This window comes from Camelus ferus, chromosome 7 (genome assembly GCF_009834535.1).
Source record: "Camelus ferus isolate YT-003-E chromosome 7, BCGSAC_Cfer_1.0, whole genome shotgun sequence".
NCBI classification, from domain to species: Eukaryota; Metazoa; Chordata; class Mammalia; order Artiodactyla; family Camelidae; genus Camelus; species Camelus ferus.
This window is the reverse complement of record NC_045702.1, coordinates 67,317,845-67,462,023: the sequence shown is the minus strand read 5'-3', so window position 1 is coordinate 67,462,023 and position 144,179 is coordinate 67,317,845. Positions and strand designations below refer to the sequence as shown.

General features: G+C 34.7%; 2 long non-coding RNA genes across 2 annotated transcripts; one reads left to right on the top strand and one right to left on the bottom strand.

The window, feature by feature from the left end:
• Positions 1-35,600: 35,600 nt before the first annotated feature.
• LOC116665005 lies at positions 35,601-58,724 on the bottom strand. Its single transcript, XR_004321582.1, has 3 exons — positions 58,714-58,724; positions 45,460-45,467; positions 35,601-35,858 (listed from the first exon to the last, which is right to left on the bottom strand). It is a non-coding gene; the product is annotated as an uncharacterized LOC116665005 (long non-coding RNA).
• On the top strand, positions 45,189-107,641 carry LOC116665006. The gene is made up of 3 exons (XR_004321583.1): positions 45,189-45,289; positions 87,729-87,890; positions 107,485-107,641. It is a non-coding gene; the product is annotated as an uncharacterized LOC116665006 (long non-coding RNA).
• Positions 107,642-144,179: the final 36,538 nt, after the last annotated feature.

Genomic DNA, 144,179 nt, shown 5'->3' with positions numbered 1-144,179 from the left:
AAGGAAAGCTGAGATCTGTCTCTGCACCATGAGCCAGTCGGCCTGCAACTGGCCCCTCAGCAATTCTGCTCTCAGTTCCTCTCACTTCTGTTGTTTCTTCTTCAGCAAAAAGACACTTCTACAAAGTTCTCAATCTCTCTCTCTCTCCCCTTTTCTCTTTTAAAAATTTTAAAACTCTTGGTTTTTCCATTAAAGAAATAGAAGATTCAGAACACAACTAAAAAGCCTGCAAAAGTTAACACATAATTAGAATGTAACTACTTGATAGTTTGTGTAAATACACCGCACATCAAAATATTTGTTAGGTCAACTCTGTACTGTGTCATGGTTTGAATAAAACCCCTTTTTTTCCTAACTGTACTTTTTTCTTTTTTTTAATTGAAGTACAGTCAGTTACAATGTGTCAATTTCTGGTGAACAGCACAATGTCCTAGTCACGCATATACATACATATATTCCTTTTCATATTCTTTTTCATTAAAAGTTATTACAAGGTATAGAACATAGTTCCCTGTAGTATACAGAAGAAACTTTTTAAAAAATCTATTTAAAATTAAAATCTTTTTAAATTTTATATATAGTAACTAACATCTGTAAATCTCAAACTCCCCAATTGATCCCTTCCCACCCCCTCCCCCCACCCCCACTGGTAACCATAAAATTGTTTACTATGTCTGTGAGACTGTTTCTGTTTTGTAGGTGAGTTTATAGTGTCATTTTTTTTTAAGAGTCCACATATGAGTGATATTATATGTTATTTTTCTTTCTCTTTCTGGCTTACTTCACTTAGAATACTAACTACTTTCTTGAATATTAATAGAACACAGTTTTGATATTTTGAAAAAGAAAAAACACTTGACATATCTTTTGTGACAGCTTGATGTCCTGTGAATTTGTCTCTTGTATGAATAGGACTAATTGCATGGCCTTGCTCATTTCACTTTTTTGTCACCACTGTAGAGGGATGTCCATACACCTGCAACAAACCAGTGATGATTTACAGCTTTTGAGCACAATGATGTAACACATTTGTAAAGAAGAGCTCCTGGCCTATCAGTATGCAGCCCCATAGTTGAAAACTGCTTGATGCTTTTACAGTTTTGGCCTGTTGCTTCTGATCCAGTCTAGATATTCTGCTATAGCCAAGAAATGATGACATATTTATCCACTGATGTGGCCAATGGGTAAGACAGGAAATGCCAAAAGTTACTGGGAAAATATTAACTTCCAGGTATTGTGCTTAAGGCTTCTTATATATTAGCTCATTTAATTTCCACATAATGTGTTAAGATTATTTTGAAGGGCCTTAGATTTAGAGAGATGAAGGAAATTCCCAGAGGTCTCACAGCCACTTAGAACTTAGCAGGCCACGTGGATTTGTGTGGGACGGTGGTCTGTGCTCAGTGCCTGCCAGTGAGAAGAACATATATTTGGTCACTCATCTTTTAAAAACTTTCCTGACTGTAGTTCTTTGTTCCTGACATCATTTACTGAGCCTTGTCCTCTGAGACAGATAAGTTGGCAGAAATTTCATCTTTTCTAAGAGAAATTCCTTAAGAGCAACACATTTATAGACCAGAAAAGCAGCCCTGATTTTGTATTGTGTTTTAGCCTATTCATTTAATTGAATAAACTGTTCTCTCATTATAAACATGAATGCAGTTACTTTCCATTTTTTGTTAACACAAACAACAAGAAATTGGCTTACCTACAGGAAGGAAGGCACTCATTGAGACATCTGGCCTGGAACTCGATCCTCTAGACCAGAATCGGTGGAAACAGCATATTTGGAGATAAATCCAGAGTCAGAGCCAGGAACTGAACATTTTTTTTCCTATTTGTAGATCAGAAATTTCTTTCTTTGTAGAGAAAGCACAGTTCTCACTCAGAATTTTCAGAAGGGCCTCATGACTTGTGTACACTTCTTGGGCTACCCTTACATGTTGGCTTATATAAGCTTGGCATTGCATACATATTAGAGCTGACTTCAGCGTTTGTGAAAATTGTATTAATTACTAGAAGGTTACCTTTCTGTCCATCAGTAGAAGAAGCTTAATAAGAACCATCGGCACTCTCTACCTAATTCTCTGGGCAGTAACTTCAGTCGTGTTAGACACTCCCTTTCATTTTTCCCAAATTATATTGATCTTACCTGTCCTGTATTTTAGACCAGTGTATCAGATCTCAAGCCTTAACCTTCATAGGAACCACCTGATTATCTTGTAAAGGCAGATTTGGATGCAGTAGGGCTAGGTTTCTAATAACCCAGTTGTTAGTGATCTCAGTTTCTGATCACGGGGGTGGCGCCAGTGCTGCTGGTCCAAAGGCCACTTTGAGTAGAAAGACTTGAGTCGTGGTATTTTTAAAGAGTGGCCCTAGACCAGCAGTGTTAATGTCACCTTAGAACTTGTTAGAAATGCATATCCTCTGGCCTTATCCTAACATCAGAAACTCTGAATCTGATCCCAAATAAAGTTGAGGAATCATACCTATAGACCACTTTCCATCACTCCATTTCCTTTGCCACTTGTCTTAGCTCAAGTGCACATCAGCTCTCTCTTGGAGTAGTCAAAGGGCCTTCCAGTCTCATTATGTTATAAGCCAGCCTCCACATTTCAACCGCAATGATCTTTAAATTAATAATTGGAAGATTTTGTGCTCCTCCATCTCTCTAGTGCCCCCCTTCCTTTGCCACACAAAGTCTAAAGTTTGTGACCTAGCAGTTGCAGACTTATGAAAATAAATCCTAATAATTTGCAAGCAGAAAATGATGATTCAAGTAAAAAATTCTAGTTAGAATATCACACGATGCAAAGAGTTGTTGTATGGGACGATACATACAGGAAAAAAAAGGGGGGGAGATGGCTCAGGGACATCAGTGTTCTTGATCTTGGTCTCCATAACTGAAAAAAGCATAGAAAATATAGACTGTTAAATCTGAGTGATGCTAGAGTAGGTATGGCCTCTATGTAGGAAAAAGGTTGAGTAATAAGGTCATTGTTGCTCTATGAGGATTGATTGAATAATATTCCTCAGGCTCTAGGTAAATTTTTGAAAGAAATTCTAAAATAGGGAGAGGAAAATGGGGGTCAAATTGCAGAGTTTGTCAAGTTACAAGTATCTGGGCCTTATTTCTGTGCCAAATTTTTTTTTTTTTTTTTTTTGTCTTTTAATATGAAGGGCATTAAATATAGCTGGTGTACTTTTTCCAATCTTGATGCCACAATTTGGCATTTTGGTGTAAGGAATAAGGTTTAAAAATGTTTTTCACACCCTCTAATTTTGTTTCCCCAGGTCTGTTTTTTAGGTTAGGTAGATGAACCTATTTTCCTAAAGTTTCTTTCAGAAGTACTCAGTGTGACATTTTCCTTTTGAAAACTGAGCCCATAGGCGTGGTTATAGTCAGTGTTCTTTAAAGGACTTGCCTGACGAAGCCCATAATTAGTTGAGTCTAAGACTATCTTGCTATGTTACAGAAGTTTTTCCTTTCATTTGAAAACTTGTACTTTTGCTTTGATTTTATTTTCTTTTAAAGATATTGTTAAGTAATACAAGATTTAAAGTTAATTAAAAGTAGGTTAGACAGTAGAAAATGAAGGAGATGTTCCTAAGAAAACAGTAGTTTTATAAAAGTGTGCATCAAGGTCTGCATAAAGTTTTGCTATAAGTTATTGGCAGTGGTGATGGTGACCATTGGTTGGATTAACTTCCTGATTAACTTTATGTAAAAAGTTGAATGAACCTATTATACTGAAAGATGAAAATGTATTATTTGTCCACATTCTTTCTTTTGTGTAACTCTAAGGGAAAATAACTGACTTAAGAAAGCAGGGTCCTAAGTCCCGTGAGTCTAGACACTTGTAAATCACAATGATCAGCAAAACTTTGGGTTTTAAGAAAAATTGATTCAATTTTATGATTTTGTATGAATCGCTTATTTTTTCTGGGATTCAATATCCTGAATGATAGTATGGAGTAAAGTATCAGTGAAGATTCTTCCAGCCTAGAGTATTCTGATTTGGTAGGTGGTCAAGAAATTAATGTCTTTTTTTATGATGAAGGAAAGCTCCTTGATTTATTTATTCTTTACTTGCTGTGTAGTTCTTCGTTCCCTGACATATGGAAGCTCAATTAATATTGAGAATATATAACTAGACAGCCTTTCAAGTAGCATTTTTAAGCACCAAATCTGCTTTAAAACTTGCATTGCATTCAGTTAGAACATTAACGCTGATTTCACTCAGATCTATCAACAGGACCGTTTCCTTGTACTTTTTACTGGGCTATTTTGTAACAGTTGGGGCAATAAACATCTCAATATAGATTTTAAAAAGTTTTGGAGATTGAACATAAATATCAACAAAATTTAATTTAAAAAACTGAGAAGAAAAAGCAGTTATATAGAAGCCATGTTAATCATTTTTCACTTGACCAGTCTACTTTCTCAGGTTCATCTTTAATTTTTGAGCACAAATGTTAAACCATTTTATTTCTATATAGCTTTCTACCTAATATGATTAGGAGACATACCGATGCATAGCATATACAGTGGATGACTATGCAAACATTTAAAGTGATGTCTATCTTAAGTCTACTGTACATATTCATATATATGCAATTAAAAGGTCTTTTGTTTACATAATAAAATATGTAAACAGCTCATTTGTAGTACCGCTATTTTTCCAGTTACCCAACTTTCATAAAGTAGAATTCAGTTAAAATCTGATGCCAGTATCATTGTAAGGAGAAAAGGTGTTGTTTTTCAAATGCTTCCCCAAAATGAATGAGCTAGAATTTCAGAGAGTACCAGAAATCATAGCATCCACATGGAAACTATGTTGGGAGTGGGGGTGAGAACAGGGAACTATAACAGATGATGAACTTTGGGGCAAGTTTGCCACGTAAAACCTCTCAAACAACATGGCATGGTATTTTGGCTCCTTGGATTTCATGAGATTCAGAAGATGGATGAGAAGAGATACAAGTTTGGCAGAACATTAAGGCAATGTCGTAAAGGCAATGTTGAGAGAATCAAGAAGCCTTAGAGTTAGATCATCTGCCACTTGTGAAGTTAGCTTGATAGTGCAGTTAATCTTTTCCCCAGTTTCCTTTTCCAACAATGTGTGGGTGAAAAAAGTTTTTCTATCTCATAGAAGCCTGTGGTTAAAAAAGATAGTGTACTTGAAAGTGCTTTTCAAAAGTATCATGTAATTTATAGTTCTGTAATATTATTGTTGATAATTAGATACAGATAACTGAGTGGATATTTAATACATCCTAGCCCCAGTACAAATTCCTTAAATAGATTAACTGATCTAAAACTAACAATAACTCTTTAAAATACTGATGGGTACTCTTCTTAATTCGATTTTACCAGTGAGAAGCAGGCTTGTCCGTGCGCCTACAGGTTATCAAGAAGGGAGCTAGAATCCAAATGTAGGACTGATAATACCCAAACACATTTTTAGTAAGTTCTAGGCACCACGTTAAGTTACTTATTTTTGTATCTCATGAATATTTAAATATTGTGCTCAAAATATCTAAAGTGGTAGAGTTAGGATTCAACCCAAGTCTGTAAGTTTCTGTGTTTCTTGTTTCAAGTTGGCAAAACCACCATTATAATATTTCTTCCATCATTTGGCAGCTCTTAGAGAACTGAAAATCTGTCTTACGTAGGTTTTTTATTCCACACAAAAAATAGAGCATCTCAAACAAGAGTAGATTCTCACAGAACATTTTGAGTTTTAATGTTAAGCATTTCTGTTTTTTAATAGAAAGCAGCCTAGTGTATCTATGAAAACGTATGTATGCCTATAAATATTTCTTGTGGTCATCTGAGCTTACTTTAAAAAAGTGTTTTCAGTATGTCTGGTATCTTCCTTACTTACTCTTGAGAAGAATTATTGATAAAGGCAGAATATGCCCCCAGACAAAATTTTTTGTGGAATATTATATTAATAATATGTTAAACCAGTGGTTGTTGAATATACAAACTTATTTTATTAAAAATATACAATATAATTTTATATATTATATATTATAAAAAATATATAAAGTATTTTCCTACTTATCAAGGAAATATCGTTATCAACAATTTTCTCTGATTTTACAAATAATTTTTGCCCCTGAAATTCCCATTAAAAATAGGGTTGGTTGATAAAATAAATAAACTTTTCCTCCAACTCTTTGTGTAAATTAGCATCATCAGCTTTTGATTGAGATACTCATACCCTACCTACTATTTGATACATGCTAAATTCTCCCACCCACTTCCAGCTAGCAAATCACTATACAATGTAAAAAAAGCCAGCAAGAGGAAATGGATCTAAGAAGAAAGACTTACTTGGTCTCAGACATGAAGCACAGGCTGTCATGACTAAATTCAGGAAGAGAAAATATAAGCAACTAAAGGCATGAGGGCTTTGCACATGACACTCAGGCAATAAAAACACAACTAAAAATAATGTAAACAAATGTTTTAAGAGTTGACTTGAGTAATAAGAATTCACAGTCCAGTGTCAGATACTGCAGAGAGAAATTGCTTTTTTTTTTTTTCATTCATATCTGGATATCACGCATTTAGATACAGATGCATCTGATTGCTGTTATCAGAGAACTGATTAAGTGGTCTCCACATAAAAGGTTTGTTTTTCTCATATACAAGAAATCCAGAAGTAGGCTAGCATTGTTTCTGTAGCTGAGGATATTACGGCCAACTCTCTGTTTCTCTTCTGCTTTTCATCATGGTCTTAGGACAGCTGCTCCAGCTCCATCCATCCATGTGTTAGGCAGCAGGAATTAGGATGGAACAAGGGCAATAAAGGATGCCTCCCAACTGAGTCACAAGTCTTTAAACGACTTTCCCTAAAACTTCATCCAAAGGCTCCCGCTTAATTTCCTTGGCACCCTCATTGCAAAGGAGGCTGGACAGTGGAGTTTTATTCTATAAAATTTGCCACTAACCCAGAAATAGGGAATCTATTACTCATGACAAAGATAAGGATATATGTGGGAGAGATAAGTGCTAATTTCTGTCACTACACCCTAGTGAAACTGCTTCACAACTGATACAGTGAGAAAGGTTATATAATTCATAAATTGTGTTTATTATTTAGTTGTAAACCAGAAATGATAGCATGAGTTCAATCATTAGATGGGGACTGTGAGATATAAAAGTTGGTATTTTCCATCAATCCATTAAAACACATTGTAAAGAAAACAAAAAATTCACTTAGCCAGTTAAACCATATAGCTACAAGCATCAGTTTCAAGCTTCAAAGAATTTTAATATTCCTTACACTTACTCTAATAGTATTAGTTAGCTTTTAAAGAAACACTAATCAAGACCCCCAAAAAATGCTTCGAGAAAAAAAATAATAAAACTTCCTATAAGAAAGAGAAGAATCAAGTTTTCATGGCACTCATATTTACTATTTGCAAAACTAGTCTTCAATTTCCTTCATTGTATTTTTTTCCAAAAGTAAAATGTCCAACTTATAACAGAGTAATGAATAGTGGGAATGTATGAATTTTTAACTTCGGAAGCTTTGTAATGTATTTCTCACCTTCCTTTAAATGTTGCTTTATCAGTTAGACTGTAAACGGTGTAACAGTTTACAGATATGGGGGATAAAACAGAATTTTTGACATAATGGATATATTTGAAGGATGACCTGAGTGACTGATATGTTTAAGTATTTTCCTGCTAAATGTATTTCCTGTTTTCTTAAAAGAATGAACAGTGATACAGAGCCTTAATATTCTTGCAGGACTATTGTAGTCTGTTTGGTCCTTTCTGCACCAGATAGAAGTAACTAGAAAAGTATCAGTTCAAGTAAAATTCCTCTTGGAAATTCCAGATAAGTTAATAAGGAGCAACTTAATTTAATCTTCCAAAAATGTGCTATTTACATTATGCATCTGATTAAGTGCCAGAACACTTTTTATTCAGTAAATATGCCTGCATGCATTTTCTTACATTACATTTTACAGATGACAGATGGCCCTAGCATGTGTTCTATCTTGGCAAGCAATCTAAATTCCTGATTCCAATGACTGTGCATGTATCGATTTGTGTGCAGATGTGTATGTGCGTTGCACAGAAATGAGCATATCCACACTACATGTTCTTGTCTCATGCAGAATGGAAAAAAATTGCCTGGTTATTAACAACAAATAATTAAAGAGATTGGAACTCTGTTTCATTTCTATGAAAGGTAAATAGGAATGAGGAGCTTCTCAGACAACCTAAAGTAGATTGTTGGGAATATCCTATATTCTAAAATTTTAGTGTTGAATGCTCCCTTAGAGGTCATCTTCTGTCCCTCATTTTAAGAAAGGGACTTGAAGTCATAGCCTGGAAAGTTGAAGAAAATGAACAAAATTATGAACATAGAGGCAGAAGTCCTCTGTTTCAGGTGAAAAAAATACCATTATTCCAATCTTTTCAAAAAGAAAAAGCTAGAAAATCTGAAAGTTAATGGCTTAATTTTTTTTAAGTCACCAGAGAACTGAAGTCACAGAACAACCAAGTACCCAAAAATCTGGGAAGAGTCAGGCACTGGCATGCATGGAGAAATAGGACCTGAACTTGTGCCTACCTGAACCAAACCCCACCAGACTCTATGTAAACCTGTAAAAAGATACCGCTACAACTTTTTAGTTAATTGCTAAACATTGAGTGGAAGCTAAGGATAATGTGGAGCCTCTGGGGGTGATGCAAGGGGGCTCACAAACTTAGGCTTTGTCTCTACAAATGCCACAGCACACTCAGAGGGAATATCAGGGAGCATCCTGAGACAGCTTTTATTGAGGTGCTGGCTAAGCCATGCTGGGGCCCGGAGTGGTGTACAGACGTCACTTCCAAAACCTCATCCAGTTACAGTCTCATCTCCCCTACAGAATAAAAGCCTTAATCTGCGAGGAAAATACAACAAAAAGTGACACGTAAGAGTACAGGTAGAAGACCATTCCAGCTTGGAGGAGAGGGATAACAGGGAGAAAGCTTTTGCTTTGAGGATGACCAGGGACACATGCTATTCCTAACTCTTGTTTTGAAGAAAAAGCAAGAGTTGTAAAGGCCACACTACTGAGACCCAGGAACACAGCACCATGCTAAGACTGTGGCTTATTCAGAACCTGAGAGAAGATCTTTCTGTCTCACCCACAACATAACATGTACTGCACAAATATTAGGGGAACATAGTTGGGAGGCCTGCATGGGATAACATTTCTCAGGGACAAAGCAAAGGAAAGATGCAAAACCAATGGAGGAAAACGGTCATTAGCAAAAATGCTCTGACAGTCTACTTGATAAAAACCAGCTATTACTAGAGGGCTTTAAACCTTTGCGTGACTCCTGTGTGTGTGATCATACCAACAAACCTCAAATCCAGCCAGCTCTCTGTTAGAATCACAGGAAACCATACACTGAAGGCCAGATAGAAGTTTCTGTATGAATAGAACATACTTACCTCAGTATTTACACTCCCTGATAAGGTGTCAGTTTTCAACAAATGAGGCAGATGGAAAGGCAATTAAAAACACAATAAAGAGAGACAAAGTGATTGTCAGACCAGATGCAAATATATAAGCAAATATATAAGCTAGGAAATATTTAATGACTGATATTAAAGAGCCTAGTAGAAAAACTAGACACGTAAGTTCAGATAATTTTATCGGAGTGATGGACAATATAAGAAAAGATTCAAATGGAAATACTGAAAATTAAAAATAAAGCAACATACAAAATACAAAAACATTATGAAAAAAAATAAAGCCTTCAGCATATTCTTTGGTAGACCTGAAACAGCTTTTAAAAAAGTCACTAAAATCACCCAAAATGAAACAAACAAACAAAAAGATATAAAGGGAAAGAAGCAAAAAAGCAACAGAAACACAAGAGAGTACCCAGAAACTGAGAAAAGATCAGTTTTGCAAATACATAACTGGAATTTGAGAAGATGAAGAGAACATGAGACTTTTAAAGAAATAATACCCAAGAATTTCTAAAATTAATGACAGACACCGAACCACAGACCCAAGAATCTCAGGGACCATGCATAGGATGAAATAAAACTTACACACATGCATAGCTAATTATATTCAACGAACTGCTGAAAATTAAGTCAAATTTAAAAATCTTGAAATTGACCAGAGGGGGAAAAAAAAACCCCATTACCTATATAGGAATGAAAATGAGAATTACAACCGACTACCATAAAAACCCAGGCAAACAAGAACATAATAAATTAACATTTTTAAGTGTTGAAAGGGGGAAAAAAATCAACCCAGAATTCTATACCCAGTGAAAATATCCTTCAAAAAAGATAAAGACTTTCTAAAACAATCAAAACACCTGAAGATTTCCATTGCCAGCAGATCTAATCTAAAAATCAATTTTAAATAAAGGTTTTCAGGCAGACAAAACATAATAAACTTTAATCTACCCCAAAATGCAGAGAATTTAAAATAGAATAAATGAAGATAGAATAAAATTACTTATTTTCAAATATATTCATTTCCTTTTTATAAAAAGTTCTAAAAGAGAACTGTGTAATGTATTGTGTGTGTGTTAACATCGTATACAAAATGCATTCACATGACAGTATCACATAGGATAGGGGAGAGAGACAGTTGCCAACCCTTTAATTATATGTGGAGTGATACATTATTTGGGAGTTGAATCTGAGCAATTAAAATATATATTGTAAAACCAAGGGAAAGCACCATTTTTAATAATATAAATGAATCAATAAATGAGATAAACTAGAATCATAAGAATAGCAATACAGGAGAATGCAGGAAAAATGAAAGAGTAACAGAGCACAAATTTAAAATAGAAATACCTTCCTTAAATAATAATGTTATCACATACACGTTAAAGGACAGAGATTGCCAAATTGGATATATAAAAAGAATGCAAACCCAGATATATAGGTTGTCTATAAAATAATCACTTTAAATGTAGTATTATAGTAAACATATTAACTTTAAAAAAAGTAGCAAAGGAGAAGAATAAAAGTAAAAGGATAGATAAGATATATCATGCAAAAACTTATCAAAAGAAAGCAGGAATACATATATTAATATCAAAAATGTCAATATCAGGACAAGGACTATTAAACATAAAGGTAGATTTGAATAATGATGACGGGGTTAATACTCCAAGAATATAAAATTTTAAATGTTTGCACCCACACAGGGCAAAAAAAAAAAAAAATAACAGAACCAAAAAGAGACAGAGACAGGTCCACAGTTATATGTGGATTTGTCAATATTACCCTCATAATTGGTAGAACAAATAAGAAGAAAATCAGTAAGGATAAACGTGGCCTAAATAACACTGTCATCCAGACTGACCTAGTTAACATTTATAGAACACATCTGAAAAACTGAACAATATCAGGATACACATTTTTTCAAAAACATTTACCAAGAAGGAGCCCAATGTGGGCCATAATACACACCTTAATAAAGTTAAAGGAAAGAAACCATATGTCCTTCATACATAATTATTTTAACTAGAAATCAATAGTTTAAAGATAGCTAGACAATTTCTCAAATATTTGGAAATCAAGCAACACATTTCTCCATAAACAAAGCATCAAAGAAGTTTTTGAGGGAACTCAAATTATTTTGAGCTAAATTAAAACAAAAATACAACAAATCAAAATGTATAAGATATAGCTCAAGCACTACTTAGGAGAGAATGTATAATATGATTATATTGAAAGAGAAGGATGACCTCATATCAGGGATCTAATTTTCCAACTTAAGTAGGAAAAGAACAGCCAATATGAGTCAAAGCAGACAGATGGAAGGAAATAATAAAATCAGTGTGAAAAGCAATGTGGTTGAAAACACACAGTGGAGAAAGTCAATGAACCCAAAGGGTGGTTGTCAGAAAAGATGAGTAAAATCGTTGAAGCTGTGCTCAGACTGGCAATGAAACAAGAGAGGAAACAGAATTTACTAGTGTTAGGAATGAAATAGGGGACGTCATGAGGGATCCCACAGACATTTGAAGGAAAATAAGAGAATCCTACAATTCTATGCTTATAAATTCAGCAAATTAGATGAGTGAATCATTTTCTTGAAAAACACAGACTAATGAAACAGACAAAAATAGATAACCTTAGTAGTCCTGTATCTATTAAAACTTTAAATTTTTTTGTTAAAAATCTTACAAGAAAACAAAACCCCAGACTTGGATGTTTTCAGTGATGATCTCTAAAACATATTTAGGGAAGAAATAATACTGAATATACACAATTTCTTCCAGAAAAATAGAAGAGGGAACACTTACACACTTTCTGAGGGCAGCCGTACTCTAATACCAAAGTCAGACAAAAATTTTATAAGAAAGCTCCAGACCTGGCATCATGAACATACACACTAAAATCCTAAATAAGTTGAATTCAAAAATATATGAAAAGTATTAAACATGATGAAAAACTGGGTTACTTCCCAAGAATGCAATGTTATTTCAATACTTGAAAAGCACATAATATAATTCACCATATTAACAGACTAAAGTGGAAAAAATATGAATATCCCATATATGCAGAAAAAAATGTTGATAAAATGCAATGCCAATTCATGATAAATACTCTCAGCAAACTAAGAATAAAATAAAACTTTGTTAACCTGATATAGGACATCTACAAAACAATAGTAACCACAGAATTCTACATCTCAAAGCAGGCTCCATTCTGAGAAACTAAATTGTTTACTACTGAGGTCAGTAAAAAAGGCAAAAATGTCCACTCTCCCCACTCTTAGTCAGCATTGTTTTGGAAGTCCTTCTTGGTGGAATAGAGCAAGATACAAAAATAAATGGCTTATTGAATAGAGAAAAAAAATATTTTTCTATTAGCATGATTGTCTATGTAAAAATCCCCCTCCTCCAATTTAACCAAAAGCTATCAGAATGAATAAGTGTGTTTGACAAGATCATAGGATAAAAAGTCAGTGCAGAAAAATCAAGGACGTCTTCATCTACCATTGAACAACTGGAATTTGAAATTTAAAAAAAAAAAAAAGAAACCCAAACATAATAGCATAAAAAAAAAAGAAATGCTTAGATATATATATTTTAAATAAATACTGGGGACTCCATGCTAGAACCTAGAAAACAATGATGAAGGAAATCAAAGAAAATCTTGAAAGATGAAAAGTTATAACCTGGTGAGGGATTTTAAGCTTCAGTATTATTAACCTGTCATTTACATGTAATTTGCTCTATGAAATCAGTGCAATCCCAATCAAAACCTTTAAAAGCTTTTTTGTCAATACCAACAAAATGATTCTAAATTTCTATGGAAAGGGAAAGGATCCAGAATAGACTAAGTGATTCTGAAAAAGGAAAACAAAATGGAAAGACTCACCCTACCCAGTTGGAAGACTTACTATAAAGCGCCAAAAATCAATAGTGTGGTAGTGGAGTGTGATAGACACATAGATTATGGAGCACGACAGAGATCCCAAAGACGTCAATGCAAATAAAGCTGACTGATTGTTGACATAGTGCAAAGGCAATTCAGTGCAGAAAGCATACTGTATTCATTACATAGTGCTAGAATAATTAAGCATTTGTCATCCAAAAGCAAAAACAAGTGACTTAAATCTCACACTTTATCTAAAAATTAATTCATAATGTATCATAGACTTAAGTGGAAGATATAAAACTATATAACTTGTAGAATAAAACATAGGAGAAAATTTGCACAAGCTTGAGTTTGACAGAGGAGTTTTAGATGTGATACCAAAGACGTGAACAGTAAAGTTTTTAAAAAATTGACAGATTTCTCGTTGGCATTTATTCCCAAAGAGTTGAAAACTTATGTCCATGCAAAAGCCTCACACTGATGTTTATAGCAGCTTTATTCATAATTGCCAAGATTTGGAAGCACTCAAAATGTGCTTCAGTTGGTGAATGGATAAATAGAGTCTGATGTGTCCAGACAATGGAATATCATTCAGTCCTAAAAAGAAATGAGCTATCAAGCCGGAACAAGACATGGAGGAAGCTTCAGGGCATATTACTAAGTGAAAGAAGCCAATCTGGAAAAGGCTGCCTACTGTCTGATTCCAACTATACGACATTCTGGAAAAACAAAACTATGGAGACAGTTAAATGATCAGCATGTGCTAGACATTGGGGAGATGAGGAGGGATGAAAGGTGGAGCACAGAGAATTTTCAAAGCAGTGAAAATACTCTGTATGATGCCTTAAGGATGGATACGTGTCATTATCCGTGTGTCTAAATCCATCAACACCAACAGTGAACTGTAAGCCAGACCCTAGACTTTGGTTGGCTATAATGTGTCAGTGCAACAAATGTATCACTCTGGTTGGGGATGGTGATAACAGGGGAAGCTATGCACGGTGAGAATAGAAGGTACATGGGAAACCTCTGTACTTTTCCCTCAATTTTGCTGTGAACCTTAAACTATTCTAAAAAAAAAAGTTAATTTAAAGCTTGACTTTATCATTTTTAAAATCGTTTTGTGAAATGCCCTCTCAAGTGACTGAAAAGGCAAGCAACAGAATGAAAGAAAATACTTGCAGATAACCTGTCTGATGACTTTTATCCAAAATGTATTTTTAAAAAAACTTAAAACTTTCCACCATGAGAAAATAACCCAATACAAAATGGGCAAAATATCTAAGTAGACACTACACCACAGAGATACAGTGGGCAAATCAGCATGTAAGATATAATAAATAGTTGTTAACAAAATGCAAATGAAAATCTTAAACCAGTCAGGATGGCTAAAATTTATTTTATTTTATTTTTTTTTAATGGAGGTACTAGGGATTGAACCCAGGACCTCACACATGCTAAGCACATGCTCTACACTGAGCTATACCCCCACCCTGCCCAGTGTGGCTAAAATTTGAAAGACAAACTGACAAGTGCTGCTGAGGATATGGAACAACTAGAAGACACATACACTCCTGGTGGAAATGCAAAATTGTGGAGAACAGTTAGACAATTTCTTTAAAAAATGAAAGTGTGTTATAATGCTCATCCTACTAGGCCGTTAAACCAAGTAAATTGATCCAAAAGACTGCAAATTGTATGACACCATTCGTATGACAATTCAGATAAACAAAACTGTAAAAGCAAAAAGAAATCAGAGTTCGCCAGGCACTGAGAGTAGGATGAGCCCAGGGGGAGACACTGGGGGTTGATGGAACTGTTCTATATGATAATGTGCTGGCGGATATGTGACTTTATGCATTTGTTAAAACCCATAGAACTGGACACCACAAAGAGTGAATATTACTGTATGCAAATTAAGGCTCAACCCATATGTATTGGGAACCCAAGATGAGCCACAGACTGTGACAAATGAACCCAACTCTATTCCAAATGCATGACATATCTACACTGAAGAAAGGAGAGAGGAGCTGTAAACACACACACACACACACACACACACACACACACACACACACAACACACACACGTACACGAGAGAGAGAAAAGAAAGAGAAGAAAATAGAGGTTCAGAGCTGGTGTGAGAACTATAGCTCCCCGCCTGTGGCTTTTTGTACAGTGACCCGCCACCTCAATGATTTTCTCATCTCAGTTAACTTCCATTTGGGAAGATTATAACAAAAACCTAAATAAGTCCATGTAGATTTTTGTGTCTACATAGTGTTTGTAATCATGAGGTTACTTTGTTGCCTTTATTTGTCGGGAAGCATAACTTTGTTCTCAGGTTCCCCAATTTAAAACAATACCACCAACAGAAACATGATGGTGGTGAGAAGGATGGTCTCCTTCAAAACTGCTTGAAAAGCAGCAGCTCTTCTGAGTGTTTTAAAAAGATCTATCAAATCAATATATACTACTCTGTTCTTAGAATCCTCAGTCTCATCCTCTAGGCCTTTCACACTTCAATGCCAACATCTAATATTTTGAGAGGAAAAAAAATGCTATTTTTTTTCCCAAAAAAGGCTTAGACTTAAATGTTATTGGGGACTTTGGGCTTCTCCCCATCATGCAGCTATTTATTTGATCAATTGACTCTTGATTAAGAATGCTTGTCACCCCCTTCACCCTGCCCTTCCCCCAATCCCTACCCTAGCGTCCCACCTGCTGAATTCTCTTCTTGCCTGGGCATTTTGCCTAGGACGTCAAGTGAGTTTACACTCTTTAGCAATTATGTGCTACTATTGTTATTATTACCATTTTTTTATTATTAACATTATCGTCATTATTATTATTGGTGGTCAGCTTGTTTTGCCTTAATATGAACTCCCTACTTCCCCCATAAAACCTTCTTCTTGATTTTGACGTATTCACCAAAGCCTTCTGAATTACACTTTATACCAAATGCTACAGTCATTTTTGTAATAAATTCCATTCCTCCTCTAGGGGAAGGGGAGGCCATCAGTTTCAGAGTTCTACGTCGCTGTCTGTTGGACATATGAAGGTGGTAGCCAGACAGGTGATGGTAAAGGCCATTCCCCAGGAGATGTTTAACTGTGTTCTGATCACAGTTTCCCTGCATCAAAGCTTCATTTTCTTTAGATACAAATGTGGCATTCTTTTGCTAGTAATCTTGGGAAAGTCACTTAATCTTTCACTGAGTTACATAAAAAGAAAATGTTTGTGGAAATATGTTTAGAAAATTCTGGTAAACGCAAGTGATTGCACTTGGTGAATCAATCACTATGCCTTTATAAAGTATTTCATAAAAACCAATCTGTTAAAGAAGCAGTAAATACTGGATATAATGTCTGAGTCATGCGGTTTATTCAGATTCTTGTTTTATTCAATGAATATGTCTCCCAATTCATTATTGATGTAAATACCTTAGCTACTCCCCTTTTCTTTTGCTTTTTCCATTAATCATGGACTGCCTTAAAATGACAAGGAGCAGACGTGTGTCTTTGACCACTAGGGAAGTCTGTACCACAGGGATCATGGGAGGAGCTAGTGGACAGGGTTGACCTGAATCTTCATCTGTGCACACTCTTAATAGGATCATTATTATTAGAAACTTCCAAAAACTCCATTGAACTTACTACTTCACAAGTTGCATAAGAACTCTGAATCTATGAAGTAACATTTCTTCCTATTTTAACAATTATCACAGCCGTTGACCTCCAAGACCTCCTCTCAGCAGCCACCACAGGGCCTAAAGCAGTCATTTGAATGTAGATACACCAGAGATAAAAGACTGATTCCAGTCTATGAATTCTGGCAAACCTTTTGATGCATTAATATTTAACAGAACTGAGTACAAATGAGGATTTTTTTGGAGCACAGGTAAAGGACTTAATGAAAAAAGCCCAAATGCATCCTGTTGTATATAGAAGTAAACAGATGAAACATTTAAAAATAAATGTATATTAAAAAGTTCCACATCTTAAAACTTCCTTTTCCCTCCTAAGTGAGGAAGACAAAGAAGGGTCTCAGGATTGAGACCTCATCCCTGAGGTAACGACCTGCAGGGTTTGGTGAGAGCATTGTATCTTCACTCAGCCTGCACAGTAGTCCTGAATTTAGTCCCTTCCCTTCATCCACAAGAGATTTAAGCTTAATCTCTCAAATCCATTTTCCACTCCAGAGCTGGCCAGAGCCATGAGTTCTATAGATTCAGCCTTTCAGATTCTGGGGTGAGAAAGCTGGAGCCACAGATGACTTTTCGTTGACCCCACCACTCATGGAGGGACCGTTCTCTAGCTGTCTGGGAATTGTACTCCACGGTTTAAAAAGAACTGACAGCTCTCTGAGCAGACCCCATCACTCACAGCACGTTGTTACTTAAACATGAGAGTCTTTCTTAACCATACCCAACTTTTTAAACTGCAAGCGATGCCTTGGAATCCTACTGCAACTGTAATCTGAAAAAGAGGCTGTATTTTAATAAGATGAAGGTGTATTTTGTAGTGTGTCTCATGGCGTTGTCATTCCAATTATTAATATCATTGTACTTAGAAATGTAAAGCAGGTCAAACTTTTAGTTATTTTCTGCACAGAATTAGCCCTTGGAATCTGCCCATAAAGGACCGTTTCCATCGGTTTCAGTTAGTCCGTCTAACTTATCAAGGCTCTGCCCCAGTGTTTAGTCTCCTGCTAATGCCCTGGCAGTGTTGATGGGACATCGTGATGTTGACAGGCCACAGAACAGCTGAAATGCAAATGTTTATTTCCATCCAGAGCACCCATTTGGATAGGTGCATTGGAAGAATGCTTTTCCCAGGGGATTATATAATCTCTATATCATCAAAATATTTCATGTGAAAGCCAGACGAAGAGTTTTGATCTTGAGAGCCAAATACTGAATCTATAAGACAGAATACAATGCTTTTGAAAAAGAGAAACAAAAGGCGTAGCTTTGAACACATGAGTTGAATATTATTGAGTGTTTCTGCCAAAAATGATCATTGTTAAATGAAGGCTGAATATCTTCGTTTGTGAAAAGCAGTCACAGAAGGCGCCTCAGCTTTTTTTCCCTTTTTTTCTTTTTTCTGGCTCTTTTGTAAAGCACCTAAAGACCGGTCTTTGCACCTGATGAGGATGCGCACTTCTTAGTGGAGTTTGCCATCTTGTGGCAAATCCATGAATACAACGGACCGTGCAGGATTAGGAAGGAAGCTCAAGATGGAAAGTTTATTAGGAAATTTAATGATGCATTAAAAGTATGTGTAGTAAAATTCTGTTTATCCAGAGTATTGGAAAAGCTGGATGTTCTTGTTAACAATTTAAGTAGCTTTGAATTACCTTGGATATAAATATTTATATCTATATGGTACTTTTAGAGGCACTGCAAGTTAACAGTGCAAGCTCTGGAGACAGAGTGTCTGGATTCAAACCACAGCTCAAGCATTTTCTAGCTCCGAGAACTCGGGTGAATTAATGTCAGGCTGCCTCAGTCTTTTAATATGCAAAATAGGGATAATTCCAGGGACAACCCAGGGTTCAGATGATAATTAGAGATAGCATGTAGCAAATTTAGGATAGTGCTAGGCAAGGCTAACCTCTCTGTATATAGTCATTATTGTGATTATTATTTGTGCCGTGAATGTTCTGGAACAGTCCTGATTATAAATAATCTGTCTTACTGTCAATTAATATGTGGTGTTCCTCATTTAGAGACTCCAGTGAGGAAAATAATTGTATTGAACACCTATGTGGTACTTGTGATGTACCAGGCACTCATCTAAGTACTTACCATATATGAATTTACTTCATCCTCACAACAAGATAGGTACCAGTATCATCCCAGGTTTACAGATAAAGAAATGAAAACATAGAGAACTTCAGTAACTTTTTTAAGGTTGTAATGTCATAGGTAGTAGAGCCGAAATTTAAGCATTGATAATCTTGCACCATAGCTTGTGTTCTTAAACACTGCACCTGTTTCCTCTTGGGATAACTTACATTGGGGAAAATTAGTAAATATTAGACAGCTCCTTTAGGAACAAAAAGAGGTAATAGGACAGTATCATACATATCTTCTTAAAAGTTATAACTGAATCACTGTGCTGTACACCAGAAAATAATACAACGTTGTAGATCAACTATACTTCAATTAAAAAAAAAGAATTAGTAAGTTCCACTAGAAGTACCTGGTTTTTGAAATCTTCGTGTCTATTCCACTCCTACATGGGTCCTCTACTCTGTGTGATCATTTGTTCTTTCCCTAGTTGTTCTATTATACTCCATTTTCAAAATGAATTCACTGGAGGTTTCCTACTACTTGAATTTCCCATTTGAACAATTTCAGAGTATACTGCATATTCTGTTTCCTCCTTCCTCTCCTCTCTGAACCTTAGAAAAGTGAAGATAAAAAGATAGTTCTTTTTTTTTTTTCACCTCTCTGTTGGAAATACTTTACCAGTAGAAACGTTCATTCAAACTTTTCACAGGGGGCAGTCAGTTAATGTTTACTGAATGATTTTTGAATGAATGAATGCTGTATTAATAGATCTAATTGAGATACGGTTAGGAAAATCAACGATGTGAAAAACACTGTTGAAAATAACATGAAAGTTCTAAAAGTATCTGTGTCATCCACTCATGTGGTCTTGAATAGCAAACAGTGCAGTTATTAATATCTGTCTATCATATCTCAGGATGGAGAGTGAAGGCTGTTTGCTGTGCCAGAGTGGTCGCATGGCTAAGCTGAGAAAAGTTAGGGGTAGAAATTCAGAGCTCTTTTAGTATAATCTCACCCAAGTACTGCATAGAAACCCTGTTACACGTATCATTCTTTCTATTGAAAAATAATTTTCTATCAGTATCTGTCTTGTGTGTCACTCAACAGCTATTTTCCGACTTTGTGTTATTGTGGCTGTGGGAAAAATGCTTCTATTTTATGTCGTATTTTCTTACCGTGCAAGAAAAATCTGCAAAAGCCATTCTGTCCTTTCAACAAAAAAAAACAAGTTCTTCTGAGAGGAATAAAAAAGAAAAAAGGTGGTCACAAAATGACCCTTCAAAGTCTGCCTTGAGAGGAAATTGGAAAGTGAGTGGTTACGGGACAGTAAATTTTGCATTTCCAAACACTAGTCCCATTGATCCTTTTACTTACTGTACGTTTTGATCTACAGCAATACTTGAGGTATATGTGGTAGAAAATGCTCGTGTGACTGATGTTATCAATTACCATAAGAGAGTGAACTTTAGTGCTACCAAAAGTTCCAAACAATGGAATGATTGTGTGGAAACAAAGGGCAATTTATACATTTGGTCTAAAGAGAATAAATAAGTGGAGAGCATTACTAGGGTATCCAATACACTAACGGACGCCAGGATGTCATAAAATGTGGACCTACGGTTGGGTATTTCTTGAGATTAGTAAGATTTCCTTCATGCCATTCCTGAATGAAAGATGGAATCAGATTAAGCCATGATTTGTTTTATAGGTGTACATCTGAACACTTTCTCCTGGACAGAACTCTTTTGTAGTCTGACTTTTTTTTTTTCCTGCCTCCTACCTTTTGACTTCAATGCCTCTACTTTATACTTAACATCTTTCCTGTTGACTGACTGGGACCTCATAATGGTCCAATTCACTAAGTGACCGAGAAATGATCACCAAATTTTGGAGGGATTTGCATTACTGAACACAAATCCTAAAAATTTTAAGTATATGCAAATTCTGTTAAAATGATTACATACTATTTAGACAACAGAAGTGACAAATAATCTTTGCTTACCTCTTCATGGAGAGGATGGAAATGAAATGTTTACAAACATTGCTCTTTTATTTTATTCAGACATAGAAATAAGTGAAACAAATCAATGATTTATAAATGTTCATTTAGGAATCCCTTCTAGAAAAAGTTCCAATATTCTCTACCTCATGTCTCTTCAGTTTGAAAGAGAAAATGTTATCAAGAGATAATGTATGTTAGTAAATGGTTAGATGTCTATATGTTACTTTAAAACTATGTTTCCAGATAATTTTACTCTTAATTTAACTACAGTCAGCTGGCATTTTCTGACCATAGAAAAGAGTGGGGTCACTTGAAGATTTCTTCTACTGGCTGACTTCTGAATTGCCAGTTTCTACAGCTATTTGATAGTTTGCCAGATAAGCCAGCTACTGAAGAGTTCGGTTAACATTCAGCACACACTGACTGTCAAAAAATTAAACCACTTAAGTAAAATAAGCAAAGTCCTTCTGACATACTGTTTTACACAAATGAACTACATAATGTGTCCTGCAAATGGGTAGAAATAAGTTAAGAGCTCACATGTGTCCAGATATTTCATCACTCAGAAATGATAGTAGTATTTTCCACTCTTTGTTTTTTCATGTTTGTATACTGGAAATCCAGTTGAGCTATGTATTATTCACAGGTCATAAAAGCCAAAGGACCTGGTGTGCTTCCAGTGCAAAATGCCTATGCACTGGGGGAATCCACACAGAATTACACAATCTTCTTCAGCCCACAAAAATGTAATGAACCAAATTAGCATAGAAATATCATGCCAAGAGGAACTCAAGGCAAAAAGTCAAAATGCTTAGTATGCAACTAAACATTTAAAATACTTTTTTCTTGAGTAAAAAGTATCTTTACTTGAAAGATGATACAAAATGAGAGTATTAAAAATTTACACTTTTTTTTGTTGTTGAAGTACATGTACAATATTGTGTTGGTTTCAGGTATACAGTAGAGTGATACTGCTCTTTTTTGCAGATTATACTCTATTATGAGTTATTACAAGATACTAAGTAAATACACTCTATGAAAATATTATTAACTCCATTAATGTGAATTGGCTTTTCCAGGTAGCTAATTTGGGAAGTATTTTATTTCTTTCAGGCTGTGACTTTAAAATATCCTAGGAATATACAAAATTTTTGTTGTTCATTGATTAATGGTCATTATTATGCAGACACATATTTTGCAATAAACTAATGCAGCCAAACTTGCTCTCAGATTGTCTAGTAGTTAATCTTACACAAGGATCTGCACAAATTCTCTACTCTATTGGAAATAGACAAGAATAAAATTAAAAATTATAAAAAGGTGATAGAATAGAAGATAAAAAATAATAAGCCTGGATTATTCACTAACTATGCAGTCCCTGAATGATCAAAATTCACTCTTGCATGTAAAGTAAGTCATCAAACCCCTGTTATATAAATCAACATTTCCTTAAATAATGTTTACAAAAGATATACATAAAATACTAGGAACTAGATGATAGATTTCTTTGGCTAGAACCTAAATCAGTGGTTGTTAAAACATGGTACCTGGAAAAAAAAGCATCAGCATAAACTGAAAGCATTTTTTTATTGAAGTATAGTTGATATGCAATGTTATTTAAGTTATAGGTGTACAATACAGTGAATCACAATTTTTAAAGGTTGCACTCCATTTATAATCATACAATATTTGATATAATCCTGTTATACAGTTTATCCTTGTAGCTTATTTTATACCTAATAGTTTCTACCTTTAAATCCCCTACCCCTATATTTTCCCTTACCCCTTCCCTTTCAAGCTAGTAACCACTAACTTGTTCCCTATATCTGTGAGTCTACTTCTTCTTTGTCATATTCATTGTTTTCTTGTATTTTTTAGGTTCATAATTAAGTGCTATCATACAGTATTTATCTTTCTCTGTCTGACTTATTTCACTTAGCATAATGTCCTCCAAGTCCATCCATGTTGCTGCAAATGGCAAATCTTTCATTCCTTTTTATGGCTGAGTAGTATTCCATTGTGTGTGTATACACACAGACACACATACACACACACTACATCTTCTTTATCCATTCAGCTGTTTTTGGGGTTTTTCTTTTCTTTTTTTTTTTTTAGTAAAAGTAGATTTATTTAGAGAGATGCACATGGTGGCGGGGGGATAGTTACAGTAAACGTTAAAGTAAAGGTAGATACACACTCCATAGACTGAGTGCGGCCATCTCAGAAGGCAAGAAAGTGAGAATGACCTGTCCATTCATCTGTTGATGGACACTTAGGTTGCACAGCAAAGGAAAGAAACCATTAACAAAACAAAAAGACAACCTACTGAGTGGGAAAAAATATTTGCATATAAATATGACCAATAAGCAATTAATATTCAACATATATAAACAACTCATACAACTCAGCATCAAAAAAAAAAAAAAAGCCAATTTAAAAATGTGCGGAAGTAATTGAATAGACATTTTTCCAAAGAGGACATGCAGATTGACCAACAAGCACATGAAAGATGCTCAGCATCACTAATAATCAAGGGAATGCAAATCAAAACCACGATGAGATATACCTCACACCTGTCAGAATGGCCATCGTCAAAAAGAACACAAATAACAAATGTTGGCAAGGATGTAGAGAAAAGAAAACCCTCTCACACTGCTGATGGGAATGTAAATTGCTGCAACTACCCTGGAAAACAGTATGGAGCTTTCTCAAAAAACTAAAAATAGAGCTACCATATGACTCAGCAATTCCACTCCTGGATATATATCCAAAAAAAAAGCACTAATTTGAAGACACATGAACCCCAATGTTCACAGCAGCATTATTTACAACTGCCAAGATATGAAAACATTTTAAAAACATAAATTCTTTAGCCCCATTCTAAACCTACTGAAAAAGAAATTCTGAGGGTGGGACTCAGCAATTTGTGTTTTTTCAAGTCCTCTAGGTGATTCTGATATACACTAAAGTTTGAGAACTACCAGCCTCAATACACTCCACCAATTATTCTTCTATTAGTTATCCCTCTATACCTAGAGTTCTGGTAAAAAGTCATTACCTTAAATACCTTTTCCTCCATAGGAATGGAAAAGGCATAAGAAGTTGTCATTTCTCTAAGTCCATTTCTTCCTTATTATAGAAATTTATGCTGGTTTTAATAGCTGTTTTCTAACTAGAATTATAGAAATTGAAACACAATGGCTTAATTGAAATAACCAAAAATATATATCAAATGATCTCCTTTAAAAATATACTTGGAATATTTTGAAAAGATCTAACCAGCATTAGAGAGGACAAGAGGTGGGGAAGGTGGGCAGTGGGAGATTGAGAGGAGAGAGAGAAAGTTCACATTTATCTTAAGAGGGCTTTAATTTCAGGAAATGAGCTGTGTGCTGACTGAAGAACGACTGTAATGGAATAGATCGTGAGAGTATAGCGAACTTTGTAAAACTCGGGGAAACCAGATATCTTAGCAGGGAATCTAATTTGCTGTTAGAAGTAGAAGTGTAAAAGTGGTTTGCCCTCATGGTCGTGGGGCCGAGAGCTGCTACTGCCGGCCACTGTCCCCTGCCACTACCAAGCATCACAAGAGAATATCACACTGCATATTGCTAGCAAGGAAAAGATCAAAATTCAAAAGTCCAAGTACAGTTTCTACTAAGTGCGTACGGCTTTCTCATGATTACAAAGTTGAAAAGTCAGACACTGAACCATCATTAAGTCGGGAACAGTTTGTACTTTCAGGTATCATTTCCTCTCAAGATCTTCATGGTGTATATATGGTAGATAAAATAAATACTAGGTCAGAATTGAGCAAAAGGGGAAGAAAACTAGTTGTGGTTTTTTTGTTTTTTTTGTTTTTTTTTGACTTTTGGGACATACCATGGGATTGGAATAAATGTTATTAATTGCCATAGAATTCTAAATTTTGAAGCAGAAGGTAGTTCTGGATTGATCTAGTCTAGCTGTTTTTCACCAAGAAGTAACACCAGAGGATTATGGCCTTCACCACTTCTCTAGGGGAAGGGCCTACTAAAGTCCCATGAATCCCTGGGTCTCAAGCATGGTTTGGGGAAACTGAGTGTGTTACCTCTGCTCCAGGGAGAGGATGTAAAAAGCTGAAAGAGACGGAGCCCAACAGCTCTACAAGAGGTCCTGCAGTTGCTGCAAGGCAAAGTGACAGCACAGAATACAAGGAAGAACATTCTGCCCGGCCGAGACAACAGTGTGCTTCCATTTTAGATCACTCAGCCGGTTGGGAGAACCAGAGAAATAGCTGACGTAAATTATACTCCATGAGATTCCAGGATAAAACTGAGGCAGATGGACACTGAGACAGGGTCAACATCTTTCCAACAGTGAGGAAGGGACTGGAAATGTTTCTGAATTGTCAGCTTAGTTCACTCAATTCTATGTTCATATTCCTGTATGAATTCCTATATTTATATACCTATTCTATGCCATGCACTGACACAAAAATTTTTTAAAAGCCTCTAGAAGCTCACACTCTAGCAAGCTTACATTATTTATCTATCTTTAAAATCACTGAATTTGACTCTATTTACATTGAGAAGACAAGATTATATTTTCTGAATTGTAAAGATAAGTGTTTAATTGAGATTATATTGTACATGATATATGTATAGTATTTGGCATAGCACTCTTCACATAGTAACTACTCAAAAAATGTTAATTCTGTTTTTACTATCCTCTCATAAAACCAAATATAATACCTATTTATAAATCTTATTAATTTATGTTTTATAATATATTGTTTTCTGCTTTTTGTTTTATTATCTCTGTTGGCTTTTCTAGTTTTTAATTTTTACATTATTTTACTAGTACTTTATTAATTTTATTTTTTGATTAATGATGAATTATTTAAGGCTAGATGATAAATCATGGAAATTTCCTCCTGATTAAAGCTTTACCTTCACCTCATGTTCTTTGATATGTAGAATTCTAAAATTTTCAGGAATTCTAGTCTATGTTCTTGTTTTACACACAGTTAGGGGAATTTAAAAATACTCTTATCTATTTGAAAGCAGTTAGGCTTTCTCTGAAGTAAAAGAAGATTAAACTTTATTTTTACTGGTTTACATATCCTTTAAAATTTATTTTCACTTTTCTTCTCTGCTAATTCATATTTAATATTTGTAACTATTCCATAGACACTTGAAAATATTGTTCCTACATTTTGGGGTATTTATGTATTTCAACCTTAACTATTTTATTATTCTGATCTTTCTTTTCTCCTGCCCTGTACATCACTGTACATTTAATGAAGATGATGAGAAGTTCAGTTTTGTTTTAGACTATCCTATAGCCAACTTATGAACATAAAAGGAAAAAACCAAATATAATAATGAAAAGGAGAAATGAGGAAGGGGCTATAACCACAGAGACAGAGATTTGTGTACATATTTATATATGTATTTTCAAACTTTATTGATACATAATATACATACAATAAAATTAATTCTAAAGCAGATGAATTATGATAATTATTTACAGTCATAAGAAATTCAATTTCTTTTTTTTTTCTTCTTTTTTTTAAATTTTATTAATGGTGTATAACATTATGGAAACAACAGCACATTGTATCTTGCATTTAAATGGCTATTCTGCAATAGTATGTTCAGTTGAGGGGCCCACATGATGGAAGTTTTGTTCACTATGTCATATAAGGAACTTTTGGAGGAACTTTTGTTATACGTATTTAGGGAATTTAATGAATATAAAAATTTATTTTCAATGAATAAAATGAGAGATTTGACTTATTCTACTTAACTCCAAATAAATGATCTAGGAAAAATTAATTTAACATTTTAAACATATTTCAGATCAATATAGAAGTACTTTTATGAAAACAGTAGAATTTAATATAGAAATAAGCTGCCTCTGGAAGTGGTATGCTTTATTTCATAGGAAATTTAGGCTATGACTGCTAGAATTACTATAAAGGAGGCAGCAGGATGAGTTAGATAACTTCTAAGACCCCCCTCCAACTCTTGGATTCTATTATTCTTTTGGAATAAACAAAAGAGAGACAAAGAATGGAAAAAGTACTTCTCTCTGCAACCATATTAGTTACTCCACTACAAAATGTGATATATACTGTGTCACAGTTCATTATAAACTTTAAAACATTAACAACTAGATAAGTAATAAATTGCATATCATTGGAATTAAGATATGTTTTCTGTTTCTTGTAATGCCAAACTAAATCTCACTTCTTGTCTGGTGTTCCTTGAGGGATGGGATGTTGAGTAGTTTACCCATGATGCACCTGGTAAATGAGATAGTATAATTTAGTGACTAATGAGGTACTTTGGGATATTTAGAAGATCCATTTATACTCAACAACTAGAGAAAAGAACTGAACATTCTTCAGTTCTCCCACATGGTTATGGATTTCTTTTTTTTTTCCTAAAGAATTGCACATTTTTATTAGTAAATGTTAAATACAAACAAAGACATGGGATAGGAAGAAATTAAATCACGAGAGATATATTGAACCTCTGTTTATTCTGTGTTTAAATTCTCTTTTATGCTTCAAGTATTTTAGATGAAACCTTGTACATATACTTTATCTAAACTGGGTGGAGTTAGAAGGCACTTAAGAGAACACTAGCCTGTTGGATTTTTTTTCAATTTTCATAGCTTCCATTTCATTTTTAATGAGATCCAAATGGCTTTTCAAATATATAATCATTTTAAAAGCTATGACATGCCTAAATGGACAATAGAACTTTTATCTTTTGTAATCTTAGCTATAGTACTCTTGTAAGTGAAGGATGTAAAATTCTGAATCATTCTGGATGTAAGTATTTTAAATTGTTGGCAATAAATAATTGGAAATAAGACACCACCCAGGAAAACATCTATCTTACTGAGCCCATTTATTAAACACTGACTTTTTCTGGCTCAAAAATATTTCGTTATTACATCAAAATGTCAAAATAAACGAATCTACTTCCATAAATTAGGTTTGTCTTTTAATATTGCTGATGAGAAAGAGCAGCAATGTAAAAATCACTTTGCTAAGCCATTTCCTGATGTAGTTCATATATACATACATTTAACATTTATCAATAATTCTGCTTGCTTATAAAACCATATACTAAAGAAAAACAAGTCAAAAAAAAAAAAAAAACCCAAAGATACAGCAACCGAAAAGATATATAAAATAGGCTGCAGTCATAGGTCAGTTCTGTATATAAACTAAGAAGCAATCATATGTCAATTCTGAAACAATGAAAGTAAAATAAAAAGTATATTTAACTATGAGACATATTCATATTAGTTTAAAATATTAAAATGTCATTTTGTATCATTCCACATATCGTCTTAGTCTCCTGGATGATGTGACAATAAAACATGACTAATTCAAACACCTGGCGTCTAGTCTTCCAAAAACTTCAAGTAACTGAAAGGCTCCAAGTGTGTAAATGGAATAGGAGGAAGGGAAGAGAATTACCACAAGAAGCCTTTAAGCGTAAGAAGCAAACAGAGAAGAATAGAGGCTCAGTTAATGCAATGTTCTCTTTGTCAACTGACCAAAAAGAAGCAGCTTATTTTCTGTTGTCAGGCTTTTCTTTGGAAAGGCAAGAAACAAAAGTAAACAGAGCAAAATACACAAAATAAGCAAACATAGAAGAAGGAGATTGGGGAAGAGGAATAGGAGGAAGAGGAGAAGATGAGAGGGAGCAAGTCCGGACCTTGATGGTGAGGATACAAAGAACAAAAATAAAGAAAAGAGACAATTCTGGAGACTGTTCAATTACCTTCAAGAAAACAAAGTTAGAAAATAAGAGAAATTAGGCTATGCAATTGACCCAATGCCAAATAACAAAAATGTTCCTAGTGTCAGATGAATTTACAGATGAAACTATAGAATTAAAACTGACTATGAAACATATGTGAGTTCAAATTTAAATTGTATAGCAGCAAAGACTAGACAGCAATCTGAGGAAAACCAGTCTGATACCACTCCCCCCACCAAAATTAAAAATATAACAATTTAAAAATGAAAACTAAAAAAATACATAAAACTAAAACAATGATGAAAATAAGATTAGTTTAACACTAACTGGTTTACTATTATAAGTAATGGAAAGTAAATATATAGTTCTTCATGTAATTTAATCACAGAAACTTGGTATAACCAATATATACTTTAAGGAAAACCAACTAACTTTAGGACTATTATCAAATAAAGACTTTGCAGTTATCAGATGAGGTAACCTGGAGCCACCAAATCATTCATATGTTATAATCACATGTTACAACAAGAGATGGATATCCAATCCTAGTTTGTGGGAGAAGTAGGCACTCTTGTGGACCAAATTTGGGTACACCATAGGTACACCACAGACCAACCAGAAAGCAGTATTGGATATAAACTAGAGTTGGAGTCAAAAGAAGAATGAAAAGGAGGAAGGTTTTGTATAAACATGTAAAATCGCAGCTTGTGTGCTTGTGTGAATGTATGGGATGCTGCAGACCTATTGCTTCTCTCACTGACTCTGGGTCAGCCAGGAGTAGTTAGTAAATCATGTAGATGTAATTCATTCTTTACTTGTTCTTCTAAGTGATTGATCTTGCTGCATGGAAGATAGCAAGAACCGAGAAAAGGCAAAGTTTCTTTCCCCTCATGCCTTCAGTGAGTTGGCCTGGGCTTGGAGTGAACTCAGTTCCTAATCTTTCTACTCTTGCTTTGACTGTGGAGGTTTGAGTTAGCTCATAACAGGAGACAGGAGAAGAAACCAACCATGGTTTCTTTCCAGCTTTCAATAACAGATAATTTTATTATTTAAGTTCTTCTAGCTTATTGTAAAGGGTGGAATAATTCCCAGTTAATTTTGTAAAAATGCAATAATCCTTGTACCGATGTCTTAAATACACAGTGGGAAAAAGAAAACTATAGCTCAGTTTAAAACAAAACATAGATGCAAATTTCCAAATATGTTACTAAAAAAACCTAAAGTAATTAATACACTAAAAGAATTATTTGTCATCTAAGAATTCATAGTTATTATTAAATACCTTATTAAAATATATCATATCAATGGCCTCAATATTTTTAAATATAAATCAATGTTTCTGAAAAGAACAATAAACACACATTCATTTCTAAAACCAACCGAACAACAAACAAACAAAAAGTTTAGCAAGCTTTAAAACATTCTACAAACACTAAACTCGGTAAAAGATACCAATCACTGAATAGCAAACAACATCATACTATAAAATGAAATATTGGAAGCATCTCATTAAAGTCAAAATACCAAAATCAACATTAGCATTTAACACTGTTTTTAGAAGTTCTGAACAATACAATGAGATAAAACATGGTGCAGTTAGGTATGCTTTTTTGGAAAAAAATGAACTTATTTGCAGAAATGTGATTATATAAATATAAAAACTTAGATGAAGTGAAAATTCCAATAATAGAAAAGAAAAATTGTAAAGTGGCCATAGGTGAGGCAAATGTACTCAATGACATGGCTTTCCTTTATTCCAAAAATAACCTTTATAGAGGGGTTGAAATTTAACAAAGTGCCCTTATCTCCCATTGTACATGAAATACGTGGTTTCTTATTTTCTGTATCTGATCTCATCTTTCTCAGCCATCCCTGCACTGCTGGGTTGCATGTGGGAACAAGAAATAGCAGTGGTTGACCTTAACTTGCTTATTAAGACAACATCTCTGCTATATTATCTTTTGACTTAAAGGACAGTCCAGCAGCAAGTTATTTTAACTTCGAAATTCTTAATCACATCATCTATAATAAGGTGCTTTAATAAATTCCTACTGGGATGAATCTTCATGCCTATAAAACATACAGAAATTGTCCTAGAGATAGAAAGCTAGAACAAACAGTTTATATCTAACTGTGGTTCCATTTTAATTCCGATATTTTGTAGGAAGACATCTTTTTTTGCTGGTCTCTACCAGGGAGAACTAATGAGGGGTGGAATTGGGAAAGAATTTAAATCCACAGAATTTTCCCCTGAAAGATTTTTTTGCTCATTTGGGATCACCACATCAAACACAGAAATTCAATTATTTTGTAAAGGTGAAAGATAATCTTCAAAGCAGGATAAATTAGAATGAACAAAAAAAAAAAAAGAAAGAAAGAAAGAAAGCAAATATGTTTTAGCTGGATATCACAAACTGTGTGAGTAAATGTTTGTGTTTTTAAAAAGCTAAAGCACATTTTGCTGGTCATTTCCCCCATCACTTTGTGAGTTTGGCATCTAGCCCATGAAATTAAATCCATTTGTAATTGAGCCATCAAAAGAGTAGGTTTCTAAAGCCCTATTTTATAACAAAGGTGTCCTTATCCAATAAGCCTTTTAAAATCTTTAAATTGGGAGATTTCAATTCATCAAATCCATTCAGACATAAAAGTTTTAAGATCAAGATACCATATGAAGGGCAGGGTAAATGGTACATTAACTGTGATAAGCTTCACATTCTCTGGAGACATGCTCATTAAACTTAAAAGAAGCTATTTGTAATATCAAGATGCATTAGTAATGCTACAAGGAGAGAATGTAAATATAGTGGAATATACTTGCCAACATTAAAAAAATTATCTTCTTTTTGTAATTCCCAGCCACTTCATATAAATACCTGCTCACCATTGCATTGAGTAGCTGTAAGCAATTTATGCTTGAAGCTCCGGTACACAAAGGTGACACATTTGATAATGAATGCGCATATATGCAAATAATGGTTAAGTTTTATAAAGTTGCCTTAACTTAGTGTCTTTCTTCAAACAGATAGAGTATTGATAAGGAAAATAGTACGTTTAAATAGGGGAAACTTAAAGACACCACTCTTATAGCATTCATATGTATAAGAACCAGTAGTGATGTCAGCTCTCATTCCTGATTTTGGTTATTTGTGTCTTCTCTTTTTTGCATAATCAGTATGGTTAGACTTTATCAATTTTATTGATCTCAAAGAAGCTGATTTGATATCATTAATTTTCTCTAGTGCTATTATTTTTTATTTATTGATTTTTGCTCTGATATTTTCATTTTTATTTTTTAAAACAGCTTTATTGCGATATAACTGATACAGTAAAAACTGAACATATTTAATGTATACAATTTGGTTAGCTTGAACTTATGCATACACTTGTGAAACTATAATCACAATCAAGGTAATAAACAAATCTGTCACGTCTAATTTTCTTTATGCTCCTTTGTTATTGTTGTAAGAACACAGAACATGAGTTATGCCATCTGAACAAAATTTTAAGTGCACAATAGTGTATTGTTAACTGTAGGCACAATGTCATACAACAGATCTCTAGAACTTATGCATCTTGCTTAACTGAAACCTTTTTTAAGTTGAACTTGATAGTTAATTTACAGTATTATGTTAGCATAGTGATTTAATGTTTTTGCCAATTATGCTCCATTATAGGTTATTACAGGATACCAGCTACTTCCCTGTGCTATACAGTATATCCTTGTTGCTTATCTATTTTATACACAGTTTGTAGCTGTTAGTCCCATTCCCCTAATTTTTCTCTGACCTCTTCCCTCTCTCCTTTGGTGACCACAAGTTTACTTCTATATCTAGGAGTCTGTTTCTGTTTATATATACATTCATTTGTATTATTTTGAAGTTCCACATATAAGGGATAACTGATGCAGGATTTGTCTTTCTGAGTTATTTAGCTAAGCATAATATTCTCTAGGTCCATCCAAGTTGCTGCAAAAGGCAGTATCTTATTCTTTTTATGGCTAATATTCCATATACACATCCCGTCTTCTTAAGCCAATCATTTCTTGACAGGTACTTGGGTTGCTTCCATTTCATGGGTATTGTAAATAATGCTCCTAAGAACATAGGGATGCATGGATCTTTTCAAATTAGTGTTTTCATTTTTTCCAGATATTTACCCAGGAGAAGAATTGCTGGATCATTTGGTAGTTCTGTTTTTAGTTTTTTGGAGGAATCTCCATACTGTTTTTCATAATGGCTGTACAACATACCTTTCCACCAACAGTGTACAACAGACTGTTTCTCCACATCCTCTCCAATATTTATTTGTAAACTTTTTGCTGATAGCCATTATGACAGGGGTGAGGTGATATCTCATTGCAGTTTTTATTTGCATTTCTCTAGTAGCTAGTGATGTTGAGCATCTTTTCATGTGCCTGTTGGACATCTGCATGTCTTCTTTGAAAAATGTTTATTCAGCTCTTCTGCCAATTTTTTTTATTGGGTTGTTTCTTTTTTGATACTGAGTTGTATGAGCTGTGTGTATAACCACTTGTTGGTCCCATCATTTGCAAATATTTTCTCCCATTCCATTGGTTGTCTTTTCATTTTGTTGATGGTTCTCCTAGCTGTGCAACAGCTTTTAAGTTTAATTAGTTCCCATTTGTTTATTTTTGCTTTTATTTATTTTGCCTTAGAAGACTGATCCAAGAAAAAATTGCAGTGATTTTTGTCAAAGAGTTTTCTGCCTATGTTCTCTTCCAGGAGTTTTATGGTTTCTCTTCAAACATTTAGGTCTTTAAGCCATTTCAAATTTATTTTTGTATATTGTGTGAAGGAATGTTCGAATCTCCTTGTTTTACATGTGCTGTCCGGCTTTCCCAAAACCACTTGTTGAAGATACTGTTATTCCTTCATTGTATATTCTTACCTGCTTTGTCATAGATTAATTGACCATATGTGTGTGGGTTTATTTCTGGGCTTTCTATTCTGTTCCATTGATCTCTCTGTTTAGTGCCAATATCATTCTGTTTTGATTATTGTAACTTTATAGTAAAGTCTGAAGCCTGGGAGGGTTTTATCTCTAGCTTTGTTCTTTCTTCTCAAGACTGCTTTGGCAATTTTGAGTCTTTTGTAGTTCTGTTTGAATTTTAAAATTATTTTTCCTAGTTCTGTGAAAAATGTCATGGATACTTTGAAAAGGATTGCATTACAGCTGTAGATTGCTTTGGGAAGTATGGCCATTTAAAAAACACTAATTCTTCCAATCCAAGAGCACAGGATATCTTTCCATTTCTTTGTATCATCCTCAGTTTCTTAATCAGTGTTTTATAGTATTCAGAGTATAGGCCTTTCACCTCCTTGGTTAATTTTATTTCTAGTTATTTTATTCTTTTTGATGCAATTTTAAATGGGATTATTTTAGCTTTCTCTTTCTGATATTTCATTATTAGTGTATATAAACAAAACAGATTTCTATATATTAATCTTTTATGCTGCAACCTTGATGAATTTATTTATTAAATCTAATAGTTTTAGAGGTGGGTGGAGACTTCAAGTTTCTCTATATAAAGTATCAAGTCATCTGCAAATAGTCACAGGTTTATGTCTTCCCTTCTAATTTTGATACTCTTTCTTTCCTTTTCTTTTCTTTTTGTCTGATTGCTGCAGCTAGCACTTCCAATATATGTTAAACAGAAGTGGAAAGAGTGGACATCTTGTCTTATTCCTGAATTTAGCATAAAGGCTTTCAGTTTTTCACTGTTGAGTATTAGGTTGGCTATAGGTTTGTCATAAATGGTCTTTATTTTCTTGAGATATGTTCCCTCTTTACCCACTTTTGTGAGAGTTTTTATCATGAAAGGATTTCAAATTTTGTCAAAAGCTTTTTCTGTGTCGATTGAGATGATCGTGTGATTTTTATTCTTCCTTTTGTTAACATGGCATATCACATTGATTAATTTGCGAATGTTGAAGCATCCTTGTGAAATCCAACTTGATTATGGTGTATGATCCTTCTAATGTACTGTTGGATTCAGTTTGCTAATATTTTGTTGAAGATTTTGACACCTATATTCATCAAAGATATTGGTGTGTAATTTCTTTTTTTTGTATCATCTTTGTCTGGTTTGGGTATCAGGGTAATAGTGGCCCTGTAGAATGAACTTGGGAGTGTTCTCTTCCCTTCAATTTTATGGAATAATTTGAGAAGCATAGGTATTATTTTTTCTTTGTATGTTTGGTAGAATTCCCAGGTGAAGCCATTTTTTTTTCTCCCTGGATTTTGTTTACAGGGAGTTTTTTAATTACAAATTCAGTTTCACATCTAGTATTCAGTCTGTTCAAATTGTTTGTTTCTTTTGACTCAGTCTTGTCAGGCTGTATATTTCTAGAAATTTGTTCATTTCTTCTAGGTAGTCCTATTTTTTTGGCAAATAACTATAGTATTCTCATAATTTTTGGTATCTCTGGGATATAAGTTGTTATTTCTCCTCTTTCATTTCTTACTTTGTTATTTGCATCCTCTCTCTTTTCTTTTTTGTAAGCCTAGCTAAAGGTTTATCAATTTTGTTGATCTTTCCAAATATCACCCCTTTGTTTCATTGATCTTTTTTTTCCCCCCTCTCTCTGATCTTTGTTATTTTCTTCCTTCTGCTGACTTTGGGCTTTTTTTTTTTTTTTTTTTTTTTTCTTTTTCTTTTTCTAATGCTTTTAGGTGGTAGCTTCACTTGTTTATTTGAGATTTTTCTCATTTCTTGAGGAAAGCCTGTACCTCTATGAATATCTGTTCTGTAACTGCTTTTGCTGCATCCCATATATTTTTGGAAAATTATGTTTCCAATTTTATTTGTCTCAAGATATTTTCTGATTTCCTCTTTGATTTCATCATAGATCCATTGGATTTTTAGTAGCATGCTGTTTAGTCTTAGAACACATTTCTATTAATTTTCTGTATCCTTCATGTTGAAAAACATATATTATGCAAATGAATCTTTATTTGTATTCCACAATCTATGATCATCTTTAGATAAGGACAGAATACCATTTGCAGTGTTTTACATCTTGTTTCACACTTGCTACATATCCTGATTATTCTTACGTAAGTGTATATAGAGAGATTTTCTGTTCTGCATAGTTCTGTCTTGTGTGAATCTTTATTCAGACAGCATGTCTCATTGAAAATCGTTTGGGATTTATTTGTTTGCTGTTCGTTTTGGTTTGGGTTTTTGCTATTTAAATGTTGCAGCAATGCATAATCTGGTGCTGTGCATTTTTGTATTTGTGCCAATTTATTTTTGAGGACAGATTCTTAAGAGTGATTATTTTTTCTGGTCAAAGGGTCAATTTATCATTTTAGAAATATTACCAAATTGCTTTCCAGTAACTTAGCTTGTTTGTGTCATCTTTCATCTTCACCAGCTTCATCATCAGAGTATATTGATAAACTTTTAGGTTTTTGCCAGTGCTATCAGTGGCAAATCATATCTCAATATTTTAAATGTGTCTTTTTTATTCTGTGACAAAGTATCACAGTCTGGGATGACTTAAATACAGAAGTTAGAGCTCTAAGGGTTAGACACTTGAAATCAAGGTGTCAGCAGGATTTATTTATTCTGGGGGCTCTGAGGGGAGAATCTGTTCCGTATCTCTCTGCTAGCTTCTCGTGACAGACAACAGTCCTTGTTGTTCCTTGGCTTGTGGCATATCTCTCCAATCTCTGCCTCTCTTTTTACATGGAAGTCTTCCAGTTTGTCTCTTTCTTCCCATGGCATTCTCCTCTCTGTGTGTATCTGTATCCAAATTTCCCTCTTGTTGTAAGGACACCAGTCACTGGGTAAAGGGTCCATCTTTCTCCAGTATGTCCTTAGCTTACCTTAGCCAGTTACCTCTACAAACAACCTTATTTCCAAATAAGGTCACATTCTGTGGTACTAGGAGTTGGGACTTCTATGTATTTTTTTGAGAGGACACAATTCAATCTGTAACACATGGAGGTTACCTCAATATGTTGGCGATGTGAAAAAAAAAAAAATGTTGGCAATGTGAGACAGAGCTGGCTGGTATTCACAATATTTGATTCTCTTCTCTTCCCACAACATGTAGTCAGATGATATTTTATAGGAACTTTGCATCTAGTAGGGACCTATGGTTATTTTTTACCAATGAAATATAGATGAAAGTGACATGTGATGCCCATAGGTTGAGCAGTTAAGGGCCCAAGTGCCCCCCTTCATTCTTCATCTTCCCCTCCCTCCCTCTTTCTTTCTCTCCCTCCCTCTCCCCCTTTCTCTCTCTCAGCTACTTTGCTGTGCAGACACTAAAAAGCCAGTGAAGAACTTTACTGGCAGAGATATTACAGAGATAGAGGTAATGTTTATGGATAATTCCAAGGAAAATAGCTTCTTCTGACCCTACTAGGAATATTATTTGGATATCCCTATTGGAATATTATTTGACTAAGAAATAACTTTTATTATGTTGTACCTATAGGACTTGAAGATTATGTATTTACCAATCAGAAAAGGGAAAATTTAAGTGGGTGCTACAGATGGATGGTGGGTGGTCTGTGGTGAAGAAACATCTCAGTGACTGGAAACGTGGTGATCCAAGTTATGCAGCCACAAAACCCTGAGTGAAACTGTCACCTGCAATAATTTGGAACACAGAATATAGACTAATTTAGCCTGTGTCCTACTCATTGGCTCCTGGAGGCTTCTTTTGACAGTGTGTTATAAGAAAGATGAGATCAGGAAATATTCGGTCAGTTTGTGAACATAAATAAAAAGGGTTAGAGAAAGTTTATAAATTTTAAGCTTTTCAGAGTTTTAACAGCCAACTTACTTTCTCCACCCAAATATAATAGATTAAAAACAAGAAAGTTCCCTTGAGATTCCTCAGTTGAAGTGCTTGACTTGATCTGGATGTAAACATGAGAGGAAGAATGTTACCCTCCCAAAAGCAATCCATTTGCTCCAGGTATGCCCCAGGGGCCCAGATTTAGCTGAAGGAAAGCCAGGGGGCAAAAAGGCAACAATATAAATCAGACTTGAAACCCATGTCTAAAAAAGTACTTTGGGTGTGGCTAGTGGCACTTAGAGCTAAGTGAGAACAAAGAAGTAAGATCCATAAAAGATTTTTAAGAGACTTAAAATGCCAAAGGAACACTGGGTTGAGAATAAAAAAATTCCTGTGACTGTTGAAAGTCTTAAAATAACATTCACATAAAACCCTACGGAGATGATGACGGAATTTAATTCTCAGTGATTCAAAATACTTTTGGAAATGTTTCGTAAATACTTTGAATGAAATTTTCTATAGGCCAAGGAGTATGTTCGGACTTGCTAGAAGAACATTGCTGAATGTATTGCCCATTAAGATGACCTAGACCCAGCAAATGAAGGCCTGAACTGTAAATTCCTTTTAAACCCCAACTCCACTTAAGAAATAAATAAATTTCTTTTGTTTCTCAAAAAAATTTATTTCAAAAAAGGTGCTTAATTAAATGAGCAATTACTTAGCTTTGTTATGTTTAGGTAATTAACTTTTTTCCTTTATCTTCATGGTGCTTTAACAATTGCCTTGAATATGTGAACTTCACTGCAGTTTGCCTAAACTAGTTTCTGAAAGCAGGTATGATATAAATAATATGTCCGTGATCAATTTCCTGTGAGAATTGATTTCAGATTGTAATTCGTAACCCTCCTGTTTTGTTGTCTAAATCATATGAAGTGGTGGCATGGATATTTTATTACTATGTGTTGAGTGAGATTTATTGGCAGAACGAAGATTAGTGTATTAGAAAATTTATTACTAAAGAAGAGGTTGTTTTATGCTGTGCTTGTGAGAGGGCTGACTTTTTGAGGGCTGGATATTTCCTGAACTTAGGCAATTTCACCTATTTATGTTGTCGACTGAAATAAATGTGCAGCCTAAAAGTTGAGAGTTATGTTTTATTTGGCGGGAGGACTCCATCCGGAATGACAGCCTCTCAGATCTCTCTGAGGGACTGCACCTAAGAGGTAGGGGAGGGGCTAGGATATATAGGAGCTTTACAACAAAGACCAGGTAGTTGGAACAATAAAAGATTACTTGTTATCTAAAGAAAACCAGGCATTTCAAGTTAAAGAATTTAGTGCTCTTCTATGTATGGGAGGAAGCAAACATTTGGGCTCATTGAATTCATTCCTTTGACAAGCACCTAGCTAACTAGGGCCAGTACCCTGTCCTTTCTTATTCTGAGTCCCCTCAGGGTGCACCACTGTGAGTGGCTGCAGAGGCTGGGCTGCAGGCTTGTCCTCATTGGAGGGGGGCGGCCAGCGGCTGATGACTTGATGGTTTTAACATTCTTTGTTTACTGATATGGTTTGCAGTGTTTTTCGTTCACAATGTGCTTGTGTTAGGATTTCTCTGCTGTGTTTAATTACATAACATCAAAATCATTTGAGATATAGACTATGGTCATGACTCAGAATTTGTTTTCATGTATGCACTTGTAATTTATGTCTTAAGATAACAAAGAAATGATAAAGAAAATGAGACACCAAGAACATATTGATAGAGACAAAAATAAAACTAACATACTCAAAAGTTAAATATTTAAGAAGTTAAGTATTCACAAATTAGTGCTGAGGATGTGGAGATGCTATGATTTAGATTGAGGAGAACGTAGCATTGAATATTGAAATAAAAATTGAGAACACTATTTCCAGAAATGTATTCTATGAAAACAAGTTTGAGGGTTAAAATAAATTGTATACTAGGCTGAAAAAAAAAATTGAACAAGTTTCTTAAAGGTATCCTTTAATTGCTAATACAAATTGTGAGTCAAAATATTGTATATTAGGGACATCTTGGGTTATTGTATACAAAGTTTTCATACCTTTGGCATCAACTCTTGTTATTGGAGACTTTTTAGCTCCAATGACTCAGGGATTGCACTTTGGAAAATGGCCTATTCTACACATAGAAGCAACAATTACAGGAAAGTCTATGTGACACTATCAGTGTACAATAGTAGTAATGATGCAGGAAAACAGATGTGGGGCATGACAAGGGCTGTGTACCAGGGTTTGGTTGAGCCCCTGGGATGTGCCCCGCCAAGCATGGGTCCTTGGCTTTGCACAGGAAAGAATTCAAGAGCGAGCCACAGTTGAGTGAAGGTAGATGTATTCAGAGAGATACATTGAAAGGCAAGAGAAAGGCCACGAGGTGTGGGAGTTGGGTGCTCAGATTATAAGTAGGTACACATTCCATAGACAGAAATGGGCCATCTCCAAAGACGGAGAGAGAGGGGTGGCGGGAAAGGCGCTGTGTTGCTGGTTTTTATGGGCTTGGTGGCTTCATATGCTAATAAGTGGAAGGCCCAGTCTAAGTAGCCTGAGGAAGGGGCTGGGATTCCCAGAAGTTGGCCATTTCACACTCTTTGACCTTTTGTGGCTAGCCTTGGGACTGCCTGTGGGCGTGTTATTCACCATGTTAATATATTACAATGGACGTATAATGAAGCTCAAGATCTGCTAGAAGTTAAATCTCTCATCATCCTGAGCCTCAAGGCCTGCTGGGGGTTGAATCTTCCACCATTTTGATGTTAATTGCTGTAGCAGTCCTTGAATGGCTGTGCCCTGCCCCCTTCCATTCTGTCTCAGTAACAGTGACAATAAATATAGCATGCCCCTTTTGAAAAATTTCTTCCTGACTTTGTAGTGAATGTATCTGATATACCAAGTATACATTCCTAGTTATGCTTTGGTTGCATTAATTTAGCTCCTCAATCTTGGATTTCCTTTGCTGACCACAGTATTGTCCCACTCACTGTGACTATATATACTTTTATTTAAGATAGAGTCGCCTGTGAGCAATAAGTCAAGTACCCTACACTGCTATGCACTTCGGAAAGTGTGAGTGGTATGTCTCAGACTTATGCAGATGTGGAGCAGAGAACAACAGCAGTACCTTGGAGACGGTTACAGCATGTGTGTTGGATGCATACTTAGATTGTTCTAATATGAATTGCAGTGCACATATCCAGATGTTGGCCATGCTGTTAATTTCCCTGGACAAATAAAATGGCTGGCTATCAAAAGATAACTCATAACATGAGGACAAATGAATTGGAAATATGTCAGCAATGGCATATTTGAAAGAACACTTGACCAGACGTCTCATTCCGGCAATATTGGACTAGTCATTTAATCTCTATGGGTTTATAATAAGGAAGTTGTAAGAGATTTTCAGAGATACCTACAATTCAAAAAGTTGACTGAAATCTTTGACTCACTCACTTAAAAAAATGACGGCTATTATTTCCCATATATGTTTGCATGTGGCCAGATACTTAAGACCAATTCAGTGATCATTTTTATTTTATATGATGTACTGTGTCAGAAAGTTATGCTCTAGTCACAGGATAAAGGTTTTTCTATTTTTTTTCTATATTGTGAATATGTAGCTTTCCCTGATTAATCTTTCTTTTGTGAATATGATGTCACAACACATTATAAATTTATCATTATCAGAGGTTTCTTCATCTTGTGTTTATAGTAAGACTTTGATAAAATGTTCTGGTAAATGACTCTGGTGGGAAGAGAAAAAATGGGTTTAAGGTTCAAGATCTATGATCTGTGTTGTAATTTATTTAAAACCCAAGGAGTTATTCTTGCCCGATGCTAATAACCCAATGCAGCAAGAATTGCCTCCCAAAATCTGTTATTGAATATAAAATTAATGGGTATTTACTTGCTTGGCATCTTGTTTCCATTTCTTTTTTTACTGATCCTTGGAGATCCTTGATTTAAGCTGTGTTCAACTCTTTCTAAAGCGTTCTACCACCATCTAGTGTCAACAAATAGAAATTTCATTTCAGTTTACTGATTTTGCAATTTTTTAAATATTATTTGGAATTTGCATGATTTTGCCAGTATGAGTCAATATGGCTTTGTGAAGAGATAAATAAATTATACAAAACAGTGTTTAATATTACTGGAAATAGTGCGTTATGTTTAATATTCAGTAGGAATGTTTATTAAGAGATATTTTATTTCTAAGCTACAAAAGAGGCAAATAATTGATCATCTAACTTTTAAATGCACTGAAATATATGGCATATTAAGTATCACACCTGAATAGACCATTACCTCTATTAAAACTCCCTTCACTCTTCACATCTACATTACCTATGTATTAGAACACTTGTTGATCAATTCAAAACTTTATATTGGACATTCACAATTCCACCTAATGTGTTAGGAATCTCCCATATTAGCTTATATGTTTTTGTATATTATTCAACCAGTGTATTCAGTATATCTAGTTACAATTCTGATCAGTGTGCATTTTATAGCTTTATTAAATACATTTTAATTCACCTGCATTTTTGTCATAATATGACCTGAATGTTGTTTGATTTGATTATTATTTTACATTTCATTAGAAATTAATCAGTCAGTCATTGTTCAGCATTTCCTATGCACCCAGTGTTCTTACTCTTACAACCTTTTGCATGTCTCAAAATATCTTGCTCTTTTATCTTTAGTCAGCCTTTCAGCCAGTATAATCAATATTAAAAATTCAATATTGACCAAGGAGAAAATACAGCAATCAATGAGCTATTCATACACATATGTTAATAGCTTTATAAAAATTACTGCTAAGATGAATGTATTGTGTTAAGGGATAAAGTCATGTTCTTATTTTATTGCAAACTTTTGATACTTAGAACCTATTAACAACCACACACACACACACACAAAAACCTGCCAAAATGTTGTATTATTTCTAATTAGTGTAAGCCCACCTGGTTCAGATTTTGGCACCATGACTAAAGGAGTCATACCAAAAAATGACAGTTCTATGCTAATCACATTTTATAACAATGGCAAATTGTGGGCATAATCCTATAAAGAGTGAAATCAGCAGGTATCCTTAGAGCTGACTATAACATTCTGAATTTTAAAAATTTGACCTTTGATCATCTGCCACTTATATTCACTTGTACATAAAAGGACACTGTTGAAGTGTTTTAAATACCATCTATCAGCTCTTTCTGCCTAAATTTACATCTCTGTTCTGGGCCTCTTTCCTGAAATCCAGACTCACATATCAAGTTGCCTAATCTGCTTTTCTACTTGAACATCTAATAGGCATTTCGCAATACACACATTTAAAACTTAACTTTTTCCCTTGCAGTCTGCCCCTCCCTGTCTTTTCCATTTCCGTTGCTGGTAATTCACACCTGTGTGTTGCATAATCCCCAAAACTTCACCCCCTCCTTCTGTCTCACCCACACTCACTGGGAACTTTGAAACATAACTCAAATCTGATGATCTCATACCATGTACACATCTCCACCTTGACCTCAGCCATGTGCAACAGCCTCCTAAGTGGTCTCCCTACTTCAACCCTTTCCTGTTTGTCCCCTCTTCTGTGGTCTTAGCTCAGTGAAGCAGCCAGAATAATCCTCTCAAAACACAGGTTTAATCATAAACCGCTCTTGACCCAGCACCCCAAGCTTCCTTCCTTCCTTCTCCTTCCATGATGATAATCACCTTAAACAGGGATTTTTCTCCAGCCCTCTCTCTGTAATACCCTCACCTCAGTCTTGACGTTCACCACTCACTGCTTTGTCTTCCTTCCCCGTGTTCATCCCCAATTAACATGCCATTTATGCTACTCTTTTGTTGTTTTTGTTGTCTGTCTCCACTCTGTAGAATGTAAACCTTGAAAACATACACACTTTTTTTACTTTAATTCACTGCAATCTTCCACTACAGAGAACAGTGTCAGGTACTTAATATAATGGCTGAATGAAAAAAAAAAAAAATGAATGAATGCAACCAGTTTTCAACTAGAAAATGATCTGGGTTGATTTCAACCTAAGAATTGCTTGGTTGGGGACAAATTAAGTCCATTTAATTCACTTTTTAAAAGTAAGCATTGAAAATTGTGATCTGATGTTACAAATATTTTACCTGATACCCTTTATCCAGGAAGCCAAAGGTATCTCTGGATTAATTCACAGGAGACAGAGAAGCAGGCTTATCCTCCAGGCAAATAATGGGTTTCCTTCACTTTCCTTTTATTGTTTCTAACATAACACTTGGCTCTCCACCAACTAAATGCACAGTATCCTATTTCATAGATGAAGTCCTTTTAAACCAGGCAACAGTAGTTGAAAGTAGGATGCACTGTGGCATGTTGTAACAGAATGGAAATGTGTACATGTGATCAGGAAGAAGGCAAAGCATGGCTTACTTTTTCCTTAGGTGTTTTGAACATCTCTTAAATGTTTCATATACAAGCTGAAAGTAAATGAGGAAAAGTGTGCTCTGTGTGTGTGTGTGTGTGTGTGTGTGTGTGTGTGTGTGTGTGTGAGTGTGTGTGTGTGTGTGTGTGTGTGTGAATGGGGAATTTTAGTGTTCTTCCTTGCTTTCTCCCTCTCTCTTGTAAAGCATCATGTGGAGTAACTACTTTCTTTATTCTGACATATAGCCAATAATGAAAAAACAGAACTAACTGTTAATGAAAAGTCTAACAGAAAAGGAAGACCATCTCCCTCTTTATGCATTGAATGATATGAAGAGAATGAATATTTCTGTGATACTGAGTCTCTCTTTCTCTATATATAGTAGTCTATGTCTCTTATTGCTCAGTCCTTTATAAACTCTATGATAATTATCTTAGTTACAAGTTAAATTTGAACTAATCAAAACAAAGAAAAACACTGCCTATTTAAGGATATTTAGTACATTTACCTTATAAACTGAAGTTTACTCATATTGTTGCTAAAGCACAGTATTATCTTTCCTTCTGCACTTACGATTTTGGGGTATAAATGCAATACATCTCTATTTATTAATACTAAAGACAACCTAAGTAAAACTTTGGAAAACCCCTCAATTTTCTCTCGGAATACCAGAAATTTTATGTTTGCTAAAATGAAGTAAGATTTTGCTTGATGACTTTTGGAGGGGTATGCATTTTTTTAATTTAAATAGTTTTATTTTTTAATTTTATTAAGATGTAATTGACATACAGCACTGTATAAGTTTAAGGCGTATAACATGATGGTTTGATTTACATATATCGTAAAACTGACTACCATAATAAGTTTAGTTAATTTCAGTCATCTCATAGAGAAACAAACAAACAAAAAATTTGTTTTCTTCTCATAAGTCTTAGGAACTACACTGTTAACAACTTTGATATTTACCATACAGCAACATTAACCATAGTCATTATGTTGTATCTTATACTACAGGATCATTTTGATAGAAAAAATGCAACACTATATTTCTTATTGACTGATGAGAAGTTATGATCCAGTGCAATCTTACTGAGATTGAATATTTGCAAGAATGGTGAGTAGGCTGAACAGTTCCATTATGTAACTATATCTCTCCCTTGCCTCGTATCTCAACAACATTTAAGTGACAACCCAATATTAAAGACATTGAGGAAATAACCTAGGAAAAATATCAAATTTATATTTATTTTATCAAATTTTTGTATTGAATCTACATTCCTATACCTACATGTCTTAAATAGAAGCATCTTCTTTGCTTGATCCCTTGATCATTATGTAGTATCCTTATGTCTTATAACAGTCTTTATTTTAAAGTCTATTTTGACTTAATATAAGCATCGCTACTCTGGCTTTCTTTGATTTTCCTTTTCATGGAATACCTTTTTCTATCCCCTCCTTTTAGGCTGTGTGTGTCTTTAGATCTGAAGTGAGTCTCTTGTAGGCAGCATGTATATGGGTCCTGTTTTTGTATCCATTGAGCCACTCTGTCTTTTGATTGGCTTATTTAGTCCATTTACATTTAAAATAATTATTGATAGGTATATAATTATTGCTATTTTCTTAATTGTTTTTGGTTTGTTTTATAGTTTTTTGTTCTTCTTTTGCTCTCTTTCATTGTGATCTGATGACTATCTTTAGTGTTATGGTTGAATTATTTTCTCTTTTTTTGTGTGTGTATTTATTACAGACCTTTGCTTTGTGGTTACCATGAGGTTTATATATAACAATCTCTCAATCTCTCTCTCTCTCTTATATATATATAAGTATGTATAGGTATGTGTGTGTGTATATGTATGTATGTATGTATATATATGATTATTTTAAGTTGCTGGTATCTTAAGTTCAAATGCATTTTAACAAAACTTCATATTTACTCCCCACCACCATGTTTACTGTTTTGACATCATAATTCACATCTTTTTGGTTTGTGTATCTCAACTACTTATTGTGGATAACTGACCCTCTCTGTCTAATACTTATCAGTATGTATATCCACTAGGTAAACTAGATATACTAAGGAAATATGCAAGTGTGTAAATCCTCCAAATACTAAGAATTTAAAAACTCCTGGAAGAAATTTAACAAATCCACTTAGTCATGTGCTTACTGTTACTTTCATAAATTTACAAGTGAAGTTTGGCAATAAAAATAGCATTGCCAATTTTTTCCAATTTTTATTATCCTTTGAGGAATATCTTTGTATTGTATATAGTATTAAATATGTGTAGAAATGAGAAAAGAAGTGGCAGTGTACATTCCAGGAAAAAGAATAGATGAATTGAAATTCTGAATTCCATAACTTGTCCTGACCACTCCATGTATCTTCACAAAAAGATGAGTTATTTAGGCTGTCTCATTTTTTTCATCTGCAGATGTAAATATGAAATGTTTCAATGTCACCACAATAATAGTAGAGCAAATACAAGATTTCTTAGTAATTCCTATCTAGGAACAGCAATTAAAATGATAAGAGTCAGAATCAGGGATAGTAGGAGCTATTAAAAAAAAAAAGCTGATCACATGTCTATGGTTTTTGGATCCCTTATAATCATGAAGCTATGTGTATCATTGCTTCTTCGGGCTTCTACTATTCTACCTAGGGGAGATTTCCAAACTCACAAAACAGGCAGAATCTATATAAACTTTTTTTTGAAGAATTTGTAAGAGATTTCTTTTGGCACAGTGTTCAAAGGAAGACATGCATGAGGAAGTATTAATATGGTTTTCAATTACTGAATGAGTCTTAATTCAAAATTAGAGCAAATTATTAAGTTATTTAAACAAATATCACATAAATGCTTTACTGAAGGGAAAATAAAATGTAAGTAATGTGAATTTTCAGTTTCTGTATATCTTCATATTACTAAATACCTACATAAAATATTATAAGATCATTGCTCTTTTTATCAATTACCTTCTTCACAAAAATAATTTTTAAACTTTATTTGTATTTTAATATCAGGTAATGCATATTTAATATCATATTTAATTATTTATTTTTTAGTTAATATCATATTTGATATCAGACCATGATATTTAATATCAGATCTGTCACATAACACTCCAAGGGCGCTTGTTCATATAGGGTATAATATGAATGGTGCTTCTTGGAGTTATGCAAAGTGCCATTACTACATATAGTAAGATATGAATGTTATATACTATAATATTTTGGAAAATTATTGTATCCATTCATTGTGCATTGATTCTGTCGACTGAAATAAATGCGTAGTCTAAAAGTTAAGAGTTATGTTTTATTTGGTGGGAGGATTCCATTCGGGATGACAGCCTCTCAGATCACTCTGAGGGACTGCTCGCAAGAGGTAGGGGAGGAGCTAGGATATATAGGAGCTTTACAACAAAGACCAGGTAGTTGGAACAATAAAAGATTACTTGTTATCTAAAGAAAACTAGGCATCTCAAGTTAAAGAATTTACTGCTTTTCTATGTATGGGAGGAAGCAAATATTTGGGCTCATTGAATTCATTCCTTTGACAAACACCTAGCTGTCTAGGGCCAGTATCCTGTCCTTTCTTATTCTGAGTCCGCTCAGAGTGCACCATTATGAGTGGCTGCAGAGGCTGGACTGCAGGCCTGTCCTCCCTGGGGGGTGGTGGCAGCCGCTGATGACTTGGTTTAAGCATTCTTTGTTTACTGATATGGTTGCAGTATTTTCACTCACATTGCAGTATTTTCGTTCACAATTCTATCTTCAAAATTTCAATTAATATCTACTTCTGAGCTTTCAGTCTTATCCCTAAAATAAGGAGTTTACAGAGATTCATACATTATGGTAGTAACAAAATTTTTTTAATCATGAAAAAATTTTATACTGCCAGTATATAAAATATAAAATATATATACATAAAGTAAAACTTTTTATAATGCCAGTATTTAAAATAAGACATATAAAAATAAAATCTATATGAAGTATGTCATTTGTTCTAGGCTAAATTATTGACTTCTAAGAATCATACCATTCAAGGCAAAACAGAAATTAACAATTGAAATAAATACAAAAAACATTTCAAGGCTGTATTTGACTAATTTCTTAGCAAAGGAAAGTCTTCTACTTTGCATGCTCTTTTTGTCTATAGCCAACTTTTGATTCAGGTAGTTTGTGCACATCCAGCACTAATATATAAAACATATTACAACCAGTATGGCTTTGTTCTTCACCACCTGGAAGAGCCTACAGCTACAATGCTGGAAGGATGGTCCCAGAGGAGGCCCCTGTTGACAGGCATTTCTTTTCCTCTCTTTCCTCTTCTCTCAGGACGCCATACATACAGAGAAGCTTTGAGGATAAGAATGGATATAGCTAGAGTGTTAGTTTGAATCATAAAGCTATTTTGATGCACTATTTTCAAAGTCAGAATATTTTCCTTAATCAAAAGCAGGCTACTGAAAAATTCCTAGAAGAAGTAACCAGCTTAACTCCTGTTTAAATAATTCAGACAAAAATGTTTTAATTGGGGAATCAAAGCACAACCAGATTAAGCATTTTAAAGGAAAAATTAAAGTTATTGCCTAACATTTTATAACATAAAGTAGCAAGAAATGGGACGCCACTGAAGTTTGTCAAACAGGAAATTAGAAATAGAACATCTGAGGAGGTCTTGGCTGTCAAATTGTAGAACAAGGAGAACCTGAAGAAGGGAAAAATCTACAAAGATCTTGTAATAGTTCTTGTGTGAGTTGAAAGTGTTTAGATTTGAGTTGTTATTTTTAAAAGAGAAATCCATGGATTAATTTATAAGACAGTACTAAATAACATCTTCATAAGCACAAATCTATTTAGAACATAAATCAGTCATGTCAGACTCCCCTGCTCAAAAGCCCCTGATCATTTTCCAGTGCACTAAGAAGAAAATCAAATGTATTTTTGATTCCCTACAAGTCTTAGCATGTCCTTGCTTCCATCAAAATCTTCTACTATTGCTACCCTTGCTCACTTCATTCTATCTACACTGTTCTGCTGTTCCTAGATTACAGCAGGAAAACTTTGCTCTTGCTGTTCCCTCTTGAGAAGCTTTTCAGCAAATGTGCACATGACTTTCTCCCTGACTTCATTCAGATCTGTGTTTGTATGCCACTTCCAAAGAACCAGACTCTACTCTGACAAAAATAATAATACCCACCATACTCTATCATCTTTGCTTTATTTTTCATATCATTTATTACTATGTGATTTGATATTTTCTTATTGTCTTTCTTACTCATGGGAATGTGAGCATTCCGTGAATGCAGGCATCTCATTTGTTCACTACTGTACATGGAACAAGGTTGAAACTCAATAAATATTTGTCCAGTGAATAAATGACTATGTATAACTGCATTTCTAGATCTCTGGATCCACTTGTGTTTACATATCTAGCTGTATCTTTATACTTCACACACATTCACATATGTTATCTCTTTGACCTTTGTAATGATTTATGCAATCCTATTATTACTACATCCATCGTATAGAATGGCTAGTGGGGCTTAAGGAAATAAAAATTTGCCCACATTCACACTGCTAACTAAGATTTGAATTTCAGATTCCCTGACACCGAAGTCCTTTTTTCATTACATAGTATTGTTTACCTTGAGTACCCTTAAATTTATCTTATTTTATATTTTTACCTAATTTTTAAAACCTGCTAGATTTCTAATTTGCATTATAAAATGCATAGTTATATAAGCAAAAATGTTATGTATTAGAAAATAGACATCACCATGATATTACTATCAAAACATCATTATAGTTCATTCTTTTAATCTTGTTTCAATGACACTTTATACAAGTTATATAAAAAAAGTTTTCTAAAACAAAATTCCATATATATACTGTTCATTTAAATAGGCTTAAATAAAACTGGGATCATTCAGTACATTCAGAGTTTTATATTGCTATTTTTCCTAACATTTTCCCTCAGGACTAAAAGTTATTTTAAATAATTTATTTTCCACATTTCCTTTCTTATGTGAGGAGTCTATCTTTTTCTTTTTCTGTTTTGGTTGGCACTCTGCTTATCCTCTGTTCATTGCTCTACCTGTGTAAACAGCTCCTGCCTCGGTCCTACAAGGTGACCCATGTCAACCACCTTTATGTATTTATCCGTATGTTTCACTCTCATGCTTTGTATGCCCATACTGATTATGTACACAGTTTTAAGGATTTTTATTCATTTTTTAACTGTTTTTGTTTGGTTTTGCTTTATGCAACGGGATCATGTGATACATACTCTATCTTGCTTTTCTCATACATCTCTACTAATTTATAATTTCAAAGAGCTATAAAATATCTTATGGTCCACATTATTGATCTTTTCCTCTAGTGACAGCTATTCTTCTTTCATTTTCTTGTCTTCTTTCCTTGTCTTTTTGTTACTCTCTTTGTTTCTTTCCTCTGTTCCTTCCTTCCCTTCCTCCTTCCTTCTTCTCTTTCTTTCCCTTCTCCCCTCCCTCTCTGCTTCTCTCTTTCTCTTCTTCCCTCCTTTCCTTCCTCTCTTTCTCTACTGTACATGATATATATCCTTATATTCCCCTTCTATGGAAATTCTGTGAGATAAATTGTCAGGTGGGATTGGGAAAACATTTTCAATGACTAAATGTTGCAACCCAACCCATATATTTAGATATCACAGCTTACTTAATCATTCTCCTATTGTTGTAAATTTACACTTACATCTATTTTTTGCTAAGTAACAATGCAGCAAATATTTTTATACATAATTCTTTGTATTCTGTGTATAAATACGCCCCTCATTATTTCCTAGTATATCTATTGCAGAATACATACTATGCTTTGAAATAATTATACAAGAGGTATGAATTCTTTCAAAGTTCTTGTTCCTTGATGGCAAATGATTTTGTGTGCCCACTACCAAATACTGTGTATTTTGCCAGGTTGATTCCAGTATTTATTCATTCAACAAATATTTAATGAGCTACTTTTGTGTCCTGGACGCAATTACTTGCTTTTCCATCTTTTGAAACTAGATAGTGAAGTTGGTATTTTATGTTTGATTAAATATTTATCACTAACTGAGAGCACCTTACTTACATTATGTTTTATGACCATATGTTAGTCTCTACATTTAACTGGCATTTGTTGTACAGCTACTATACTAGGCATGGGGATACAGGGTCAATAAGACAAATCAAGTTCCTTCTTTTCGTAGAGCTTACATTCCAAGGGGTGAGGGATAGTCAAAAAATTAATGTGTAAAAGTAAATATTTAAAACAACAGTCAGTTTTGGACATTTATGCTTGAGATGGCTACTAGACATCCAATTGGAAATTTCAGTTACATAATTTATACACCTGTAACTCAGCAGAGAAAAATCACTAACGATGTGAGTATTAGTGAATTATAAGGCCTTGGCAGATTTGGGGGATATGGGATCCTGAAAAGTTATTTGATGCCTCCAACTCTATTCCAAGTATCATCTTTGTATCTTGAGTAGAGTAATTTATTGAACTAGTGATGCTGGCTGAGGTATGTGTATCTGAAGCTGCTGACTCCGTACTGAGAGTTCTCCCACTGGCAAGAGCTTAGGCATAACTTTTATTCACTGCTCCTGAGTAGGAGGGAACCAAATATCAACTACAGAACACCAGATTTCTTAAATGGAAGGTTGTCCATGATAGAGATCATTGAGAAGGTTGTATCAGCCTCTGTGTGTGTGTGTGTGTGTGTGTGTGTGTGTGTGTGTGTGTGTGTGTGTGTGTGTATTTTTCTTGGATGAGGGTAGACTTGCTGGTCTCCTTGACCTCAACTCATTATGAATTTTTGCTACCTCCAAGGCAAAGAAAGATCTACTTTGTAGCTGGACATGCCTGGTAACTAAAGTCTTCCTCAAGATTTGTGATAAACAAGTGACAAACTTGCTGTTAAGCCTTTGCTCCCTCATAGACTTATTCCCAATAAAATATTCTGGAATTTGGATTTGTACTCCAAGAATTTACAGAGTCATATGAGGGTACTTTATGGGAACCAACAGCAGAAAGAAAGATTAATCCTTTGAACAGACAAATGGAATGTAAAGAAAATTGAGAGGAATATGAAATATTAAAAGAGGCTTCAATTGCAAAATATAAACTATTTTATTTTTAAAATATTTCCTTTTAGGAAATTAATAGATGAATTGAATAATGGAATTGCCATTCTTGAAATCTGAGTTTGTTGCCTGGAGAATCAAATGAAAGAAACATTTTGTAAACACAATAAAATGAAAAGTGTTGCACTCATGAGAGAAAAGCAAGTGTCCTAGAGGACTAATGCATAAGATATGAATAAAACATTTTCCATAAGAAGCAAATGAAGAATCAGAAATAATTAAACTAAAAATGATGTTTCTATGAATTGAAGACTTGAATTTGCAGAATTAAAACAGTCCCCAAATTTCAGACAAAAGAGAAACACATCTAGATATGTAATATAATGATTCTTAAACTTCAGAATAAAAATAATAACCTAAATTTTTTTTAGCTTTTTTTCCTTAAAAAAAATGAAAAGAATGAAATTGACCTTATTTTTGTCTCTTACATTAGAAGTTAAAAATACTGGAAATACACATACAGACAACTATGAAGAGAAAACAGACCAAGATTTCTAAACCCAGCCATGGGAACACTCCCCTGTCATAAAAAGGAGGGGAAAAGGGGGGATATTTATTCATAGCCTTTTAGGGCAAGATGCATGAGTCTTAGGAAATGTTTAGATGAGTTCTCTAAGCAAAAAAACGACCAGATCTCTTAGATTTGGGAGATAGAGGAGATCTCTTAGATTTGGGAGATAGAGGATAGGTAACATTGGTTAGCAATATATACAGCTTAATCTAAATAAATGACTAGGAGTGTTCAATTTGAATGCTGAATTAGGATTCTTGAAATAGATGTTCTACTTTTATTCCTTATAAAAGTCAAATTTATGATTAAATAAAGACTGCAAAATGTTTAAATCTTTTGAATGCTAAATATTTAAAATTAGAGATATATACATAATTGCTAACTAAACCTTTAGAGGTATTGCAGTTTGTTTAATATTTAGTAAGAACACATTTTATCAGTTATTACTTTATTTTTTGTATTTACCCAATTATCCAACCATGTGGTTTGTACTTAATGGCCTTAGACTAATTGTTACCCAAATATTTATTTCTGTTACTAAGAAAGAAATATTTAAATGTGTATAAAATATTTATTATTTCACTGTATGAAACAAATTCCAAGTTTATAAATGGATCATAGAAAAATGACATCATACCTACCTCATTTTTATAAGCATTATCATTAAAGGCAAGTAGTAGATAAAAATAAATTCTACTATTTTTAAATTTGGATAGCTGATATAGAAGGAAATTGTGAGACTTAGTGAACTGTATTAAATAACAATTTAATTTCTTTTCCAATAAAGTATTATTAACAGTTTTGGAATTCATTGCTTAAGATAGGTGGGCAGAATGTGAAGAGAGTTCCCAGTATTCATTAATATAACTAATATTTTAGAAATAAGAACGCTAGAAAAGCCCTTATTTGGCTTAATGAGGGTTTTTGAAATAAACACACTGCTGTATATATCTTTATCTATAATTAGATAAGTGACAGGTAGGTAGGTAGGTAGACTGATAGATAGACAGACAGATATCAGAGAGGAGTGCTGGTGATAGATAGACCACACTGAAAAAAACTTTTAACAAGTATCCAGGGTACCACGGTGGTAGATGGAGACAGAAGCAAAGAGAAGACAAGCAAAAAGATCCTAAAAGAAGTTATTATTGGGAAAAGATACAAGAGAAGACATGACTCCAAAGATCCATCTAAAACTAGGAAATAGAAGATGATACTTACATTTTTTAATTGAAATATAGTCAATTTAAAATGTGTCAATTTCTGGTGTACAGCACAATACTTCAGTCATATAGGAACATACATATATCATTTTCATATTCTTTTTAGCCATAAGTTACTGCAAGATATTGAATATAGTTCCGTGTGCTATACAGTATGAAATTATGGTTTATCTATTTTATACATACTAGTTAGTATCTGCAAATCTTGAACTCCCAGTTTATCCCTTCCAACTCTCTTTCCCCTCGGTAATCATAAGTTTGTTTTCTACGGCTGTGAGTCTGTTTCTGTTTTGTAAATAAGTTCATTTGTCTTATTTTTTTTAATTCTACATGCTATCATATGGTATTTTTCTTTCTCTTTCTGGCTTACTTCACTTAGAATGATAATCTCCAGGTCCATCCATATTGCTGCAAATGGTGTTATTTTATTCTTTTTTATGGCTGGTTAGCATTCCATTGTATAAATATACCACAGCTTCTTTATCCAGTCATCTGCTGATAGACATTTAGGTTGTTTCCACATCTTGGCTATTGTAAATAGTGCTGCTATGAACATTGGGGTGCATGTTATAAACACAGATTTAAGATAAAGTAGTCATACCTAGTCCTTCCTAATGCTTTCTCCCTCTCAGTTTGTTTTCCTAATAGTCTTCTCTCTCCATGGCACTCATTACATTGTGATCATAGCCCCTTGATTTTATAGAGAAAAATGTAAAGCTCAACTAAGTGTATAATTCAGGAAGTAACCCAAACCACAGTCTCTTAGTTCATATGGACCAGAATTAGAGTGAAATTCTGGAAGGGATGTGAACTGTCCTTCCAGAAAAAGCCAGGATAGCCAACACACATGCTATTACCTAAACTTTCCCAGATACCTTTAGTCTCTTTTACTTAGCAAGTGGCAACGGCTTTTGGTATAACTACAGAATTCTCTGCTTTTTTCCTTTAGAATTTGTGAACTAAACCTCTCAGCAGGCATGAAAACAAATGCTAATATACTTTAAATGTATTTGTGTGCCCATTTAGTCATCAGGGGTTGCTGAAGCTATGAATGCTTAGAAAAATCATGAGAGAAGAATGTTTGAAAAATAGAGTCAAGTGGGTAAGAATGCACTTAAGGGTAGCATCTGACAGAATACGTTGCTTCTTATAAAGTAGGTTATATACATATATTACTACATAAATACATAGACACACTATATATATATGCAGTGATATGTATATAGATATAATACGTATGCATAGTGTATCCCATTATATATATACGTATATATTCTAGTATAATATGAAATTGTTATTTGGTAAAACTTTGTCTAAGCAGGAAATACTCTAGTTGTTTCAGCCTTGAGAACTGCAAGAGGCAATGTTGGTCTAAATCCAGATCATAATCAATAATGCTCTATGTGATCTTAGTCTGAACAGTGAGGAAACAATGACACCTGTCAGCTTTGCATGTGCTGTGTTACAGCTTATGTCCAATAAGGAAACGGGCAATCAATTCCTAAGGATTCTTGAATATGAAGGTATTAGCTCTTATCTGGTGTAGTAAGACTATATAAAAAGCTCTGTGTGTAGCCTGTCCTTTGGTTATATGTATTAAAAATTCAGAAGGAGCATTGTGTTCTATTTCAAAACATTGCAAAACTAAGTAGTTGTGGAAGTATTTAATAAATACTTGGAACGTATTTATTAAATATGGAGATATGGAACGTCGTTGTTGGCATAAAAGATTCCTAGTCCTATCTGGATTATTTATTGCTTTATCTAAACCTGTTTTCAAATATAATAGTATAAAACTCAGGCAGCCAGTACAGGATTATTTAATTTAGAAAGTGTCTATAACATCTAAACCATCATCCAGACCAGATATGTTTGTAACTAACCCGTGTGACCCAAACTGCCAGAATACAAGCGCATTCATTACTGTGGCAACTTCAACTATCCAGAAGGCTTCTAGGAATGTGGAAGGCGGTATTGAGGTCAGGAAGTCAATGTGCTAAGAAAAATATCTCAGACGCTATCTCAGAGCTCAGTCTAGTTTTGAGCAAAGTTCTGGCAAACTTTATGAGACCATTTCCCAGCTCCCACACACTTATAAATAGTAAATAAGAAAGATGGATTGGGAAGAACTTCGGTAGCTGCTGGTGGCAGACAGATCAAAGACATGTCCTTGAGCAGGGCGGGGGACGTCTATGCTGATTAATGAGACAGTCTTGCTCTTTAGAATCTCACCACCTAGATAGATAGTTTGACTATGAATGAAAAAGAATAATTATAAAAATCAAAACACACAAAAATGGTCATTCTGTGGAAAGGCAAAAAGATGAATATTTTCAACATATTTCAAAGAGGTGACTCGCCCTTGAGGCCTTTGCTCTTTTGCTGTTCGTAGTAACAATCGATTCTTTTAATGATACCCTACCTCATTAAGATAAGACTTTTTATTCATCCACTAAATTCAAGTAGATAAGGAATATGTATTATACTTGAGACATCTATAAATGCTGTTTTTTTTAGATAAAGATAAGCTCTTAAAATTAAGCTTAAATCAGCTAGAAAAATATCTCGTATAGAAGCCTTTTCTCTGATAATGTTGGATAAGATTCTTCTCGGAAATTTAAAATTATTTTGGCACCTCCAAGGCTACAGAAAAAGGTAATGGACATTCTTATGACTCTAAAACTGTACTTTCAGTAATTTCAGTAATAGTATCATGCAAGATAAATAAGAAAGACTGTTACGCTTTGTAGCTATGAGAAATAGTCCTTCAGATTCACCAAGTAGATTCAATCAGCTCACTCATACAGCGGCAAAATTTACATCATTGAGATCATCAAAAATAGTTAACATTTACCTGTTTGGTTATTGCAGATTATAAGCTACTCTCAACTCTCTTAATTGTTACGGTAGTGAAGAAAAGCAGATAATGTAGGTAAAAAAGTTTTTTTTTAAATCAACGCTTTTAGACTCTTTAGACTTAAATTTCTTAACCTTGAAGATATTTCTGGAAATGAGCAAGGGTACAAGGTCACAGCTGTGTAAAAGGAGTGTTTTGAGGTCAATTTTATGGAAAGTTTAATCTGTGATCTGTTGATTGAAATAAATGCGCAGCCTCAAAGTTGAGAGTTATATTTTATTTGGTGGGAGGACTCGAGCCAGGATGGCAGCCTCTCAGATTGCTCTGAGGGACTGCTCCAAAGACATAGGGGAGAAGCTAGGATATACAGGAGCTTTACAACGAAGACCAGGTAGTTGGAACAATACAAGATTGCTTGTTATCTAAAGAAAACCAGGCATCTCAAGTTAAAGAATTTAGTGCTTTTCTATGTATGGGAGGAAGCGAACATTTGGGCTCACTGAATTCATTCCTTTGACAGGTACCTAGCTAGATATCTAGGGCCAGTATCTTGTCTTTTCTTATTCTGAGTCCCCTCAGGGTGCCCCGCTGTGAGTGGCTGCAGAGGCTGGGCTGCAGGCTTATCTTCACTGGGAGGGTGGCGGCAGCTGCTGATGACTTGATGGTTTCAACATTCTTTCTTTACTGATATGGTTTGCAATATTTTCCATTCTCGGACCATAGAAATTAGGGAGCACATTCAAGCAAGTGTATTCTGCATTTACTAATACAGGGCTTTTCACATGCAAATATTTTAAAACATTCAATTAGTTAAATTAAGGACAGATCAACGTAGCACTTTTGTCTGTGTGCTCGCTGGTCACAGAGCTAATTTGAAACTACAAACCATGAAAAAAATCTAAATATGGGCATTGCTTTCTGTTTTCTAAAATCGCTCTACACATATGGTCTTGTTTTGTCCTTACAATTCTAGAGCAAAGGTGTTTTTATTTTAAGCATTTTGTATCACGAAGAAAAAGAGAATAAATACTTCTCAGATGAGGAATACTGGTGTTACCTTTTATTTAGTACTTACTGTGCTTTTCATACACTAACTTAATTCTTACAATCACTCTATAATATGGACATGTCATTAGAGTATTTATTTAACATACTTGATTTATAATAAAGTCATCCTTTGGCTTCCGCAGGGATTGGTTCCAGGACCCCCTGCAGATACCAAAATCCAGGAATGCTCAAGTCCCTTATATGAAATGGCATAGTATTTTCAGGTTACCTACACACATCTTCCTGTACACTTTAAATCCTCTCCAGATAACTTATAATACCTAATACAACGTAAATGCTATGTAGATAGTTGCCAGTATGCAGCTAATACAAATTTTGCTTTTTGAAAATTTCTGGAATTTCTTTGTGAATATTTTCAATCCATGCTTGGTTAAATCCATGGATGCAGAAGCCGTAGGTATGGAGGGCCAATTGTAAATAATTTTTGCCCAAGGTCATCCACTTTGTGAAGAATGAAGCCAGATTTGAAGGCAGGATTATCTGGTGCTGAAGCTTTCTCAATTTTTTGTTTATGTTATTACATTTGATCATAGTTTATCTCTGTTTTACAAATGAGAGAATTGATATTTAAGACATGTCAATGAATTGGTCTTTGACCCAGACTTCTGATTTTAAATGCTGGGCTCTATCTATGTATTATTGTTGACTTTCTACCAGGAGTCTAATTACAATGTTTGTGCTATTTTTTTGCTTTCTTTGCAGATTACAACAATCCTTTTTTTCTACAACGTGTTACCAAAAATATATGCAAACTGTATGACCTTTAAGAAATAGCTATTCATTATATCAGTTTTTAACCAGAGCATGCTACCACTTGATTAGCAAGAATAGGGTAGGTTGATTTTCAATGGAAGTGTATACAGAAATATTGCAACAGTGATTTTTTTAATTGAATTCAGATTTCTCATTTATAGTCTACAGATGCCTTAAGGGCACATATTAGTGAAATAATTTGTCATGCAATTGTATGCAGTTGTTATGATATGATGATGAATGGCCTTTTTCTTGCCTGTTTGTTCTGTTTGTTCTTTATTGTAACATTAAAGGAAACAAAATTAGGAGTTAAGCTCCTACGTCATTAAGCTTGCACTTTGTTCTACAAACTGGAACTAGTTCTGAGGTCAACTTTACAAGTGTATTTAGAGATTTTGGTGAGTGTTTGGGGCCTGGTTGAATTCCAGGTGAGTTACAAATGAAATGGTAACCAGTCTTTCTTCCAAAAGGCCAGTGGCGGTAGGTACAGCTCAATGGTAGAGCATTTGACTGCAAAAGGCTAGTGGCTTTTTTTGTTGTTGTTGTTGTTGTTGTTTGATTTGCAATAAAAATGTGTTTTAGATACATCAACTCAATGTTTGATGATGTATGTGAATAATTATGGGATTTCTGGTATGGTTAGTATTTCTTTACTTTCTTTCACAGTATGAAAGAAAATTAAATATGAGAACAATTGTTTAAGATTTTTCTCTTTCTCTTTGTAGCGAAGTAAATTCTCTTGCTTAATGTTCTTGGTTCCATATACATTATTATTACAAATTATAAATTTAGAAAAGAGCAGAAGTTACGTGTACAAGGGCTAAGTGGATATATTAACAATATTTGCTCAAGATCTGCTGATGCCTGCCTATAGTTTTGCTTGTAGTTTTCTACCCATGCACATTATGCACTATTGTACCTGGCTTAGAATACCAGGTGAGCCTAAAAAGACACATGATTTTAGCCTGTCTAAATTCTCTTTAGTTTGTAGATACTAACGTGTTTTAAGGAAGAATTCTTTTCTTTTGTGTGTTCTTTGTTGCTGAAAATCAGTGAGATGAGAACAAAGATGGTGTTACTAGTGCCTTAAATAACCATAGATTTAATCGTATAATAACTTATCCAGGGAAAATTGAAGCCTACTCATAAATCTTTCTGTAGGAATTGCAGAGGAAGCAGAATATTTCAAAGAGATTCCGAAGCTAAAATTCAAACAAATATGATTTAGAAGAAATTAATATAGAATAATCCATATTTTAGGAGAAGAATTCTAGCAACAGATAAAAATGTAGATAGGGAAGGCAAAATAAAGCTACACTGATGATAGTAGCAAGTATAGTTCAGTCTTGAAAAATACACCCTACACCCCGTCCCTGGGGTGAGGGCATACAACACTCCAAATATTGATGGTAGGAAAATCATACTGATGCCACTTGCAGTTGGTAGATGCCAGGTCTAGAGGGATTGTTAGATCAAACACAATGGGAATTCTCACAAAAAGGAAGTCTTAGCTGCTTTTGCCTCTCTTCACAAAAATGAAGGTAACTGAGAAACCTTCCAAGTACAGTCCATTGAGTTACAGCTGATCATTCAATCTGTAAAGTGCAGGGGCATATTGATTGCCAAAAGGGAATTGGCAAATATTTGTTGTGATCAAAATGATTTCTATCAGACTAACAGTCAATAAAATGATTACACAAGTCACAGGAAGAGGGCTTCAGTAGGTTACTGGAACATGGAAACGTCATCAGTAACTCCTTTCCGTGCCCCTTAGGGAAATGGATTTTGCACATGGGAAACAAAGAAGCTATATTCCTGTGTAGGCACTGTCAAGTGGAAGAGTGTGTTCAAATCTTCTCAGGATCCTCACTTAGCTTCAGCTTTTGCAGAAGTACAGATAAGAGTAAATTTCTTCTGCTAAGCCAGAGAAAAGTAGAAGTACATAATATGTATCCTAAAAAAAACTACCCAACTCTGTCCTTAGATGTTGAATAAAGAGTATCCTTTTGAGGCTACTGCAACCTTGCGACCACAACCAACTTAGAACCAGTTGTTTGACAGTTCTGAAGCTTCTTCTGGTCCATGTCTTTTTTTTTCCCCCTAGAAGTGATGATTGATGCTGTGCTCAAATTTACACAGCTCCTTGTATTATTTTATTTATTTATTTATTTATTTAGGTACTAGTTGTCATCATATTTATCAGTTCTCACTTTCATCACCATGGCATTCACTTTTCAGGTGCTCTGGTAACCTACAATTATGCCACAGGTCCGATGAGTTAAGGAGCTGAAGTAATCTTTTCGATATACGTCTGTGTATTGAAAGTGCTCACAGATCTGTTGTTTGGCACATATTTTCCCATTGAATAACTATATTGTAAATGATAGTTACATCTCTGTATCTATTGAATCCATAATCTAGCTGAAAATCCAAACATATTAAGTAAAATGCAAAAAACATTGTGACCTCACTTTTTAAATAGCATAAAATGTATGAAAAACATAGAATATGTAAAAAAGAATTGAGAAAATAATTTCCTGACATTTTCTTTTTTTTTTTTAACAGTTTTATTGAGGTATCATTGATATATAAAAAGCTGCCCCTATTTACTGTATACAGTGTTACAGATCTAGGCATATGCATACACCCGGGAAACCATCACCACAATGTAATAAACGCATCCATCACTTCCAGAAGTTTCTCTGTGTGTGTGCACTTGTTGTAAGAACACTTAACAGGAGATCTACCTTCTTAATAAATTTTTAAGTGCACAAAACAGTGATGTTGACTGTAGGCCCAGTGCTGTGCAGCAGAGCTCTAGAACCAATTCATCTTACATAACTGAAACTTTAAATTAATTGCCTTTTTTTTTTTTTTTCCTTTGGTGAGGACAAAACAGTGTCAAACTCCCCTAAATAGGGCTAAACAATGGGAAAAAGGATTTGAATTATTCAGAAAAAAGTATAAAATGAGTAAAAATACAGTTAAACTGAATAGAAGTATGCAGATGGCTGATTAAACATGTGATGGGGAGAGAGAGAGAGGGAGTAGCGACTGAAATTCTGATGAATTACTCTAAGAGATTAAGTGGTCTGGCTGTCCCATTAACACCTTAAACTATAACAGAACCACTACGGAGTCATTTAATTGATTCTAGCCTTAGAGGATTAAACATCCTGATTATAGAAAAGATAAATCTATAATCCCTTCAGAGCTAGTTACAGTTAAAGTAGTGGGGGGTAAAGCAGAGGATTATAACTGAGTGGTAGAAGAGCCCTGGTCTCTTGGCTCTACCCCAGCAGAGGTCCCAAGGTAGTTTGCACTGGTAAAGGTGAAATGCCTGGAGGGTTTGTTGACTCCTGACACATGATATATGGTCTTATCTGAACTCGTTAATATAAAGCTGAAAAGCAATGTAAAGGTAAATCTAAATTAGCAAGATTGGTAAAACAACTGTAGAAGGCTTACAAGCAGAAGTATGGCTCAAAGTAGGAATTATAATGAAAGCCATGTCTGGTTCTTACTCTACCTTACCTAAGTGTATTACTGGAATGAATGTGTTGTTTGAATGGGGGATTCTTTCCACACTTTAATCATTGAGGAAAAAAAATGTGCAAATTCACTTTGGTTTTAATCGTGCATGCTTGATGGAAACATGTAGCATTATGTAAGCTCCCTCAAATTGTCAGTGTACAACAACATCAGCTATCTGGGGGTACCAGGAAATGTTGGTTTTAATTAAAAATCTGTAAGATGCAGTTCCCTCAAATTCCTTTTTCATAGTGCAGTTGATCTGTAAAAAAAAATCAATGGATCCTGGAGGTAGCAGGAGATAAGTCTTAATAAAACAGTGCCTGCTTGCCTTCAGTACAGTTGACCATGCCTGATATGGTGCTAACAGATTAAACTTTGAGACATGCTAAAGAACACTTTCTTTCACCAGTTTGGCTAATTTTAATTCCTAGGTTATTTTTTAAATTTCTATCATGAAAGAAAGCTTGGGCTACTTGGGTCAGTTTGTATTTGTGTCAGATGGACTTCAATACACATGTAGCGCTCTCCCACAAGGATATTTAAATTATCCTGTTTATTAACCACAACTTGGTGAAGAGATTTAGATTTGATTGAATTGAAAGTACTGTTATTTATTATATTGATGATATAATGTTGTTATATCAATCTAAAGACAAAACTAAAGTCCAAATATTCAGTAGTCATATGACCATACAGGATATCTGAATAAGCCAAATAAAGTACAGATCCAGGGAAAATGGAGAAATTCTTATATGTAATTTAGACAAAAACTATGGGAGACTGAGGGACCTCAGACAACCAAAAAGAAGTCATTGTCATTGTCAGTTCAAAAAGCAAAGCAAGAAGATCAAAGATTAATTGAATCATTTGGTATTTGGAGAAATCACAGACCACATCTGGTAATTTTGTTAATCCCTACTTATAAATTTACCAGGGAATAAGAGCTGAATTTGCATGTAGCTCCGAGGAACAGAGGACTCTCTTGGAGCTCCAAAGAGTCAGTACAATGGAGCCTTCTAGGTCCTTCTGACTTGCCACATTCAGATTATATTGGAGGTATCTCTGCACCAGAATCATGCTGACTGGAACCTTTAGGAAAAGCTTAAGGTGGCCAGCCAGTAACAACTATTGGGATTCTGAACTAGAAAGCTACGTAACATAGCTTCAAGATAACTCAGCTTTTCATAGACAATTTTTGTTCTATTATTGGGCATTAGTTGCAACTGATTACATTAAGAAAATTATAAAATATTTTGAGAGCTGAAATGTCCATCATTTCCTGGTTTATGTCAGATCATCATTACAATAAGGAAGGATATGTGCAGAAGAGATTCCTTACTGTATGAAATGGCATATTCAAAAATATATGACAGGGAACCACTGGAAGTGTTGATTACATGCATAAACAGGTGATTGCTATGCCATTGAGCCCCACAATAAATCTCCTACAGGAGTCCCTTAACCCCTTCCTATAATCAATTATAAAAAAATGTTAAATATGCATCTAGGTTTAAGGATGATAGTTCGAGAGTAGAGGACAGGCACTCAGCTTGGAAAACAGCTGTATTACAATGCACTCATTTTTGTAACTCCACTGAAGATTAAAAGGATAAATCTGCTGAATGAGGGGAATTAAGTTGGGTATTATTTGTGGCATCAATAAACAAGAGAATAACAATACTACTATGGTATTTTTTTTTTATTATTTCTTGGGCAGTAGCCAGTGGACTGGCAATGAGGTCAGAAAATAGGGCTTTGGTGAACTCGAAGATAAAAGGAACCCCAAGTATTATGTTCTGGGAGTCTTTATGGACTTAGAAGGAAATATCGAAATATGGTCAGACTAAGGTAAACCTTACTCTAAGATGTGGTCCTTATTCCCAAGATGGACCATTTCTGTCTAAGCTGCATGATGGTGTCTCGAAGATGTGTTAATAGAATCTCTCCGTGCTGGCTAGGTTGGACTTTCTATATCTTAAGACTGACCTCTACTGTCCTGGTTCTGTTCTCAGTACCATAATAGTCATGTTATGTAGGCGTTGTACAGATTCCTCCTGTTTATACAGAACTCAGCCCTTAGTCAGCTACTATTGATTTATTCATACTATCCAAGTACTGAAAGATAATCCCATTGTTTTTCATAGCTTTTCTAGTTCTTCTATATAGAAGCTGTCAGCAGGTCTGTATCCTGCCCTGGAGCAAAAATCTCTTTAAGCTGCATTTAACTTTTCAAACAGTATTCTCTCCACTTTTGGTGTTAAGATTTTATAATGTAATAGTCCTTTCCACTTGCTTAATTTATTGTTCATTCTTTTCCCACATAACTCACAAGTCTTTTCTGCTAAATCTCCCAATTTTCAACTTCTAGCCATTGTTTTCACCTCTAACAGACCCTGCATCCTTAGAGTTAGTTTCCCATTCTTTGCAAATTTATATTTGCAGATGTGTAAACTCAGCATATCCCTAGATTGACACTGTGAAGGGGAGCACACCACACTTAAAGTCTTAGGATAATTCGGTGGTTACTGTTTCATCAAATAGAATGACCACATTAGCATTTGATCCCAGCTGTCAAAAGTTCAGAAATAGCTGAAGTAAAACCAGTAAATCACTGAAATTGTAAGTAGTAAAAGTTTGTTGTACGCATACCAAAAAGACAGTTAGCAAACTGGGACCACTCAAACCAAGACATGGAATGAGGCTCAGCGGTCTACTGTTATAAAGCAGCTTAAATTGTGAGAAAGCAGTGATTGTTTATTTTTTACACTTATTGGTTATAATATTAGAATTTCCTTAAATGACAAGGAACTGGTTAGTCGTTAACTCATATCAAGCTTGGGAAACAGTTCAAGTTTTGCTTATGATTTCCAGAGGCATGAACAAGAAATGACCCAGGTCCAGTGTGTCTTGCAGCATATAAATTAAGCTTTATTTGTGTGACTAAACTAGTTTTTTCTGCTCAGGCATTTTCAAGCCTGGTCTCCATTTTTTTTTTTTTTTTAACAAGACAAACCTCCAAAAGTATAAAGTTTATTTAAATTGGGAAAAAACTAAGATATAATATCTGAATTTTATAGACAGTTAGTTTTTGATGTGCGAGTCACCCAGTTGTCTAGACAATCCTAACTGTTTCTGTTTACGTATTTAGTAGTACTCTAAGGATCCTAATCTTTGAAATAGCAGAGTGTTATTTTGAGAAAATATCTGTTTCTTTCTTTCAGTTTCCCCTTTTATTTCTTCTTCATGCTGATGGGAGGTTTTATGCTCATTGTCACAGGAGGGGGTGGGGAGGGTATAGCTCAGTGGTAGAACACATGCCTAGCACGCACGAGGTCCAGGGTTCACAAAATAAATGCATAAATACCTCCCCACAACAAAAATTTTTTTTTAAAAAAGATAGACTCATTGTCACAGGAGGGGAATGTTAACAGAACTGAAAAAAAAAAAAAAAAAAGAAAGAGCTTATCAATGTCTTTGTACTTATTTTTTAAAGTTTAAACTCTGAGGAGAAGGGAGTTTTCAGGTACATAATGAGTATAGTTAAGAAGCAAACAGGTAGAACTTACTTCTCTTGTGGAAGAATAAAGGTATTTCTTTAAAATCAAGAGAAGAGCCAAGAAGAGAAATCTGTCTTTAGGCAGGGTGCTATGGAAGCAGCAAAATCACTATGAAGGATAACTTCATAGAATATCTTAGCAGCCTGTATTCGAAGTTCACACTAAAATCTGCATGCACAAAACTTGTGTGGCAGCCACAAGAGTGCTACCCAACCGATAGTGACCACTGGATTGAAGATCTGGAGATTGAGCAGTAACTGATGTGAGCGGATGAAGTAGGAAGACATCAGTCTCTCTCACTCATGCCCGGGAAAGGCCGGAGACTCTGAAATAGAATATAATCAAAGGAAGTTTTTTTTTTTTGGTCAGAAGTTAAATGATGTTATTGAAAGTAGTATTTCTTCCACAATAATCAGTATTAAATTTCTTAAACAATGAGATATGGACAAAATTCCTACCCATTAGATTCAACAGCTCTTCTTGCAGGATTTTTCCCCTTTAAAATAGGACCTAGGGAAGAAAGCATGCGAGTTGTCCCTTGCTTTACAAAAGAGAGGTACAACTTTGCTACTTTTGATGCACATATGACCTGTATTTTCTTTTGGTGATTCAATGAAAGCATTTGGCATTTCAGTTAGTACTTTTGGTCATGTAGTCATGTTTTTATCCTCAAGGGGGCACTTTAATACAAGCTAAACCACCTCCCAGAGGAATTTTCAATTCTCTGCGAGCAAAATGTGTAATTTCACACAGCATCTTTCATTATGTCGTTTCCCGTATGTAGTAACCTGTGCTCTTTTCAGTGTACCTGTAAAAATGAAACAGAGCTGTCGTATAAAATGTAGGGTTTTGTTTAAGATAGGCAAATCCTATTCTTCCCTTTCTCCTTTCATCACAGTTTCCTATTGAGATAGGCTTTGTTAGATCAACAGGAATTGTTGGATGGATATTTTAGTTCTGTAGATGATAAGTGAAATTTAATACATGAAACTTGGTTGATTGCCTGGAATTATTTTTCACAGTGTTTTCTATTTTTCTCATGTTTGTATTTTAATCAAATACGTGTTTTTGGTAATAGCTCAGTCAAGTTACAAATTCCCCACAAAGGAAGCTTCTTTCTCTCTGAATAATGAAGGTGTTGAGAGAAGTTGAAGGATACTGTCAAGGAGGAAAAATAATTTCTCCTCTACCCTTCTAGTATCTTGGCTGAGGCCCACCCCCCTAATAACAAGCTGTTTAATAGGAGAAACACACACACAGACACACACACACACACACACACACACACACATATAAATTAAATAACATATATACCTCCTGTACACCTGGGAGATATCCAGGAAAAACTGTATTACACCCCCAGAATGGCCCAAACCACCACCAGCTAAAGCTAAACCCTCTCCTCCTAAAGCAAGATGTTGAGGAGTGAAGAGGCAGGTATTGTAGGCTATTAGGGAAAGCATGGTAAGCAATGGTAAGGTTGTTAAGCAGATTTAGGTCTTTGCTCTCTTCATTCATAGGAGTTTCGAAAGATTTAGTCATCTTTCTTGTCCTGGTGCAGAGAGGGAGACCCCCTTACAAATGGAGATTTCTCTTACAAATGTGAATGTGTCTTGCAGAATAACTTCTACTCAGTTTTCAGGGCTTTTTTTTTTTTTTTTTTTTCTCTCTCTCTCTCTCTCTCTTTTTTTTTTTTTTTTTAAATAATCATCTTAAAATAATCCTTATACCAAAGAGACATATTTTGGATGGCAAATTCCATTCCTCTTTGAGACTCATCACCAAGTCAGTGGTAAATGTTGAGGAGCAAGACAGCAACCGGCCAGACTTATAGATTGTGGTATCTCAAAGGTAGAGCAGGGATGGAAACAGAATAATGAAAAGTTACACACCCAGTTGTATAATATTTCCAAGACTGTAGTCATATGTGCTCTTTAAAGATACAATCAAAAAGTAAAATTCCATTTTCTGACACAGGTAAGAGAGGTATTGTCGAACCCAAGTCTGTGTGCCTGACGCACAGTGAGACCAAAGAAATCGAAATGTCAGAGTCTGAAGCAGAGAAACTTTTATTGCAGGGCCAAGCAAAGAGAAAGGGTGGCTCATACTCAGAAGACCTGAACTCTAGTGTCTTTCAGGGAGGAGTTTTAGAGGAACATTTGGAATGTGGGTTGTAGGGGGCATGACTTTCTTCTGACTGGCTGGTGGTCAGGTAAGAGGGTAGTGGTCCTGAAATCTTAGTCACCAACCTCTACCTGGGTGGGCATCTTAGTTCCGGCAGAACAACTCAAAGATATGCATCATATTGTTATATGTATATCTGTTGAGGAGGAACTGGGTCTGTTTTATTGCTGAACTATTGTTTCTTGACTGCTTTTCCTTATTCTGGCATTCCCTCCCTTCCCTAATTAGTAACTGCTGAAGCCTGCTCTTTGGAACTCAGGGAAAGTCTAGGAGACTAAAGCCCTTTTCTATAAATAAGAAAGGGGGAGGAGGTGTGACATGGAGGGTCACAGAGAGCCCTGCGGGTCCTATTCAGTTTCTTTACCCCCTTTGCTTTGATACCCCTCAATGCTGAGGGGAACAATTAGGGGACAAGAAAGGGAATAAAGTTTTGAATAGAGAGGTTAATCATAAACTAGGCAGGGGAACTCAGTTTTAGGGGGACTTGGTTTCAGAGGCACAGAGTTCTGAAATGAATATATATGCCCTTAAATTATTTGAAATGGACTTTCTTGATAAAGTATTGTTACCTGAAAACTGGGTTTGCTTCTTAGTAGGTGTCGAGCTAAAAGACAACCAAGCCAAAGATTAGGAAAAAGAAGGATTTATTATTACTTGCAGCAGGTAAGGAGAACACCAGGGATCTTTTCCAAAGCAGTGTTTCTCCAACAGCAAAACTGGGGAAGTTTTAAGCTAACAGTACCTGCATATTCATGAAGGGCCCTGGGTGGTCTACAGAGTCCAAATCTGAGTTGATTCAAGTCTCAAGGGTCAGAAAAGGTCAATATCATCTTCCCTTAGGTTCTAGTTGATCTGTTGATTGAGCGCTTCAGGCTAATCTTACCCTTAAAACAGAACTTGGAGTCTTTACAATTGATACATTATCTTTGCTATTGTTACTTCTCTTGCCTGATAACAGGCAATGTTTCTGCATTCTTTTTTTCCCTTAAGGTCATTGATTGCTGAGACCTATTCAAGGGCGAGCACTGTGGCCAGGCTTAGATCACAAAGTGGCTTAAGCCAAAAATGGCTACTCTTATGTCCAGAAAGCCATGCCTGGTTTTCTTTCTCTGGTGTGTCCCTCCCCTAGCTGTTTATAATATCTTACTTTTTAAGAATTATATTTTAATTTTTTAGTATTAATAACTATACCTTTACTTACTTGGAATATTGACAGATAAATAATTAAATATAGAAAGATAAAACATAATTAAAATTTTAGGGATTTTAGTGTATTTTAATATTTGTTTTATAAAATTTAAATATTAACCATCATTTTTATCATTGTCAAAGTTAAATATTAACTTTGTCTAACATTTTTGCAAATATTTTTTACTTTAAGTACTAACAACTTCTTTTAATATCAGAATGTTTATCACTCACTGTTAAATTCAGACTCTTTATAGGTTTAATTAAGATGTTTAATTATAAAAGAAGTAATAGGCCTGTAAATCATTTACAAAACAAAACTAGGAAAAACATTAGTAAAAACTTTGAAGATTGTACTTGCAACGAGCAGTCATCTTTGTGAATCTCAAGGATACGTAACTAGAAAAAATTGCTTTATAAAGAAATTTTTCCTATTTGCTAAAATTCTGTCATAGAGCCCTTATCCAGCATCATGCTGTTTATCTTAAATATAAATTTAATAAAACTACCAAATATCCTTGTGCTGTGTCAAGGTACTTAATTTTCCATCCTAGTGTCCTTCTTAACAAAGAGAGCATTCCAACTTGAAACTTTCCACTCAAAATTTGTACTATAGTTTGTCAATACATTTGTAATGATTAAAGCTCAAATTTCATACGTGTTTTGAAGGGGAGGAAATACACCACCCTAAAGTAGGCCTCTTTGGCATATTGATTATTTAAGCTGGTTATTTTTAAGAAACAGCAGACACAGGTGAAGCTCTGATAACTGAGTAGAGGCTACCCTTTTGTCAGAAACATTTACATTTTTAAGGCAAATTTCCATTTGTAATGGTTCTCTTTGGCTATATCAGGAGAAGAATTTCTAAATCTCTAGAAACATTTACAAATAGAGAAGGCAACCACTTAAATCTGCATAACAACTATACTCTTGTTTACTGCACTTTTCCTGGTAATCTCCTATACCAACTCCCCAACCCCACAATATCTTCTTTTATCTTTAGCTGGAGATGGTATTTAATATGGTGGCTTTGGCCATTTCAGGCAGTTACTCTTTTGTCTCTCGCATGTATACAGGAGGTATACACAATCTTAAACTTTGTTTTTCTCCTATTCATCTGTCTTCTATCAATTTGATGATTAGACCAGCTAAAGAACCTGGAAGGGAAGAAGAAAATTTTTTTCCACCCTTGTGGTTTCTTGGCAGCTGGAGGAAAAAAAAGGAAAGAAAAACATTGCTATGAGTTGTGTGCCATCCTTGGTGATCAAATTATATTTGGGTCCAGTACATAACTTAGTATGCACTCCAAAATTATGGTTAAATTTCTTTTCTGGGATTCAGGAGGGATCACAGGGCCACAATAAAAAAGCCACAGTAATGTACAGAATCTGGATGGATATATTTGGTCTCAGGAAGCAGTGACTTCTTAGAACTGTCCCAGAGATCCAGGTCTAGTGGCTCTCATTTCCTAGCACAAGGAAGGTTCCATTAAAAAAAAAAAAATGACGAAAAACTGGAAATAATAAATACCCATTAATAAATTATTTATTGATGTCTGTCACGTCCCAGGTATCTTCCTTGAAAGTATGGCTGCAAAACTTCTCAAAAGAATATGTCTATATGGGGGCCAACAGATTTTATTGGAGAAGTATGTGAAAGAAAACAAAAATTCTGGCCCTCAGGCACAGGAAGCCCAGGAAAATCCAAAGAAAATAAAATGTATAAACATAAACATAAACATTAAAACTGATTACACTTCACCCAGCAGTTTTTCTCAACAATTGTGTGGCTCCTAAATTAATTGTGTTGAATATTAAAAACTGAAATCATGTTCCCTTGATCCATTGTTCCATCTGAGATCCCCCATTCTTGATAGCTTTGAGGGCTTGAATTATTTCAAGACAGTGAATCTCCAGGAAATACTCATTTCTCACAGACAGTAATTAGGTGTAGAGGCTCACAGCACGGGAGATCTTAGTAATTGAACTTACACCAGCTGGGTTACCTAGAGTGGCCTCTATTCCAAACACTTTGCTTTTATCTTAAGGCTACTGTATTACTAGATAGCATTAGTTAAGACGTGTAATTTCCACAAAACTAATAAACTTGAGAGTTTAAAAATGCATAAATATGATGTTATAAAATAGACCTTTATAGAGCAGTCTCTTGGAGACACTATCCTCTATTAAAAAATAATAAAGGAGTGTTATTTTTCTTCTTTTTGAAGCTGAGCTAAACTCTTGAAGCGCCACTTAATTGGGTGTCAAGATATCAAGCAATAGGAAGAACTGATAAGCATTCAGTGAACTCTCCTCCCTGAGAACTTATGTTGGATAAATGATAAGTGAACTTTAAAGAGTTAGGTTTTCTGTCTCCTCTTAACCTTTACATCCTTCACATCCATTTGAAAGAAAGCTTCAAGTACCAAGCACAGTTTCAGAGAAAGATTAGAAAATGAGAATTGGATTGCTACTGTTTTCCTGATGGAATGTTTTAGTGGACAAATGATTCATAATAGAGACCTTTGTTATCTTTCTTCTCAGAGCTAAAGGTAAACAAGTAAGAACATTTATTTTTCCCTGGTATACATGGATTCACTTCAGGAAAAGTAAGGTGTAGTGTAAACACATGCATACTTATACACACCAATATATGTAAAACAGACACTTGTTTACATGACAGTGATATTTTTCCCTATGACTATAAATAATAGGTATTTGCTCACAATATACTCCTGAGAAAATGTTTTCTGAAACATATCCTTCATTTTTAGTAATTGCAGATGTGTTGTGAAAAGCCTGTGATTAGATATAAAAAGCCATTAGTAACCACTACTAGGGCTTTTCTTAGGCTACAGACATTCATGTAATGCCTGAAGAACCTCTTGTGTAGTCAGCATAGAATTACTAGAATTTGCTCCAGAGATTGAAAATAAACATCCTGGTGGTATTTAAATGGATAATAATATAGAATGAAGGAGTATTACTGTTCCTGTAAGTCAGCTGTTACAAAGCAGGGTCTTAAATTGTGTAAGTGAAGAGACCTGAACAATATCAAGATGAAACAAGTTTGTCCTCAGGGCTGGAACACATCTATTTTTTTTGGAGAAAGAATATATCAAGAAGAAAAGAGCTGGACTCATATGCTGAGATAGGTACACATTCTACAAAATCAGCAGCTAAATATGTCAGTTTGGGTAGAAACACTATCTGGTAGACATGTGTGTGCTCTAGTCACCAGATGGAAAGGTACTTATGAGATTGATCTGGGGCAACAAGAAATCTCTTAAGACTATAAAATTTCTCTCTTTTTTAAACCAATATTTAAATTATTATTATTATTATTATTTTGTCTAGAAGCATTCACCTTTACCAAAATTCTTTTGAGAAATTAGAGAATATTTGTAGAAAAATACTCTAGCAACTTGGGCCTTAGTCTAGAACTTGAGGGAGCCCAGATGTGGGTCAAACTAAAGGACCAAGAGAAAATATGATTGCAAGGTGAGGGAGGTGAAACCAGAGAGATCTGGAAGTCTCTGAAGTCCACATGTGTTGCTCATGGCCTTTAACACTCTTCAACCTGGCGTGTGCACCTGCATACACAATCCCCTACACAGAGACCATGTCTGTCTTCAGTAAAGGTTCCAAGATTTCAAAATGTTGGAAGTGTCTGTGGAAATGGTAGATAGATAGACATAGACAGACATAGGTAGAATAAAGGCAATACTCACATATTTAAGAAAGCAGAAAAGCATGTGGAAGTCAGTAAAATAATGTGAAAAATTAAAAAAAAAAATAAAAGAATTTTCAATAGTCATGGGGTTTAAATTTGGTGATTCAGCCAGGATTAATAAAATCAGTAAGAGACAGAGGGTGATCTAGCTCATAGCTGGCTTTTATAAATCTATAACTGCCCATGTTTAGCACAATGACTGCTATCATTTTCATTTAATGAGCATCATTCTCAAAATCTTGATGTATTGTTAGAGTGAGTTTTGAAACTTCAAGTTTTAAGGATAAGTCTTTGGGGCCCCAGTGAGCCTCAGAATTCAATTTATGACATGTTTGAAATTTTTGTTATTTATCTGATGTCTAAAGATGAAATAAATAAGAAACTGTGAAGAAGCATCTAGCTATTAAGGACTCTAGATATAAGTTGCTAAGTTTCTAAGGAAATTGATTTCTTCAAGGAACTGAACTTCTGTGGATGTGACTCAGCTCTTCTTGTTTTTATTTTCTCTATCCTCTCATAAAATTTTATTTGAGAAAATGTTTTTGCTCCTTAAAGTGAAACTTCTGAAAAAGAAAGCAAGGTAAACCATCAAAAGAAATAATCATCAAAATGTATATGGGAGGTGATTATATATTAGCACTAAGGGAAAAAAAAGAATGAAACACTGTTTGAGTTGGCATAATGGAAAATGACCAGTGGCAAAATGCCTATCTGTGTTTGAGGTGGAGGAACTGATAAGTGATGAGTGATCTGAGGTCAACCAAATGAAGAGAAATTTGGGGGACATGACATTGCATGTGTAGGTTTGTGAGTCATATGGGTAGTCCTATAGTTCAAACCTAGGGAAGAAATCATTTTTATAAGATACTAAGCATCGAAGAAAAAATAGAGAGGCATAATGATAGTTCTGGAATTGAGAATTCTCTCAAAACACTTAGGATGTCTTCAAATTCTTCAAATAGATTTCTTTAAAACAGAAACCGTAACTTCACTTTTAGCCTGTGTATCTCTTTAAATCTAAAGTGGATTTCTTTTAGACAGCTTATATTTGGATCTTGGGTCTTGTTTTTTGTTTTGTTTTGTTTTGTTTTGTTTGTTTTTTCAGTCCACTTAGTTACTCGATCTTTTAATTGGTGAGTTTAACCCATTTACTTTTAAAGTAATTATCGATAAGTAGGGACTTACTGCCATTTTGTTAACTTTTCTGTTTTGTAGTTTTCTTGTTCCTTTCCTCTTTTCTTGCTGTCTTTCTTTGTGGTTTAACAGTTTTTGTGGTGGTATCCTTTGATGCTTTTTATCTTTGGTATATCTGTTACAGGTTTTTCTTTTGTGGTTATCCTGAGGCTTGCATCAAATCTCTCATAGTTCTAACAGTCTATTTTAAGCTGATAACAATTTAACTTCAATCACATACAAAAGCTCTACACTTTCACTTCCACCCCCAACACTTTGTTATTGATGTTAGAGTTCACTTCTTTCTATACTCTATACCCATTAAAACTTTTTGTGCTTACAGTTATTCTTAATACTTCTGTCTTTTAATTTTTATATCAGGGTTAAAAGTAATTTACACACCATCATTACAATATTACAATATTCTGTGTTTGTCTATATATTTACCAGTGAGGTTGGTACTTTCACGTACTTTCTTGTTGCTGTTTAACATCTATTCATTTCAACTTAAAGAATTCTCCTTGGTGATGCTCATAGAGCAGGACTAGTGCAGACAAACTGCCTCATGTTTTTATTTATCTGGGAAAGTCTTTCATCTCGCCTTTATTTTTGTGTACCATAAATGTAAATGCATATCCGGTGCCACAGATAAAAGTTACTAAAGAAACTGAAGTTATATGGAATAAGAAAGGAGGTAGAATAGGGGAAGAAATAAGAGAAACTACCAGGGGAGTATTAAAGAATAAACCGAGGAATAACGGCAAGAAGAGAAAGGGTACCCTTACCGTTCATGAAGTCAAATAGGTCCACACATTATCTACTGGCATCCAACTCTTCTAATTTTTTTCCCCGTAAGACATTGCTTTTGTTTAAAACTAGGACTCCAGCTAGTATATAAGAAGTCTTTAATCCCAAAAAGCCATCCTCAAGTTGGTCTTTCCCCAACATTTTTCATTCCATAGTTCCAAAGGCTTTGTGCTCTGTAATGGGATGCCAGGCTGGAAAATTGAAGGGACACTATTATTGCTGAAATAATCAGAGTTCTGAAGGGAGAGAAGCCGGTTTCTGAGTTTGTATCTACCCAGAAAAATGCACGATGAGTTCATTGTCTGGTCTGCCAACATTCCAAACACAGCCTTTCACTGAGCAAGCATATCAGAAATCCAAATTTAAGCAATTATCTGGGCATACTGTAGCTGCCGGCAGTGTACATAGCTTGACACGGTCATTAGTTTTTATGCTGTTTTAGAGCAAATGTGGTACCAGAAACCCAATTTACTCCTGACAGAATACTATTAGGCAGCCAAAGCATGAAGACTGTCAAAGGCTTCCTCTAAGTAAAGCAGGCTGCTGACATAAGGTGTGCTGCCATCAAAAATATACTTACACACTTAGGATTTTTTTTGATACTCAATTTTTCTTGCCTCCTTATACATTCTTATAAATACCACATTCTCTCTACTAGTGATAGTTGACATTAACAAAGAACATTTTTTTTCTGTCTCAAAATCCCTACTGCACGGATAGCAGTACCCCATTTAAAATGATGGTAGGGCAGCTGGCCTGCATGTTGGTGGTGAAATGAAAAAGAAGGGTCACAGAAATGCATGCCAAGTGAGAAACAAGGTTACAAGCATTGAGGGGTGACTAAGAATGTCATAGCTTGGAAACTCTCTTCAAGTGCCTTCACCCCTTGCCTAGTCAAATCCTGACATTTGAACCTTCTTACAGGTAATTTGAAAGATACCTCCCAAGGTGACCAAAAAAATCTCAGCCTGATGAACACGAGTATATTGTAATCTAATGATGTACTTTCTGACTCTCAAGCAGCAAAACACCTGAAATACAGATTGTTAGCCAAAAGTCACTTCTTTCTGATTAGCATTTAGAACCCTGTTGTAAGACCAGGGAATATTTCTCCTGATTCAGCCCCCAATACTCTTAAGTAAGACTTTCTCAAACCAAGGAGTGTGGCTGGGGGAATAAAATATACTATGAAGAGGAAAGAAAATGGGGAAGAGTGTAAGGTATTTAGGGAAAAATGAACAATTCTGTGTTAAAGGCACACAATGTATAAATTTGATCATAGGGGAAAAGATTGTCAAATTAACATCCATTTGTATTTTAGAGGACATTTGATAGGTGACAGATAAACAGATTAATGCGTGTATGTATTAAACAAATATTTAGCAGGTACCTACTGTATTTCAGGTGCATACCATTTCAGGTTCTGAAAATATAGCAGTGTTATTAAGAGAGGGAAGTTTTATGGGTTTATTTTCTTATTTTTATTTTATTACTACCTTTTAAATGGAGGAACCAGAGATTGAACCCAGGACCTCATGCATACTAAGCATACGCTCTGCCACTGAACTATTTACCTTCTTCCCGAGAGAGAAGTTTTATGCTAGCAATAGCTAATATTCTTATGTGAATGATTCACAGTAAACTTTTTGCGTTATTTCAGTGGTCACACATCCTAAAAAGAAATTGAAATACGCTCCCATGATAGCAAACAAGTGAGATGGATGCATTCAACATTAGATATAAGGTTTAAGAAAGATCTGTCTGAGGAGGAGACTTTTGAGTTCACCATGCAAAAGAAAGGCTGAGAGACGCTTCAGGCAGAGGAACAGCACTGGCAATGACTGAGAATAAATGAGCTTCAGAAAGAAAAGACCAATGTGGCTAAACTTACTAGGAGTGAGGGTGCATTGGGCAGAGAAGTGAGAGAGACAGGCAGAGACCAGCTCATGGAGAAACTCTGAAGCTAGTGAAAAGACTGATTGCAATTGCTGTGGATTAAAAGAGACAAAAGTTGCCAATTAAAGGACTTGTGGCTGCATGGCAGGAAAAAGACAATGATGGCTTAGACAAGGTGTCTCATGAAGATGGAGAGATTTGAGATATGTTTTGCAAGTAGTGTTAATAGGATTTTTTCAATAATTTTTCAATAATTGGAACTTGATGAAATAAAAAAGTATCGAGTGAATCTACATGTCCGTTGACAGATGACTGGATGAAGAAGTGGTGGTAATATTTATACAATGGGATACTACTCAGCCATAAAAAAGAATAAAATAATGCCATTTGCAGCAACATGGATAAGACCTGGAGTTCGTCATTCTAAGTGAAGTCAGAGAAAGAAAAATATCATATGATATCACTCGTATGCGAAATCAAAAAAGAAAAAGGCACGAATGAACTTATTTACAAAACAGAAACAGTCTCACAGACATAGAAAACAAACTTATGGTTACCAGGGGGGAAGGGGACTGGGAGAGGATAAATTGGGAGTTCGAGATTTGCAGATACTAACAACTGTATATAAAATAGATAAATAACACATTTCTTCTGTATAGCACAGGAAACTGTGTTCAATATTTTGTAGTAACCTATAATGATAAAGAATTTGAAAATAAATATATGTATATGTATGACTGAAACATTATGCTGTACACCAGAAATAGATATAACAATGGAAACTGACTATACTACAATTAAAAAAAAAAGTCTTAGCTTTTGATTAGAACCCCAAACTGGCAACAACCCAAATATCCTTCAGCAGACAAATTGTTAAACAAAAAGTGGTGCATTCATACTATGGTGTAGTACTCAGCAAGAAAACAGAAGCAGCCAGCCACTGATGAAAGCAACAGCTTGGATGAACCTGAATTCAGGGCAATGACACTGAGGGAAAAACGCCATCTCAAAAAAACGTTACATGCTCTCTGATTCCATTTCTTTAGTGATATGAAACAAGAAAATCACAGAGATGAACACTAGATTAGTGGCTGCTAGGGACTACAGAAGTGTGCAGGAAGGTTGCAGCTGTGGTCTTAGAAGGATTTCATGGGATCCTTGTGATGAAACTATTCTGTGGCTGTAATGGTGGTCACAACAAATCTATGCATGAGACAAAATTTCACAGACTAAATACCAATACAAACCGACAAGTGAATGCCAATGAGATCTGTGTAAGATTAGTGGATAATATTGATATGAAATTTATGGTTGTGACCTTTTATTACAGTTAGGCAAGGTGTTACAACTAGGGGAAACATCTTGAATGGCAAATAGGGAATTTCTCTGTCTTATTTCTTATAACTATATGTAAATCTACAGCTATTTCAAAATTAAAAATTAAAAAACGTTAGCTGCTGGCATCATGAAGAGAAGGTGAAAGCTAACCTAACAGCTACATTGTGAATGATGCCTGTGAGAAAATTCATGGAAAGATAGCTGTTGGTTTTGTGGGTTATATCATTTAAATTGCTCATTTAAAATTCTCTTAGTTGTGGCTACGTGAGCTACAAACAAAAATAGATAATTCTCTAAGGTGTTTATCTGTTTTCCCTTAACGGTGAATATTTTACCTTTGCATTAAATTATAGCCACGAGGTGAGTTCTGTAAGTGCTTTCATATTGTGGATGATGGCCCACCTGTAACAAAATTGCCTACTGTGTTTATGGAACGGTGCAGAGCCCTACCCTACACCCTTGACCTACTCAGAATCTGGGTGCACAGCAGTGATCTTCAAGAAACCATTTAAGGCTTCTCTTAAATGTTTCTAGCATTTTGGTGCTAAATGTAATATCCTATTTATAGAGAGAAAAGTAGCAAGCATCATGGTTGAGTACTTACTTTGAAGCCAGGCAGGCATATGTTGGATTTCCTTATCCATCACTTCTCAACTGTTGGAATTTCATCAAATGTATTAACTTTATAAAATCCCCACTTCTTCATTTATTAAATGCTAGTAGTAACACAGGATTTGGTGAGGATTCAATGAGTTAAAAGTTTTATTGCTTGGAAAATTGCCTGAGAAAACCTACATACTCCATCCCATGTATGTATGTATGTATGTATGTAGCTATCTATCTCTCCATCTCTCTATTTATAATACCTATATTTCTTTCTCTATAAATTTTTGATATGTAAATGCTTATGATTTATTTCTTACTTCAAGTTGTAAACATTTTAGGACAAAAACTTGGATATTTATTTTTTTATATCTCACTAGGGTCTTGGAAGCCCTGGTTGATTGGAAAAGTTCTTTATTGGTATCTTCCTTAATGATATAGATTAATTAAAATGACATTGATACATTTGGAAAAGATGGGCATATAGGTACTTTGCCCAATATTGTGATAAGCAGTTAATGAACTTCATAAGTTATTTCTTTGTTATAGCTCTTTATGTAATTTACAAGTTCATGTTTGTAACCAGGATTCCATATTGACTTATCTTTCTAGGACACTTAGTCCCACTGTTTTCTCATTTGCCTCATCTCTAAATTGGCCCCAAAGGAAACGTAATTATGAATTAAATATTGACAGGGAATGATCTGTTACATTCCAGCATCTAATTTATGAGCTGTTAAATATTATGGCTCCTTCAAACCAAATGAAAATTAACTCACTGTTTTGAATTAAAGAAGTCTTTTTTTGTTGTTTATTTTATCTCATTTTTGAGCTTACAAACAGTCAGGCATATTAGCTCAGTCAAATGTGCATATATCCCTGACAGGACTGGAGAGTTCATCAGCTCTGCACATCTTGGCATAGACATTTGTTGAAAACAATTTTTTTTCTTCTCATTCTGCTAACATCTTAAGAGCTACTATATTTATAGAATAATTGTGGCAAATTAGTTTCTAAATGATGTATGAAATGAAATATCCTTGCCAACTTCCCATAATGGGCTGATTCTGCTATGCTCAGTTACTTCTTCGAATGTGTATGTGTCTTCAATCCTATTTGAATTTCCTCTTTTTTTTTTTTTTTTTTTGCTATAAATGTATCTAAATCCCCCCCCCCAAATTAGCTGATATTGGGGTAATCATTTAGACCTGATAAACAATTATTGAGATTACCTTGGGAAATTCTCTTGTGGTAAATAACTATATCCACATATTATTTATGTGTGGAAATATACTTTTTCCTTATTTATGTAGGTTACAGGGACCTCCCAAAGTCACTTAGGTCAATTATCTGCTGGGAAATTAAACTTATTCAAGGAATTCTGAGTCCCATTAATAATATCTGAGAATTCTTGTTCTGTACTAACATCAAAGAGCTCAGTGACCCATGCATGTTTAGGATGCATGAAAGACAACTGAGTTTGAGATGATCCACAGGTTTCAAAATTAATTTTCCGAGCATTAAATATTTTAAACCATTGAGATTTGGAGAAGATAAACACATTTCAAAATTCAACTTAAAGTTTGAAAAATAGAGTTTTTGCTCATTGAGGAAAAGGTGATGATTTTTTTTTCTGAAGATAATGTGACTTATTGCTAGTGACTATAGATATTTTCAAATACCCCAGAAGGATAAATACATATTTAATGTAACAAAAATTATAGGTGAATGTCCAAAGAAGAGACTCCATTATTGACACAGACTTTATCCTCATTTTTCTTTGAATGTGTTTCAAGTTAATCTCCCTTTTTCCAGGGACTCAACAGAAAGGAGAAACTGAGTCAGTACCCACTAGGCATGATGCGAAAAATAAAATTTTAATGCAAATTAATAATTCACATTTTCTCATTTCCTTTAGATTTCAGAGAAGAATTATTTTAATCAACACTTTCTTTAAACTTGGATGATTTATATAATAATTTATGTCATATTCAATTATGAAGTGATAAAATGTTTTTTCTATTTTCTGTAGAGAAACTTTTAACTCCAGCTTTAATACATGAACTTAGTTTGAATACTGGAGGTGAATTCCAGATTTTTTTTATAAACTGTATCCCTTGCAAATTTTCATAGATGATCTAGTCAAGGCAACTTGAGAGACATGGCTTGATATCTGCTGCTATCTTAAGTTGGATTTCCTATGAAAAAGACTTTGAGAAGAGATTCTATACACAGAATTTATTAGAGAGTGCTCTTGGGGAAAACTTCAGCAGGGAAGAAAGGGAAGTAAAATTTGGTGGACGATGCTGAATTCCAGTGCATTTGGAAGAGAGGCCACTATCAGTTTCACGAGAAGCTTAGGAGCTAGAATGGTTCTTAATATTTGTCCCAAATTGAGGCAAAGGGGACAGACAAGTCTTTATCTTCCCATCTTGACCAAATATTGGATGTGGTCTGACCCTGTAGAAACTGAAACCTGAAGCAGCTCCATTCGGCTAAATGCAATTCCCTATAAGGGTCTCACCTATGAGTCTCTGGCAGCCCAAACCCCCAGAGCTTGAATGCCTCATTCCTGAAGGGGACATCTGGGTGGTGTACCACACCATCTACCACAGTCCATCCCATGTGCTGCTCATGTCTACTTGCTTCACGCTGTAAGTTCATAAGATCTGGGAAAAGGTAGTTCAAGAGTCTCATTAACCTCTATGACTGAGAAATTTATAAGAGGGAGACGAGTGGACTGAATTTCAGGTCTGCCAGGATAGCTATTCTGACAACCACAGTGGGAGTTCAACATCTTCGTCTTTGACTCACATTTGACTCTCCTTGCTCTAGTTAGCACCTCTGCTAATCCAGATCCTTTCTTTATGCCATGACGTAGACTCTCATCTCTAAGGAGTCAGAGCCCCTGGTCACCATGCCTTACTACTACATTTCTTTTTTCACTATCAAAATTGAGCTACAGGTTACAAGAGATATGCAAATAGATCAATGGGTACAAAACACTTTCTTCTCTGTTCTTTTTTTTTTTTTTAACACCTTTATTGTGGTATGATTCCTGCACAGTGAACTACACATATTTCAGAGGTACAATTTGATAAATTTTGACAGATAGATGTATACACCGGTGAAACCACCACCACAATCAAGATAGCTAACACTTCTATTACTTCCCAAGAGGTGCAAATTTCGAATTCCCAATTTATCCCTTCCTACCCCCTTTAACCCTTGGTAACCTTAAGTTTGTTCTCTATGTCTGTGAGTCTGTTTCTGTTTTGTAGATAAGTCCATTTATCTCCTTTTTTTAGATTCTACACATAAGCAATATCATATGGTATTTTTCTTTCTCTTTCTGCCTTGTTTCACTTAGAATGAAAATCTCCAGGTCCATCCATGTTACTGCAAATGGCATTATTTTACTCTTTTTTATGGCCGAATAGTATTCGTGTGTGTGTGTGTGTGTGTGTGTGTGTGTGTGTGTGTGTGTGTGTGTGTGTGTGTACACCACATCTTCTTTATCCAGTCATCTGTCCATGGACATTTGGGTTGTTTCTATGTCTTGGATATTGTAAATAGTGCTGCTGTGAACACAGGGATACATGTGTCTTTTCCAGTTATATTTTCCTCCAGATATATGCCCAGGAGTGGTATTGTTAGATTATATGATAAGTCTGTTTTTAGTTTCTTGAGGAATCTCCATAGTGCCCTCCATAATGGCTGCACTCATTTACATTCCCACCAACAATGTAGGAGGATTCCCTTTTCTCCACATCCTCTCAAACACTTATCATTTATGGACTTTTTAATGATGATCATTCTAACTGATGTGATGTAATCTCTGTTCTTACTTTGTGACAGCAATCCTACCTCTTTATAATGACAGGGTTAAATATTTCTTTCACTTTGATGACTCTGTTCCTTTTCTGCTGATCTGTTGGCCACAAGGAACGCAAGGTTATCAGGGACAGGTCTTGCCTTAAGTTTAATCAGCTTTCTATTATACCCTCTATTGGTAGTTACTCTGGGAACTAGAGTAAACCCGGCGTTTAGAGTTGCAAATTATGCAAGTGAGTCATTGGGGATGACTGTAAGTGAGGCCACTCCTTTTATATCCTAGGTTCCTGGACCCATATGTTCTAATATTCTACTTGTTTAGGACATAATACAATACTGGTTAACTAATAGGTAGATACACAGACAGACAGGTAGATAGATAGGAAGAATCCTATCCTCACAGGATTATCATCTCCAAAACTCGGCTGTCCTTTCAAAAGTTTCCCTCCATTAGCTCACTGGTTCTGCATTGGAGGGACTTTGTCTGCCACCCTCTTCTCCACAGGGATGATTGGCAACGTCTGGAAATATTTCTGTTTTTCACAGCCGCGTTGTGGTGCCACTGGAATCTAGTGGGGAGAGTCCAGCAGTCCAGCAATGCTGATAAATATCCTGGAGGGCATTGTAGAACCCCCATAAAAAAGAATCCTTTGACCCAAAATGTCAATTCTGCAGGGGTTTAGAAATCCTGTCTTAGTTCATCCAGTCAGTGGCTCATGACAGATGTTGAATATGCTATGACTACGGTACCCATAACTATGTGCCACCTAGCATTTCTCTTTTACCATAAAGTAGCTTTGGCCACAGGAGATATAACATCTTGCTGAATCAAATATTTTATAAGATCTTACAGTGGTTCTGACCATGACATTATAAGTAAGAAGGGCTAATCCATGCCTGGAATATGAGGCATGTTTACTAAAGTCAGTAAGAATACGGCATTTCCAGGGTGTGATGTCTGATGTAATCAATGAATCACTAAATGGCTAATTAGCCTCTTCAAAGAATGATGTTTGATTAGGGACTTGGCATTGATTTCTGTCGCTGTAAGTTTTGACATTTGCCAATAGCAGCAGCTCAATTCACTTTGGAGATTAGAAGGCTCAGCAGTTAATCACATGCATGGACTCCACCTCCAGTGACTGTGACTGTTCTATTCATGAGCCTGTTTTTCTTGGAGCTGAAGAAAGGGGCAGGTTAATAGCAACCAAACGGGTTGTTGGATCTGTGTAGCTTTTTAGGGTCTCTTCTATGTTGGATACTCTTTGGTATGTTCACATGTGAATCAAAGATCATGGCATTTTGCACCTGCCCACAATATGACCATCCACATACCTCTTCTCCATATCCTCTTATCCTTCTCCTGCGTATCCTTCTCCTTCAAGGCTCCTTTCCAGCTGGCCAGCCATTTACTGCTCCTTTTATTTCAGATACATACTTACTGTAAGTGACTTCCATTTAGCACAAGTTAATGAGTAGGTGTGACACCTAAATAAGGCTCAGCACAGTGGGAGGATTTCACCTCAGCATTACCTTCCAGAGCCACCTCTGACTGACTGTTAATGAAGCAGCAGTATGTTTTATGTTCCCACCTGTACTCCAGGCCACATCATCCATGAACTGCCCTTGAACCATCTCCTCTTCCATCATTAGATCATAAAAGACTTCTTCCCAACATGGATACAAGTGTGAGTTGAAAGAGAGATCTAAAATTTTAATTTGTCTTACGTAGTGATATATGAATTATATAAACTATCTGCCAGGTTTATTGAGAGGAAAAAATAAAATGATGAATATGTAAAACCCATTGGAATATTAGAAACTACGCTATTATTAGTGTTTTTATCATATAACAAAATGAAATTGGTATTATGATAGGCAGAGACTCAATAACCAGATTAGCTACCTAACATTTGAGATCTTGAGATAAAAATAAGGAGAAAAAAGGGGGGGGACCTTAATGCTAGGAGTTCCACAAATATTTTCTGAGGGGATTCAAGAGTTAATACCTCTAAATATAAGAAGCCTGTGTCAAAGTAAAAAGTAACATACTGCTTCCTTCAGCACAGAGGTCTTGATATAAAAGAAACCAACAAATAAACAAAAGACTAGTGAAAACAGTTGCAAAGAATGATGCTCCCAAGACGGCACTGAATTATTTCACAATTTTTCTTTGGTTCTGTACATTCAGAAGGAAGGTGTTTTAAGCTCTCAAAGCACATGTTCCCTAACTAGTCCTGTATGTTGGCAATCAGGTGAATTTCACTTTGCAGATTAGCTAATCACTTACACACACACGCGCGTGCGCCCCACTACTTACAGTTTCTTTCACTATTGGTAGACCTGTGACCAAATCAAAATTTTGTAATACAAATGGATTTATAGGAAAAGTGATGATATAGATAAGCTCCAATATATTTTGCTTCAACACATCTGAATAAGGGTGTCATGAGAAAGCCAGGTGTTTGAATCTAATCTATATTAAATAATATTACAAAATATGCATTTCAAGAGAAAAAGAAACCCTTTATTTATAATTAATTTGTATGCATAATTTACCTTATTTTTATTTCAGTAATACTAAGTTTGAGAAGCATAACTTACGGTCTCACTGGCTAGATAGTTTACTGAGCAGTGGTATGAAATCAACTTGGGCTTAATGATTTCAATAATCCTCGAAACGACAGACCTGCACATGTACAGTCAAATTAATGATATTTTGTCTAAACACTGCAAAGTCATTGGTTTGGAATTGATGCTCTTAGATTCTTTACTCTTCTAGAATTTTGAAGATTGATACCTTCAATTACAAATAATTCTCTCTGATCATGTCAATTTAACTCAAAAAATCAAAGGTTTAATCTACAATTTAAATAACATTTTTTTTTTGAAAATCTTTTGAGCACATGTTCTTCTCCCACTAAAGATTTAGATATTCAACAGGTATGTTAACTGCTTTCAGTTAGTGAAAATTAGAGAACCTATATTTTATACTGTTCTTCTAGTGGGCAATGCTGTTTCAGTGGTTCAGTGCATAATCTGGCAGTCAAAATAATATGACACTTGTAGTAAATCATATGTCATTTGGCAACAAGATCTTGAATCCAGCTCATTTTTTCTGTGACTTTTTAAAATATATATTTCTTTAAGTTTTACATATATATATATGTTACATCTATATGTTTCAGCCTATATTGAAATTCATATGAATGAAATATTAAAAAATGAAATATAAGAAGCCATCCTAAAATTAAGCTCAGTTTTCTGAGCTTATATATGTGTGTGTGTATATATATATATACACACACACACAGCTTTTTGCAGTTGAATTATTTATAAATAAATGTTGAAACAATTCAGATTCTCTTAGATTATTTACGACGATTTCCTTATGTCGAGATTCCTAAGACTAACAAGGAAGGACTGAGAGTTCCAGTTATAAGTCAACCAATTTAAATAAATAACATTGGCATAGTATATTTTTAGAATACGCTCTTGTATTTTATGCTCACCAAAGTTATATTTCGTAAATACACAATAGACAGCATTTTCAATAAGAGTAGTTCTTCTATCCCCTCAGAAAGATAAAGCTAGTTCCAGCTGCCTAATAATAGTTACCATAATAAAGAATACATCACACGGCACATTACCTTCTTTCTTGAAAAAAAGTAAAGCATTAGCTATACTCTGCCTGGTTAATACGCTTTCTCTGAAATTACAAGGTACAATTCTCAATGGAATGAGCTAAATCTTGAGTTTATTACGTAAAGTATTTTTCTCTTGAGACTAAATTTCAGTTAGTGAAACTAAGCTAACACAGATACACCAATTCTTTTCCTAGAGGGAATAGACTCACTGGGTGAGTAGAACTGGAAAATTATCAAAAATACCCAAACTCAGTCTTAAACTGAACAATCTCTATCTTAAATAAGATATGCACATACTTTGCGTGTAAAGACTTTAATGTAAGTAAGCCACCAATTCTTAATGAATGGATTGAATGGACAATTTCTACTGTCTAGCATTCATGTTATAAAATTAAACATTCTTCATATATCTTCATCTATCTATCTATCTATCTGTCTATAGTCAAGTGATTTTTGACAAAAGTGTTAAGGTAATTCAGTAGGGAAAAGGTAGCTTTTCCAACAAACCATGCCGGAACAACTTGATATTCCCATGGCGGAGAGGAGCTTTGCTTTCTACCTCATAAAATGCCTAAAAACAAATATAGAGAATATCTTCATTATTGTGTTTTAAACCAAGTTTTTTTTCTTAAGCATTTTTTATTGAGTTATAGTCATTTTACAGTGTTGTGTCAAATTCAAAGGTTTTTTTTTATGTTACTATTTTTGTGCTATCTATAAAACTTTGTCTACTTATATATTTAACAAACACAACTCTCTATTCTCTTCTGTTATTTTTGTATATCCTCATACAAATACCATACAATTTCTATAGCTTATGGTAAGCCTTGAAATTAAGTTTCAAGATTGTTTTGCCTGTTCTAGGTCCTTTCTTTCTTTTATAGTAATTTTAGTTTAGGCTTGTCAGTTTCTTCAAAAAAGCCAAAGATTCTTGGATGAGTCCAGTTATTTGGATTAAAATTTTGTTTGAAAATTCTGTGCTTCAGATGATTGCACTGTACTGGCTCCTTGAAAGTAATTTCATAAAGTCAGTTTACCATGGTCATGTTTCAGAAATTTCAGTGGTTTTCCCTAGGACATAATCAGTCCCCAGCTCTCAGTCTTGAGAGAATAAGCAAAGTCACTTCAGCGAGCTTAAGAAGACAAGATCACATTGCCAACTATATTCAGCTAATAGAGATTAGAGAATGCAACAGTTGATTAATTTCTTCAAAGCAGTGAGATTGTAGAGTTTCATATAGTTCTTCTATTTAAAATATTGGATAAAAGAGCTAAAAGTTTCCTTGCTTTTCTTGGAGTCTGCATCATTGTTCTTTTTTTTATTTTCCTTTAATTTTCAAAATGAGAAAAGGACTTACATTTCAGCTCCTTCACACTGAGCACCCATAAAGCTAGACTTTACTGTGAGCTGAGTAAATTGCATCTACATACAAAGGAGCACATCTGCATTGAAAAGCTAACAGATGAATCTTTCCTCAGAAAAACTGAGAACTCTGTTGGTGTTTGGGAGAAGCTTTGTTTTTCTCCTGGTAACCTTGATGACTGCTGGACCTGCTGCTGTCAGAGGACTAATGGGGAAACTGAAAAAGTTGATCAGAGCATCAGAACCCGAGACCATGGAACACAGGGCTGACAATCCAGGTATCTCTTTTATTTGCAGTTTTTACTATTCATAAACTAAATAAAGAGAGGGCCAGATTGGGAATAACTACATAGAATGAGTCTAAAGTTATTTCGAAAACAGGTCCCATGGTAGAGTGAGGAACTAAAATTTGGGACAGTTACTAGATAATTTCTCTCTGATGCTGGGTGAGAGTGGTGTGAGACTGAGTGTAGACAAGGGACTAAGTCTGGGGAAGACATATGTGAATATTGACGAGCAGGTAGTCCTGAGACAGAGGGAGCCTGAGTTTTGTGCTCTGAGCTAAGATTCATTTAGGAAGTAAGTATTAGTCTGGATATACAAATTCACAAAAACAGGCAGAGAGCAGGAACTGGTTCTGAAACAGAGTATCTAGAATGATGGTACAATCTGATAAGTGGATTTGTGAGCTAAGACTTGGAGCAAGTCTCTGAAGCAGTGGTATAAATGGGTTAAAATCGTCATGCAACAACTAACTAAACTTAAGGTCACTAATGATAAGGGGCCAGTTGTGGCACCAGTGGGAATCATTCCATTTATGTAGGGCTGGCCTAAATTTAGACTGATTTTATTATAAATAAATATGCATTTTAAAGGTCATGAAGCTTTTAAAATTTATTATTAAAAATATTTCTATAAAGTTTCTGTCTGTGTTTTAACATTAAATAAAAATGGCTGTATAATTTTTTTAACAAACTGAAAGGGCATGCATGAAATATTCTGATTGGAAATAGAGGTTATCTTATGTGGTATATAAAAAATGCACTTTGAGAGGCCTAGAGAGAATGAAAATCAATAGAAAGTTCTCATTTGGAATTACTAAAGTGAGTGCAGTGAGAGGCCTGGATGTTTGTTGGCCAACAGGGAACACATGCTATGTCTGCAAAAATGCCTGCAGTGAAGGAGACACGTCTTGTTTCTCACACAAGCCTGAAATCAAGTCTCGAGTGCACTGCCCAAAATGCAGGCATTAAATTGAAACTGAAATTCCTTCATATTAAAACCAACTTTGTATTGTCTTCCCAGGGTTCTCGGGGTGCCTAGTGATTCTTCTGAGTGAGGGAGGCCAGTTAAGACAGACTATATTGAATCCACCAGGGAATGGTTCTAGGTCTCTACATTAAACAGCTATGGAATTATGTGAATTATATGAATTTTTTTTACATTAAATTGAAAAATTTGCTTGATGCATTTTCTCTTATCCCTTTGTGAGGTACTAGGAAGACCTCTACATTCAGGAACAAGAGATGGGTTTCATATATCAACAATGTCACCTAACAGCTGTGTGATGTTGGACAGAAAAAAACTCTTGGTGACTCACTTTCTTTTAGTGAATAATAATAAAGTCTACACAACCAAACTATTCTGAGGATTATTATTGAAAAACAACTAACAGGATTTTTTATACAACTTTCTGTTTAGAATATGTTTCTTACTTTTTCTGTACTTATACCTTGACAAAGAAAATGAACTCCAGGAAGAGGAAGAAAAAGTAAAAAAGAACTTCAGAAGGAAGAAATGTTATAAATCTATGACTAATTTGTGGCTTCCTGGGCATCCCCATCTAAATTAAGGCTGTTTGATAAGAGGGATGTTGAGGATTGTTGAGGAAATGTTTTACTGTTTTACAGATATGTATTTTGGGGTTCAAATTACCTCTTACATTGTAGTTACTCTGATTGTGTAGCACTGAGAGGGGTAAAACTGGATCCTAGAATTGAAGCAAGAAGTATCTGTAAAACATTTGATGTTGATCGAAAAGTTATAGATAACTAAAGGGGTCATTTAATTTTTCTTAAGTTGTCAAATCTGTTTTGTCAGCATAAGAAAATATCTAAGGATAGGGAGGCAGCAGCTGTTTTTATTTAACAGTTGTTCACTATTGGGGATGGACCACCCACTTTTCCATAAGCCTTGAATATGTAAGGTTGGGTGTAGAAGCAAGAGGAAGAAAATGCCCAATTCCTGTGTGTCTGAAAGAGTGCGCATAGCCACGAGTGTGTGTGTGTGTGTGTGTGTGTGTGTGTGTGTGTGTGTGTGCGCGCACATATGTAAGAGTTGTATGCAAGCGTGTATGTTGTGAGTTTTTGTCAATATACGTGAATAAGTGATGAGTGTGAATGTAATCTAAGTAAAACAAAATTCGAGCAACTGTAATACTGTTGAATGAAACCAATTGTTACTTCCATGAAGAGAGATGCTATTCTAAAAGGAAATATGACTGTTAATTTTGTTACAAGGGCTATCTAACTTAGGATTTCACTTAAAGGCCAAATAAATTTGAATTCATATACCTATTATGAAATAAATAGTGCATGAATTCAAAGTGTAGAGAATTGATGACTGAACTTATAAAAGCGTTTCCTTCAGCTTCTCATGCCTATACACACTTATCTACTGTATTAAAATGAAACTACTTGCTCAGGCATTATTGAAAGTGTAACAGATAATAAGAGATACCCATATCCATAATGTGTTGCCATTAAGTCTATATTGATTAATTCAACAATAGTTAGAAGTGTTTTTTTCCAATATGTTTTAGTGAGTCAATTTCTGTACATGGCTATGTGTAGAATGTTATGTCTATAAACCTAATGCAGAAAAAAATGCACATATATTATTCAAAATTCAAATCAGTATTATTCTTACATTAAATATGGATCATTTAAATAATCTTCTAATTTAACCTTGAAATTTGATGGTAAGAAGAAACCTTAGAGTTGAACTAATCCAATTAGTCTACTAAATGACTTGCTCTTTGTGGACCTCAGATCTATCATTAAAATCCCATGACTTTACATCCTTTTCAATTGAAATCCACTTCTTTGCCTTTGAACATTTTAGTAGTCTGTAAATTTGAGATCTTAAGCACTTTATCCCATTTTTCCTAGAAAGGGAAATTTTAAGAGCAAAATGTGCTATTGGCACGTTAGTTTTACATAACTCTTAAAAGTCTTATATATCATACTGTGTGATGTGAATTTTGATGCGTGGGTGAGACTGTAAGGCTCTATATGTAGACAGGGGACATACGCTTGGATGTGAGTTGATGTAGGAGGAAGACTAATTTTTACTGGATTGTAAACAGGTATAAAAATTGTTACTGTCTATCTGGGAGTTATGAAATATATCGTTGAAGCCTGACTGTGTAGAACTTAACCAGTATGCTGCTGATTGCCAGATTAACATTTTCCAGAAAAAAAAAAAACTTTCTTGAGTTATAGGCCTATTTATATAATATTTGATTTCCACTTGGACGTCTCAGATTGATCAGACCAAAACCTCCTCATTGTCTCTTCGAATCTTTTCCTAACTTAGATCTGTGTGGTAATACTGTGATCTGTTCAGTCAGCCAAGCAAGAAATCCAAGATTAATTTAAGATTCAGCTTTCAGTTCTCTCTCACTTTGAACCCAATTAAACCTTGTGTCTTTTATACCCTAAATATTTATTGTATCTCCTCTTCTTGTTTTAGTTCACGTTCATACTCTTATTTTTCACCCGGATTAATCTGACAGTCTTTTAACATTTTTTTTTCTAATTTTATTTTATTTTTTAAGTTTTCTATATTTTGCAATTTCTTGGTCAAAATTGTTTTCTTTTTTTTAATTGAAGTATACTCAGTTAACAGTATGTCAATTTCTGGTGTACAGCATAATGTCCCAGTAATACATATGCATACTTATATTCGATTTCATATTCTTTTTCATTATGGTTACTATAAGATATTGAATATAGTTCCCTGTGCTATACAGAAGAAATTTGTTTTTTACCTATTTTTATATGTAGTAGTTAATATTTGCAAATCTAGAACTCACAAATTTACCCCTTCCCACTCCCTTCCCCCCAGTAACCATAAGATTGTTTACTATGTCTGCAAGTCTGTTTTTGTTTTCTAGGTGAGTTCATTAGTGTCTCCTTTTTTCTTTTATCAGATTCCATATATGAGTGATATCATATGGTATTTCTCTTTCTCTTTGTGGCTTATAGTTTCTAATTTTAAATGTATCTCAGTAAAAGGGTTAGATTAATTATTTTTAAACATAAATATCTTAAGAATTGTATTTTTGTATAAGATTCTTGTAGCTTTCCATCATTTTAAAGGAAAAGAAATGTAAATTTCCCCAAATAAAAGCCAAGGCCTTTTATGATTTGTTCCTTTCTTAAGTAATCAGGTTTATTTCCTGCCACTATTTCTGCCATTGTTTGGGTAAATCTGATTTAACTGTAGATGACTGAACGCTCCACAGTCTGGTAGCTGTGTCCTTTGCATCTTATTTTTCTCTGCTTGGCACATGCTTTATTGCCTTGCGAATTCTTAAAGATCCAGAGTAAATATCTCGTTTTTTTAGGAAATATTACCTTATATGTTCTTTTCTTACTTGTCTGTGTTGGATGTCCCTCTGCAATACTCCCTTATTTGCCTTTGCATACATAGCATTTAGTAAAGCTTTATGTTTTTGTATGCTTATCTTTCAGATTGACTAGGCAAACTTGTCAAAAATGAATGAAAATAGGAATCTTATTAGGGAACTCTAACTATGGGATTGACTGAATGTTGGCAACATCTACTTGGGCTGTATTGAACACCAGGAAGTGCTAATTTCCTTTGATAGATGAATCATTTGATGGATAAGCTAGTTAAGATCCAGGAAGTACATTAATAAGAATCAGAACCTTGAAGGCAAGGAGTAATGTGTGTATGTGGCTCAGAAGTATTGAACCAGAGAACCAAGGACAAAGGAAGAGGATGAGTTAAAGTTTCAAAATGTGTGTAAGGTTTATGAGAATTGACCCTTCTGTAGTGTACGTTTGACTGCCTTCTCTTAGCTAGTGCTCCAGAACAGTGATTGTTACCACGTGGCTAGAGACTTCTGTGTACCGTGTTTCTGACCATGACTGGGCACAACAATCAGTGTTTCAAGTGTTCCTTCTCTTGCCCTACCCACCATACTGCAAATCCAGACCTTTATGCTTCTTTTCTTAAATAGGTCCCTTGACCCAGATTATCAATTGCTCATTGTATTTAAAACAGTTTTGTTTGGCATCCTGATATTGTTCAGTTCATAACATCTTTGTACTGTGAGAAATTTAATGTTAGGAAAAATTGGGAAGACTGTTTAGAACACAGATATGACTAATAATCCTTCCTTCCAAATATCTGTTGATATGTGTCGTAAAGCATATATTGACGTTTGTAGCTTCAGAACCTACAGAATCATACATGGAAAACTAAATTTTTCTATTAAAACTTGAAAATACGATTTCTCTAACTTTAGTACCACAATTCTATTAGACTCAGATGATTCATCCATTAGCTTATAACTGGTAAATATGAGAAGGGCCGAAGAAAAACTTGTGTGCCAAATAAACTTTTCAGTGGGCAAGAATTTATAAATGCCAGATCACTTTATTAGAGGCTTAATATCATAATATCAGTTAATTGTCTACTATATGTATCATGAATAAAATGACAGTTCAGTTTGAACCATGGCAATAATTTTATAGATTTCCAATTTATTTTTAAGGTAAATATTTCACCATCTTTGTCTTACACAATAGAGGTTAGGATGATGCTTTTTAAAATATTTATTCCAGTCAAATAAAATATAAATCCTGTGGTTTTAAAAAGCTTTTGAATAAGTCTTAGAACAGCAGATCACCCTCCCCCCTCTTTTTTTTAAACAGAAAATGCCATCAATATCACTGGAAATGTGATGAATATTATAAGTGTTCTGATATTTTATTTTTTATAATATGCATTCATGTATTTCTAGAAGCCTTTGATGTGTGGACAGTCTTCTAGGGGTTCCCAACAACCAGCATACCAACTTTGCTAGGCTGTCTTGTGAATGAGGCACCCCAATACTCCTTCCAAGGCTGGGAACTAATATTGTCTAAGTCCCTTCCTTGTATGAACAATCACTGGAGTTTACCAGTGGGAGGAAGTGAAGCAGAAGCCACACGTCTCAGGAGATGATGGTGGCCAGAGGCAGTACTTCCCAGACCTCTTGACAAGCTTCCACTCCACAGCTGTGCAACCTTCTCCATCTTCTCCTGTATTTCAGGCTGAAGTTCCTCATGGCTCTCTCTACTATCTTCTCATTACTATCACTCCCACAGTTCCTCCTTCAGCTCTTCCCACATATGTGTAAACCCTGATTCTTTTATGAAACTGCTTTTTCTCTCTAATACCTTCTAGCTAGTCTCTTTACCTGGCTGAACCCAGATGATACATCATTAAAAGAAGAGTCATCCTTCATCTCACTGGGATATTCTTCATGGATGAAAGGATGGGAAGCTTGGTAGGACACACATGGAGTTTTGAGGGAGTACAGGATCAGCCACATGTCAGCCGGATCAGTCAAATCAATCCTTTGGGTAAAACAGAAAACAGTCAGTGCTAAGAGCGTCCTTTATTCGTGTAACAGCTAGAATTTCAAGGAAAGACATTCCAAAAATGATCTATTCCAACATCTAAAGCTTTAACTATAAATATGGAAAGCTATAAATATGGAAAGTGACTTCATTTGAGGTAATTAAGTAACTTTTTTCAGGTCCCTCAGTAGGTGAATGGTAGTCCTGGGACTAGAAGAGGTGATTATCTCTGTGCTTGAGCAGTTTACACTCTATTAACTATGATTTAGTCAGAATGGTACTTCCTGTTTATGAGTTAATAGCTCAGGGGTGGTGCACACACGTGCATTAATGAATAAATACACTATATATAATTAATATATAAATTAATATTTTATATATATATATATATGTCTAATTTAAATGCTTGACTTTGCTAGAGAACTAGCTGTGATTGGAAAACTAGTAACTTACTTCCAGTTCTTTACGTTCTCAGAGGCAAGAGCTTTTTCTACTGCATATAGGTTATCTGTACTAAGAGTTCACATTGGCAAAAATTCAGAAAGATTATCAAAAATACAACTATTTTAATTTAATATATACCTTATTTGTTGGGAGCACCGATGGGGACCTCCAGGTTTGATGGTTCACTAGAAGAGCTCACGGGATCCAAATAGTCTTGTTCACAGCTGATTTATTAAAGTGAAAGAACACAAAGGATGGGGGTGAGTATAGCTCAGTGGTAGAGCACGTGCTTAGTATGCATGAGGTCCTGGGTTCAATCACTTGTACCTCCATTAAGAAAAAAACTAGAAAATGAAAACGAATATATGTATGTATATGCATGACTGGGACATTGTTCTGTACACCAGAAATTGACCCATTGTAACTGATGGTACTTCAATTAAAAAAGAAAAAAGCCGAATTACCCTCACCCCCAAAATAATCCAAAGTATAACTGACAATGGGATAAGCCTCATGGGGTGAAGTGTGGGGGGAAAATAGGAACTAGTTTCCAAAGATTTTCTCCCAGTGAAGTACATGTGAAGACATACCTATTCACCCTGGTAACAAGTTGTGAGCACACTATATAGTTCTAGAGCGCAGTGCCCAGAGTTTTTATTGGAGGCTGGTCACATAGGCATCTCTGCTGGCAAGGACTCAAATTCCAGACTCCCAGAAGGAAAGAAGGTATTCAGCATATACTATATGGTTTGTTCAAAGAGTTTAGGCACAGCAAGTCACTCTTATCAATTAATGTTGAGGGCCCTCCCCAAATCCTAGTTCCCAAATGCCAGCCAAGGGCCGATCATGTAAGCAGTCCTTCCAAAGGTCAGCAGTCAGACCTTATACATTAATTCTTTTCTGCACATCTAACACTGATAACTTCATTGAAAATGTAACTGAAAGATGACAAAAGCTCTTGCCATTAGTGTTAGGACCTAAAGTTCAGCCAATCCCTTTTAGTTTAGGAATGTTTAGGAGAAAAAATAATGCTTTTCTCCTTCTAGGATTTGATGAAATCACTGTCTGTATAAAATAGCTGAAGGGCAAATGCTTTAGCAGATTTTTCCCAGCTTGATAGACATTGGCTTCACAGTTGATTTTCCAATTTTCTGCACTCACTGAGACAGTATGACTTGACTTACAGTATTGCATTCTGGTTATTTTTTGGTTTCTTGGGTTTTAAGTTTTTTAAATTATTTTTTTGCTCTTGTGAAAACAGAAAATGACGTATATCAATGTTATAGCTTGCTTTATAGACACTTTTAAAACCAAAAACACAGTGTGCCCTCTTTTCCACACCTGCTCAGCAGTTAGGTATTTCCTCCTCCAGTACATGCAGCTGTCTGAATGTGTTTCTGTGATAATATATTATGTTGTTACGTGAAAATTCATTATGGTGTATGCATCTCCCCCTACCCTCAAGCTGTGAGTTTCTCAAAGATCATGACTGGATCTAGAATTAGTTCAAATAGTAGCTACTATCAGCTGTTCAAAAACATTTATTTTCTAATGAGTAAATTTTTTCTGAACATATCTGTTTGTACTGAAGTAATGGCTAATAGAATGAATAACAGTCATTAGAAAAACAATAAATCAGGCCTTGTAAACCTAAAATAAAATTAAGGAGACAAGATATAAAATAGACAACAGACTAAATGAAATATTGCATATATCCAGTGTGCCTTTTGGGTTTCTTCCTGCATAATTTATTTAAAAAGCTTTTAGGAGAGTCATTTTCTTATTAGCAAATGACTATGATCTTTAGATATTTCAGGATCATTAGAAGTTGATGTTAGGGTGGCAGATTGAACATATGCTTGAAACATTTAAACTGTAAAAATTAAGAGAAAGTAAAATGATAACTTTCATAACCCCAACCACAAGAGAGATTATAGTGCAAATGACTTCTAAGTAAATTGTGGCAGAATTAAGTGGAGAAAAGGAAAATAATTCTCTCTTTCTCAAATTGGAAAACTGTTCTCTTTCCACCAAGAGCCAGGAAATCTTATATAAGCCCTCCTACAACAGCAGGCATTTAGATTCATACACTCCTTGGTATTTACGAGCAGCTGTAGCTAGCAGAACTGGAGGAGAGTTCTACCTCCTGGAGTTTTTGAATTTGCAAAGATCTGTGCATAACAAATGGGAACAGAAATAACTAGAGCTATGAAATGGACTTGATGAAAACAGTTCTTAAAATCGGTACTTGAATCAATTTCAACCCTGGAGACTGAGCATTCTCCGCATTTACAATGATGGTCTTCACACAAGGACAGGACCATTTGGTAAGACAGTTAATTGAATGCATCAAAATAAGGGATATGACAAAACTAGAGAAATGGGACAACAAATTATCTATTTCCCTAAGGATTCCCTGGCTGAAGGCTTTTATCAGCATCCAGCATGGAATTTTGTAATAAATGTCAAAATGCCACTGTAATTATATGTATTTACGTTCACTTAAAAATTAGTATCCATTAACTCTTTTTTTCCCCAAACTATACTGCTACTGCTATCTGCCCAAATCCATCAGTCTTTCAATCTTTTACCCCAGGTTTACTGACGTGATAACTGACATGTAACATTGTGTAAGTTTAAGGCGTACAATGTGATGTATTGAAAAATGATTGCCACAGTAGGGTTAGCTAACACATCTGTAACCTTAGTTAATTACATCTGTGTGTGTGTGGTGAGAATATTTAAGATCTACTCTCTGAGCAACTTTCAAGTGTATAATATAGTATTGTTGACAGTACTCACCATAACGTACATTAGATCCCCTGAACATATTTATCTTATAACTGGAAGTGTATACACTTTGACTAACACCTTCTATTCCCTGCACCCAGAGATCAAACAGTATTTGTCTTTCTCTGACTTAATCACTAGCACAATGGTATCAAGTTTCATCCATGGCATTGCAAATAGTAGGATTTACTTCTTTCTCATGGCTGAATAACACTCCTTTGCATATATGTGAATCTTTATTCATTCATCGTAGATAGAACTTAGGTTGCTTCCATGTCTTGGCTATTCTGAATAATGTGGTCATGAACAAGGGGTGCAGGTATCTCTTCAAGATGAGTGATTTCATTTCCTTTGGATAGACACCAATGAGCAGAGCTGCTGGATCATATGGTAGCTGTATTTTTAATATTTTGAGGAACCTCTATACTGTTTTACATAGAAGCTGTACCAATTTACATTCCCACCAATAGTGTACAAGGGTTCTCTCTTCTCTATATCCTTGCTAACAGTTAATCTCTTGTCTTTTTGATAATAGCCATCCTAACAGGTGTAATAGTAACTTGTGGTTTTGATAAACCTTTCCCTGATGATTAATGCTATTGAATAACTTTTCATGAACCTGTTGACCATATGTATGTCTTCTTTGAAGAAGATTCAAAGATCTTTTGTATTCAGATCTTTTGCCCATATTTTAATTGAATTTTGGTTTTTTGTTTTGTTTTGCTATTGAGTTGTGTGAGTTTATTTTGTATTTTGGGTGTTAACCTCTGATAGGATATACAGTTTTCAAATATTTTCTCCCTTTTTGTAGGTTGCCTTTCTTTTTTTTTTTTATTATTATTGCTTGTTTCTTTTGCTTTTTCGTTTGATGTAGTCCAACTTGTTTATTTTTGATTTTGTTTCTTGTATTTTTGGTGTCATACCCAAAAAATCATTGTTAAGACCAATGTCACAAAAGATTTTCCCCATGTGTTTTTCAAGGAGTTTTATGGTTTCAGTTCTTACATTGGTCTTATTTAATTTTGAGTTAATTTTTGTGCATAGTATAAGACAGGGGTCCAATTCATTCATTTGCATGTTGATATCCAGTTTTCCCAGTACCATTTGTTGAATAGACTACCCTTTCCCCATTAAGTGTTCTTGACTCCTTTGCCAAATAGGAGTTGACATGAACTCTTTAATTTTATTTATCTCTACATGCTTAAACACATCTTTGTCTGTTTTCTTATAAAAACCCAGGTATAAGCAATGTGTTTCCTTTCACTTAAAGGTTATTTTTATTTTCTTCAGTATATTTGGGATAAGGGAAACTTTTCTTATATTGCTCTGGACTTAATCACATGGTAGCTGTTCCTCCTCTGGTCATTGGAACCATGACCACTGTTTACTCCCAGGCCTTTCGTCTAGGAGTTCCTGGATTCTGGTACTCCTGATATGATGTCACAACACATTCTTGGGCCTTAGAGGGGTGGAAATAGGGGTAGACCAAAAGTCTCAGTAGGTCATCTTCCCCTGCCTCCTTTATTTTTAAAGTGGTTTATTCATTCACATGTTTAACTTTAAAAAAAAATGTCTACAAACTAGTAGAAATGAAAGGGTTATATTAAAAAGCAACAACTTTCTGCTGGACTCCTTCACTACCCCCTCACTTCACTCTGAGGATTGTTTTTTTTATTTTTTGAAGTAGCTGCACCTAAATCTCTTTAAAAATGTGTTTATAGCACTACTCCTTAAGTCATCTCATTCTGATTTCTCTGCTTTGGCTGCGCTGGATGAGGAGCCAGCTCACCTACGTTATTACCCTTTCCCTGGAGCTCCTTCCTGCACAGTTAAGCCTTTACTTTTTACTCACTTTTCCGTTAGTTTCATATGTTTGAATATTTATAGTATATTTTTATTTCCTATAAAATCAACTGTAAACAAGATTGTTTTATGCTTCTTAGCCCATTTGTCTGCTGTTACAAAATGCCATAAACTGGCTGGCTTCTAAACAGCAGTATTTTATTTCTCAGACTTCTGGATGCTGGGAAGTCCAAGATCAAGGCATCAGTAGGCTTAGTGTCTGCTGAGAGCCCCCTTTGTGGTTCATGGATGGCCAGCTTCTCCTGGTGTCTTCACATGGTGGGAGAGGCAGGGGAGCTCTCTGAAGCCTCTTTCATAAGGATACTAATCCCATTCATGAGGATTCCAGCCTTGTGACCTAATTCTGTCCCAATCAGCCCACCTTCTAATATCATCACCTTGGAGGATAGGTTTCAACATATGAATTTGGGGGCGAGGGGGTGCAAACATTTAGATGATAGCAGCTTTATTCCAGGAAACAAGGATATTAGAATTATTTTCCTATAGTTTTGCTTTCCTTGTCTTGCCATTTATTAAATTCTAAGTTCAGTAAGATTTCCATTCTCTTTTAAAACAATATGAAATCTTGTCTTATGTCTGTGCTGATTCTAAAATTCTAAAATTAACAAAAATTGTCTAACCAAATATGTCTATGCCAAAATCAGGTGCAGCTGAACCAAATGATGTACTACGATAAATAGGTGAAAGGTGGCCACACATTTTCTTTTCCACATTCTTTTCATTGACAATGGGGTTGCAGACTCTTTTGCTTGAATCTATCTGGGCTCTGTGACTGTTTTGACTAATACAACATGGTAGCAGTCATGCAGTGCCAGTTGCTAGGCCCAGAATTTAAGAGATGGCAGCTTCCATTTCTGTGTCTTAGAAGACCATCTGGGACCCCTCAGGCACCATGGAAGCATTTCCCAAGGCTTCAGTGCTGAGAAGAGAGTACATGTAAGCACCTGTTTGACAGTCACAGTGGGATCTGCACTTTCATCTATTTCTTCTAAAGTAATAGATTTACGAGAGATTGGGTCTTGTACCCTTTACCCCAGCTCATCCACCGTCTGAGTATGAATGAATGACCTCAGTTGCTGTCACATGGAATAGCTGAATAATCCAGCTACACAATGTTCATATTCCTAACCTATAAAATTGTGTGATTTAATACAATAGTTGTAAGTCACCACATTTCAGAATTTTTTTCCTTATGCTTAAAAGACTACTAGGAGAGTATTGCATTTGCTCCTATGTTCAAGATTTTTATTTTCCCCAAAATTTGTATTGGATTTTTCTTTTTCACTTGTAAAATTTGTCTAAATATATCATTGATTATTTTCAAGTGATACATCATTCCACCATTCTCAGGATTCCTCTTAACCTCTGGATATCTCCTTCCACATGCTCACCATCTTCTATAACCTGTCATGATTGATTTTTAGATCTGATACAAATCTGTTGTCTTGGGACCTCCCTTTGCTGCTCTGTTTAAATGAAGTCAGAATTTCCTAAATCCCCTATCTTCCACTTTCATGTTTTACTTGCTTTGATGGGAGTATGTTCATGAGGAAGTTGCTAAGAGAGAATGCTTCAGAGGGAAATGTTCTTTCTCCTTGCATACTGAATGTATTTTTGGCTATTGCCCATGACTAAATGGATTTAGAATTTAAGATTCAAATATATTTTTCTCTGATCTTTGAAATACTTTATTCATTGTATTCTAAAATACTGCATGTATTTTATATGAGAAAATCAATGTTAGTTTTATTCTAATTCCTTCCAGATAATCTCTTTTGTGCCTGAGGTGTTTCTTTTCATTCCGTGCACTAGACTATTTATAGCAAGTGAATTCTAGCAAGTGAAGTGGTTTGCTGATACATTTAAGTAATAGATTAAAGGGGGAAAATGGATCCCTGTTACTCTTTTTCTCAATTTGTTTTTGTTTCTCTCAAAGTATAGGAATTTTTTTAAAATAGTATTTGAAATAATTAGTATTAAGGGTCTGCTGCTAGTGGATGACTCATCTAGGTAGTGGCTGCTTTGAAAGAGACTCATTAAAAAGTAGAAATAAAGAACAATGGCACAGGCTATCCCATTAACATCATTACACACAGTTAGCTGCTGTCTACCCTGGTTAAAATCAAGACACTTCATTCTTTAAATACACCATCTTGTTTCATTAGGCAGCATGGTGCCTTCTCAGAAGAGACCGTGTGTTGTCTCTGAGTGACTTAGGGGATCATTAGAAGGACTGTGAGCAATGACAGATTTACATCTTAGGTTTTAAAAACTATTGATCACTTTTTTGCATCATCAATAATAATCTTATGTTCAACTTTTTCCCCTCATTTCTGTTATCAAATGTTTGCTTCTCCCTCAGAACTCAGTTGAGAGAGCTTAGTAGTGTTGCGTGAAGGTCCTCCATTTGTGCAGGCTTAGAATTTTGGAGCTGAATACCACTCTGAGTTTCAGACTTTAAATGACAGTAATGCAAAAGAGAAAAGGAAAAATTTAAATAAAATTAATTGAAATGAGAGATTTAGAGGATTTCAGTTTCAAACAGATGTTGGTACCACAGGCAAAAATAACAATAATTAGCCAAGACACATAAAAATAGAACCAATAAATAAATCTCTAACATGAATATTAAAGATCTTCCTAGGTCTCTTCCTTGGATTCAAAAAGGCCTAATGCTTGTAAAGCTCCCCCACCACCTATGTATACACCACCCCTGGCCCCCAGGCAGAGGTTATCAGTGAGGTGTTGGTGCCTCTAGGCCTTCAGTAGGTCTTCAGATCGTACCCTGACACTTGAGGTCACAGAGGTTTCAATTCACTCTAAAGACATTTTTTAATATACTTGAAATACCCCATCAAGTGTAGTGACTGTTTTAACAGCTAATACGAAAACCAAAGTGACTTTTTTAGCACATATGTCTTTTCCAGCAAAATGAAGGACACAAAATCTCCACAAGCAGAAACTATTTGGCACAGGAAAAAAGGAGGCCCTAAAAATGTGTCAAATGATATTACTAAAGTAATAAATACTTTTAGAAACAATCTTACCAGGCTGTAAATAGTGATTGAAAGCTATACATTCACATCTGTAGTCAAAGTGAATTGACATAGTACTTGTAATTACAACAAGATACTTCTGCCTGCCTCTCACTCCCATTACTCTGAACCCATGTGATCAGGCTTGTCTAGGGTCAGTTTGTACTTTCCTTACATCTCTTCCATTTCAGTGTAAGTTCATATTAATTATCCCTGCATACCCAGGACTTAAATACTGGATTTACATAGTCAGCATCAATAAATGTTAGTTGGATTGAATTGTACTTAGTATGTAATTATCAGCTTTAAGGATGTGGACCTTATACATCGAACCTTTTGGGTGAAGGATGGAATTATATTGATTCTCTTGACTGAAAGCAGTTGCACTCACGTATTTCAACTAATTGATTGAGATTTCAAAAGTTTCTGGCAAATGATGATTAGCCAATCTGTTTCTTGCAATTATTCTCTTTTCATCCATGTAACAGTTCCAGTCGCTGACAGGTTCTATCCCTGTTTCAAGATATTGTATCTGTACAGTAATTGTATGTTGCATCCAATAGTGCCATAAATATATATTTATTATGTGTATAAAACTAATGAATTTTTATATTGCTAAATAATCCTTGAATGGATAATCAGAATAATTTATCTAAGTCATTTTTAATATTATTTCAGTATATTTAATTGCTCAACAAAATGATTTCATAAAGGAAAACACTTAACTATTTCTGTACAGTTTAATATTCATTTGCATGAAAAACAAACTATTCTCATTTGCTTTTATTAGGAGTTTTTATTATTTTTATATGTATTCTTATATATATTATTATTATAGATTCTTATGTAAAAGTAGTTTTATATTTTAAGGTATTGAAAGCATTTCAAAAATAAAGCTCTTTCATCATATATATTTCAGAAATATAGTGGAAACTAAAGTTTGACTTGTACTAGAACATCTCCTGAAAGAGATTCAACTAAAGAAAATCGAAGACCACTGAGTCAGAAAACAAAGACTAGGTACAGCTTACAGAAGTTGAGGGTAGGTTTTAGTGTCACATGTATCTTAGCTTAAAATCTCTTTCTTGCTATTTTAGGCTGTTTGCACCTCTATCTCCATCATTCTACAAAGTGGATCATATGGTCATCATGTTGACTGATTCCCCAGAATCAGTTTCTAGGCTAGAGAGCTTCTTTCCGCTAGTCCATGGTTTTAACTTGCAGAATCTGATGATTTTAGGAAGCTGGCCCTATCTTCTTTCTAAAGATAGACATCTAAAGACAGAGCCTGAGCCAATTAGTGCAGCCCATCTCCAATCTAAGTTTATGGCTTAATCTACTCATCCCAGAGTGAAACTCAGCAGCTTGGCTTGATGTGTGGGAGCAAAAAGCACTGCTGTTTTCTGTAGATAGAGCGACCCCCATTATCACTGCGGATGTCTGTTGTTCTTTGAGCCTCCCTGAAAAGTCCCTGGAAAGGGGCAGAGCTCAGAAAATCCCAGTGGGTAATTTAGAGCTTTGATGTCACTGTGATCAGACTCTGGTAAAGCCCGCCCTACTCATACTCTTTTCAGCTATGTGTACCAATAACTTTCCTTCATTGTTTCAGTGTATTTGAGATGAATTTTCATATATTTGCAGTATAAACACTTGAGTTAGCAAGAAAATAACCCTCCAGTTGTAAGGCTTAACAATACAGGTGGACAGTCCTCATCTAAATTCTCTGAGGAAAGGTGTGCTTTAAAATTCTTTTTTTTTTTTTCATTTTTAAACAGGGGATGTAGTGCACATACTATATAATAGCTAACACTGCCAGAGAGATCGGTGGCAGTAACCTGTAATCAAACTCAGTATTTCTGCAGTGAAACGTGTGGGAAATAACAATTAATGGATTCCCCCACCACCACCAAAAGACTACAAATTGCCTAGTTATTGTTCATCTCAGGCTCTCCTAAAATGTGAATTTTAAGAAAAATCTTGATGCATAGCTCTCTGGATTTTAGATTTGCAGTTAAGGACGAGTTCTTTATCTACACACACACACACACACACACACACACAAATACACACACGTAAGTAAATATAGGTGGATGTAAATGTTATGTCATAACCATAGTTTCTTATTTTCTTTATAAAAATCACTTTGTTAGTTCAGTTGTTCATGATACAGAATGCTTCTTTATGAATAAAATTTATAGTCAGATTATATCGTTGTCTTCATTATCATCATCTACAATATCAAAAAGATGGATTATAGTTTACTCTGCCCTGTTTCTAAAATGTACTTAGACTAAACTAAGAACAAAATGTGCTGGAATGTAAAAACTGTGTTTTGATCAGATATATTTTAGTTGGACTTTTTACCATTTCCCTCCTTCAACCCAAATCCTATTAAATACCAGGCTGACATTCATTATGATAAGTCACCCAGCTCTTGGCAAACATATGCTATGTCAGCAGTTTTGGTTCTGTTTCTGATGACTGATAAAAATGGCACAAGTTAGTTCTTGTTACAGACATTTTCAGCAAATGCAAAGTAAGATTTTTTTACTCTTGCAATAGCTATTTTCCCACGAGAATCATGAATTGTGCTAAAATAGATAAATTTAAACTTTTTCCTATGAAATGCATTGGCCATATTTTGGTATTTTATTCTGTGTATTAGGAAATGATACCTTCTGACACTTAATTGGGGACAAAGTTTTTAAAACATTTCTAAAACTTAATTTCATTAGGTATTCCCAATGATCATGCATTATTTTCATCATTGTTTTTTCATCTAAAAATATTAAATAAGGAAATAAGTGGCAGTATACTTTAAACATATTTTCTTCTAAATATAAATTTACATAGTATTTATAACCTAGGAAAAAGAAGTCTGCCCTAAAAGATTGTGGTTATCATTATTAATAAAATTGTGTTGTAAATATATAGTTTTTAAAAAAGACTTTCAGGGCACTATTCTAACCTAGCTTGATTTTTGCTTTTAAAATATAAATAATTTGTTTCTTATATGGTTTTGCCTTTAATTCAAGAGCTTTTATTCAGGTCTCTTCTCAAATATTTAGTATTCTGACTGTATCTGTCAGGACATAATTAAAAACCATGAATCCCAGTGTAGCTATTTTAAGAAGACATAAATTAGTTAAAATACCAAGAGGGTCCATCAAACCTCCTCCAGTGCTAGAGAGCCAGGCCAGCCATCCACAGACCAAGAACAATGACTACATTATGCCACTCGTCTGCCCTAGTGAACAGTCTGCTCCGGCTGCTCCTGAGCACAAGAGTGACAGCCCCTGGTATGGCACTGCCACTCAGACCTTGCACCTTGCTGCGCCTGTGCACTGCCTGTTTCTCCACCATGCTGGTGAAAATGGTTTCTGTTGCAGTGTCTCATTCCGGTCCCTCTCCTCCTAACCGACCTCCTGGGGGACGTGTGCAACCTGTGAAGCCTGTGTCACCTATTTGAGCCTGGTTTCAAGGGAGATGGGTATAGGTGGCTGACTTTCACTTTACAGAATATTCTTAAAATGGGTATTCCTAGAATTTAGAAAAGTGTTTAAAATTCCTGTATGACAAGAAAGCCTGGGCTATTTGGGTCAAAGTAATAAGATTTGAAAATAATTTACGTCTTTAAAAGACCTAAAAATCATGCTGTTAATGGTAGTGATGGTGGAAATAGCAGTACCGGGATAGAAGTATTCATTGTGATATGGCCACATGAGTGGATGGCAGTGCCATTACTGATGACAGGGAGGGTGTGTGCTGAAGGTCTTGTTCATGGGCTTCCTTGCTCTTACCTGAGGCATCAATATCTTGATCTTGAACAGTGATAAATTTGTCTTAGACATCAGCAACATAACAGTTGCTTTGACAGTAATGAAGGGTGGCGGCATTGTTCTTGATGGTCAATGGTAAAAGAGCCTCGGGTTTTGCAAGGAGCAAAAGCAAAAGTTGTCCGTAGGGAGGCCAGAATCACCTCAGAAGACAAGTATAAGTACATATTGAAGAGAGCTGTTTGTTGGTGAACTAATGGGACACCTCTGAGGGTGTAGTTCTAATAGTATTTGGAAGAAAATTGTGGGAAAGTTACAGTCCCTACCAAACAGCAAATGTTAAGATTGTATTTCAATCCCAAGATACATGAAGTCAGACATTCATATTGATGTCAATGTTTTGATGTGACTGCATTCTCATATTGTGAGGAAAACCACTACCAGTAAATCACAGAATCTAAATCTCCATATAATTTGGAAATGTTTAGGGTTTTCATATAGTTTATTGACCTTTAAATATTTGTAATAAAATTGAAATTTCATAAGGGAGGGAGCCCAATTTAGAGCTAAATGCAAAAGATTTAAATGTAGAACCATTCTGGAGGAAACAAAGTTCAGGGATGTGGAAAAGGACATCACTTCCTCCATTCGCCCCCACTTTCCAATACCAATCTCTCCCTCTCTCTGTCTCTCTCTCTCTGCCACTCTCTCTGTCACTCTCTTGCGCTCACCCTCTCTTTCCTTCTCACGAAATTTTCTGGGACACTTCTCAAGATCATCTGTAAAAAAAATTTTTTTAAATGACATAGCAGGCTAGAACTGGAGCCTTAAATATGTGAAATGTGATTAGGTAGAGAGGAATTGCATTTGTTCCGCGTGGATAGGACAGATTTAGAGATTCAAAGCTAGTGGGTATAAATTTCAACTTAATATAGAGAAGAACTTTATCACTTACAGAACTTTCTAAAAATGAAATAGGAACTTTTTGCGATTAATTCCCTGATCTCTGGAAACATTCCAAGCCCAGATAATCACTAACAGTATTTAAGGGGATTTAGACCTCAGAAGAGTGCTTGTCTTTAGGTTCTATCATTACATGAATTCATTGCCTATATCATCTGTGAAATGATTCTGCATTAACTCCCTGAATGAACGTCAGGTAAATTAGAAATGTATTTTGAAATGTTTCCATATATCTTACAAATTTTTAAATTCTCCACATGCTTTTTCCTTTCTTTTTTCATCACATGAAGACCTTTATTTGTTTAATACTCAACACCTTTAGAAATCATAATTCTTGTTTTCTAGATGCTTCTGAGACGAGTAAAGCGTAGGTGGAAGTAAATGGAAGTGCATTTTCCCAGGAACACTGCACTGCATAGGCGTGCTTTTCTTGTCTGAGAGACCTTCCAAAGGAAGGAGGTAAGAACATTTGTGAACAACATGAGATAAACTGAGTAGCACAGGATCATTAAAAGATAACATCAACTTAACTGATAAACCAATTCAGGAAACACTTTAATTCTGAAAGTAATAGATACAGAGTTGCCAGGTTACAAAAACACAGTGTCTTTCTTGTTTTTGGAAAACTTGAATGCTTTTTCTTCTGTGATTATGTTACATGGTTTTGCTTTAGGAAGAATTAAAAACTCTGGTTCCTTGAGTACATCATCTTGCACGACTATAGCACATCTCTTTCTCTGAGTTACTTTGAATGAAATACATTATGTAAAATATAAGAAGAAATATCATAACAACAAGATGGAAAATTTATCAGAGAAACGTATAATGGACCAAATTTTTACTTGTCCATATGTAGCTTTTACTGATTTAAGTTACAAATATCTAAGATTTTTATACTAATTTAAAAGATTTCCTCAAAGGTGTCTTCTTAATTCTGCCTTCAATTGAGCTTTATTTTATTAAAAATAAAGGTGATTGCAGTTAATGTTTTAACTCGATATCATTTGCTGTTTCTGAAAGCATGTATTTTTATAGACTTGAGGGTATTATAAGAAGAGATTTATGCTAAGAAACTAAGAAAATAATGATTAAAACTTCTTTAAAGAATGAAAACTCAACATCTATGAGAGTAGGATTGCTGTTTTAAATACTGATCTCCAAGTTACTTCTGCCAGTGGGCTATTAAGTTCTGGTATACTGGAGGTGTCGTGGAACAGGACAGTGGAGGCCAATTTTATTTTTAGTGGCATTTCCAATAAGAGAAACTAAAATAATCCTCTGATACTCACAGAAGCTTCTACTCTTACCCAGGAAATATGTCTTCTTGATAACACACAGATCTATAGGCTGAGCTTGAAAGTAAGTGGGAGAAAGAGAAGGAAGAAGATAGCTAATGTGGACAGAGTGTGTCGGAGAGTAACAGACTCTTCCATAGGATGGATTGCTCTCACCTTGACTCTCAGATCTGTAATGTGAACACCTGTAACCTAATCCTCAGGGCTTCTCGCTTGCCCGGGCACCTAGAGTCCAGGGTTTTCCTAGGCGAGCACGTGGAGGGAACAGCAGCCCCAGGCCTGTGCTAGAGGCTTGGAGCCCTGCCCCAGCAGGAGTCAGCACTTCCTCAATCTTTTAGAGGGTTCAATTTACTAATCTTGCAAAGGATTATTCAAAACATTTTTGAATGAAAGTAGTTACATCAAGTTGTTGTGTTCTGGAAATAAATGAGACTATTTTTTTTGACCTTACATTTCACCTTGAATACTGCATTTTAAGCTCTATTTATCCTAAGACTCTGAGGAACTTTAGGTAAGAGAGGGAAACATCTATTAACAATATTTATCAGGTACTTCTTGCCCTCTTATCAAAAACATGGTAAAGACTAAGCATATCAAATCCACAGATTTCTGGAAGCTTTTGGAATAGTTGCAGTGTGTTAAGTGGACCATTATAAGCAAGACAGGAAACTGTTAGAAATATGCAGAAATAAAAACAAAATCCATTGACTGACAGGGCTGTTATTAATCTAAACCTTTTAATAGAAAAGCAATTAAATCATTCCATAAAAGTAGTTTTTAAAATTCCTTTCCATGACTCAGATTCTTTAGTGAGATGCTTTCCATGATCTCCCTTGGTGATCCATTGTCAGAAACCTATGACAACATCCATTCATTTGAAAACATTTTCTTGTATTCACCTTGCTTTAGAGTTTATAGTTATCTTGCCACACTGCTCTGGCAAAAACCTGGTATTTGACGATTGAATCATACCCATTTTTAGAGTGCTAAGATTTTTATCTTTCAAATCTTCTAAGTTTGTCAATTTCCGACTTGTTTACAGATGATGAAGGTGAGCAATTAAAGGTCTAGATATTGTCATAAATACGTTGAATAACTAACCTACAATTTATATGCACTTTCACTAATGTATAGCAACTATTTACTACAACTTTAAATTTTATATTAAGGAAGTTTGATTTGGTTGCAAGTCATAGAAAACTACTTTGATTTAGGAAAAAGTGTATTCTGTTGGGAGAATACCTACTCTCAGACAAGACAAGAGCCATTAGAGAAGGCAGGAGCTAAAATCCTCTGAGGACCACTACAGTAAAAAGAGGTGGGATAGCAGGAGTATGATTATGTTCAAGTTTCACTCAGTCCATTTGTCTCTTCTTTCAAGCTTCAAATTTCATGAATTGCTACTCTGTTTGGACTCGTTTGGGTCAGATGTTTCTAGCTCCAGTTCTAATCAGTGCAGGACATAGAAGCTCAGATTTAGCTACTGGGAAGAACCATTACAAATCATATGCATGACTGAGACATTGCGCTGTACACCAGAAATTGACACATTACAACTGACTATACTTCAGTAAAAAAAAATCATTGAATCAGGCAGGACTATAATATGTCTTTACCTCACATTCCTTTTTCTCAAACAGCTATTTTGGGATGTAACTTACATATCAAAAATTCAACCACATTAGTATACAATTCAGTCTTTAAAATTCCCCACCAGTAAGCTTACAGTCTAATCTTGTTTCTACCTCCAGCCCAGCCAACCACTGATCTCTTTCTACCTCTATAGATTTGCTTACTGATTTTAGGTACCAATCATACAATATGTAGACTTTTGTACTTGGCTTCTTTCACTTAGTATGATTGTTTTGAAGTGTGTCCATGAAGTATCAGTATTTGGTTCTTTGTATGGTTAAATAGTAAGTTATCCTAGAGATACACCACATTGTGTTTACCGGTTGATGTTTGTGTCAGTTCCAGAATTTAGCTAGTATAAATAATGTGGTTATGAGCATCCACACACAAATCTTTATGTAAACATACACTTTTCTTTTCTCTTGGGTAATATTTATAGGAGTGAAATGGCTGGGTCATATGAGGAATTTATGCTTAACTATTAAGGAAAATATTAAAGGACATATTTTTTCCTTCCAAGCTGGTTGTACCAATTTACAATTTACATTCCCATTAACATTATGAGAAGATTTTAGTTTCTCTACATTCTGGCCAACACTTGGCATTGTTTATCCTTTCAGTTCTGTCCCTTCTAGTGGGTAGATAGTGTTATGTCACTGAGCTTTTAATTTGCATCTCCCAAAAGAATAATGATATTGAGGAACTTTTCGTGTGCTTATTAGCCATTTGCATGTCTCCTTTAGAGAAATGGTTATTGAATCATTCTGCTCATTGTTAATCAGAATATTTGACTTCTTACTGTTGAACTTAGAAGTTATATATTCTGTATCCATTTTTATATATTTTAGAAGATATGTGATTTGATTTATACTGCTACATGACAAATTTGTGATAAATTACCACAAATTTAGTGGCCAAAACAGCGACACATGTTTATTATCTCACAATTTCTTTGGGTTGGAAGTCTGAGCATGGCTTAGCTGAGTCCCCTGCTCAGGGGTCTTATAAAGCTGTAATCAGGATTTTGACAGGACAGTATTTTCCTCAGGAGGCTCAACTTGGGAAGGATCTGCTTCCAAGTTCATGTAGGTTGTTGGCAGAATTCATCTTCCTGTTGATGTATGAGTGTTGGTCCTGGCTCTTTGCTTGCTCTTGACTGGAGGCTGCTCAATTGCTTGATACATGAGCTTCCTCCTCATGAGTGCTTGGTTCATCAAGCCAGTATAGAGAATCTCATCTGCTAAGACAGACTCTTATATAACATAACTAATGGTGGGAGTGGTATCTCATCACTGTTGCCATATACTGTAAGTTGCAAGCACAGAAAGAGTCTTCCTACACTGAATGGGAAGGAATTAAACAAAGGCATCGACACCAGGAAGAAACTACTGGGGATCACCTAAAATCTGTTCCCCATGTATGATTTGCAAAGATATTCTCCCAGTCTGTAGCTTGTGTTTTCATTTACCTAATGGTGTCTTTTGAAGTACTTAAGTTTTGATTTGAATGAAGTCCAGTTTATCTTTTTCTCCCCTTCTTTTAAGGTTTATGTTTTTCATATTGTATCTAAAGAATCCTTACTCATCCCATGGTCACGATGATGATTTTTATCCTTTGTCTCCTTCTGGCCGTTTCAGTATTTTAGCTCTTACATTTAGGTCAATGATCTATCTTGAGTTAATTTTGTGTATAGTGTGAGGTTAGTGTTTAGTTCATTTTACTGCAGTTGGATATAAAAATCATCCCAGAACAATTTATTGAAAAGACTGTCCTTTCCCCAATTGGATTTTTCTTAACACCTTGTCATAAGTCAAATGACCATAAACGTAAGGATTTATTTTGGACTCTGAATTTTGTTCTATCCATATGGTGTTTTTATTACTGTAGCTTTGTGATAAGTTTTGAAATCTGGTAGTTTAAATCTTCCAATTTGCTCTTCCTTTTATAAATTGTTTTGACTATTCTAGATCCTTTGCATTTCTATATATATTTTTTAAGATTAGTTAACCAATGTATATAAAAACTGTTGCTGGAATATTGATAGTGATTACATTGAATCTATAGATCGATTTTGCGATAATTACCATCTTAACAGTATGGAGTCTTCCAATCAGTGGACATGAAAGATCTCTTTATTATTAATACCTTCTTGATATTTGCTCAGCAATGTTTTGTGGATTTCTGTTTACAAATATTACATGCACTTTTATAATTTTTCTTAGGTATTTTATTAATTTCGATGTGAATAAACTTATTTTGTTGGTATTAATTTTTGATTGTTGCTAATATAGATATACTTAATTTCTATATGCATAGCATTCTGTGACCTCTCTAGTTTATTAGTTCTAGCAATAGTTTTGTGGATTCCTTAGGATTTTCTGCATTAAAAAAACCTTCTTTTTATCTCTTTCTCTCATCTGTCTGTCTTCTACCTCTATCTCTCTTTTTTTCATTCTTCCTCTCTTGCATTAGCTATAATCACTAGTACGATGTTGAATAGAAACATCAAGAATCAACATCCTTTCCTTGATCCCAAAGATAATGGGAGAACATTCAGGCTCCACTTAGTATGATATAAGCTTGGGGTCTTTCAACAGTGACCATCTTCAGGTTGAAAAAGTTCCATTCTATTTCTAGTTTGTTAAGTGATTTTTTTCCTCTTTTTTAATTCATGAAAAGATAGAGAATATTTCCAAATGCTTTTTCTGAGTTTATTGTAAGTATCATGTGGTTTTGTCATTTATTCTATTTCTGATGCTGATGCAACCTTGCATTCCTGGTAGAAGTGACAATTGGCCATGACACATAATTCTTTTTTGTTGTTGTTGTGGTTTATGTAGCTGGATTCTATTGGCTAATATTTTATTAAGAATTTTGGATCTATTTTCTTGAGGGCTATCAATCTGTAGTTATTTTTCTTGCAATACTTTTCTCTGTCTTTGATGTCATGGTAAAACTGTCCTCATAGATTGAGATGGGGAATATTTACTTATTCTCTGCTTTCTGAAAGAGTTTTTGAGTTACCAGTGTTAATTCTTAAAATATTTTGTGGAATTCTCTAGTAAAAATATCTGGTTTGGTGATTTTCCTTGTGATAAAATTTTAAGTAACTAATTCAATTTCTTATTCCCTAGGTAATTCAAAATTTTTATACCTATTTAGTCAGTCTTAGATTTTATGTTTTCAGAAATTTGTCCATTTCGTCTTTTATTTAACTTGATGGCATAATGTTGTTCATAATATGTCATTATAATCCTTTTGATTTCTGTAGGACTCAGTAAGTTTCCCCCTTTCTTATTTTCTTTGTCAGTATGTTAAATATTTGACAATTTTCTTGATTTATTCAAAAAACCATCTTTTAGTGTACAGATTTTTCTCTATTGTTTTTTGTTTTGTGTTTCATTGAACTCTGTTCTAATCTTTATTTTTCCATTTTTCCTGCTTACTTTGGAATTAGTTTATCTTTTCACCCCCTATTTTCCTGCAGTGGAAGCTTAGTTTATTGAGTTGAGATTGTTCTTCTTTGTCAATACAGGACATTACAGTTATAAATTTCTCTTTAAGCACTGTTGTACCTGCATCTAATACATTTTAATATGTTGTATTTTCATTATCATATAGTTTAAACTATATTTTAACTTATTTTGCGATTTCCTTTTTTTAACCCATGTGTTATGTAAGAATCTGTTTAATTTCTAAGTATTATAGGTTTTCTCTGACATTAATGTAACCATTCCATCTTTCTTATAGATAGACTTTACCCAATCTGCTTTTTCATTCTTTTATTTTCAACTTGCTTCATTTCTGTATCTAAGGATTGTTTATTCTAGACACCATATAGTTGAGTCTAGCTTTTTATTAAGTCTATCAATGTCTTTTTTTTTAATTTTTGAATGAAGTGTTTGGTCTATTCATTCTTAATGTCTTTACTTATGGTTGGATTTTAGGTCATCTCTTTTCTCTTTGCCTTCTTTTTTATTCATGCATTTTTTTTGTTCACTTCTTCCTCTTTTAATGTCCTATTTTGTATCAAAATTGTTTTGTCTGTTTTATTTATTCTGCTGATTTTTAAAAGCCATTTTCCATTTTCTTTGTGTTGCTTGAGGAATTAAATGTATGTCTTAGCATATCATATTCTAATGAAGAATAATACTGACCTAATTCTGATAAAGTGTCAAAATGTTTCGATGTGTTTCCTTCCCGTCCCTTTGTGCTTTATTGTCATATATGTTACATCTACATATATTATAAACCCCACTATAGAATATTACATTTATTTCTCCATAAAGTTTTATAAGAAGTTAAAAAAACAAGTGAGAAATGTATGTATGTTTATCCTCACTCTATATTTTCTATATCTAATGTTTTTCGTTTCTACTTAAAAATTCATTTTATTTCATGGTGTCACTTTCTTTCAGCCTGAAGGACATTCTTTAGTGTTTCTTATAAGACAGGGAGTTTGATAGTGATATTCTCTCAATTTCCTTTTTCTGAACAGGATGTTATTTTACCTTTACATTTTAAAGATAAGGGTTTCTTTTTGTTGTTGTTGTTGTTGTTTAACTCTTTAAAAATATCTTTCCACTACATTTGGACCTCCGTTTTTTTTTCTGATGGAAAGTCAATCACTAATTATATTTTCTACTCTAGTACATGATGAGTTGTTTTCTTTTTCTTGCTGCTTCCCAATTTGCTTTTTTTTTTTTTTAATGTTATTAACTTGACTATGATGAGTCTGTGTGCAAAATGGACTGTTTGCAGTTTATTTTCTGATGCTTATTTTAAGGCAGGCTTCCTAGGGTTGTCCCTGTGGCAGCACAGCTGGTGTTCAGTCAAAAGTTGACAAGAGACTGTTGAAACCGCTGAAGTCAACAGGGTTCACATTCTGAAAATGGATCTTCGTGTGTCCTGTAGAGTACATTCAGGCGCCAAGCCACTTTCAAGTCTTTTCTTCACTACTTTAGTTTCCGCCAAGCAGTCTCACATCTCTCTCTCCCCCTTTTCTCACATGTGCGCGCGTGCGTGCACGCACAACCCCCCCCCCCCCCCCCGTGTTGTTGAACCACTGGGGGTGAGGTATGGGAGTCTTCATCAAAGAACACTGTAGAATCACCCAGTTTCTATATAAACTTTAACAGTTTTCAAGACTAAATGCTTCTCTGTATTTTGTATGTCTTTGGTTAATTTTCAGAATGCTGAAATAATTGTTTTTGACAGGTTTGTCCATCTTTGTAGTTACTTTACTTTATGAAGAAAAAAAAGAAGATTGTCCATATTTTCTCATCCCATTAGGTAGAGGTTCTACATTCTCAACTAATTAAGGTTTGATAAAACTAATTAAAATCTAATTAAATGAGTTAAAGTCTATTAACTAACTAAAGCCTATGACTCTGTTTCCATGATACAAACAAAGAATGTGAGTAACATTGAATCAGGAGCCAAGGAAAGATTGAGTAGGCAAGATGAAATACCAACTAAAAAGAGGTCCTACAGTAACAGACATTTTTCTGGTAGAGGAAAGTTGGCCTGTTGAAAGGGGATTATGCGGGGGATTTTACTGTTATTTAAATGTTCCTAACCACTTCTTACTTGTTTATAAGTATATAATTAGTGTTTATATATTAACTTTTTATACAGTAATCTTTCTTTAATTCTTTAAATTTTTTTTTTAAATCCAATAATTTTCTTTAGTTTATATGAATGAGTCTTCTAATTCTAGGCAATTGTATTATTTTCAATAGTATGAAATTTTTAATTATTTGAGTCAGTTTTACTTCTTATTTTTACATTCTTCTTGTTGGTTATTCTTTCTAGTCATAGTATCTTAACTACAATGTTCTGTAAAGGCTAAATACAAATGATGTGAGCAAGTATGTTGATTTTTTTCCCCCTGATTTTACAGAGTGTCTCTAACATACGTTATCATTAAATATGATACTAATTGTGAATTTGTGATAGATACCTTTTTTCCACCCGAGGGAAAAATTTTTTATCCTATTCCTGGCTTTCTGAGAGATTTTATCATGAATAGATGTTGTATTTCATAAATCTTCTTCCTACAACAGCTGAGATAATTATATGAATTTTCTCTTTTAACTTATTAGTGTGCTAAATTACATCTCCTAATATTAAATCATCCTTGCATCTTTCATTTAAATCAAATGTTCTGTCGTGTATTTTTATACACTTTTTAGATATGCTCTTTATGAATATTTTATTTAGGAATTTTGCATCTATGTACACATACACGTTACATTGGACTTTTTTTTTTTTTACATTTTTTATTGATTTGTAATCATTTTACAATGTTGTGTCAAATTCCAGTGTGGAGCACAATTTTCAGTTATACATGAACATATATATATTCATTGTCACATTCCTTGCTCTGTGAGCTACCATAAGATCTTGTATATATTTCCCTGTGCTATACAGTATAATCTTGTTTATCTATTCTACAGTTTTGAAATCCCACTCTATCTCTTCCCACTCCCCACCCCCTTGGCAACCACAAGTCTGTATTCTGTGTCTATGAGTCTATTTCTGTTCTGTATTTATGCTTTGTTTGTTTGTTTTAGATTCCACATATGAGCGATCTCATGTGGTATTTTTCTTTCTCTTTCTGGCTGACTTCACTTAGAATGACATTCTCCAGGAGCATCCATGTTGCTGCAAATGGCGTTATGTTGTCGGTTTTTATGGCTGAGTAGTATTCCATTCTATAAATATACCACATCTTCTTTATCCAGTCACCTGTTGATGGACATTTAGGCTATTTCCATGCCTTGGCTATTGTAAATAATGCTGCTATGAACATTGGGGTGCAGGTGTCATCCTGAAGTAGGGTTCCTTCTGGATATAAGCCCAGGAGTGGGACATTGGACATTTTCTATTCTTCTGTATATCCTATATTATACCAAGTTTATACTAGCCTTATACAATTAACTGATTTTTTAATACCTGCAAGAGCTCTTACATACATATTTGAGTGATGAATTGTTAACTTTGTAAAAACTTATTTTTAAATCATCTTTATCTGAAATATTTTTGAGGAGTGGGATGTGTAAGTATATCTCTTAACATACTGATTAAATGTGTTTCATGGTAATGGGTCTGTTCTACTTTTCCATTAATTTATTGCCTACTTGATACTGTATATACACCAGAGTTATGAATGTGCATGTTTTTATACTTATTTGCCCAAAATATTTTACTACACTCTTAATTATTTAATCTACTGGTTAATTTTTTTTTATTATTTCTAATATGGTTTATAAGTGACTCCTTTCTCTCATTCTATCTCATCAAATCTCTCAGTTTTTCTCTATTTTACTGACTCTTTAAGGAGCAAAATTCAGCAGTTTTGAACCTCTCTATTATTTCTCTGTTTCTGACTTCAGTGATCAGACTTTAAGGCACTATATTGCTATCTCAGTTGCTTTCCAGAGGTTTTGATGTCATATTTTTATTTTCATATTTTTTTCTATATTTTAAAATTTTTATAATGTTTTCTTTGGACTAGCAATCATACAAGGATGTTTGCTTTTCTAACTTGAAGGTATATGATTTTAAATATATATTTATTTGGATAAATTTTATTGATTTATAAAATATATGCATACTAATTTGAGGACATTCATTCTGACAATTACTGTGATTGATGTGCTGCAAGTTCCAACTAAGGTTATGTAACATTCCATTTTTCTTTCACTGGTGTCAATTTTTGTCTCAAATCTTTCCATATTCTGTGAGGCCAGAGATAGGTCTCTCTCTAAGAGGATTTCCCTCTGCCAGGACCCCCAGGATGCTATAAAACATTAACCTAATTTTAATTGACTTTATCTGGTAACTACGCAAGAATCAAAAACTCAAACTAATATCTAAGTGAGTTCATGCATAGCATTATGAACGGTCAAGAAATTTTTTCTTTTTATGTATTTTAAATTCTGCTTTGAATCCTGACTGATATAAATTATTGTTGTCAGGTATTGTCTGTGGGAGGACTTTTGAAATTCACACTTCTCCAAAGTTGTACCTCTTCAATGGTCTTATTTTAGACAGAAGTCTTTTTCCTAAGTGACTGCCTTACCATGCCCAAAGCCTTGACTTCTGTCCATTATGCAGACACTCAGCCCCAAAATTCAGCTACTGAAGTCAGTAAATACCCTCAGGGCATTCATGATTTCAGGGCTCACCAAAAACTGTGGTTTTCAGCTTCTTCTTCATTTTCTGCTTCTGGGTATTTCATTAAACATCGTGCAAGGTCAGCTGTGCATTTAGAAATGGAATTTCTAGACATTTTATGCCAGTAGTTGTTATTTTCTTCCTCTGGATGTACAGTCAGCACTGTTACTGGAAATAGAAGTCACAATATAGCATTTCAACAAAAAAAGGAAGTTTTTTTTCAAGCTGTAAACATAGCTACTTTAAAAATATCTTTTGTAAGTCCTCCTTTTTGAAGTTGTAGACACTATCAGAAAGAAAAGATAAAATGTAAAGAAGTCATACTAAGTGGAAGTAAGAAAGAGAAAGAAAGATACCATATGTTATCATTTATATGTGGAATCATTAAAAAAAAAAAAAGGACACAAATGAACTTATCTACAAAACAGAGACAGATTCATAGACATAGAAAACAAACTTATGGTTGCCAGAGAGGAAAGAAGGTAGGGAGGGGAAAATTGGGAATTTGGGATTTGCAGATACTAACTACTATATACTGCATATAAAGTAGTTAAACAACAAGACCCTACTGTATAGCACAGGAACTATATTCACTATCTTGTAATAACTTATTATGAAAAGGAATATATATATAAATTAATCATTACACTGTACACCAAAAATTAACACAACATTGTAAATTGACTATACTTCAATCAGAAAAAAAAAATGTAGTGAAGAACATTCAGAGAGTATCACTTGTGACCTAAAGAGGGTTTTATTATGTATAACAGGACATCTACTTCTTGATTCAGGAATTACTCAGAGATATTTCCTTAAGATTGAGATAGGACTGCTGTGAGTGTAGGGTGGAGTGATAAGTCTGATGGGTGTTTAATTCCACACTAATATTTATAATCAAAGATTACAATTTAGGCAGAACTTTAGTATGCTTTCTTATGATCTATGAGTGGTTTAACATTTACAGACAATTGAAATGAGAAGCTCTCAGAGTGAAACTTCTCTCCTTCACTAGCCACCCAAGTCTCGTTGTAGATCACTTTCTACATAGCATCTAAATGCTCGTTAATGTCATCAACACCAGACTATCTTGAATATATTTTTTCACTATTCAGTGTCTCTGTAGGACATTGTTTGTTATTAAAATCGTAAGTTCAAACACATTTGATTGCTCCTGGGTTGATTCAATGCTAAGAGATTCTCCTACCTCAGAAATTCTCCAGCTGTCCAATAGACTCATATGCTTGATAAGCTGAATACAGACTCTCTCAAATGTATTTAATTATAGAGCTTCTTTTTGAGGAGCTTCTCCAGATTCCTCTCCACCCTGAACCATTTTTCCATGCAGTACATCTTGAGAAATACTCTTCTTCACTTTCATCTAAATCTCATCATATTACTCTCCTGACCAGATATGCTCAATAAACCCCCATTTCCCAAAAACTTGGGACTAAGACCATTTACATCTTGTTCAGAATACTTAACCAGCATCATTTCTAGTCCTAAATTCTTGCTGACACCATATCTCTTCCACTACTCATTAGATACCGAAACTTTTATTTTTTTCCCCAAATATTGCTTTCCTACTACTATTTGCTTTTGAACACAGAGATCTCTCTGCTTGGATGAACTCTTGCTATTCTATTCCTGCTAAACTTCTGCTCATCTTTCAAGCACTCCTCAAATATTATCAGCCTTTTAAAAATTATCATACATATTCAGACAGTTATTCTCCCAATCTTCTGGGCCCTCAGATTGTATGTAGTTTATACATATATGTAATATATATAGTCTATATATATATATTAGAAAATACCATGTTGTTGTTAATTATTTGCATACCAATTATTTTCTCCTAGAATTTGAACTTCAACAGAGCAAGCTTCTAATCATCATTTCAAAAAAAAAAAAAAGGTAGCTTTTCTCAGATAGGTATCTCAGTTTTAGCTGAGATCCTAAGATAACAGGTATTTTTATATTTTTATATTCTAAAGGTAACCATTATTGAATTTGCCTAGAAGATAGACAAAAATGGGTTTTGTAACTATCACTCATTTTTCTGGCTATGAAATTGATGAGTCCAAAAGGAGATTGGAAATTTGGGCTATTTCTTTACAGAGAAATACAACACATAAATAACAACCCATATTGTAATAGGGAAAGGAGAAAAGGTTACTTTTCTTCACTTTAAACCTGTCAAGGAAGGCTTCAAGGAAGCCATTTGGAGAGTTTGATATATGCCCCCTGGCATTTGAAGGCTACTATAAACTGATAGATGCCCAGGAAATACCGAGGGTGAAAGTTTGGCTGAAATTACATGTGGCAACAAGCAAGGAATGTTCGACAAATAATGACATTTCTATAGATATAGTTTCAAAAGTGTGTTTTCCAAAGATCAATTGTGACCATGTGAGAAAAAGAGAGAAATTGTCTGCAACTGTCTTCAAGAATGTTGACTTAGAAGATTTCCTAGACTATGGGTCCCCAACAGAGACCCTCTGAATGTCAGTCGACTGCCATGATAAGAAGCTATAGGGAGAGTGACAAGTGACCGACTGTACAGCAGAGCTCTTTACCTACTATAAAGTGCACTAGATGGATGATAATGAACAATTTGAGTATGTCTGCAGTAAGCCCTCAAAATACACTAAAAGAGAAATGTCACTTTTCTGTATCTGCCACAGCCAGAGGAAATCAATGTTAGTTCAAATAATACTAATCTAATAAAACTTTTCCTACTTTCCCACTCCTCTTCCCTGGGCCGATGTCACAGAAAGACCGATATAAAAAGGCTAGCTGAGGAAATAAGAAGCCAGTCATGACCCGCTTTTCCCACGGCCGACAAAAGTAGAGCAGGAGGAAAACGTTGTATTCAGATAAAATTTGTAGATTTGCCTATTCCTGAAATGAGATTATACTTGTGACCTGAAGTGACAGGAGGAATTTTTATCATCTGAGCATAACTACATAAACCATAGAGCTTGCCCTAGATTTTTCTAAGGGTCAGGAGAAAATGGGATAGAGCACAGGAAAGAGAAAATAATAATCTTGGTTTCTCTTCACACCCTTGAGACTTGCTTTGTAATGGTTACTTCTATGATGCTAGCACCCAGCATAGAGGATGGCAGGTAACAGGTGCTTAAGAAATTATTTATTGATTGAATAAGTTATTCAAAGTCTACAGAATGTAGACCAAGTTTCTATTCAAACTATAGAAGCCATTTTAAAATTAAGATAATATTATTTGGGTACATTAATGAAGAAAGGGCAGAGAAATCTAATGGAAGGATCTTTGTGAATCAGAAACGGAGGTTATTTCTGTATCTAGTCTTAAAAATTACAGCTGTACAGCTACTGAAACATTTACTGAGTGCATCTTATGAGTTATAAGTGCTTCTAGGTGTTATGAATATAAACCAACAAATTATACATAGTCTTTTAAAAATATTTTTTTATTGAAGTATAGTCAGTTTACAATGTTGTGTCAGTTTCTGGTGTACAGCACAATACTTCAGTCACATAGGAACATACATACATTCGTTCTCATATTCTTCTTCACCACAGGTTACTACAAGATATTGAATATGGTTCCCTGTGCTGTACAGTATGAACTTGTTGTTTATCTATTTTACATACATTATATATACATTTTATATACATTAGTATCTGCAAATCTCGAACTCCCATAATCTTGATTTAAGAAGATTGTAGAATGTTAAGAGAAACAGATACTAGGTTCAGTTTTCCAGTATGCGTTGGGTTTACCGTGGGCACAAAAGTAGAAGTGATCAATTTTACCTTGGCTGTTAATGTGCCAAAAGATGCTTTGTAGAGTAGGTTATATTTGAACTAGATCTCAAAGGATGAATAAGAATATGGGACATGTGAATTAGAATGTTTCAAAAATATCTGAGGTAAATGATGTAATGGAGAACTTACCTGGCCTCTGATTCACAATCAGGTACTCACAGAGGTATGCAGTCAGGGAAAGGATAAACTGGAAGCAAGCCTGTCCACCCAGGTTGCTGTCTAAAACCTTGGCCCTGAATAGGGGAGGTGGGGGGAATAATCCCAAAAATTTATAACCGTAATCCAGTCTGTCCATGCATTTAGGACTGAATTCATATTACATGGGGTCGTACAAAGATTTACTTTGCTCAAGGACTTCAAAAAAAAAGTAGCTGTATGACTAAAAAGCAGGAGAATACTAAAATGACAAAACAGATTTATAATACACCAAAAACCCCTTTGTACCTAAAAATAAGATGTAATTGATAATACTACTGAAAAGTAAAAATAAAAAATAAAATCTTCAATGGATGAGTTTAAAGGCTGACCATAAAAGTAAAATAAAGAATGTGTGAATGAGAAGAAATCTATGTAGAAGACAATATAGAAAGACAAAAACCATAGAAAATATAAAAAATAAATTTAGAGGAATTGTGGTTAAAGTGAAGTCTCACATAGATTTAAATGGAGTTACAGAAAGAGAGAAAAAAAAGATGGGTAAAGGCAATATTTGCAGAGACAGTGAGTAAGAAATTTCTAGTACTTAAGAAAAATATTAGTCCTCTGAATCAGGAATCCCAAAAAAATCTCAAGCAAAGTTTAAAAAAAAATTCCACACCTTAATAAAACATTGGGTAACTTCAGTATAACACTTTTAACAGGAAGACCTTAAAAATACACACAGAGAAAAGAAAGATATAATAAAAAAGTTAAAAGAAGACTACCACTTTTCTTTTCTAGTACAAAAGTGGAAGCTATGTGAGAACATATATGTCTACAAAAAATAAGATAATAAATAGCAAATCAAAAATGTATCATTTACTAAGTATCTTTCAAAAATTAGAATGGATAAAAGGGCATTTTTATACTTACAAAAACTGAGATTCTGCTACCAAGAGACCCTGTTTCAATACAATTCTGGAAGTTGTATTTTAGGGAAATGGAAAGTATTTCCTGGTCCAAAGTCTTAGATTCAGGAAAATAGAGTGAACAGAAAAAGGTATAAATATATTGCAAACTCTAAAATAATATTAAATGTATAAATTAATAAATGAAGTCTGATTTCTGATAATTACAAACTAGATAATGTCCCTCACTTAGAATAACTAGAAAAAATATAATACCCGTATGCCTTAATCAATTGAAAATCTAACATGGCAGTAAGCAATTACCAACCTACATTTTAAGAAAAGTGGGAAATATGGGCAAACAAAAAATAGCATTAGGAGCCACTTTTCCACTAGGGACGTATGTCCATCTCTCTCACCCCTGTTGCCCACTCTTTACTCCCCCCTCTGCCCACACACACACACATACACAAAATAGGTGGTTGAGAGGCTGAGGAGGTAAGCAAACCTTTTCAGTTCTAGGGATACAGGTGGACAAGAAGATATACCAGAGAGTTTGTCCTGTTAGACCCCCACACATCAAAAAGGATGCATCTTAGGAGATAGCAGTGTAGTGTTTGCAGTGAGGACAGCCCAGCTTCATATTATCTCAGTTACAGAATCAGATGAAATTGATCTCTGATTGCTACTGGTTCTCAGTACCTGCTGAACTAAATTTTTTTAATTAAAACAAAATTTAAAAAGGCTTTGAGAAATGTAAAGAAGGATACTTCCTAGTGATTTAAAATTCTATTCATGAATAAGATATAAAAATTTTTAATTTGTGTGTACCTATAAAATATCAAAATATATGAGATGGCAATTTACTAAACTGAACAAGAGAAATGGATAATTAACAATCCTTGAGCAACATTTTATATATTCTTATTACTTACAATGTAAAATTATAAAATTCATATAACTTGTATATAATTACTAGTGTGTGTTTGCATGTAAAACAATTCATCCAACCACCACAGACTGTCCATTCGTAAGGCACATAATGGGATACTTATAAAATTGGTAATTTGTTGGGCCATTTAATAATCCTTACTAATGTTTAATGATTTTTTTTCAGTTAAGGCACAAAATTATGTTAGTTTCTGCATAGTTACTTGACATTTGCATACATTATGAAATGATCATCGTGATAAGTGTGGTGACCGTCGATCTCCATACAGCTATTACAGTATTATTGAGCCTGTTCTTTATGCTGTATGCTACTTCACCGTGGCTTACTCATTTTATAACTGGAAGTTTGTATTTCTTAATCCCCTTCACCTATTTTGCACTCTAACCACCCTCCTCTCCTGTGGCAACCACCATTTTGTTCTCTGTATCTATGAGTCTGTTTTCATTGTGTTTTGTTTGTTTGGTTTGGTTTAGTTTTTAGAGTCCACATATAACTGAGATCATGTGGTATTTGTCTTTCGCTGTCTGACTTATTTCACTAAGCATATTACACTCTGGATCCACCCATATTGTCATAAATGGCAAGATTTCATTTTTTATGGCTTAGAAATACTCCACTGTGTTATGTATGTGTATAATATATATATCACATCTTCTTTATCCATTCATCTATTGATAGATACCTTGGTTGCTTCTGTATCTTGGCTATCATAAATAATGCTGCAATGAACATTGGTGTACATATATCTCTTTGAACTAGTGTTTCTTTTCTCTGTAAGTATATACCCAAAAGTGAGATTGCTGGTTCTGTTTTTCTTGAAGAACCTCCATGCTGATTTCCATAGTGGCTGCACCAATTTACAATCCCACCAGCAGTGCACGAGTTCAAATGACTGATATCAGAGAAAATATGTTCTTCAGAAACAGTCCAATAAAGTTAGGAATCAGTAATAAGGAAGTAATTCTAATATCCTTATGTATTTGTATGGCCATACCAAGAGTTGGTGAGATTATGGAGCAGAAGCACTCGCATATACCGTGGTGAGGATAAATTCCCTTTGAAAGGCTATTTGCAGGGGAGGGTATAGCTCAGCAGTAGAGTGTGTGGTTAGCAAACAGGAGCCGTCCCCTGGTACCTCCATTAAGTAAACGTTCAAACAAACAATCCTAAGTACTTCCCCCCCAAAAAATCTAAAAAAAAAAAAATTCAGTAAATTGGGTGTTCCCTTTATAGCCTGCTCTTGTTAGAATAATGGGATTTGAAGGTTTAAAACATAGCTTGTTTTGAAATGATACATGAGTCCCCCCACGACACTCCCAAAAAGGTAAAGTTACTTGCCATTATCTATTAAAAAGGAGAAAGCAAATCTATTCGGTACATCCAACAAACATACTGAATATTTGCACCAATAGATGTATACAATAAAAAATATTCATGAGAAAACAAATATCCTTAAACAGCAGAATGCATAAATCAATCACAATTTACTCAAAAATGGCATAATATACCATAATGAAAACAAACCAAATCATAGGCAAAAATTAATCGATTTCATTTAAAATACTGAGCAAATGAAATTAGAAACAAAAAATATACTTACTATCTGAAATAACTTACATACAGTTGAAAAACAGCAAAACTGAAATACAGTGCCTTAAGTCTAAGTAGTAAGTAGTGCCTTGGAGGAATGAGGTATGGGACGTAGTGATGAGAACGCTTTAGAGGTGTTGTCACATTTATGTATCTTGACCTCTGAGATGACTTCACAGTGTTCCTTTGAGATAATTCATTCAGTTGCAGGAGTGGAGGGTGTGACTCAAGACCTAAGGGCTGATTATTATCTGAAAGGTAATTCACTCAAATGTGATCATTCAAGCACCACCATTGATATTTGTTGTCAGCTAAGGCTTTTTGCTGGAAGGCCTACGTGTAGCCTCTCTAGGTGACCTGGACTCATGATATGGTGGCTGGTTGCTACTTAAGATCAGTACTCCTACAGCACCATTTCTGCTCTGTTCTCTTTATCTAACACAATCAAGAGAGCCCATCAAGTTTCCGTGGGAGGAGAAATAGAACTCAGCTAGTGATTGGGAAGTGACAAGTTCCTGGAAGATCAAGTATGAACCGAAATATTGTTTTATCTACAAAAGAACCAGCAATTATTGAAAGATTTAGTAGCACAGACACTGGATCATAGTTGTGTTCAATTACAAAATCCTAAGAACCTTTTTAAGTGCTAAAAGCAGGGAAAGAAAAAGCAATGAAGAGTCTCCAGCAGTAATCAAGTGAAGGGAAGGAGACTGAACTCAGTCTGTACACAGCCTTTTAAGTTTATGTGAGGAGATGCATAAGGAATACAAGGACAATTCCCTTTACATAAGGAATCGCAAGACATCAAGGAAATAGAACCAATGAAACTCAGTCATCTATTTATGTCAAGATTTGAGTGAGGAGGAAAAGAAAAGTTTTCAGTTTTTCTGACATGTGTGATTGAACAGATGGTAATGCCATGTGCTCAGATACAGGAGAAAAAATAGGTATTTTTAGACATATTCAAATTGAGGATTTCCCAGGAAAGCCCAGAAAGAGATGCGAGCCGCTAGATATGTGAATCAAAAGTCTGAAAATTTTTAGATACAGGAATTTTCCTGTCTTGAGAATACACATAGTCTTTAAAACCCCAAGAACACATTATATAATCCTGAGGCTGTGTAGAATAAGATTATCAGAGAGCAGCCTTTTGTGAACACACAAACAGGTAGACAAATAAGAAGCCTGCTAAAAAGATTGAAAAGGAACTATAGAAATAGCAGGAGAATTATGATGGAGAGAAAGCAAGAAGCTTAGAGACCTTTGGGAAAGGAAGAGTCACTGGTGTGAAATCCTACAGTGCAGAAGGTTAAGACTGAAAAGACCATTAGCCCCCTCTTTTTAAAATTTTTTCTACAAAATTGCTGTAGAGGATTAAAGAGTTTAGTGCAAAATGTGCATTCTTCTGGATTGAAGTGAATATATCTAGAAGGAGAAATTAGAGACTTTAAATGTATATTAGTTTTTGAATCAATGAATGTATAAATGAATGAATGAATGAAAGTGTTCCTAGCTATTTCTTGGTTGTTAGAAAACACCTTGCGAAATCTCCACATGACCTACCAATCCCACTCCTGGGCGTATATCCAGAGGGAACTGCAGTGCGCCTAGTCCACGAGTTCTCTGTGGGTGGCTGTGTGTTGGAAGGCACAGACTAACTTCTGCTGCCAAACTAGCACTGCCTGCGGTTGTGTGCCTGTGTCTGTGTATGTTCGAATTCGTATGGTGAAAATACCACTTAAATATTAAAATAAAAACAGCTACTTGCATATAGTTTCCAGAAAGACTCATATGATGATTATTTGATTAATCAAGGCTGTTTTTTTTTAAACTATGATTCTCACTGAATTTATGAAACATTTTTAAACAACTTATATTGAGTGCCACCTAATTTGATCCTACATTGTAGCACACCCTGCCTTTTATTTTGGAAGTTTAATTCGAGGCCCACACTATGCAATGTAGTCCAATTATCTAAATCCACTGAAAATGTAAATTATGGCCAGAAGATTGGTACCATAGAAAATATATGGATTTTGACAGTTCTTAATCAAATACGAGTTTTGTAGTGTGAACTTTCAGAGCAACACCTACTTTGGTGTAGTTAAGCAAAAGTAAAGTGAGTAAAGGATTGTATCAATCAGGGGTCTGACAAGTAGAGGCTGATTGGAGCAAAATGCCTTGGAGTGACTCACCTAGGATGAAATGCTGACAAGCTGCAAGGAAGTAATAATTAAGATCGAATGAAATGCTTTAGCAAAACAGACTGATTTCAATCATCTTTTGAGTTTGCCAGGGAACAGGCTCTTGATTGAACAATCAATAAAAAATGAACGTTTGTTATTTATTTTTAGAGATACGTTGTCCTTCCTAAGGTTAACATCGCTATAAAGTTGTGTTTTAGATTTTGATTTGTGGCGTGAGTGCTGGGAGTTTCTCCTAGAGTGTAAATGCAGTAGATTTAAAAACATACAATTGATTTTAATGACGTATACAGTGTTCTGGATAGTGTGTTGATGAATTTGAACTTTTATATGGACCAGATTTTTCATAGAGTCAAGTGTTATGGGAGTAAGATAGAATCGGCAAAAAAAGCTGTGAAATTAGATACATCCAAGAGAGAGGAGTGATGGAGATAAAGCAATGTTTTCTTGCGGGGTTTCTGCGAGACACAGTGTAATTTATGAAGGCATGACTTCTCCCTCTGTTTCCTCAACGATCTATACATAAGTAGTTTTCCTTGGTTTGAAATACCGAGTAGCTAGAGGTTTGGGATAATATACGTCAAAAAACATCTGTTCAAAAATAAGTTGATAGGTCATAGTTGGTGGGGATTCTAAGAGGCTAGCTAATACATGAAGAGTGTGGAAAAGAATACAAATGAGTAGTTAAGACTTGAAAATTCTTGACACAGGTTGTCATAGAGAAGGGTATGGACTGTAATTTAATAAATAATGTAAAATAAGCTAAAAGATGCAGTGCAGGATTTACACACTGGTCAACACATTTTATAAGTATAATAAAATGCAGAAAACCTTGAGTGATTTGTGTGTATGAAATTTGGAATTAAATGAACAAGATTTAAGGGTATTGATACCCATTAAATACAAAGACTAATGCAAATAACGTCATGAGAGATGTGGAAATACATAGTAAGGCCTCTCTAAAGGATAGTTCTAAACTTGAAATAGCTACAGTTATTTTGTCCTATATTTATGAAACTTCACCTATGATTAAAAATTCGAAGAAGAGATTTCTCAAGACGGCATTTAGGAGCCTCATATGATTCTAATCTGATGACCTTACAAACTCCTTGGGAGCTTTGTCCATGAAATTCAGTATTTATTCCTGTTACACATGTACTGCAACCCATGAGGCCCACCATGCCTCAACCTTGCAGAATATGTCAAAGCCTTCCCAAATGTTAAGACTTTGACTCAAATCCAATTTTCTTCATGGCATGGAAGATTTTATTTTTGTTCTCACGCTGATCATCAGTAAAGCAACCAAGGCAAGTAGCAACAGAGAAGGAGAAAAATGCATTGGCTGACTATAGAACTTATTCCCAAATAAGTTTGGAATTTTACTGTAACTCATAATTAAATATTAAGGAGTGACACAGAAGTTCAGTGTCAAGCATTTAGAAGGCTTTTGCAGGAGGAATAGAAATGAACACAGAGAGGTGTTCACAATCTGGGCAGTAAAAATGAGAGAAATAAACAAGAAATAATTTTAAAAGAGAGAGAAGATGTCCTATACTGGTAAAGGAAATAGGAGAAGTTTCAAAACCAAGTGACAGACTGTATGACACTTTCTTGGGCAGTGATGCTTCCTCACCAGAGAGCCTGAGTTTGAGTTCCAACTTAGGCTTAGTAGCTTTAAACTCAACGCAAGTTTTCCACCTCCCTGAGCTATAGTTTCCTATCTGTAGAATGAGTACCTTACATAATTAAGATCTATTCTCTTTACAACTTTCAGGTATATAATACAGTATTATTAACTATAATTACCATGCTGTACATTAGATTCCCCCAGAGCCTATTTGTGTTTTAAATGGAGTTTTGTATTCTCAGACCAGTATCTCCTGTTTTCCCCCACCCCCAGCTCCTGGTAACCACCGTTCTAGTTGTGATACAAGTGTTAGCCAACATGATGGTGGTACTCATTTTGCAGTCTATACGTGTATCAAATCAACACATCATACATGTTAAACTTACATGATGCTATATGTCAATTATATAAATCAAGCTGGAAAAAGATAATTTAAATGAGTACTTGTAAGAATGCCTAGAACTTACAAAGCATTCATAATAATTCTCATCGGTTTTGTAATGATATTGAGTGGAAGTTGAGAAAACATACCATTAAGTGAGGGAGTGATAAAATAAAGCAGATAGGAAAGTACGTCAAATAATGTCAGCAGTGAAAAGAGTAGATAATCCCCCAGTCTCCTGGTGGAATGCACTGAAAGAATGTAATGGTAATTTATTTGCTTTCCTCCATCATTTTTTGATAATGGAACAAGGACTATGCTTCCATGGAAAGGGGTGTGGTGAAATACACTCATATGGCAACTGTATGAAAAAGTTATGAGGACATGAAAAGAGATGAAATTGGGAGGAGAATTATCTTCACTCTGTTCCACTCTAAGCACAAAGAAATATGGCCAGGGTCTGGGGCACAGTCATTAAATTGTCATTATGCCTGGACTAAAACATCAAAGTAGAAGGTAGTTTGTTTGTTTTTTGTTTTGTTTTGTTTTGTTTTGTTTTAATTTTGCAGTCACATCTCAATTATCTGTAGAAGAATATGGAAAATTAAAAAATTTCCAACTGCCTATCTTTGGTCACTTACTTGCTTCTCTGATTTGCCTGATAGTGTTGATGAAAGGTGAACTCAGCCTAATTATGAGTTTTAAGGACATTTACCATGTCTTAGAAAAGATCCATAGGAAAAGTCATGAAGAAATAGACTGGCTTCAAGGAATGGGTAACAAAAACGAGCACAGATATTAGGTTCTTTTGTAATTAAAAGGAAGGGGAGAGAGAGCGAAAGATAGCCTTCTAGGTTGTATAGCCTTGACAGTCTTTACCAAAACAGAGGAACTTTGAATGGTTATAAAGAAGATCTAAACAACTAGGCCTACTTTCTGTTCTAGGTAGAAATTATTTCATAGAATTCCTTCCAGGTACAAACCTTTTCTGACCATAATTATCCCAGACCTCAAAGTGAAGACAGATCCAGGTATTCATAGGGCAGGAAGACAGAAGAGGGAAGATTGGAGAGGTGAAATCCTACATGAAACTCAGTTTTGATTCAATTTCTTTGCTTTCAAGGCCTTTTATCATTTGACATATTGGGGAAAAAAACGTTTAAAGTTCATAATTGCTTCAGTGTGATTTTCATCTGAGTGTGAATAAATAATAGAATGTCAGAAATTTTTTCATTTTTCATGACAAATCCATTGTTTTTACTGGGAAGGTTTAAATCTCTCTAAGCAACTTTGCCTTTTGAATAAAAGTATTTTGAATCATGTAAGTACCTACTTAAACGATTGTGAAGACTTTTTTTAAGCAACTAAATGCTATTTTATATTTTTGTGTTTATTTTTATTCTAAATTACTCATTATTTTAGCAGATATTTATCAAATGCTTCCAACATTCAGATTTTTCTACCAACACTCTCATCGTTGGGGTTTTTTGTTTTTTTTTAAATCATATACATTAAACTCAGCAAAAACACAAAAAGCAAAGCTAAGAAAATTATGATCTCAGCTTGGAAAGATTTCCAACCCTTCATTTATATATAAAATACCGTGGGAAAAATAGAATGTTCATACTACAGCATACAAAAAAAGTGAGCTGGAACAATCCTTTAGTTGGTTCCTTGTTCAAACCTATTTTGTTTTTTGGCTTTTTTGTTTTTTGTTTTCTGTTTAATTGACACGTAAAGGAAGATACGATCCAATATATTCATATATCTCATAAACCCACTTCATTAGAGGAGTGGCTCCCTCTGCCAAAGAACTCTTGTCTCCTACCTGGCATTCCTTCCCAGAAACACTGTAACTCAGCTGCCAGTTACAAATTGCAATTCAGGACCCATCCAGGTCTTCCTTCTTGTCCTTCAGGCAATAAGAACATGGGAAGAACAGACTATTATGCAGACATTGTCTTTTTTGTTATTCATACCTTCCACACATAGGGATTCAACCTTGTATTACACAGAGTCTAATAGCTGAGGAGGGAGTCTCAAAAGATTTTATGAGTTAGATAATCCTAGTTAGATAAGTGTCTTCTTATGGATTCTTCACCTCATTGAACACAACATGACAATCATCTTCCTTCACATAATGAAAAGGAGTCTGAGGAGGTGGCTTTAAAGGCGTGTTTGCAAATTTTGGCCTTGGACTTAACATTTCTTCACTTACTTCAGTGTACACCTAAGCAGGGCATGTTGATCCCACAATTTTCTCCCCATCATTTTATTCCTAAGAATCTGTGACCTATCTCAGTGCTCAGATCCTATATCTTTGTTCTACTGATGCTACACATATCATCATATCATTGTGTATATATAGAATTCATAAGAGATTAATCTACAATGTGGGAACTTACCAACAGTCTTCCAAGGTTAAATACAAAACGGGCCCCCCCCAATACGTATTCTAGAAAAAAGCACCTCCCTAAACTGGGAAAAAAAGATAAAATAGAGAAGTATTCGAGTGGTGAAAATGAAAACAATTCTGCAATACCTAAGGGGCTCATAGTTATCATTTGATAAAATTTTTAAAAAAGAATAACTTTCATTTTACTTTTTCTTTCAAATTGAATATTGCTATCATAAAAATCAAGAGAAAAATTACAGTGTTAATTACATTTAAATTTACACATGGAAATTTTTACATCAAATTCTGAGAATTTGTAACGTGTTAGTAATGTTAAAAATTATATATATTAACTTTGGTAAAATTGGACATTAGCAATACTCTTCACTTGATCAAATTTGTTCCTGATGAAAATAAATAGGAGAACTAAATCATTGTGAACTGTCTTCAGATTTGAACAAGAAAGATGCATTTAGTAGAAATGATAGCCAGAAAATAAGATTACAAATGACAGATGATATTAGTGGTACAAGTTGTTACATATTAAAAAATTAAATGAAACTCATCATCATTGTAAAATTTATGAAGAAGAAGTCAATTCATATCAAAGTAAAAGAATGTAAATAACATCTTCATATTATGAAGTTGATCAAAAATGAATTTGAATTAACTTCAAAAACTCTCTCTCTAAATTTAACAGTATGATTAAAGTATTTGTGTTCAAGAATTTTAAAAGTCTGCCAGATCAGTCACCATAAAATCTTACAACCATTAGAAATTCTGAGTTCAAAACAGTAGAATCAAAATATTTTATACTTCACTCACCATCCACAAATACTGAAGAATCCTGTTTTAACCAAAATTCTTCACCTCCATACCAAATTTAAAATCTGATTATTGTCATCGGTAGAGGAATGTACATAGCTTTATTTATAGATAGCTATAACATTTTCTAGTTTTGAAATACTATTGATAAATAGAGTGCTGTAATTCACTTAGTTGAAAAAAAAGAGAAAAAAACCTTTTTACTCATTTTTTATTTACTTATTTACTTATCTAATAATACCTTGTATAAAAGGCTCAGGGTGGTCAAAAGTATGAAGACACTGAAATTGGGATCAAGAGAGAGAAAAAAGGCTAATGTTGCAAGCTCTTCCACCAGTGGGTCAGGCAGGTGACAAAAGGAGCCAGTGAGGCAGATGGGCCTGGAGAGGCCATGCCCTCCCCAAGGGGCAGGTGCTCCTGCATGCAGCTTCCTGGAGGCAGCACATGGCCCATGGTGGTTGTGGGATCTGAGTCCCTCAAAGGATGGCAGAAATGCAGATTTCCTGATTTATAAATATCAGCAACTCCAGTTTTTAGAAACTCCAGGTTTGAATTTCTGAGGTTAGAAGTCAGGTGGTGGTTTTTCTTGGGAGGATGGGGCAATCAGGAGGGGACGCCAAGGGGATGGCCAGGAACGTTCTGTGTCTCCATCTGGGCTGGGGACATGGATGTGTGCAGTGCGTGGACCTCTCGTGGAGCCATACACTTAGGATTTGTATCTCTTCCTCAGATAAAAAGGTAAAAAGAGAAACAGAATCATTCTAAGCTACAAGCAAAGCAAACATAAAATTCCAAAGCTTTTGCAACTATTGAGTTATTACTAGTTTTGTGGAAATATTAGGTGTTTAAATGTTTTATATTATAATTACATGCAGGCCTGTAGGTCCTGTTTGTTTATTAACGACTCATTTGTATGAGCGAGGAATCAAAGCATCTGAACAGCCACAGAGAACAGCATCTTTAGTGCTAGATCGTTTTCTTCGCTGATCTTAGTGTTTATCACTTCTTGTTGCTGTTCCCTGTGGTTCTGGTGGATGATTTGCTATTTGGTCTCACACTATGACCGTCAACTTCTGGACATCTCTTTGTTGCTGTGTAAACTAAATAAACCTTACAGGCTTTTGAATGGATTTATCTTCTGTGCCATTGTATGTCATTTTACTTTTTTCAGTCTTTTTTTTTTACCCATTTTTAAAACATTTTTAAATTTGTGTATTTTATTCTTACCTTTTTTGTTTTTGCTTTTTCTTTGGGGCAGGGGAGGTAATTAGATTTATTGATTGATGTATTTGTTTATTTTAATGCAAGTACTGTGGATTGAACCCAGGACCTCATGCATGCTAAGCGTGTACTCCCCCACTGAACTACACCCTCCCCACCTCTTATGTCATTTTAATTTCTGTTAACAGATCCATTTCTGCCTCGACCTTTATATTCCACTTGGTGTGTAGTTTCCCCATTTGTTTCCTATCATATTTTAAGGTACAGAAGCCTCAGCAGACCTTTGTCATGGATATTCTTTGATAATGCCCAAATTAAGGGTAGATACTTGGTGACACATAATGGAAGATGTCACTGACAGTTTGTCCACCGCAGTCATTGAGAACACTGACAATTTTCACATTTAAGCAGGAGCCTGAAAAAAAATAGGGATAAAATATGAATGTTTTATGGCATTCAGTTTGAAAAGGAGTAAAAAGCATGTCAATCAATGAACAGCAACAGCAGAGGTAGGAACTTGAGCAGTTTGTCTCTTTTGGTAATCAAAAGTTTTTGTTTCTTTTTTATCAAAGGAGCCAAAGTAGAATTTAGTCCAGAAAGCAGATACACACCTAACCTTGACAAAACCTGGAAGAAGCCTGGATAGAATTGAACCTGGATGAATGCACACACATACATGCACACACACACACACAACACACACACACACACACACACACACACTAATAATCACAGGATTAAAAATGAATTTATTCATGCATTCATCCAACAAATATTTATTGAATGCCCAATATGTGCCTTCTGTCTCACTAGGCATGAAAAATTTGAAAAACAAATATGAATAAAACAGAATCCCTAATAACAAGGCATTCAACTTCCAGGAATAAACATACATATCAACAAATAATGTAGCGTGTACAATTACAGAAAATGTGTGTATTAACATGAGAACACTGTGGAGAGGGGAGTAATTTAGCTTGATGGTACTGGGGGAAAGGCCTCCTGTAAAAAGCTAACCTTTAAAGAATTCATTCATTTATTCATTCACTTCTTCAGAAAATATTTGTTGAAAACCTGCTGTATGCCAGATGCTGTTGCTGATAATATGGCAGTGAACTTAACAGTATAGTGGATGACATCTATGTACAGTTTACATACTAGTGGATGAGAATCTAATGAGGCAAATAATAGGAGATAAGTGTTAAAAGAAATCACAAGGTGATTTAATCTGGAGCTTAAAACACCACAAAGGAGCAATGAGAAATTAATCAGATGGGACAGAGAGGGGAGAGGTCATAGCATGGAAACCCTGTAGTCTGTGAGTGTTTGGTACTGTTAGGAAATCAGTTCAGATTTTCTGTGTACATTTGATGCATAGATCATAGTTAAGATATGATTAGCAAGTGCCATAGACATATTTTATGATTGGTCCCTCAGGAATTATATGAAGTATGACAGGAGTTATGAAAGAAGTGAATATAGAAACCAGATGACTTAGTATATTTCCTGCATCTCCATATTGAATCTTCACAGGTTGGCATCAAGTCAACTGTTTTTAAAAACCATCTCTACAAATGAGGCAAAGTATGAGAATCTCTGGTCGAGGAGACTAGAACTATATGTAGCCATATGATATGGTGTTCTCTCAAGATATGATAGTATTTTACAATTGCAGGATTGCAGAAATCCAGTGTAGGGGCCTTTCACAGAAAACGAGAGATGAAAGGATCTTGTAGCACCCAGATTTTACTAAATAGGGTATTTTTCTTTCTGTCGCACCGTATTATTCTGTAATGATGAGGTAGAAAAAAGTAATAATGTAAATCTTTAGATGCTGACCACTAGGCTTGATCAAAATATATTCTGATGTAGCACTTACAATGTGCTTCCTTTTCCAAAAGCTTTGAAGGGCTTGGGTGCGGGAGCACAGCATCTAAACTTGTCCATGGGTCAATTCAATCATAATATGTTTAAAAGATTTCAGGCCATACAGTGCCTTTTCCAGAAGCCTAAGGTGTTTGATTTCCAGGGAATTATATTCAGACTTGTTGGAAGTATATTATTTAATGCAATACATAAGACATCTTCCTAAAATGCTAGCATTTTAGGAGGATGTCCTAAAATGAGTTTGAACTCTGCCCAAGAGCTTTTAAAGTACAAATAGTCTAACAGTGAAGTGTCTAGTACAGAACAGTACTTCAAGAGTAAGCACTCAATAAATATTGAACTACAGAAGTCCACAGTAAAAAGGTTCTTTAAAAAAATGTGATTCAGCTTCACTGCCACCAAGATCAACTTCTTGAGGATCAAAGGTACATTTTGTGCCACACAGATACGCACCGAGAGCTATACTGCCAGGTCCGTGTTTTTAAGAACAAAGGTGTATAAATTGAAACAAAACAAAACGTAAAGTAAATACTTTAAAACTAGGGATTGAATAACTGACTTTTCGTCCAGTTAATGGTTCTTGAGCTTTCCCCTGGAATATGACTCTTCACTGGTGAAATCGGTGTTCAGGATATTTCATAGGTCTGGGTCTATTACATAGATCTTTAGATGACTGATAGGCTCTGGCATAGATAAGACAAATTGCAGATAGTTCATATCTGTATCTATCTATCTGTCTATCTATCTATCAACATATTTGTGTATCTATCTTCATGTCTTTTTATCTATCTACATATCTATTTATCTGTCTATCTATGTACATATGTCTCTGTCTGTTTGTCTGTCTGTTTAATCATCTCAACACTGCCCTCCATCATTTCTCCACTATCAAGGGCAAGATATTTGAGAAACACGGCTATAAGCACTCTATAAAATTTTTGTGAAGAAACATATAAAGATGTTTGGGACAGGTATACAAATTTCCCAAGCAATTATAGGTAATGAAGCAGAAGGATAAAAGTACAGAACAATTTAAAACACTCATAGAGGAAAGATAAATCTTCTCAAAGAGCTAGTTTGTTGTCTTTAAAAGCTCTCTCCTTGTCATGCCTGAGGAAAAGCATGCACAATAAACACAGACATACATGTACACATACATACATACCTGTGATGGGCAGACTCCAGAAGTCCCATCTACTTTCCATCTAAAACTAACTGCCTTCTTCTAGACTCTTTATAAGATTATTGTACTTTTGAAACTTTCCTGGCTTCTGCTTCTCTGCCTAAGTCCTTTGGATGGATGTTAAAGGATTTTTGTTTGTTTGCTGAGGTTTTTTTTTTTTCTTAAGTGAGACTCTAAATTCACCTTGGGTTCCACAGTCGGCAGTCTGAGGGCTTTCTCCCCTGACATGTTTAGCCAGATTCCTAAAATGCTGTTTTCCTAGGAGAGGAATTTATATAGAGAAAGTCAAAATTGATTTACTAGCAGTATCAAACATTAACTAGGAGAGCACAAGGAACACAACTCTTCCTTACATAAAATTCTACTTAATAAATGTAGAAGGAATGAGGGAAATAGAAAAATCACCACTAGGCAAATGCAGCAATATTTTCTGCAGGCAATGTCCTCCAACGTATGCAAAAATTAGTGGGCTGAAGACTAAGGAGAAACAAGTTATTTCAAATATTTCCTCTAAGTATTAGCTAATTACAAAAGGAAATAATGGCATAACAGTAGAGAAATCTGACACCACCATCTTAATGAAGTGATTTGGATGAACAGCACCAGTAATAAAACATAAGTATTCTGTAGTCTCTGATAGGATGCTCTGAGAAAGGAATGTAGCTCCTATGGTATTCTTTAAAAAAAAAAAAAACCAAACCAGACCAAACCAAACAAACAAACAAAACACATAATCTCAATTGAATGATGAAAAAACATCAAACTCAGACTAAGTGATGGATCACAACACATCTGACCAGATATGTACAAAATTATCAAGGTCATGAGAGGTCAAGGAAAGACTGAAAGATGAGAAAAGACTAAGGAGGCATGACAACCTAATGCAATGTGGTATTCTGAATTGTATCACAAAAGGGCATCTGTGGAAACTATGGTGAAATCCAAACAAAGGCTGTGATTTAGTTAATAGTATTGTACTAGTGTTAATCTCTTGGTTTTTATAATTTTGTCATGGTTATGTAGGATGTAACATAAGTGGAAGCTGAGAGAAGAGTATGCAGAAATGCTCTGCACTGTATTTTCAACTTTTCCAACAACTCTGCCAGTCTTAAATTAGTACAAAATAATTTTTTTAAAAAGGAATATTTTATTTGGGTTCGCATTATCTATAGCCTTAAAATTTTTTCACTGATACTCAAAAATCACTTTTTAAAAAAACAGTCTCTTGGAACAATTATAACTAGTTTAGTTACAAAACTAGAGAACTCATATGTCCTGAAACATAGTCTAACCTATGACAAAATTTTGGTAAGACAGAGTAAAAAGTACATAGATAATTCTTTTAGAAAATGATTTGCAGAATTTTGCACTTTCCAATATCCAGCTCTGTCTCTCTGCTCTTAAATGGTGATGTATGGCTAGATCTTTAACCAAGAATCTAATGACAGTGTCAATATTAGGTTACTTGGGAAAGGAGAATCCTAGAAAAATATTTGTTCCTGTTCCTTGCTCTATTATATCTAAAGTGCAAACTGCATTTTTCCAATGTGCAGCAATGTTACATTAAACTGAAATTCTATGCAAATTTTCTCATGTGTCATTTAAATATTTTCTCATGTATCACATCTGAAAAAGTACATTTAAAAATTATTCATGGCTAATGTAAATTAACCTTAAGATGTTTCTAATAATTTCAAAAAACTCTCTGTAAATGTCCCTCTTCCATATTGAAAAGTCAGAACAGCATCATAAATCTTGCAAGAGCAAGCTAGAGGTTAGCGCTGGTAAGATTTGTGAAAAATACACTTTCTGAATCAGTGTAGTTTTCTAAAATGTCTTATCATTTTATGTACACACTACCCCTCTCCTACACACAATGATACCCATCTTATTTGCTTCTTGATTTAATTAAATTATATGCATTGGGTGACCACCATAATTTTTCCTTCCAGATTTCCACAGGCACAGATTTGCAGTGTTTTTTTTTTTCCCTGAAAGTGTAAGTGCTTCTTTCCAAAATTGGCTTCAGAGAGATTCACATTATTGACCTACTAGAATTACAAATTTCTTATATGAAATTTGAGTGGTTACTTCAAAAAGGGAAACTTGGGAAAACAGAAAAAAAAAAAAGTTTCCTACCATGGAGAAAATAACTTTACTAATTAGAGCTTCAAAAATTCCAATCATAGGAGGAACTCAATATTAAGATTATTGTAGCCAAAATGACCCATATTGAGACTCATTCCACCTACATAGGCAAATCATTTTTGGAAATTGCAAACAATAATTCAAGAGCACTTTGAAATAGTTCTCCTGGAAATTATTCACCAACCAATTTAGGAAGAAATCAAGGAAATGGAACTGAGATATGAATGAATGTTACTGAAGACAAGATTCACTGCCTAGATCAAGCTCAAAATATGGGAGAAGCTGAAATAAGAATACAAATTTTTTTCTTTCTTTGTCTGAATTATGCGGAGGTGAATTCAGACAAATCTCCAGTGGGCAAGGGATTATGATTTTTTTCTATTTAATTATTTATCAAGTATCACATATAGAAACAGTTTCTTTTACAGGTCTAATCCATATTATCATAGATGGTTCTAAATATCAAGCTCTGGTTTTACAACTTGAGGAAACAGTTTTTACTTGTTTAAGCACCGTCTGGAAAAAAAATGAAGAAAGTTATATAAGCTTCTTTAAGTAACAAATATATTTTTATCAACACTAACATATTCTAGCTATTTGTTACCCTCTTTATTGTGAATCTCTCTGAATGCTTGCGAAATATCATTGACAGATTTTATTGACTTGTATATCATTCTGTTACTTAGTTTCTTCCATCTTTTTAAAATTAAAAACACATTTATTAGAATATATCTTACTTCATTAGGAAGTTCCTACATACATAAACACCCACATTTACTCATTTTTTAAGTCTAAATTCTAAACTAAAAAATTGATCTATTGGCATAAACTGGTATGTTCACCTACTTAGCTAAATCACCTTTAATGGTCTTTATTACAACGTTGTTAAAATATTCAATATTTAAAATACTATTTTATATAACTTTTATAATTTTCAAAGTTACCATCTGCTTTATAGAGCCAGTCTCTGATTTATTCAGCTTTTTCCTGAGCTCTTCACAGATGGAGCTGTAATTGTCATAGCTCTTTTTTTGTTGTTGTTCTTTAAGTCATTTATTTTTTGTCTTTTAAAATTTTTATACAATTTTTAAAGGTTACTTTCCATTTACAGTTATTACAAAATATTGGCTATATCCGCATGTTGTACAATACATCCTTGTTCCTGTTTCACACTCAGTAGTTTATATTTCCCAATCTTATTTTCTGTCCTTTTCCTAATTCTCAAAGTTGGTCTCATTAGTTCAGAACCAGTTTGTACTGATGTTGGAAGCCCTTCTGTTGCTAACCAAAGTCTTGTGGTATCTAGGACAGTTTCTCACCGAGACCTGGGGGGGCTCAGTATTGATCAAACTGCTTAGATATTTGCTACCAGCAAGAGTTAAGACCCAGGTGTCTGGTCATGGGGTTCTCAGGTGTGTCAGAGCTCTTCCTACCTCCAAGACTTTCAGGTAAAATTGTTGTCTGCTTTTGTATCTCAGAACTTGTCTAGAACTGGAGACGTATCTTGAAAACCTGCCCTTTGTTTCAGGATGATCAGTTGCGTCTCCTTTTCTCATTTCCTCATATAAGGAGACAGCACTGTTTTTCACTTCCAAACTCTTAAGGTTCAGTTACAGATACATTATTTCTCAGATTAGAAAAGTGAGTCAAATGGCACTTTGAACACATTTCAAATTGACGAGACTTTAAACAGAGATTTGTAAATCATATTTCCATCCTATAGATCACTTAGTTCAGAGAGACTCATGGTAGTTCTGAAAATAAACGGTCCAGCTTTCATTGAAATATTCATAAGTTTGGGGGGGGGAAGGAGTCAGAAAATGAGAAGTAAAAGGTTATTAAGAAGATGGAGGAGGGGAGTGGGGAGGAGGGGAAAAAGGAAAAAGAGGGAAGAAAATTAGTACTCTTCAGCTCACTCCAGAGTCCTTTTTATACTTAAGATGAGTAGATATTGTGTAATTAATATTAACATCCCTGAGATATTAGCCACTGTCTCTACAACTTTAAGGAAAAATAAAGTTAAGAATTAGGATACTGATTGACATTACTAATTGGTAGTGCCTATTTCACAGCTGGTTCCAAGCATTAGCGTGAGAGGCAAAAGTTCAGAACTTCACAGTCTATCACTTATTCCATGTGTAAGCAGCCGGGAGCTGTTCACTGTGAAGGTGACCAAAAATAGAGGAAATTTAATACTTCCCCAACGATTGCAATTTGTATTTTATGATTTTAAACCTGCTGACTTTTGAAAAGTATACTGTCACTATCTTTTATTTTATGTCTTTTACTTTATATGAATTTATCTTTAATTATCTTGTAGTTTATGTTCTGATATATCATTTCTGTAAAATGCCACTTCTGATCTTGTTCTTGTTCTCAGGCTGAAATGTCTTTGTCTGTCCAGTCAGTTCTTATTTCATTTAGTTTACAGGAATTGTAGACATGACAAGTGTGAGCCAACTTCTGTAGACTGATTGATAGGAAAATTAAGAAGATGATTTAGGCCAACACTAAGAATAACTCACTCAATCTCCAAAGTGTCAAAACACTACAGTAATGTCCTCTGAAAATTTGTTTGCTTCAAGAGATACATGTTTAACTTGTTTTTTGCTTTTAAGAGAGTAGAGCTGCATTTAGAGGAACTGACATAAAGATTTAAAGCATCATTTATGCATTAAAATAAGCTTCATTTAGGGTGAACATAGTAACCTAAAATATAGGGTAAATAATAATAAATAATTATAATGAAACCTCAGATATTTGACTAATAAGTAATTTCACACGTATGAGGAAGTTGAGTGGATCCAATCCACTTCAGGTTATTTTTCTTCTCTCTTTAATTTAGTTTATTTTATCTTCATATTTTGTTGCTACAAAGAACACACAGTTGAATAGCAACTGTCTGCTGTCTTCTCAATGAGCACAATGTAAAAAAAAAAAGAAAGCCCCATAGTCCTTCAGAGCAGTCAAAATGCTGTGATTTCTGTGACTGTCTCTTCTCAATCACTTTGTCTTCTAGTATGTATGTCCCCAAAAGTCCCAGTTTCCCAAGTGTAACCGTTAAGTTTTGTTGAGTATGAAATCACTCCAATACTTGTGGCTTAAATCAAGAAAAAAAATTTTTTTCCCCAATTCTGTGAATTCACTGGGAACTTCTAATTCAGGCAGCTAAGCTGATCACTAGTTAGCAACAACTCAGCTGTCTTTTTTTAAAATTTAATTAATTATTTTATTTACTTATTTTAATTGAAGTACCGTCAGTTATAATGTGTCAATTTCTGGTGCACAGCACACTGTCCCAGTCATGCATATGCATACGTATATTCATTTTCATATTCTTTTTCATTAGAAGTTATTACAAGATATTGAACATAGTTCCCTGTGCTGTACAGCAGAAACTTTTTTTAAAATCTGTTTTTATTTATAGTGGCTAACATTTGGAAATCTCAAACTCCCAAATTTAGCCTTTCCCATCCCTTTTCCTCCAGGAACCATAAGATTGTTTACTATGCCTGTTTCTGTTTTCTAGATGAGTTCATAGTGTCTTTTCTTTCTTTCTGTTTTTTGTTTGTTTTTTTTTTTAGTTTCCACATTTGAGTGATATCATATGGTATTTTTCTTTCTCTTCCTGGCTTACTTTACTTAAAATGACAATCTCTAGGTCTATCCATATTGCTACAAATGGCATGATACTTATTCTTTTTTATGGCTGAGTAGTATTCCATTGTATAAATATACCACAGCTTCTTTATCCAGTCATCTGTTGATGGACATTTAAGTTGCTTCCAAGTTTTGGCTATTGTATATAGTGCTGCTATGAACATTGGAATGCAGTGTATCTTTTCGAGTTAGAGTTCCCTCCAAGTATATGCCCAGGAGTTCTGATTGCTGTATTATATTGTAAGTGTATTTTTAGTTTTTTGAGGAATCTCCGTACTGTTTTCCATAATGACTGCACCAAACTACATTCCCACCAACAGTGTAGAAGGGTTCCCTTTTCTCCACAGCCTCTCCAGCATTTATCGTTCATGGACTTTTGAATGATGGCCATTCTGACTGGTGTGAAGTGATACTTCATTGTAGTTTTGATTTGCATTTCTCTGATAATTAGTGATATTGAGCATTTTTTCATGTGCCTATTGGCCATTTGTATGTTTTCATTGGAGAATTGCTTATTTAGGTCTTCTGCCCATTTTTGGATTGGGTTGTTTGTTTTTTTTGTTATTAAGTTGTATGAGCTGTTTATATATTTTGGAAATTAAGCCTTTGTCAGTCGCATCATTTACAAATACTTTCTCCCATTCTGTAGGTTGTCATTTTGTTTTGCTTATGATTTCCTTTGCTGTGCAAAAACTTATAAGTTGAATTAGGTCCCATTTGTTAATTTTTGCTTTTATTTCTATTGCCTGGATAGACTGCCGTAGGAGAACACTGCTAAGATTTATGCCAGAGAATATTTTGCCTATGTTTTCTTCTAGGAGATTTATTGTGTCTTGTTTTATATTTAAGTCTTTAAGCCATTTAGAGTTTATTTTTGTGTATGGAGTGAAGGAGTGTTCTAACTTCATTGATTTACATGCTGCTGTCCAGGTTTTCCCAACCCCTCTTGCTGAAGAGACTGTCTTTTCTCCATTGTATATTCTTGCCTCCTTTGTCAAAGAT